We start from the raw sequence: 144,179 nt of genomic DNA on the forward strand, positions 1-144,179 counted from the left end.
ATATAGATACACTGTAAAAACAAAAATCCAAGTTTTACGGTAAATGAGTGTAAATGTCTGCAGCAGTTTTCTGTTTTTTAAAATAGTATACAAAATTGTAAATTTTCCTTAAATTATCTGTAAATTAACAACCAACATTTTATTTTAGGTGTAGCATCCGGTCGAAGAAGAAAGCCTAAAACTGATGGTTTTGTAACTTTACTTTATTGTCCTTTGTTGATGACACAAGTCCACCTTAACTCCCTGATAACCCAAACAGGCGAAGATGGGGACCGCGGGGCAGGTACAGCAAACTTACAGTATGTGTTTGCAAATATGTATTCAGATGAGAGTGAGAATTTCTTCTACATACAAACATGGACACAACATATCCATGCTTTGAGGAAGAATGTGTGAAAAAAAAAAATACAGCAACGCCAGTCATTTTGAGGCTTACACTAGCCAAACGGCAGAATTCTTTCAGACTGAAGGCCAGTTTCTGTTTTTTATTTTAGGGAAAAGCACAAAAAAGAGATTTTTCTTACTGAATTACTGTTATGATTAATATTGATTACTGTTCACCAATTCATACACTTTATCATATTATTTTTGCCATTAAAGCACAATTAACATATATTTTTTCATAAATCAGAATATTTTGTGCAAGTCATACAGTCGGTGTGCTCAGTGCTGTTTCTCAATATACTAACTCCTAATTGTTGGTTGAATGTTGGGTCTTCATGCAATGCTATTATCAGTTATTGTTATTGTACCATTAATTTTAGCTTTAACACCCCAACAGGTGTGTATTAATGAAAAGCTAATGGCCATGCTCTAAAAATGACAGCTCTGGGTCTGCAAACAACTGAAAAATGCAACACATGGAGATAAAATTACTTGCAAATATCCCAGCATGTACTGTGGAAAAGCAGAGTTAGTCCATCACAGAGCAAACACACCACAGACTTGAAAAATAATGGATACATTAAATCAATTTGCTAAAATTTGGTTTGAAGAAGAACCCAGGTTCTTCTTGGTCTGAGCTGACATAGCGCATCATTGAGACATCATTCTGCTTTAAGCACTAATACATATGATATTCAAGTACCACATTACTACAGTGTTGAAATGAATGATAATTCATGCACTATCAAACTACAAATTGCTGCTGAACTGGTTAGACAGCAAGCCCTAACAGGGTTCATGGCACCCACCCACCCAAGAATATAGACTATATTTATAGCATAAATATAGCAGCACACTACACTGTACCAAATACAATCGTAGTAGGACAAGGTTTTGCACAAAAATTAAATATAAACCCAAAGATTCTTCAATCTCCCAATCTTGTTAATCTCATCACAGCTCACTCTGCCTATTACTGCCCTAAATGATTTTGTATTAATATGCTTGCAGCAAACACTATTAACATGTTTCTTGATTCAATTTATTACTTGAATGTAAATAAATATTATTGATATTATGTATTTGTTTTGTGCACTATATTTGTCCTATTATGTTCTAATCCATGCATGAAAGCATGTTGATTAGAAATTGAAGCAACAGAGAAAGGAAACTATGGATATTAATAAAACTCACCCTTAACACTTAACTAACTGTATTCTGTCTCTGTGCATCACACAGCGAGGATATTAACTACATCCCCCAAAATGCACCAAATCAAGCTGGTCTGTGAGGTGACCGCGGAAGTTTGAACGTGCCAATCTGCTTCCCACTCTACCCCGGTGTGTGCCTCAGCATGATGATCAGCACTAATGTTAGAAGTCTGTGTATAGTGTCAGAAGTCTGTTGACGAGCTTATACACATGCTTCTAATGCTAAACGCTAACAGTAATCGGTCCGTAGCTCTGCCGTGTGTATAACGATATCAGAAAATTTTTATACTTTGAAATTAGTTATCGTTCAAATGTGAAGTAGGATTAATGCTTCATTTGCCTGTGAAATAACGGCAGCAATGTTGGTGACATTCATTGAAAAGTTCTTGGCTGAATTTGAATGGTTTTCTTTCTCTGTACAATAAATAAATAATCCTTGTCAGCTTTAGTGTGACTGTGTTTATACTCATGATTTTGATAACTCAGCATTTTGCAGCAGGCAATCCAAAGGGTTTCTGGGACTTTCTAGCTCTTCTTCTTTTCCTTTCGGCTGCTCCCTTCAGGTGTCGCCACAGCGAATCATCTGCCTCCATTTAACCCTGTCCTCTGTATTCTCCTCACCCACACCAAGTATCCTCATGTCCTCCTTCACTACATCCAAGAACCTCCTCTTTGATCTTCCTCTAGGCCTCCTTCCTGGCAGCTCTAACCTCAGCATCCTTTTACCAATGTATTCACTGTCCCTCCTCTGAACATGTACAAACCATCTCAGTTTGGCTTCCCTGGCTTTTTCTCCAAAACATCTAACATGAGCTGTCCCTCTGATGTACTCATTCCTGATCCTATCCATCCTCGTCACTCCCAGAGAGAACCTCAACATCTTCAGCTCTGCTACCTCCAGCTCTGCCTCCTGTCTTTTTCTCAGTGCCACTGTCTCTAAACCAGACAACATTGCTGGTCTCACCACTGTCTTGTCCACCTTTCCTTTCATTCTTGCTGACACTCTTTTGTCACACATCACACCTGATACTTTCCTCCACCCGTTCCAACCTGCTTGCACACGTCTCTTCACTTCTTTTCCACACTCTCCGTTGCTCTGGACTGTTGACCCTACAGTGGGTACGGAAAGTATTCAGACCCCTTTAAATTTTTCAGTCTTTGTGTCATTGCATCTATTTGCCAAAATCAAAAAAGTTCATTTTATTTCTCATTAATGTACACTCTGCACCCCATCTTGACAGAAAAAAACAGAAATGTAGAAATTTTTGCAAATTTATTAAAAAAGAAAAACTGAAATATCACATGGTCATAAGTATTCAGACCCTGTGCTCAGTATTGAGTAGAAGCACCCTTTTGAGCTAGTACAGCCATGAGTCTTCTTGGGAATGATGCAACAAGTTTTTCACACCTGGATTTGGGGATCCTCTGCCATTCTTCCTTGCAGATCCTCTCCAGTTCTGTCAGGTTGGATGGTGAACGTTGGTGGACAGCCATTTTCAGGTCTCTCCAGAGATGTTCAATTGGGTTTAGGTCAGGGCTCTGGCTGGGCCAGTAAAGAACGGTCACAGAGTCGTTCCAAAGCCACTCCTTTGTTATTTTAGCTGTGTGCTTAGGGTCACTGTCCTGTTGAAAGGTGAACCTTCGGCCCAGTCTGAGGTCCTGAGCACTCTGGAAGAGGTTTTCTTCCAGGATATCTCTGTACTTGGCCGCATTCATCTTTCCTTCAATTGCAACCAGTCGTCCTGTCCCTGCAGCTGAAAAACACCCCCACAACATGATGCTCCCACCACCATGTTTCACTGTAGGGATTGTATTGGGCAGGTGATGAGCAGTGCCTGGTTTTCTCCACACATACCGCTTAGAATTAACGCCAAAAAAAGTTCAATCTTGGTCTCATCAGACCAGAGAATCCTATTTCTCATAGTCTGGGAGTCCTTCATGTGTTTTTTGGCAAACTCTATGCGGGCTTTCATGTGTCTTGCACTGAGGAGAGGCTTCCGTCGGGCCACTCTGCCATAAAGCCCTGACTGGTGAAGGGCTGCAGTGATAGTTGACTTTGTGGAACTTTCTCCCATCTCCCGACTGGTGGAGGGCTGCAGTGATAGTTGACTTTGTGGAACTTTCTCCCATCTCCCTACTGCATCTCTGGAGCTCAGCCACAGTGATCTTTGTGTTCTTCTTTACCTCTCTCACCAAGGCTCTTCTACCACGATTGCTCAGTTTGGCTGGACGGCCAGGTCTAGGAAGACTTTTTCCATTTGAGGATTATGGAGGCCACTGTGCTCTTAGGAACCTTGAGTGCTGCAGAATTTATTTTGTAACCTTGACCAGATCTGTGCCTTGGCACAATTCTGTCTCTGAGCTCCTTAGGCAGTTCCTTTGACCTCATGATTCTCATTTGCTCTGACATGCACTGTGAGCTGTAAGGTCTTATATAGACAGGTGTGTGCCTTTCCTAATCAAGTCCAATCAGTTTAATTAAACACAGCTGGACTCCAATGAAGGAGCAGAACCATCTCAAGGAGGATCAGAAGAAATGGACAGCATGCGAGTGTCACTGCAAAGGGTCTGAATACTTATGACCATGTGATATTTCAGTTTTTCTTTTTTAATAAATTTGCAAAAATTTCTACATTTCTGTTTTTTTCTGTCAAGATGGGGTGCTGAGTGTACATTAATGAGAAATAAAATGAACTTTTTTGATTTTGGCAAATGGCTGCAATGACACAAAGAGTGAAAAATTTAAAGGGGTCTGAATACTTTCCGTACCCACTGTAGGTACTTAAAATCCTCCACCTTCTTCACCTCTACTCCCTGTAACCTCACCGTTCTACTTGAATCCATCTCATTTACACGCACGTACTCTGTTTTACTGCGGCTAACCTTCATTCCTCTCCTTTCCAGAGCAAAACTCCACCTCTCTAGATTTTCCTCCACCTGCTCCCTGCTCTCATTAGAGATGACAATGTCATCTGCAAACATCATGGTCCATGGAGATTCCTGTCTAACCTCATCTGTCAACCTGTCCATCATCACAGTAAACAAGAAGGGGCTCAAAGCCGATCCTTGGTGCAGTCCGACCTCCACCTTGAAGTCCTCTGTCACCTCTACAGCACACCTCACCACTGTCTTACAGCTCTCATACATGTCCTGCACCACTCGAACATACTTCTCTGCCACTCCAGACTTTCTCATACAAAACCACAGCTCCTCTCTCGGCACCATGTCATACGCTTTTTCCAAATCTACAAAGACACAATGCAGCTCCTTCTGGTCTTCTCTGTACTTCTCCATCAGCATTCTCAAAGCAAATATTGCATCTGTGGTTCTCATTCTTAGCATGAAACCATACTGCTGCTCACAAATGCTCACTTCTGACCTCAGCCTATCCTCCACTACTCTTTCCCATAACTTCATTGTGTGACTCATCAGCTTTATTCCTCTGTAGTTTCCACAACTCTGCATGTCTCCCTTGTTCTTAAAGATGGGCACCAGTACACTTCTCCTCCATTCCTCAGGCATCCTCTCACTCTCCAAGATCTTGTTAAGTAGCCCAGTCAAAAACTCTACTGCCACCTCTCCTAAACACTTCCATACCTCCACAGGTATGTCGTCAGGACCAACTGCCTTTCCACTCTTCATGCTCTTCAACGCCTTCCTCTCTTCATCCTTACAATCTTTGCTACTTCCTGCTCCACAACAGTCACCCCTTCTACTCTGTGCTCTCTAACATTTTCCTCATTCATCAACTCTTCAAAGTATTCCTTCCATCTTTCCATCACACTTGTGGCACCTGTCAACACATTTCCATCCATCCATGTCCTTAATCACCCTAACCTGCTGCACATCCTTCCCATCTCTGTCTCTCTGCCTCGCCAACCGGTACAAGTCCATCTCTCCCTCCTTAGAGTCCAACATATAATACAAATCCTCAAAAGCCCTTTGTTTGGCCTTTGCCACCTCTACCTTCACTTTACGCTGCATCTCCCTGTACTCCTGTCTGTTCTTTTCTGTCCTCTCAGTGTCCCACTTCTTCTTAGCTTACGTTTTCCTCTTAACACACTCCTGAACTTCTTCATTCCACCACCAAGTCTCCTTATCTGCTTTCCTCTTTCCAGATGACACACCAAGTACCCTCCTACCTGTCTCCCTGATCACTTTAGCACCACTTGGTCCTCTGCTCTGCCTGTGTCCTCTTCATCTTCCTCACCACCAGAGTCATCCTATGCTGTCTGGCTACACTCTCCCCAGCCACTAATTTGCAGTCACTGATCTCTTTCAGGTTGCAATGTCTACACAAGATGTAATCAACTTGTGTGCTCCTGCCTCCACTCTTATATGTCACCCTATGCTCCTCCCTTTTCTGGAAAAATGTGTTCACTACAGCCATTTCCATCCTTTTTGCGAAGTCTACCACCATCTGTCCTTCTGCATTCTTGTCCTGCATACCAAACTTACCCATCGCTTCCACATCACCTCTGTTTCCTTCACCAACATGTCTGTTGAAGTCTACCCCAATCACCACTCTCTCACCACTAGGGATACCCTGAATCACCTCATCCGTCTCCCTCCAGAATTTCTCCTTCTCTTCTAACTCACATCCTACCTGTGGGGCATAACCACTGAAAACATTCAATGTCACAGCTTCAACTTCCAGCTTCAGACTCATCACCCTATCTGACACTCTCTTCACCTCCAGAACATTCCTAGCAAAATCCTCCTTCAGGATAACTCCTACTCCATTCCTCTTTCCATCCACACCATGATAAAACAGCTTGACCCCTGCTCCTAATCTATAGGCCTTGCTACCTTTCCACCTGGTCTCCTGAACACACAAGATATCCACCTTTCTTCTCTCCATCATATCAGCCAACTCACTCAAAGTCCCTACATTCAAAATCCCTACTCTAAGTCCTACACTCCCGCCCTTCCTCTTCTCTCTTTGCCTATGAACACGCCTTCCTCCTCTCCTTCTTCGACCAACAGTAGTCCAATTTCCACTGGCACCCTGTAAGTCAACAGCACCAGTGGTGGTCGTTTTTAACCCGGGCCACGACCGATCCGGTATGGAAGTCATATTTGTGATTCGCATGTTTGATTTGGCTTAAATCTTACGTTGGATGCCCTTCCTGTCACAGCCCTCAGCATTTATCTAGACTTGGGACGGGCATATGAAGACACTGGATTGTGCCCCCTTGTGGTTACATTAAATCTGCGCCTTAGTGCACGCTGATGAAAAATTTGTGAGTGTGCACAGATGCAGGTCACTTTTTTTCCATGTTTGTTATCACATGTGATGCAATACATATGATCTTAATCACACCGAACAAAAAAATCTGCATTAGCTGTGATGGAATTATCTTTCATAATGAATACTAAAGGCTACTATTTACCTGTACATTCATGCTGTGTAAGGACTTCCTATTGACATAGTCACCTTCATTTACAGAGGGAGCCACAACAGGGATTTGAGTCATATCTATTACAGTTGGAATCCCTGACAGCCTAAATATCTATCAATGAAAAACATTTCTTGTTTATTAAGCCACTCATTATGCATTCTGAGAACTGCTTAATGTTGTTCATTTTATAGCAAAATCAATCCTGGATACACCAACAAACTGTGATACTTTGACTGAAAACTATAGCTTGTCTAAATATTCATTGAAAATGGAAATTTAACTATAAACAAACCTAGCATGTTAACAATCATATAGAAGAACACCAATAAAAGAACTATGAGGTTCAGTTCATCTCAAACAATCTCAGAAACCTGCTTATTTCTAGGGCTACAACAATAATTCTGGGCTCCAGGTGGCACAGCTTATAATTGGCCACAAAACATACCTGCCTAATCTTTGCAACTGTTTTGGTGGATCATATACATTTGCTGCAATTTCCTTTTCAATTTTAGACACACACACACACAGACAAAACACAATAGGCACAGGAAAGCAAACATCCTAAACCTATGAAGAATAAAATAGAGCAAAGCAAAACCTTAGTTCTTTTTCATTCTTCTAAAGGTTAATATAGATAGTGGGTAGGAATTATTAAATTAAATCCCAATAGGTTTTTTTTGGTTGATGGCAGGTTGCTTTTGATTTGTAAAAAACTGGTGAATCAGCAGGTGGCAGCAGAGTGGTGTTAAATTGAAGCCTCACAGGGTTGTTACTGTTGTTGCAGTGAAACTACTTTTCTAGACTGCAGTCTTTTCCAGACTAGAGTTGAGTTTTTTGACAGTTTTTGATGAATGTCATGACCTCTTCTGAAGGGAAATTATTCAGACTATATATGGCTTTGCTGCAAATGTTATCATATAAACCTTGACTAAAATCAGGATGAAATCATGATGCTAAAGGAATTGTCTTAGTTATTGCAAAGTTCTCCAGCTCAGTCCTCAGTCCTTTTATTTTTATATACTACAATCTGATCTGTATCATCCATAGAAAAAAGTGAGTTAAAGAGGCAGATTTTAAACTCTTAATACATGAAAAAGGGATTACAGCCAGTATTAGTTTATGGATTTAGGACTAAACTTCACATTTTAATATATACCTGCATGTTAGGATGGTGCAGATTAAAGCCAGCATATTATAGAGAGATAAAGTCAATTAAAGTGAATTGACCAATATCAAATTTAGGCTGCAATGATGATCTTTTCGAGGGATCAAATTGCAGACACTGCAAAAGCATAATAGTTGTATAATGTATCTGGAGTAAAATCTATGCTTAGGACAATATTGGATAATCATTTCCAAGTCAAGCAGTCATTCTTCTTCATTGTCATACAGTCTCTAACATGCTTAATAATATGATTAATGAATTCATTCATAATATCAATAAAGGTGATAAATGCACAAGTAGTATTCCCTTCACTATTGTTCTGTAGTGGACCTCACCTCTTGGGAAGCTTGATCCTGGGGAACATGCCCACCCCCTCCTGTTGGGAAGATTCAGTCCCTTTACAGTGCATGTTCCTAATTTGAAATAATACTTCCCAAACCTTTAACTGTTTTTGTTTGTGGTAATTTCACTGAATTAGATATTATTTAGAGATATGTATTATGTGAGCATAGTGTAAGCTTTAGCTTACATTAGCTAAGATTTAGCTATGTAATATACTACAATATACATACTTAGGTATTTATAAAGCTTTCAATCTTATATGGGACCTTGAGTTGCTTATTTTGTCAAAACACTAGGCTGTTTGGTCAAGACAAAACTTTGACACAGGACCCTACTGCATTGAAGGGTCACAGATAGTTTAATCACGTGGGCATCAGTTGTTAACCAAAATAATTATATGCTATGCACTTGGTAATTTTGTGGTCTGGCTTCCTGATTCAGTCCCCTGTTTTGCTCAGTTGGCAAACAGGTCTTGGTGAGAAACATAAAGAGCTGACAGTAAAATATGTACCTGTCAATTGTGAGAGTATATCAAATACCAAGAGCTTTCAAAAACAACTTCTGCTATTTTATGCTTTTGGTCTATTATATTTCAGATAGACATATTGTATATTTTACATCACTATATTAATCTGATAAGGTTTTATCAGGTTTAGGTTCATTTTAAATACAGTAGTTTTTTAATTATTCTGAATCACCTTATAACATGTTAATAAAATGCTGAGTTTCTTGCCAGACATGCAATCCTTTTATCAAGTGCCCATTATATGTCGGCACTTGACACTAACACTGACACTAACCCTAATCTAACCCATATATTTCACCATGTATGATTCATGTCTAGCCTAAACCCTACTATCTCTCTACTTGCTCACCAGTCTTGGGATGAAGCATCCTGTCAAAATTCCTTTGTTACAGACTTTTAATAGGACTGATTCTGAATATAGTGCTTTTCTAAATTCAAATAGACGAGATCATCTGTAATAAGCAATGAAACATGCCGGACGAGGACAGCTGTCATTGGTGGAGAGGCTAGTGACGTCAGGTAGCAGTCTGGTCAGTGTTTGGAGAATGGAAAAGTGTTGATGAGACTGACGGGATCTCTGCCACAGAAAACGCGTTCTTCATCTTAATGTCCTGTGGAGTTTGAAAAGGACAGAAGTTATTTTTCTCTTAACTACCTGACATTTCTCCATCAGAACTACCTGAAGTATCCATGCGCCAAGGCAGAATCGTTATTCTAACTCAAAGGTAAACGTTTCTTTTCGAAAGTCTGGCAGATGAACTGTATGATGTTGTACCGAATTATTAGATATGAGCAAGGTTTCTGTAAGCCTTCATGTAAGACTTTTAGTTCAAACTAAACACTGGCATAGATGAAGACGTGTTTGCCGTGTTTTACCATCGGAAGAATAAACTCCATGCTTTCTGCAAGCAGCGGTGGATGGGAAGATACATTTACTTAGAATGTATAGTTACTAGCTACAAAAGTTTATATACAACGTCATATTTAGGCTATTGTATCAATGTAGATTGTACATTTTTATTAAATTTGTCTGCAAGAACTTATCATATGGGATGACTAAGATCTTTTTCATTATTATTGTTATATTTTACAGTGCCTGGGCAGGGCACATTTACACACTTGGCTGAAATCTGATCTGTGTGGCTGAATTCACCAAACAGAAGTATTTATTTGTTCTGTGTTGCTTTTTTGTAGTTATACTGCATAGGTTGTGTGAAAAAACATGTTCTCTAATGGATTAAAGCAGCAGAGCAAGTTATTGTTTTTAATGTAGCACATCATGAGTATGATTTGTACAACAGAAAATGTGATCTGCATAGCAAACATGGTCAGGGCATACATTGTAATTTAAGGAATTTCTTCTGCTCTAAAGAAATGCATGTTTGTCACAGACTGTGGTGTGAGAACGGCCAGTATGTTGATTGGGTCTGAGGACCAGGGCTGGACTGGCCATCTCGCAGCCTGGGCACTTTCTCACTGGGCCGACGTACTTTTTGGGCTGGGCCAATACATCTTCATACCAAATTTGTCTGATCGGCCCATAAAACTCTTAGCAGACTATAGTTTTTTCAGCCTAATTAGTTGACCCAACTAACCCGTCTCTCCAAAACACATAACACACACATGCTCCCAAACCCTTATATTAACTCCCGAACACACAATGAACAGTTAAGCAGAACGCACAGTAAAACAATAGAACAGATAAGGCAACCAGCTAGTTCTATTCTACCCAGGGTCCTTTGCGCCAGGCGCCCCCCTGTGGCCAACGCAGTTTGTAGTGGACTGGTCTGGGCCAAAATGTCAGGGCCGATTTTTTGTCCCATTCTAGCCCTGCTGAGGACGCATGAGCTATAGAGGGCTGACAGATAAAGATATGAGTAGCTACAGTGTAGTGATTCTACAAGTCAGCGGAACTCTACTGGAGGAATGGAACCCGATTCTTCATCCCTCATTTGGTGATTTGATGATGGTGGTGGAGAATGTCGTCTAAATCTCCCATAGGTTTTCATTTGAATTCAGATCTGGTGACTCTGGTGAAAGTCATAGCATATGATTCACACCATTTTTCTACTTGTCAATAGGGCTGTGACCTTCGCCGGCGGTAGTGCACATGGCGTCACACGCTCTAATGTTAATACACTAATTTTCATTACATTGCCAAGTATGGAGTTTCCATTACACTGGCGAGTTTCAGCATGATTCAGCAAATTCAAATTCAGCCATGGAAAACATATAAACAGTGAGGAGTTATTAATACGCAAAGGAGAATAGCAAAGGAGAGATTGGGCAGCCCTGCCTGGTGCCCCTTTGAAGACTAATCCTTTTGGAGGTTTGATCATGTGTCCTGACTATCTACCCTTAATAAATCCTTTTTGCTTGGCATGTATGTGAGGACTAACTTTTGTAGCCTCCTGGCTAGAGCTTTGCAAATGATTTGAGATCTAAATAAATGAGTGTTGGATACAGTTAGATGGAAAAGGGTTGTATTTGCTGAATTCATGTTTGAGGGTATTGAATGAGTTTCTTTCATTTCTATTACTATTCTATAACATACTGGGGCCACCATTGTCCATAGTTCCTTGTAGAATCCAGCTGAGAAACTGTCTTGTCCTATAAATTGTTGTTTAGCATTTGTTGGAGAGCTTCTTGGAGTTCAGCCACTGTGATGGGTGAATCTAAAGCCATGATCGGTTCATTTAGTCTTTGTAAATCTACACTGTTCAGGAATGAAAATTTGTCTGCCTCAGTTTGATTAATCTGTGACAAATACAGGCTTTTATAAAAGTTTCTGAAGGTGTTATTTATTTTTTCACAGTCATGTGTGATAATCCAAGCTGAATTTGCTTCTGGAGAAGTAGCATAAGCAGACATTGACGTTTTAATTTTTCGTTCTAATTCTATTTCTAGTGATCTCTCTGTGTTTCCACTGTCATGAGTAGGAGATTATTTTCTCTCTCAAAACTGCCTTTGCCTTTGCTTCCCAGAGAACACACACTGAGGTTTCTGGCAGATTGTTTGTTTCCAGAAGTATTGCCCACTCCCTTTGGAAATACTTAATAAAATCTTGTTCTTTAAGTAATGATGTATTAAATCTCCAAGATCTATTCAATGGTGTGTCAAATTTTTCTGGTCACAGAAATGGAGACTGGAGCATGATCACTGATAATGGTAGGTGAATCAGAGTCTCTGATGTCGACCATGATTGAATTACTGACTAAGAAATAATCTAACAGGAGTATGAGTGGCACAGAGGTCCAACAACAGAACACCACTCAGGTTCAGATATGGTGGGGGCCATTCCTCCCGGTCATGCCCCTCTAAGTTTCACTGTTGTTGCCCACGTGGGCGTTGAATTCCCCCGGCAGAGTCCCCAGTTGGAGCACCTTCCAGCACCCCTCTTAGGGACCCCAAGAAGGCTGGGTACTCTGTACTGCTGCTCAGCTCGTAGGCCGAAACAACAGTAAGAGACCTATCCCCGACCTATGCAAGCCCACACCATCCTGCTGGCTCTCATCGCAGGCCACTCCAGAATAGAAGAAAGTCCAGCTCCTCTCAAGGAGCTACGTTCCAGAGCCCAGACTGTGCGTCGAGGTAAGTTGGTCCAGCTCAACCTCCTGCACAAGTTTAGGCTCCTTCTCCCCTATTGACGTGACATTCCATGTGCCTAGAGCCAGTTTCAGTATGCAGGGAGCAGATCGTAAAGGGCCCCACCTTCAACCACTGCCCGATACGCAATGCACTGGCTCATCCTGCAGGCGGCCCCATGTCCTTTCAGGCTTTGCGCGGCCGAGCCCCATGGGGAGAGAACCGGCCACCAGGTTCTCGCCCATGAGCCAGGCGACATCATGGTCCATAATCTCTCCTTGTCCATAAGATCTCTCGATTTACCAGTCAACCTATTTTCCTACTCTCACCTTTGGTCATGAGGTTTGGGTAACAAGAACGCCAAGCAAAGATCAGTCACTCATGTATTGTTTTAGAATGTCTATAGAATGCCAGACACTGTGATTTCCTGCGATACTAAGCCTGTAAATCTGTGGATTATATACCATGTTGAAGACATATATGTAAATGTGACTACCACTGGTGCAACCCTTCTTTTCCTAGCAGTACGTTCTAATTTGTGCCTTAAGAGACTCAATTGCCTCAGTTGTCCATTCTCTGGATGGTTATGGTGGTTTCAGGCTGCTTCAATACACAAGGTATATACAGTGGGTACAGAAAGTATTCAGACCCCTTCAAATTTTTCAGTCTTTGTGTCATTGCAGCCATTTGCCAAAATCAAAAAAGTTCATTTTATTTCTCATTAATGTACACTCAGCACCCCATCTTGACAGAAAAAAACAGAAATGTAGAAATTTTTGCAAATTTATTAAAAAAGAAAAACTGAAATATCACATGGTCATAAGTATTCAGACCCTGTGCTCAGTATTGAGTAGAAGCACCCTTTTGAGCTAGTACAGCCATGAGTCTTCTTGGGAATGATGCAACAAGTTTTTCACACCTGGATTTGGGGATCCTCTGCCATTCTTCCTTGCAGATCCTCTCCAGTTCTGTCAGGTTGGATGGTGAACGTTGGTGGACAGCCATTTTCAGGTCTCTCCAGAGATGCTCAATTGGGTTTAGGTCAGGGCTCTGGCTGGGCCAGTCAAGAACGGTCACAGAGTTGTTCTGAAGCCACTCCTTTGTTATTTTAGCTGTGTGCTTAGGGTCATTGTCCTGTTGAAAGATGAACCTTCGGCCCAGTCTGAGGTCTTGAGCAGAGGTTTTCTTCCAGGATATCTCTGTACTTGGCCGCATTCATCTTTCCTTCAATTGCAACCAGTCGTCCTGTCCCTGCAGCTGAAAAACACCCCCACAACATGATGCTCCCACCACCATGTTCCACTGTAGGGATTGTATTGGACAGGTGATGAGCAGTGCCTGGTTTTCTCCACACATACCGCCATTTCTAAATGGCCCAGATTAATGATGTTGCTTTAATCATATGGAGTAAGGGACACATGTCAAATAGTCGGAAGAGTTGAATCAGAATCAGATTTATTGCCAAGTATGTTGGACACAAGGAATTTGGCTTCCGTACAGTGGCTTTCCATGTGCTTGTCACAACATATACATAATTGAAAAAAATAATAATTTAACTGTAAGTAGGAGAAATAGTAGTGACAATCAGAGTGCAGAACAGCTTCCAGGTGATTGTGTATATTTACAATATTTAGTTTGTGATTTCACAGTTATTGCACTAATTTAAGGGTTGCTCCCCGTATTCCATTGTCCAGACAGCATGGATTCTGTTCATCTGAGTGATGGTATGGAGAAAGAAACTGTCCTTGTATCTGGTGGTTTTGGCATACAATGTTCAGCTAATGTACCAAAGGATGTTTTATTCTGAAGGAGGAAACATAGCACCTTTTCCTGTCTTGCACCACAAAGTGGAATGGATGACAGGATGCTGGAAGATAATTGTATTGACACTGACACTGCAGTGCTAAAAGAGTTGGATACCAGAATGTCAGAATGCCTGAAGCTACCGGTATGTAGACTCACCTAGATCATAAGAGAAGTAAGAGAGCAGAGGAGAGACTTGCCGGTGCTTTGACTCTACCCCACCAAAAAATATAGTTTCATCCCTTACTATGCTATGACCTTTACATTAAAGAACTACCTTACAAACCAAAACAATGGTTCTCAACTCACCAGAGTTGTTTGGTTTTACCTTACATACTTGAATAATCTAGTTACTCATTAAATACATTTAAATAGGTAATAAGGTTCTCTGCAACTACACAACCGAGTGATGAAGGTTAGAAGAAGTCAGGTTTTGCCAGGTTACGCAATCTCTGCCAACTTGTTTGTACCAGCTCTGCACCTGTGATCTGCAAATGACAAAGATGAACGCCATGATAGGTCTGAAGTATGTTAAGCAAAATCAGAAGTCTTTGCAGATGATATAACAGTTACATGGGCAAATGAAGAAGGCAAATGAATTGAGAAGCTCATTACTTGGTATGAATGATCTTTACTTGCTTTCTATCACCTGCTGCTATTTCAGTAGCCCAGTCATCATCAGAGATGTGGGGTGTCAAATAATCGAAAACAATTAATTGAAAATTATGCATAACTGTGATCTGGGGTAGACTGGCCACAAATTCTCCTGTTGGAATGGAACTGCTCCCTGGTAAAGCTGACTACTTGGTGTTCCCAGTTTAGTGAGGAAGCGTCAGCTCACAGGAGACACACAACTGTCTGAAATGAAACCTTGAAATCAGCATGGACAACCAGACAGGACAAACCATTTTCTGTCTTTTACACACAAACACACACATGCAGTACACACAGACATAATTCAGTTCACTTCAGTTTATTTGTATAGTGCCAATTCACAATAAAAAAATCATCTCAATTATCTCATAGAACCTTATGAGCAAGCACTTGGTGACAATGGAAACCAAAACCTCCCTTTAACAAAAGAGACCACCAGCAAAACTCAACTCAGTTTGGGTGGCCATGTTCTATGTTCTTGACAACAAGAATAAAATAAAGAGATATCTTCCAGCCAGGGAGGCAGTTTTTCATTCTATACAAATGCTATTTTCAATGTTTTGTTCATATCCTCAGTATGTTGGTAATTTCAGCACATCTTTACAACATAGGTTTAGCTTGTCAGAGTTGTATACTGTTAGACCAAGCTGTACTTTCTCAGGTTTTAGAGTTAGCTGTAGATCTACATTTTTTTTTATCTTCAGCTGTTTTTATTTTATTAGGACCCCTCACAGTCAGTGAGCTTTGATGGCAGAGTTTGCGCCTACCTATTTCTTGAAGAACTCCTCAACATAAACAAAGCAATAAGATGCAAATTGCACTGAAATCTAAAGTATAAAGAAATTCCAGAAAGATCCCAGGTCATTGTTTAGAGTGTGCTGACTTTGCATGAATAAAAGTTTTCATTTGATCTGGTGTTATTCAAATAGTAGACCAGTGAAGTAATTGTGATTCTGATTCTGAAAACTCTACTGGGCATTAGGATGTATTGTTTTTTACTGAAACTTTAGTATCTTTGGCTCAGTGTACAGTATTTTGCATAATAAGCAGGTTGATGCTGTGCATGCTAATACAGTTCAAAAGCATCTCTGTTTAAAGCAGTTTAGTTTTGAAGAAAGGTTTTGGTTTTGCAGTGTTTGCACCTGACATCATCACACTCAATGTCAAGTGTGCTTGCCATTATTACAATTATCCAGTGTGCATTTGGGGCGCGGGCAAAGTACAGTTGAGGCTTGGAAGTCCTTTACAAATAAATATCGGTACATCACTTAAATGTTTAGTGCTTTATCTTCGCCTGGGGGGGACCTCAAGTAGGTCTTGGTTCCTGTGTCTGTTTTGTAAGTGAACAGAGAGGCATCAATACTGTGCTGCCAAGGACAGTGTGTCAAAGTTGTGCAACCAAGCCTAATCCACTCCATTAATGGCTGTTTGTCTGGAGCTCTTTCACACACACAACATGGCCCTTGTTTGTGCAGCAGTGCAGTTGTTTTGAGGTGGGGAGGGTTTCTGTGCTGGTGGCTGCAGCTGTGCTCTCACTTAGCTCAGTGAAACCAGAGATGACTGCCCCTCTTGGCCTATGAATGACCTGCACGCTGTCAGCAGCCATACAGCCAATGGAGATATCTTGCAGATTTCCTCTATTAACTGTTGAAAGCACACTAACCACGAGACACAGGGCTCAACCTATTCAGGTATATCAAGCAGCTGGAGTAAAACAATGCCCATATTTTATGGTGTAGCAGGTCAGCAGGTGTTTCTGTACCATTAAGTAAGAAGACAAGGCAAACTTAAAAAGTAGGCTTTTGCTTAGGCTAGCATATCACATTACTTACATGTCGTGGACAGTACACCCAAAGAGCTGCTGGTCACTCCTGTTGTCCATAGTGACTGACCAGCTATGACAAAATTCATTCCTTGTTTTATGAAAAAAGTCATTCAGAAGTTTAGCCAAATCTAGGCTAGCAGTCTGATTTAGACATATCAAGTGGGTATCTTTATGCTAGTATCTAAGTTTATGCTTTCAGCTCGGCCTAAACCATGTGCTAGCTTCAGCTGAACAATGGCCCTTTTCATTGTGTTGGGATAATTTCATTTGACTACAATTTCCTTCACAGTGTCTGCTCAACTATCAAAACATCTTATTCTATGGCTAATGCTTTGACATGCTTTGGTATTATTTTACTTAATTACTTATGGATATTACTGTGGGGAGAAACATATACACAAGAGGTGACCTCATCTTACTTCAAGGGAGCAGATCTGGAGTATTCTCACCCTATTCCAGCTGAGCTGAAGAGGGCTCTCCATGGATGCCTGGCTGGTGCTAAACCAAAGGTTGGGAGATGGAGATACTGCACAAGGCTTTCCTACCATCCATCATCACGGGAATATGGGAATATGGGAAATAACACTCTTCTTAACAAAAGTGATGAGCTAAGGGCACAGAGAGCATTTTGTAGCTCATATGGTGTATGTCTGAAGCTGCTTAAGGGGTGTGCTGGCCAATTGTGTGAACCTCTACAGAGGATCTTAAACCTGAGTCTACAGTTGGGAAGGGTCCTGGTCTGTGGAAAACATATTGTTCCAGTACCTAAAGTAAAGTGTCTGGCTGAACTAAATGACCTCAGGCCGGTGGCTGTCATATGCCATATTGTGAATGACCCAGACAGGATGATTCATTGTCTGAGACTTTTATAGAGTCCAGGATTCTTACAGAAAACTTGGTGTGGATAATGCTGTCCTCTACATGCTTCAGTGTTTTGTCTCATGAGGATTATGTTTGATTTTTTTTTAGTGCTTTCAATACCATCCAACCAATTATACTCAGAGACAAGCTGTAATCACTTGCGCCATTCTTTGTGTGACAGGCCAAGCCAGGGCACTTCCTGATCATGCCATATATAGAGGTGTTGCACGTTCTCCAGATGGTCAGGTGACAGGTTGACCTGGTTATTTTGTATATTTTGGTGTTTTGGGGTGTACAAAAGATATGGTTGGTCACCAGATTTTTTTCTGTATTATCTCTATTGAATATTCAGTTGTTAAATTGATTATATGAATGGCTTTATTTAGAGAATGTGGGAAAATGGTATCTGCCATTAATTATGGTATGCCCAGGGGAGTGGCTAAACGGTATTTAAGGAGCCAAGTTTGCTCATGTTGGCAGTATTTTCTTTGGCTGGTTACAGGGAAGGTAACATTTTAGTTATACACTCGCTGTGGGAGTACATCCTTGAGAGTTTTGTTTTGTACTATTCATAATTTGATGGACTTATAGCTTATAAATATATATCTTTTGCTTATATTTTTCATATATATTTTGTGACATTGTTATAAATAAATAGACAAGAGTTCATTTTCTTTTCGACTGTGCCATTAATGGTGTGAAAACTGCTAAATACAAACAAAAACCCAACAGTGTATTGTTTTATGCTGCAGTGTGCTGGGGAGGCAGCATAACACACAATGATGTAAGGCAACATCTAGCGCGCAATTTACTTAGGCAGAATTCACTAAGTGAAATAGGAAATTTTGAAGTGGTATAAAATAAAAATATAGCAAAATCTGGTAAGGATGCGGTCCCTGTTACTTTTCAGTACTGCAAGGTGCAGGGGCAGGTCTGTCTCTGTCAGTATGATGTACAGACAAACCAACAGAACTTTATTTAAGTTTCCAACTATATAGGAAATATACATAAAATGATGCAATATATATTTCTATTTGATAGAAAAGTCATATATGCAAATGCCAGTTTTAGTTTTATTTTAGTATTTATTTTATTTTAAATTGTTTTTCCCCACATAATTCAGTAGCTTATTGGTATCATGAGCATGTTTTGTTCTAAAACTCTCTATTTTGTTACAAAATTTATTTTAATGCATATAAATTGAATACATTTTTTAAGTCAAAAAAAAAAGTCAAATTTGAACACAAATACACATTTTTAAATATATTTGTCATTGGTGAATTCATTTACTATACATTTGTTTAAGCTTCTTCCATTAACATGTCTTGTCCTCATCCTTTTCTGTCTAAAGGTGCAGCTCTGACTGAGATGGCTATGTCATTGGACTGCCACAGGACAGTTGTATTGGCTGTATTCTTCTGTTCCCTCCCTTGCATTACTTACTCCCTTAACCTGGAGGATCCCAATGTATGCAGCCACTGGGAAAGGTCAGTCTTAAAGTTGTGATCATTTTTTGAAGTGTTCAACCTCAAGGGCCTTTGTCACAAGGCTTTCTCCTATTCCCCCTTGATTTCAGTTGCCATTCTGCAGCAGAAAGGTGCAAGGATCAATCAATCTAATACCCGTGTGTTCAGTTGCAATTAAACCAACAGCAGCTGTGTGTGAAAAATTTTGGAAGGGGGTAAGAGGCTGTGTTGGTGGGACAGAATGGTAGGGGAAGCACTGCTATGAACATGTATGGGAGATTTTTGCCAAACTGTTAGAAAGTGCTCTCCACCATGACCAAAATATCACTTGTGGAAACTGAAACTTGTAGAATTGATGTCAAGGTATACAAGGTGGCCCAACATCTCACTAAGATACTTTATGTGGGTTTTACCCTTAATTTGTCATTTGTCTGTATATCTGTAGGATAGGATCCCACTGGATCCTCATGAGATTTGTGATATGATACCATCCATCCATCCATCCATCCATCCATCCATCCATCCATCCATTATCTATACCTGCTTATTCTTAATCAGGGTCACAGGGATCTGCTGGAGCCTATCCAAGCTCTGTTTGTGTGAAAGGCAGGGGTACACCCTGGACAGGTCACCAGTCAGGGTGATATGATACCAGTGTTTAATAAGTCACTGTAGTGAGCAGCTGAGTCATCACATAGACCAGTGGTAATAGAATTGCTGAACTCCAGGTCTTAGGATTACACTCATGAATAGTATACCTGTATTAGATAAAAAAGCAGATGTTTTTGATTTGGAGAAATCTTTGAGAGCATCTTCTCTCACATTCATGCAAACATGTTTGCTTGGTGCCAGGAAATTACCACACAATGTCATGGAGTGAGTTTTTGATTTCCTGTTTGGACATTTATTTTGGGTTTTGAGTTGCAGATGGTCCTCTATGTTAGTCAGAGGTAGCTTTATGTTGTTAGTAAGACACCTGTGTTTCATTAGCCTTGGTTTCAAATGCATACATACCTCCCCAGTTCCTTTGTTTCTGGTTGGAGCATTGATGTCAGTGGCTTGTGAAGCCCTGCCCAGGTCACTTAGGTTAGTGATTGTTTGTGAATTATCTTTCAGTACTTTGTGTTTTACACTGAGTGGCAGAGTAATTAAAAAGATAAAGATAATTAAAACTGTTGTCCTGCAATTGGGTCCTGCGTCTTCATCCTTCATCCCTCACACACCCAACTTCATGACACACAAAGATGCAAAAATACACTAAGGACAATTGCATAAGCTTGTGTTCAACAGCTCCTGCAGGGAAATATATAACATATTTCTGTATTTTTTATATTAACTCTTTGAGAATGATAGGCTGGTGCACAAACGTGTGTGAAAAAAGTAAAATTCAGATCATCTTCCAGCATGTTAATGCATCCATCAATGAGAACTGTTCATAATTATCATGGCATTGGACAGCAAGACAGACCAACAGAACTGGTGATGCTATAATCTAAATGGTTTGTGTTTTATCTGTAAACTCACAGTTGTGCTCATTATGGCCATTTAACATGTAAACCAACAAGACGCAGAAGGAGATCGGTGAACATTGAGTTAGGGTTTGCAGCTTTTTTTAGCTTTTTGAATCTTTTAATATTATAACTATCAAAGACTTTTTAAATTTTATTGAGCATGACATGATCTCCCATCATGATCACTTGCTTGGATAAGTCTTTAAATATGTTAATCAATTACTCTGTTACAACTAGATCTGCTGAATCTTATTTCACTGATGCACTGGTTTCAGAAATAAAATGACTACACTAACACAACAACAACAAAGCTATTTAATAAACAATGAGCTGCTGGCTGATATCTGAAATAATGGAAACTTGGAAATCCAGTGAAATTTGAAAGAAGAAAGATGCCGACAGATTTCCCAGCCTTATTGCTTTTCACTGACTAATCTGAGAGAACAGCTGCATACACACTCAGCCACACTCACTGCCTTTCTTGTAGCGGTAGTTGTACACTGTACAAAAGAAAGGAAAAAAAATCTAAATATTCATTAATATTCCATGAATTACTGGGAACTACAGTCTCTCTGTTCTCTGACATGTAGGCTTGCCTGTAGACATATCGTTAAGGTTGTGCACCAAGTAAGTAGTAAAAGGCAATTAGTTATTTTTAGAAACTTACAGGAAATTGTAATGAATGTGTAAACCCATACAATGAAGTTTTGACACTTAAAGCTATAAAATTGCTTATTAAATTACAACTATCTGCTCTGTGGCATTTGAAGAAATCAGAATCTTCTTAGATGTAAAAAAAAGTTAAGAGTTAAAAAAAATAGATATTGAAAATTATCCACCACAACCAACTTTGGATTTGTTGAAGTAAATAAAATACTGTCAAGGTTTGAAGCTTAAATTAAACCAGCCCTCAGTGTAATTACCTGAAAACTGGCTGTTGTGGCGGAAGCCAAATTTAAATGCAACTAAATAAATGAATTAAATGGATGTAGTTTTGGCCTTCATGAAATTACAAGAGAACTAAATTGACTATCAACAAACAGCAATTTCTTTTTAACAAAAACATCCAAAAACATGTACTTCAAATCATCAATAATTATCATAAAATAAAATATAGAAAACATTCAAAATAAATAATCATAATCACATCATCACAAATCATCCTGAGCTGTCATGTATCCTTAAATGGGATGCCAATTTTAATTGTTTATATCCACAATTTCAGACATATCCATTCTATCATTTAACAGTAGATGACGAAATGATAGTCAGTTGCCCACTGTACACATCCACATCCACTTTGTAGTGGCTAGGATTGACTCTGTTTATACTCCCCTATCCACCACGGGCAATCCTGCACTCTGTGGATGCTGAGGACATCAGGAGAGTTTTCTACAGATTCAACCCTAGAAAGGCAGCTGGCCCTGATGGTGTCTCTGGAAAGGTGATTCGTGAACATGTAGACCAGCTAGCAGAGGTATTTACTAACATTTTCAACCTCTCTTTCTGCCCACATACACTGTCCCCAATGCTTCAAATCCACCACTGTTCTTTCCATCCCCATGAAAACACACATTACAAGTTTAAACGACTACAGACCAATAGCACTTACTTCATCTATGCTTTGAGAGGTTGGTCCTGACACACATTAAAGCTTCACTCCCATCCCATCTTGATCAAGACCAGTTTGCATATATAGCCAACAGGTCAACAGAGGACGCCATCAACACTGGTCTTCACTCTGTACTATCTCACCTTGAACACGCCAGCTGATATGCAAGGATCCTGTTTGTAGACTTTAGCTCTGCTTTTAACATGATCATTCCCAGAAGACTGGTGGACAAACTGCTTGATCTGGGTTTCACCAAAAACATTTGTATCTGGATCTCAGATTTCTTAACTGTCAGGCTGGGGTCTTACCACTCCCCTACCCTGACTCTAAGCAGTGGGACCCCACGGGGTTGCTTGCTGTCTGTTGCAGGATGGTAGGGCGATGACTTGATGTGTTGTACCCCATTTGCTAGTAGAAATGTGGCCATCTCGTGCGATCCCAACTTCTCAATTGTCTTGTCAGCTGAGGTAGATTTCATGATAGCCACTTCAGGCCACTTACTGTGTGCATCAATGACAACCAACAGCATTTTGTCCTTGACTGGGTCTGCAAAATCAGCATCAATGAATGTTTCTCAGGATATTCCCACGGGTGCAGTGGAGCCAGTTGTGGTACATTGCGTATGCTCTGCCTTTTCCTCAATTTGGCCGTCCACTCCTGGCCACCAGAAGTAACTCCTGGCAACATCTTTCATGCAGACCATTCCACAGTATCCTGCATGCAGCTGTTTCAGCACTGATTTACGCAGTGCTGGTGGAATAATCACTCTCCTTCCCCACAACAAACAGCCTGACTGCACCGACAGTTCATGGCGTCGAGAGATATGTGTTTTGAGGTCTAGGTCATCATTCTCACCTTTCCCTGTCATGACAAAATCCATGACCTTGGACAAGACATCGTCATTTCATGTGCCCTTGCGCACTTGCGCAGCTGTCACTGGAGCCCTTTCCACTTGACTGAAGTAAAAAATTTTGGCCACTTTTGCCTCTTTTACTGGTTGAATGAGTCCATCCGCATTACCATGCAATTCTGTTTGCGGTACTTGATGAAGTAGGTGTGAACAGATTATAACAAAGCCCATCTTTGCATCCTACTAGCAGGAAGAGAGGGAAAAGTAGTAGACAATGATCGGTCAACCACGTAAACGTCCATCTGAAAATATACTGGTAAAACATGCGCACTCCAAACAAAATACTCAATGCTTCACATTCAATTTGAGCATTGACCATTCAGCATGATGTGGGACAAAACAGCATATGGGGAAGGAGGTGGAGGGAGCAATCGCTGGGGTGGTGGTGGAGGGAGTAGCTGTAGAGATGTAGGTGGAAGTAGTCACATTGTCAAACCTGATGTAATACTGGTTCATGGTATTGGCTCTATCCACATCACCATCCAAAGACTGAGAGTTTTTCAGTTTGTAGCCAGTGATGGTCCTTACCCCTCTCCACACCCCCCTGGTATTATTGTTCTCCAGCTGTTTTTCCAACTTTTTCTTGTACTCCACCTTAGCTCGCCTAAGTGTCTTTTTGAGCTCCCGTTGTATACTCCTCAGCTTCTCCTTATCCCTGTCCTGGAAAGCCCTATTTTTCTGGTTCAGGAGGTCTTTAATGTCACTGGTGATCCATGGTTTATTGTTAGGATAGCACTTTACTGTACTAACTGGGAGTACTGTGTACCTACAGCTCCAGCTCATCATACTTATTATGCAGTGAGTTAACATTTCCCATGAGCACAGAAGGCAGAAAGGGCTTTTGTATCTCCACCTTCTGTTGTTCCTCTTTAGCCTTTAGATTAGCCCCGGTTCTACATCCACAAAACTGTCTCCTCAGCATAGTCAGGATTGAGTGTTTTTCTCAATGTCCAATCTTCAACAGGGCCAACAGTCCCTCTCTAGTGTACACTACTCTACTTCAACCAGTACACATTCTAAGGAAAAAACATACAAAAAAACTACAAAAAAAACTTCAAAAAAACACAGAAGCTACTCTGACTTGCTGCCATTCAGATCGGCACATTTTTTGAGAACATGTAGGTATCCACCCATGCATACACAACGTGTGCATGCATGCAACAATTAAACATGAAATAAACAGTAAGTGGAAGTTGTACATTACATTCTTTGTTCTTTATTGGCATATTTCCTGAAAATAATGTGTTTATATATCTTTTTAAAGTGCTCTAATTTTGTGTTACCCTTTAACTCGTCATCCAACTTATTCCACAGATTTACCCCACATCAAGTGATGCACATGCTTTTGAGAGTAGCATGAACACACTGCTTTTTCAGATTAAATTCTAGATCATATCTTCCCTCATCTTCCCTCTCTACTACAAAACATTTTTTGGGATGCTTTTTGGAAGAAGATTGGAAGAAGATTGCAACTTGCTTTATATATTTCTATAAGTTTTAAAATTGACTAAGTCTTCTATTTTCATAGCTTGAGATTTCATAAACAGTGTGTTAGTATGTTCTTTAAACCCAACATTATGAACAATTCTTAAAGCTTTTTTTAGCATTATTACTATTACTTATTCCCATTTTAGAGCAAATACTGGCCATTTAAGACTTTTCATTTTTTTTTTTTTTTTTTTTCTTTGAAGTAAATTTAAAAGTAAAGTAAAGGGAAAGTAAATTTCTACAATAATCTGTTTTACAATTTCTTAATATATTTGTTAATTTTTTTTATACATTCAGATGTTGAAATTTAGGCCACTACCTAAGCACGTTGGCTCATACCCCAATAAATTTATTGGGCAACAATTAGACAACAGGAATGCATGTTTAAAGCATTTTCCTGGTTCCTTAATACCTTTAATGCAATAGTAAAGTGTTCTTGTTCAATTTTCCCATATGCCCTGACAGGGTTGACATAATTGCCAATAACGTTTGGAGGAATTAAAGATTCCCCAGTTTTAACAACTGTGTGTAGCACCCGAATCTGAAAACAAATACATTTATTTGCCATGAACTGTCAAATCGTACTGAGGCTTTTTCTGACAAGCATCTGCACTATATTTAACATATGTGCCAACAGAGATGCCTTTTTACCCCAATATACAGTATGAAATAGCTCTTGTTATCAATGTGTGTGCATCTTGTGTCTTACAATCAGTGTATGTGAGTGTGTGGTCATTAGTGTGCCTGCAGTGTAAGCTGTTGTACACTGCCAGGTTGTGTAATCTCTAATTCAGAGCATTGTACCTGTGTGAGTGATGCATGTGTGGTACCTGTAACTCCAGGTGACAGTGAGTCAGTGTAGCAACCAGTCTGTCTGGCCCCACTCAGTTTCCTCAGTCAGCATTAATCTCTGTGTAGTTCTCAACATTTTTTCACAGTCCCCAGCCCAGTGTCCTCTCTGATTGTACTTAAAACACACAACAGGACCATAGGTTCTGGAAATAAATCCTCTGCTTCCACTAACTCTAAATACAGGGCTGTTAATACTCAGCTTCATTACTTGAGTCAAAGTATAGATCCTCTGTCAAATATTACTCCAATACAAGTAAAATATTATGTGCTTTCAAAAGTACTTAAGTATTCAAAGTACTGAATCTTTAAAAAAATTGAATTTTTTTCATAATATATTTTCAAATAAGTGCAGTCAAGAATCTTTCTCACACTGTAGTTATTATTTACAGTATTTGTACAAGTGTAGTTTAGATTAGAATAACTAGAGATGTGTTTGTATAGAATCAGTAAATGAGAAGCAGAGGAAACTTTCTTTAGTGTAAATTAGAAGTCACTAGGATTTAAACAGAGAGGTGGTACAGTTTCAGTGTAATCTAACACAACCACTAAACCAGGACTATACTAGGACTAAACCAAGACTGAACCAGGACTAGACCAGGACTAAACCAAGACTGAACCAGGACTAAATCATTTCTGCCACACACAGCACAAACTGCCTTATTTAAACACAATGTAACCGGTACGGCAGCACCAGTGTGACGAACCTTCTTTTTCTTCTTCTTGGTTGGTTGCAAACAGCATTCAAAGGTGCATACCGCAGGTGCATCCGGGACCACTGTACCGGAGTGTGTATCTTTAGGGTGTGTAAGTGAGACAAACCACACGCAAACAAGAAACTTGATGTAAAAGTAATGTTCCCCCTTGAAATACTACTCAAGTAAAGTACAAATTCTCAAAAAACTGTAATTAAGTACAGTACTCAAGTACTTTGTTACTGTTCACCTCTGGAAACCTGCCAGGCATTAATATGTATATCATCAATATAAAAAGGTCCTTCAGTCCTTCAGGTTAGCAGTATGGCCTCTGGTATGGCTGGAAACAGGGGAATGGGGGAAACACGGAACATTTCTGACCCCAGAAACAGATGTCTGTTGCACTATCCATCTGGTTGATGTCCAGTTGCTCCAATGTCAGAAATTATGTATGTGATGACATAATAGAGTTAGCCTGGTATGTTGGCGGTGATGCTGGAGGGGCTGCTGCTGCTGTTGGAGGGGCAAGGTTGTGGTCCACTCTGCGACGCTCTAGGCACTGGAGGACAAAGAGAAAAACAGTTTAGAGGAGTTTTGTCTGTTCTTTGATCATTTTCCCTACATACCATGTTTCCCTCTCTTCTTTTCCTACATATCACTTCACCTTTCCACAAAGCCAGCGCTTTCAAATGTTTTCCCATTCCTGCAAATTCATTTTTTGACAGTTTCCTTTTGCCATTAATTTCCTTTGATCATTCCTTGCAACACTGTTAACTGTCTGGTGCTTTAAGAACTCTCTGAGGGAAACCCAAATTAATTTACCCAAATGTGTAAAGGAGTTGTAGCTTCATTCCTATAATTAGTTTTCATGAAGTTTACATTAGGAGCAGTTAAATTCACAGACTCATCTTCACTTGCTTTGTGCCTGTCCTGCTTTTTTTTTTTGCTTTTCCCAATTATTCTCTTCCCTAAGTTGACTTTTTTTTTTTTCTCCTCTCTGTTCTGGCGCGCTGTTCCTCTAAGAGTACAAGGTTCCTCTATTCACTTTAAGTGTCAAAACAGCCCCACAGAGTCAATGACGCTGTGATTCAGATAGACAGTGGTTAGCGAAGGCAAAGCAGAGATGTGTGTCAGTTAGGAGCCCTGTTGAATAAACATGGGCAGTAGGATGTAGTGCATATGCACACATCTCACAGACTGATTCTGCTTCTCATGTGTGATCTCTAATGTTCTCTTACTTCCTGTGGTTTCAGTTACTCAGTGACAGTGCAGGAGTCGTACGCCCACCCTTTTGATCAGATTTATTACACCAGCTGCACCGACATCCTCAACTGGTTCAAGTGTACCAGACACAGGTGAGACCTGACGCAGACAAGAATATTTATGTTTTTTGTCTGGAGATGGTAGTAGTATATTCAAGGGCTTCACCATTATTTTTACATGTTCTAGCAGATAAACTTTACCAGCATGCTTTCCCTATCTTACTGTGCTTGTAATTTAGAATGGTGGAACGGATTACATTTTATTTTTCAACAGGTTAAATTTACAAACTTTAAGGGGAAAGTGTATTAATTAATAGAAAGAAGAATACCACCTGTAATTACAATATCACTGATAAACATAAATAAACTCCTTTCTGAAAGTGTCAATCAAAATGAAGCATTTTTATTGAAAAATTCAGTTGTTGTAACTGAGCTATTGTGTGAAATTTTAAAGCGGCAACTAAGTGTACAGTGTAATACAAGATTCAGGCTGTTGTCATCCTTTAGTCTGTCAGTTAATGGAAAGACAAAACTGAGGTGACGGATTGACTTTAAATGCTTTTATGTAAATATTTCAGGATCAATGAACCAGACAGGAAAATATACAAGCAAAAATCACAGCTATGGAGTCAAGATCTTGGTTTAATAACATTCGTGCCTATGTGACTCCTGAGAGTGTACAGTAGAACATAACAACACATCGGAATTTATGGACAAATTTCTTAAGTGCAGACTGACTATACTGAACAACACCAAACTGCAAATCCAATATTGCAACAAAGCACTGGGCTGCTGAGGTCTATAGCGACAAACCTTTTTAATACACAATCAAGGCACAATTCTTTGTTTGAAAGAGAAGGAATTGTGTCATAGAGAGAGAAGAGTCTATTTTGACCAAGACTGTACAACAGAAATACAGTGGCAAGAAAAAATATGTGAAACTCTTGGAATTAACTAGTTTTCTGGAATAATTTAAGATAAAATGTGATATGATCTTCATCTAAATTACAACAATAGACAAACACATTGTGCTGATAACACAATTTTAACACAGACTGGTGTGACATACCCTACATCAGGGCTGTGTTAAAAGAAATCTGCTTTTTTTTCACTCGATATTTCACTGCATATTTTATGTTACACAATAAAATCTGTCTGACCCTATATGTGACCTCTATTCCTGCCTGTGTGCAGGGTGAGCTATCGTACAGCATATCGTAGAGGAGAGAAAACCATGTACAGAAGAAAGTCCCAGTGCTGCCCAGGCTTCTATGATAATGGAGAGCTATGTGTTCGTGAGTAGCTTCACACACACACATACACACACACACACACATGCACACACACGCGTGCACACACACTAGGTGATGTTAGAAAACCAGAACATGTGCCTTTTACATGTGTTGTCATTACAGTGGTCTTACTTGCTAATGGAGCCACTGTGTACCCCCACCCCTGTCTCAGTAACCAGCAGGCAGTGACAGGTGTGAAGCCACATTGGCCAGTGGGAAAAAGAACAACTGTTGTTCATCAGTGACAGTAAAAGAAAGCATTTTGTTGACACACAGGCTGCTGTTATAATGGTGGAAATAGTTTGTAATAAAAGTTCAAAATGTTTGTCTTCAGACAAGTCAAAGTCAGTTTTCAGATATGAATGTCTCAAGCCAGCCATGTTTTAAATGTAGTCAAATACAGTTTTCAAATACAGCCTTTGTCAACTTTTATATTCAGTCAGAGACAAATTCATATGCCGTTTATGAAATCTGCAGCTTTTAGTAAAGGGAAAGTATACCCTGAAATGACTACTTCTGATGCAGATATTTTTTGAAAAGTTGCTGTGACTGTACTGATTTCTGCTTTGTCTTTTTCAACCATGTCCAGCTTACTGTGAAGAGAGTTGTGTTCATGGCCATTGTATGGCCCCCAACACATGTCAGTGTGAGCCAGGCTGGGGTGGTTCCAACTGCTCTAGTGGTAAGTCTTCCAGCTGTTGCTGTCTGTGAGAAGTCATGTCTGTGTATTTAACTGTGGTTTTCTGAGAAAGCACCATGAACACACCAGAGGGAAATATACTGTATTATCATTTTTTGGACTGCAAAAGAAGCAGTTCTCATCTGTCTATTTGTCTTTGGCTTTCTACATTTCTTACATGTCTACTTCAGCTACATTACACTTCAGTGGCAAAAATTTAACTGCTCTTCATTCTCTACATTTGACAGCAATAGTTTCTCGCTGGATTGCAGATTGACTTAATTGAGAGGGTCAGTCCAGCTGTCTAAAATGCAGTATTTTCTGCAACAATATGATTAAAATGAAGTTTTCCCAGAGGTTGAGCCCTAATAATTTTCGTGAATATATTGGCTATCCTCTAACGTACTGTTAGTGTTGCCCACTGATTATCATACACTAACACAAAGAGACAGACAACTATTCACACACCTGTGAGTAATTTAGAGTCACCAAATAGCCTAATCCCAAACTAAATGTGTTTGGAATGTGGGAGAAAAACAAGATAACTCACTTGGGCACACCAGTTCACACCAAACATTACTCCACTCTCTGCTTCTTACTAGAAAACAAAAAATCAAAGTTGGATACCGGTGGAGTAATTGGTGCTGTTTTTATTGACCTCAGAAAAGCCTTTGATACTGTTAATCATCAGATACTCTTGACTAAATCTGTCTTACTTTAACCTGTCTTAAATGCACTCAAATGGGGTGAATCTTACATTTCATCAAGGATACAATATGTCATGGTACAGAATATAAAATCAGTGACACATGATAACAGTCTTGGGGTACCACAAGGGTCGGTTCTGGGACCGCTACTTTACAGTTTATTCATAAATGACCTACCAAGCTTCTTGTACATCAAATATAACCTGTCAAATGTATGCCAATGATGCAGTTCTATATGTTCATGCACGAGATAAAAAGCAAGCTGCACAAGAAGTGACAGATGCCATGAGTCATGTGTATAGTTGGCTCGAGAGTTCTTAATTGGACCTTAATGTATCAAAGACTGTGTATGTACTTTTCAAAAAAGGGAAATACTGACAGTGACTTCAGCATTTTTGTATGAGGCAAAAAACTGAGTTAGTACAGGAATTCAAATACTTGGGAATCATTCTTGATGCAGAATGAAATTTAACTGTCACAAACTCAGGTGTGTGTGGGTGCGGGAGCGAAGGAAAGGCGGTAGGACCCAAATGCAGAACGAAAACAAAGCTTTATTCCCTTCTGGGATCTCCAGGGCAGAATGAAAATACAAAACTTAGGGAACCGAATGAGACGGTAGAACTAAGGATTGACCGGATGGGATGGTTGTCATAAAAACTCACTGACATCAACTGGGCTCTGGCAGAGCAGAGTTCCGTGTGGCTCCGGGACGAACAAAGATCAAGGCCGTCCGGGTGGACGGCTTCAGAGACTGGCGAAGGTCCGGGGCTGTTCGGGAGGACGGCCTCTGAGACAGGCGAAGGTCCGGCGCCGCTCGGGAGGGCGGGTCCTGGGACAGGCGAAGGTCCGGCGCCGCTCAGGAGGGCGGCCTCTGGGACAGGCGAAGGTCCGGCGCCGCTCGGGAGGGCAGCCTCTGGGACAGGTTAGTGGTCGTTTAGGGGGGCGACCTCTCTGGCTGGGGACTCTGGAGATTCTGGTGGCGGCGGCCGGTCGGGGGAACTCTGCTGGCTGCCGCATTGGCGGTGGCTGGTTGGGGAACTCTGCTGGCTGCCGCTGCGGCTCAGGGAACTCAAGTAGCTGCGGCGGCGTCTCTGGAGACTGTGGTGGCTGCTGCTGTGGCGGCGGCGGCTCTGGGGACACTGATGGCTGCCGCGGCGGTGGCTCTGGACACTGTGGTGGCTGCCACTGTGGCGGCGGCGGCTCTGGGGACACTGCTGGCTGCCGCTGCGGCTCGGGATGCTCGGGATGCTCCTGCGGCTCTGGCTCAGGATGCTCTGGTAGCTGCTGTGGCTCAGGATGATCAGGTAACGGCTGCTGCGGCTCAGGAAGCTCAGGTAGCTGCTGCTGCGGCTCAGGAAGCTCTGGTAGCAGTGGCGGTTCAGGAGGCTGTGGAGATGGAGGTTCCGGCCATTCCAATGGCTCGGATAGCTCTGGAACTGGTGACACCCCTGGAGGCGTTGACGTGGTAGAGCTGGAGACTGCGGCGCTGGAGGCTGGAGCTGTGGGTAGACCAGCAACTGTGGCCGCTGCGGCGGCTGGGAAGGCTGGGCTGGAGACGGCTGGGCTGGAGACGACTGGGCTGGAGACGACTGGGCTGGAGCCGGTGACTCGTCGGGAGTGGTCTTCGTTGGGAATGGTCTTCAGTGAGGACGCTGGCGTCGGCACGCTGAAGACCGGGAAACTGGGGTGGAACCTCAGCGGGGACGTCGTCTTCGGCGCACTGAGGAGCTCGGATTCTTGGTGGATCCTCAGCGGGGGCGCTGTCGTCAGCTCTCTGAGGCTGGGGGACCCGGGATGGAACCTCAGTGGGGACATGAGCGTCAGCGCACTGAGGGTCCAGAAACTGGGAAAGGCCCTCAGTGGGGACGGTGTCGTCGGCACACTGAGGGCTCAGGGAACTTGGAAGAGGTGAGAGGGGAACCTCAGCGGGGACGCCATTGTCGGCGCACTGAGGCGGAGGGATCCGGGATGGAACCTCAGCGGAGACATGGGCGTCGGCACACTGAGGTTCACACTGCTGGGAAGGTGCCTCAGCGGGGACGTGAGCGTCGGCGCACTGAGGTTGCGGGATCCTGGTCAGAACCCCCGCGGGGATGCTGTCGTCGGTGCACGGAGGTTCAGGTTGCAGCTGCAGCGGCGAGGTGGTGACTGGAAGCTCCAGCGGCGAGAGGCGACTAGGCTCGGACCGCCGAACTGGAGACACGGCTGCCCTGCTCCGACGCCATCGCTGTCGGCGATCCCGTCGAGCAGCGAGGAGGGACTCGGGCTGGGCAGCAGCGAGGAGGGACTCGGGCTGGGCAGCAGCGAGGAAGGACTCGGGCTGGGCAGCCGCGGGTGTGCCGCCGGCAGAGACGGGGGGCCAGATCCCAGGGAGCCAGGGGCTTGGCTTTCAGCTCCTGCCAGAGGGCGCGTGCCTGCGCTGGGGACAGCCGCTGAGGAATAGGAGCTGGTGGCGGAAGAACCGGTGTCCACGGCTGGGACTCCGACAGCTGGGACGCCGGGAGCTGAGACTCTGGCGGCTGGGACACCGGGCCGACGGAAGGAAGCGCAGACTGAGGGGAAAAGGGAGGAGAAGAAACAAAAAAAAACTCTGACTGAGAAGGGAAGGAGACCGAACTGGGACGGGTGGCGCCCCTGTCCGAAACAGGACCGGAGAATCGGGATGGGCCGAGGCAGAGGAGAGCCGAAACTCCGGTGGAGGGGATTGAAGAGCCGCAAGGCACCTGCTCTTGACGCCGTGGAAGGGGAGTTGACGCTCTCTACCTTCCTCCAGAAGAGCGTGGAGGGAGGAGAAGAGCTGGCGTCTGCTGCAGTCCCCGCAGCTGTTGGCTACACACCATTAGTCCCAGCGTGTAATCGGGGGCGAAACCCAGGCACATCCGGAGCGCGGCAACGCTGTCCTTTAAAAACGGCTCCAGGAACAAACTCTCGGCCGGTCCTGCTGGGTCCGTCTGTGGCCAAAGCATTCTGTCACGAGACGGTGTCGGAGTAAAAAGGAGATAGGACCCAAATGCTTGACAACCAACGGCTTTAATGATTCTGGGAACTCCAGGGGAAAAAACAAACTAAAATACAAACACTAGAAAACCGGATGAAACGGTAACAAAGCACCATTCGGAAACTTCATGGGCTGAGTACACAACAACTAACTAATGCTTTGGCAGGGAACAAAGGAAAGAGGGAGGTATAAATAGGGAGAACACAAAAGGTGACAGAACACAGGTGAACATAATAGGACTAGGTGAAACTAATAAACACAAATTACTAACATAAAGCTGCCAGAGACCAGAACAGGGGGGAAACAGGAAGTCAATACAAAATAAAGGTCCTCTGACAGGAAGTCCCAAGGGGACTCATGACATTAACTTGCGTAATTTTAGATTCATTAGGAACAACTTAACTCATGAGACAGCCAAGCTATATTTCGCTACAGTGATTGTCACACATGCTCTACTGCACAACAAGTTGGGTAATTGCGTGTAAAACAACCCTAAAGTTGATTGAAACAGTCTATAAACAGGCTTTAAACGTACTAGACAAAAAACCCAAATTGTATCATCAATGTCAGATACTGAAGAAGCATGAGCTACTAAATTGTGATAACGCTGTAAAATATAATGATTTTGTATTGGTATACAACATTTTTCATGGTCTAGCACCACCCCCACTATAGGAGTTTGTAAAGAAGAAGTCAAATAGATCAACCAAAGCAGGCACTAGAGATGATTTTGTAATACCAGTTAGAAAAAGTTCTTTTGGTCAAGTAGTTTTTTCTTTTCGTGCATCTCAAACCTGGAACACAATACCAAATGCAATACATGAACTCCCAACTCTCATTTCCTTTACCAATCAATGTTGACGTATGGCTAATGGGAGACCAAAAGTGTGAATATAATTATGTGTAAATCATGTACAAATGTATACGGGCCAATTGTTGGGACATCATCTATAATTTACACTGCACTTTAATTGCACTAATTGCACTTTATCTCTTGGCACTTTATAGCTAAATTATTTTAATATTTAAAATTCTATATGATCCCTAACTCTTGACTTGTTAAATGTCCTATGGTCTGTGTCTCATGTGTCTTTTTTATTCTTGTTTTACTGTCCTGATTTTATGTTGTAACATCAACTTGCCTCAGGGACTAAAGATGAAAATTAGCCTTTGGCTATAATCTTACATATTTACATCTTTTTTCCTTTTAAATGCTCATTAATATGTTACTGTCCCTGTCTTAAAAAATCCAAAAATTCCCCCCAAAAAAAGGTACAATAGTCTCTGGTCAGCCTTCCACCTCAGTCTCCAGCCAGCCCTTCACCTGAGTTTCTGGCAGACCTCTCACCTGAGTTTCTGGCAGACCTCTCACCTGAATTTCCAGCCAGCCTTTCACCTCAGTCTCCAGCCAGCCCTTCGCCTGAGTTTCCGGCAGGCCTCTCACCTGAGTTTCTGGCTAGCCTTTCGCCTCAGTCTCCAGCCAGCCCTTCGCCTGAGTTTCCGGCAGGCCTCTCACCTGAGTTTCTGGCTAGCTCTTTGCCTGAGTTTCCGGCAGGCCTCTCATCTGAGTTTCTGGCCAGCCCTTCACCTCAATCTCCGGCTAGCACTTCACCTGGATCCCCGGCAAGCACCTCATCTCAATCTGCGGCCAGCCATTCCCCTGAGTTTCCAGCTAGCCCCTCGCCTCAGTTTCTGGCTAGCTTTTTACCTCAGTCCCCAGCCAACCTTTCATCTCAGTCTCTGGCCGGCCACTCACCTCAGTCTCCGGCCAGCCACTCACCTGAGCCTACAGCTAGCCCCTCACCTCAGTTTCCCGCCAGCCCTTTGCCTCAGTCGCTAGCCAGCCCTTCACCTGAGTCTTCAGCAAGCCTCTCACCTCAGTCTCCGGCCAGCCTTTCACCTGAGCCTCCAGCTAGCCCCTCACCTAGCCCTTCATCTGAGTCTTCGGCAGGCACCTCACCTCAGTCTCCGGCCCGCCTTTCACCTGAGATTTCGGCAAGCCTTTCACCTCAGTCTCCAGCCAGCCACTCACTTGAGTCTCCAGCTAGCCCCTCACCAGAGTTTCCGGCAGGCCTCTCACCTGAGCTTGGAGGATTTTAAGTACCTAGGGTCAACAGTCCAGAGCAACGGAGAGTGTGGAAAAGAAGTGAAGAGACCTGTGCAAGCAGGTTGGAACGGGTGGAGGAAAGTGTCAGGTGTGATGTGTGGCAAAAGAGTGTCAGCAAGAATGAAAGGAAAGGTGGACAAGACAGTGGTGAGACCAGCAATGTTGTCTGGTTCAGAGACAGTGGCACTGAGAAAAAGACAGGAGGCAGAGCTGAAGATGTTGAGGTTCTCTCTGGGAGTGACGAGGATGGATAGGATCAGGAATGAGGACATCAAAGGGACAGCTCATGTTAGATGTTTTGGAAAAAAAACCAAGGAAGCCAGATTGAGATGGTTTGGACATGTTCAGAGGAGGGACAGTGAATACATTGGTAAAAGGATGCTGAGGTTAGAGCTGCCAGGAAGGAGGCCTATAGAGGAAGACCAAAGAGGAGGTTCTTGGATGTAGTGAAGGAGGACATGAGGATAGTTGGTGTGGGTGAGGAGGATACAGAGGATAGGGTTAAATGGAGGCAGATGATTCGCTGTAGCGACTCCTGAAGGGAGCAGCCGAAAGGAAAAGAAGATTGTAGAACCAGATAGTTAGTTGTAAAGTAGAAATGTTTCCCATTTTTGTGGGTATCGACAACTTCAAAAGATAGAGGCATCACTGAAGTAGGCTACAGTAAAACTACCTGTATACAGTACAGTAAAATGCCATGTGTACACCAATGGTTTACCTAAACATACTGGTATCACAGCTCATTCACTATTTCTCGCAAATGACACCCTGTAGAGATGTTTCATGCTGATTTGATTTTTTGTCAAAACTCTGTCTGTAGTGGAAAGGCTAACAGAATTGATATTTGCAAAGATAGTGTTATCATTAATGACTGCAGTTTCTTTATTTACTGATGGGTGAATACTGCTGCTGTACCACCAGCATGAGGTTGTTGTGCAGTCTTACATAAATATGTAACATAAATAGAGCATAAGGTACATAATGTTACATAAGGTATACTGAATGCAATTCCAATTGCATTGAATGTAATGCGCTAATAGTAAAAAATGTGTACTTTTACCTGTTTTCCCAATGAAATGTTAACACACTGTGGACCTGTTTATATGAAGCAGTACACTTTGACCAGCCTCTTCCATGGAAATGCCATGTTTCGCAACAATGGTCCACAAGCGTGGCTCTGATTTCATCAGGGACTCTGCCTTTTTCTTCTTCCTCTCCTACGCCACGCATCCTTGCGCCTCTTCGTCCTCTTCCACAAGCATGTAGCCGCTATTCAGCTTCCTCTGTGATAAAAAATGATAGGGACTGTGCTATGAGCAAGCGCTATATATTCTTCCAGACGTGATTGTGTCTTGATAAAAGAATTGATAAAAGAATATTTATAAGTTGTGAAGAGTTTGACAGTTTTGCTGAGAATGAACTAATGAGTTTTGATCAGTAAGCCATATACAAGTGTTTTTTGTGGATTCATAGAGAATTGTTTACTCTTTTGCACACATGTATCAAAACAATTTAATCTGCTTGAAGGAATGAAAAATTCTACTCTGTTGTGAATGACTGTTCAGTTACAGGCCAGTGATTGAGAAACACTGTAATGGACATTGGGATAAATATGTATTGGTTAAAACTTTATGTCGGTCCTAACGAAAAGCTGAGACAAGATGAGATGAAAAGGAATAATAGTAACAGTAATAGTAATGCTGCTATGGTTTATATTCTAATTAAAACATCATTCAGATATCTGTTAAATCAAACTTTTGAAACCTTTGAACTTACTGTCCCTTTGAGCATAATTAGCTTACTGGCTTAAGTAAGTCATCCTCATCTGCACTGCACCAAAACCATTTTCCACCATCTTTTACATTTTTAAAGTTAGGCATATTCACAGTCAGCCATGATAAAACAGGTTAAATGACACTGAGCTTGTAATTATTAAATATTTTAGATATATCTTGGATATTGGATATGATGTTTTGTTAATTTAAAAGGAAAGAAGACTGTGACTGTGCTTTAATGTTTTTACCATATTAGTCACAGTGCTCTGTTCAGCCACTGTTCAGTTATTGTGCTATACAATGTCTTTAATTTTGCCAGGGGCCACCAAAAAATAAGATACGCTAACTGCATTTTACAGGTCACTAGGCTTCAACAGTATGTCTGAGGATCAGATTTAGGTGCAAGAATAGGAAGTGGGGAAAGGCTGTGTTCAAGGGTAACTGAGAATAATAGAAAACTATGTAGCAGGAAATGACCTGGGGCAGTGGAGCTTGTACACATGATAACAGCACAAGATGCTCAGAGGTTCTGCCGTGAAAACACATAACAACAACACGTACTGCACAGTAGACTTACAAAGTCTATGTAATATCCTCTATTTTTTGTTTTTAATCAATAAACTTACAGTACTTACCTCTGATTTGCTGTTATGGCCTGTAACTGGTCACACTCTTTGTGATTTCACTCAACATATGTTTATCAGAATTACTTGACTACTACTTACTAGTTTGATAAATCTTACCTCATATACCACAGCTTGCAGCATTTTAGTCATCTTCAGGTTAGTCTAGTAAAAACTAATGTACTGTAATTATTACAAGTAAAATGCTATCCAACATACTGAAAATACACCATCAGTAACAACATTATTTAAATAATAAAATTAAAAATAAAAAAAAGATTAATGCTTGTCCTATAACCCTCAATGACCTAAGGCTAAAATGCCCATTTGGACATACATGTGTCATGTGCATGAGCCAATTTTGTGTTCCTGTTTCCCGTCGTCAGAGAGTTGTCTGCACTTGGGTCCTGCTCCGATCCTTCCTCCTAACATAACAAGTGTAATGGATGCAGACTGACAGATTCAAAAGCTCAGCCACAGACAAATTTGATGTAGCTACCCCGCCCCTTGTGGCACACGGCCGAACAACACATACCCAAATTAAACTAGCTGTTGTCTTTACATTTTAAGAGTTATATTGATGACCTTGGTGTCGTTTGAAGGAAAAGCTTCCCAGTTTACTATCAGCGCGCTGTAAAATGTGAACTATGACTCCTCCCCCCTCTAGAGTCGAGCGCTGCGTGCCCACCGTTGTCACGGCAACTTACGGTGGGGGCTGTTTTAAAGCCCACTGTTGCGTCATCTGCCTTAGACTGTAATACACCGTTCGAAAGGGCGTTCCATTGGCTAAAAGATACGTCAGTCATCATTGCCAAACAATGCGACTGGCTGATTCTACGGTCATTAGAATTTGGTCTGTCCCCCTGACTGGGATTTGGTCTGAGGGTGTGAATTCTATTGGTTTTAGTGGTAGTTACGTTAAAACGTAACAAACAAGTTTGATTGAGGCCTCATATGATTCACAGAAGCTTGCTATGTCAAACTTTATTGAATAAACGGCGAAATCAACTGTAAAACGAACCGGATTACAGCTTTTCATGAGGAGGACGATGGATTGTGGATTTACTGCATAATAATACGTCTTTTGGACTAAAACATGGGTGCACTTTGTTCTATGGATTCTAACGAACAAAACGATATGCGACACTGAATGTTTCTGTGCATGTACGAAATAACAGAAAAGGTAAGAACCAGCGTACTGTACTGCATTTGTACTGTTGTTAAATATTAAGAAACTGTAGTCGCTGTGATTATTCAATCCTAAATTGCTTTATACCATTCAAATCGTGAGACTTTAAGGTTTTATTTGGTATAAGTTTTGGCAATCGTTATTCAAAATTTCCAGACAATCTTTGGTTATTTATCTGGAAATACAATTATTGAACCGACCTCGGAACTGGGGGTAACCAACAGCGATTTTAAATATATATATACCTATTGAACATGAAGGTTTAGTATATCTAGTTTATGAATTATGAATATCATAAACCAGCTTAATAATTTGGGGCATCAAATCCTTTAACTGCAGATCAACCAGTCAATTAATAAAGTAATACAGGATATCAGTCTACAATCTGAGGGAGAGTTCTCCCGATTCAGTGACGTATTTACTGTGTGAAATAACATTATTGATACCAGTCAGTTGCCTTTTTCAGATTTATTCAGCTATTTACAGTATATACATGCGATTTACATCTGATTAGTGTGAGACAACCAGCACAGCCACAGGTTACTTGGTTGTCCTCGGGTTTACTGAGGCTCGTCCGTTCTGCTGATTGCTGGTCCGCCTGCAGTCTGCCGGCAGGTTTCCAGGAGACACGTAGTCTCGAAGTCCTGGGCTGCAGGCCTGGAGTCCGTTTGTCGCCTTTCATTGCTGTCCTGGCCGCTGCAGGGTTGTCTCATGGTGTTGGTGGATAGGAGCTGGTCAGCTGGAGATGAGCTGTAGGACAGCCACACGTGTAGTCTTGACAGTGCAGTGCTTGTTGGCGAGGGCCTGTACCATCCCCTGTTGTTTACTTTAGGAGGTCACTAAGATTTTTACAGCCATAAATTGTCTAAAAGATATCACTCCTGCCTCAATCAGGAATGTGACCATATTCTGCTGCTTTAAGTCCGCTACAAAGATAAAAGCTTTAATATCAAGCCAGGCAACAATGTCCAACAAGGGTAAGGCAAAGTGTAGTCAAAAACCAGATTTCACTCTATACAAGCAAAGGTATCCTATGCGGTAGGCAGAAATTGTAATCCAAAACAAATGTAACAGTGGTCACACACTAGAGACAGATGTGACTATGAATGAAGAGTGGTAAGCTGACTGAACACACTGTAACAGCACAGACAAACTGGCACATGACAGATGAGCAGACTGTGGTATGTACACTGATTGACATAGACAGACATAATTGAACTAGACTAACTAAATGCACTCACTCCATGCTTCCTGTTTTGGGACTTTTGTTTTGGTAGTATTTCCTGTGTTTCAATAAAAGCTCTTTGTGTGCAATCTTGGGTTAGGATAAAATATTTCTTTAAAAAATATGACAGATCATTCTGGCTGCAATGGACCCAGCAGCTACCAGGACACCAGAAGAAAAGCTTGTTTGAGGACTCCTTAGCTCTGTCAGTGAAATTCTAGAAATTACCAATGAGTATGACAGAGTGTTTTCAGTTTGTTCTTGCATCAACTAAGCACAAAGCATCTCAAATAGTATCATTTGTATCCACAGTCTGTTCCTTGTTGGAAAAGTGTCAAGCATTTCAAATTCTTCTTGAGACAGCCTGACCCCTTTTTTCTCCCTTAATTTCATGTTTACTTTGTTTTTCTTCATGTGATGAAAGCCATGTAGTCTCCCCAGTTTCTTCTCCTGAGCCACAGGTTATGGCTCTCCCGCAGCCAGCTCTCCAGAAGCCAGCTTTCCCACAGCCAGCTCTCCAGCAGCCAGTCTCAACCACAGCCAGTCCAGCCACAGCCATCTACATGGCCTGAGCCCGAATCTTCTCCCTGGAGTGCACAGAAGTCCACGCCCCAAGTCTTCGTCACCCGTGTCCATGTCGGCTGAGTCCACGCAAGAGTCTTTATTGCCCGAGCCTGTCTTTATCTGTGTCAGTCATGCCAGAGTCTTCATCCATGTCAGTCACATCAGAGTTTTCCTGTTTGCCACACCAATCTTTCAGTCACCTGTCAGTTACGCCAGAGTCTATGCCCAAGTTCCCTGCTATGCCTGAGTTCGCTGCTGCGCCTGAGTTCCCTGCTGTGTCCGAGTTCCTTGTGGTGCCCGAGTTCACTGCTACTTGACCTCAGTGTGCCAATGGCCACATCCCAGCTGAGGCTCCTCTTCTGCTTCCTGGATCTCAGTGTGCCACGTCCCCACTACGGTCCATGCCTCTGTCCCGGTCACAGGTTTTCCAATTAAAGTTGACGATGCCACCACCCCTGTTTCTGGTCTCCTTGGTGGGTCGAGTGTTGAAGATGCCATTCCTGTTTCTGGTCTTCCTAGTAGGTCGGCCGTCGTCGCCAATGCCATTCTTCTTGTCCTCGGCACTTCTAGTAGGTCAGATGACGTAGCCAACAGTGCTCCTCTGGATCCGTATCATCCCTTCGGGTTTGCCAATGCGGCATATGCCACTTCTACCGTTATTGGTCCTCCCAGCATGTTGGCCACAACTATTACTAACCATGACAAGGAAAATTAGTGTGTAAAACTAATGGTGGTTCTGCTAGCAACAGCAAAAAAGGCATTTTACAGTGTTTGTGTTAAAAGCAAATAGATGATTTTCGATGTTTTCTGTTGCACTTGCATAAAGAAAGAAAGAAATTTAATGGTGAGACACCTGTATCATAATATAACAACTCTGGAGGGCACACAGTTCAGCTCAGCATCGAAAACTATATGAATACTACAGATGTTTTTTCTCACTGGGAACCTCCATATCAGTGGGAAAGGCATTTTCTGTTCTCATGAGTGCTCCATGCCTGATAGGTTGAGTAATCACTAAATCACAAAAAACATCCCAGTCCTAATCTTTTCTCAGTGTAAGAGGGAGAACTCAGACAACCCTCAACAACTGGCAGCTCAAGTTTCTGACTCGGTTCTTTTTCCTCAGCTTGACTGACTTTTTCCTTCCTGACTTTTTCTCTTAGTGTGAGTGTTGCAAGGTTTTTCTGTTGAATGTTTCTGTCTAAATGGGTTCAAATGAAGATACATATATGCAGAAGTTTCACACATTATAGGTATTACCCCTAAAAACATGAGATCCAGTTTGAGATGGGAATGCATCCAGCTTTCAGACCAAAACCTAGCACAGTTCACTGTTTTGTTCACAACGATTTTGAATAGGTGGATGAAAGAGAACAGTCTGTTCAAGCAGATGAGGAGCCCCAAGCTCTTGGAGTTTGGCCTTTCTTTAATATAGGTCAGATTTTACAATTACTTGAATGCATGAAGTGGTTTACATGTGCATCTTAGTATCTCTGTTACTTCATACTCTTTGTTCCATACCCATCACTCCTCTGTCCTCACTAGTGCTTGTCACACAGGGTCAGACTCTCTGAGGAAAAGCAAGTATGCACTTTTTATCAGCTCCGAACGAACGACGGCAATGCACAATGAATAAAAGGAGCCTGTTAATCACTTGAATAACTTCAGAACGGTGGAATGTTTGGAAATCGTTGTGTTACTTTGCATGCTAAGCACATAAACACCAGGTTATGTTTATATAATAGAAGAGGAGAAGCCTGCTCAAAACAAATTCAGGGTTATTTAAAGAAAAATGCCATCTTTATGGTAGTAACTCATCGTCATGTTTTAGACTCTAGTGTAATAACTGATGCATAAATAATAATTAATCAATTTATACTAATGGGTCAAATGAATAGCCCTATATACAATGTCAAATGAGGACACTAGTGATGCACTCAGAGAATTGTCACCAGCTCTATGCTATTAACTTGGTCTTGAGGAGCAAGCAGCTGCTTTAGTTTCATTGCATTATTAAATCAATCTTGGTATGTTGTACTAATATGAAAGAATCGTTGTTTTCATTAGGATATTTAAATTCAGGTCTCTCTCCCCTAGTTTGTGCTCTTTCCCTCTGTCTCTCTCTCTCTCTGTACCTTCTGCAGGTGTCCCTGGTCCTGGAGCTGTATATCGCTGATGTGCAGTTACTGGTCCCACCAACCTGCAGTGTCTATTTGTTGTTTATTGTTGCTGTTCTTTTCTCTCTCCTCTATCCACTCACCCCAACCGGTCGAGGCAGATGGCCGCCCAAACTGAGCCCGGTTCTGCTGGAGGTTTTTTCTTCCGTTAAAGGGAGTTTTTCCTCTCCACTGTCGCCAAGTGCTGCTCATAAGGGATTTGTTGGGGGGTTTTTTTTGTTTTTTGTAAGGTGCCTTGAGATGATTGTATTGTTGTTGATTTAGCGCTATACAAATAAATTGAATTGAGTTGAATGGAACTCTGTAATGGGCCCTGTAGACCAGTTTTCTACAGATGTAGAAGAAGAAATCTGGTGAAGCCAAATATTAGGAGGAAACCTTGGAAAGTGAGCTTCGTAATTGTATTTATTCGACTACAAAACTACAAAAAATGTAGGTGGTGCATTTATTTTGTATTTTTTTCAATTATTATTATTTGTGTTCGTTGGTAATTCAATTCAATTATTTGTATAGCACCAAATCACAATACATGCTGAACTTGATGCCCCCAATTATCTCAAGGTACTTTACAACAGAGAAAACAAAAACAGAGACCCTTATGAGCAGCACTTTGTGACATTGTAGGTTGGTGGGGCCAGAAAGTGCAAAATACAGGACCAGGACCAGGTACACCAGCAGAAGGTACAGGGAGAGAGAGAGAGCACAAAGTTAGTGACATTTAATGGTGGCATATACATGTGAGGGGGGAGGAAAGGAAAAGAGAAGAGGGAAGGGAAGGGAAGGGGAACTCAGTGCACTGATATGAAAGTCCTTGGACAGTCTAGGCCTATAGCAGCATAACTAAGGGATGGTTCAGGGTTACCTGAAGCCAGCCCTAACTATATGCTTTGTCAAAGAGGAAGGTTTTAAGTCTAGCCTTAAAAGTACAGAGAGAGTCTGCCTCCTGAACCCAGACTGGGAGCTGGTTCCACAGGAGCTTGATAGCTAAAGGCTCAGCCTCCCATTCTGCTTTTGGAAACTCTGGGAACCACAAGTAGACCTGCACTCTGAGAGCGAAGTGGTCTATTGGGATACTATGGTACTATGAGGTCTTTAAGGTATGAAGGAGCCTGATCATGAAAGGATTTGTATGTGAGGAGAAGGATTTTAAATTCTATTCTGTATTTTACAGGGAGCCAATGAAGAGAAGCTAATATAGGAGAAATATGATCTCTCTTGCTAGTTCCTGTCAGGACCCTAGCTGCAGTATTTTGGATTACCTGGAGGCTTTTTATGGAGATACTGGGACATCCTTTTAATTTGACAAGTCAAGTCAAATTGGGACTGCTTGACAGTAAACTATTATATACTATATACTATTATATACTACTATATATTATATTTAAAAAGCAATGGACTGTCAAAGGAGGCAGAAAGTTATCTTATATATGATGAGGACAATGCCAAGAGAGCAATTAGTATACATGGATGAACTTGATGCCCCCAAATTGATGAAAGGGAAGTGAACCAGAAATAATACAATGTCTGCATGAGAAGAAGTGTCTCCATGTCCATCCATCCATTATCTATACCCGCTTATTCATAACTAGTGTCACGGGGATCTGCTGGAGCCTATCCCAGCTCTCTTTGGGTGAAAGGCAGGGGTACACCCTGGACAGGTCACCAGTCCAATGCAGGGCCACATATAGAAAAACAACCTCACACACTCACATTCACATTCAAAGTCAGTTTATAATAATCCTGTTGGTTTCTGATGTCATTCAAGCCAAAATGAAAAATCTATGTCACCACAGTGGGGTGACTTTCCAACAAGTGATTTTTAATTAAATGTCCAGTATAGTGATATCAGGATAATGAAACAATTTTGCTGATTATTTGCTCTTCTGTCTAGGTTGTCTGTGGGGTAACATCCGAGCAGGAGACAGAAACAAGATTCCCAGGGTATCCTGGAATTCCATAGGACATTATTAGAGATGGCTAAATTCAGGGCTTTATAGGCTGTAGTGCAGCTGTATCTGTAAAATAGACAATCTCAAGATCTTCTCATGTAGATCTTCAATCAATCTATAGATTGCTCTGAGGTTAGTGATATTATAGGCTGCCCTTTGGTAAACAGTCCTGTCAGGACATGATTAAATGTGTGCCCAAGGTAGCCTGAAACCAACCAGGCCAAATTTGCTACATGGAGCAGTATGTCCTTTTATTTAATGATAAGTCTGTAAAACAATGTATTTCTGAAAAACAAGAACAAACAACACTGTGATTACTGACAAGAGAAATCTGAGCAGGAATTACGGGAGGGGAATCATAGTCTAAGTGGAAATACTGAGCAGCACAAAGGCCATAGTGAGCACAACATTAGCTATATATTGCTTATCCTGTGTATTCGCAACGAGACTGGAGCCAGTTCCAGCTGATAATAGACGAGGCAAGATACACCCTGGAGCATGAAAAAGACTAAACTTCACATTCACATTCATATCTACAGGTAATTGAGTGCTGTTCATTAACCAAAACTGCATGTCTTTGGACTGTGGGAAGAAGCCAGAGTATACAGAAAAAAACCCACACAGATACGAGGTGAATATGCAAACTCCACATAGAAAGACCCCATTCACCAGGGTAAAACCAGAACCAGAATCTCCTTTGTCCTCCAGTTGAAGCCTTGAAGTGTACAGGTCCTCAATAGAGGCAGGTTGGCACCAATTATTCTTTCTGCAGTCTGAAGTTATGGTTGGAGTCTGAACTTGTAGTGTTTGGTTGCTGAACGAAACCACACAGTGATGGATGAGCATAGAACAGATTCAGTGGTTCCCCTACCAGCAGCTCAGAGGCAGGATAATCTTTGTGAGCTGACACAGTACATCCTCTGCTGAGCCTTCTTGATGATGGTGCTATCCATTTCCTCTGGTGTCAGTCCTTGGCTCGGTAGCCCACCTAGCTGATCAAAGCCATACAGTTCCCCCCTTCTTGATCTGTGCACTTAAGTGGCTAAGTGAAGTTTCATGGCTAAGAATAGACCCCTAACTGTCTGTTTAAATAATCATGGTGGATAAAAAACTAGAATAACCATGAAGAACCTTGTAGGTGTTATGCACCCAAGTCCTATGCTTTTACAACCATAGGATTGCTTAGTAATGTCAAGGTAGAATAACCATAAGGTTCAACACATTTTATAGTTTACTGTGCATACACATGATGAAGCTTCAATTGCACATTGTGAAGGGGAGGCCTGACCAATGGCAGAACCTGGCTATGTGTGCAAGGTGTGGTCTGATTATGGTTGAAATTCAGCAGCCAAAGGTTAATGAGGTGAGTTTAGGTCTTAGAGACAGACATTGAGTGTCTGACTGTTTTGGCTTAGGTTGTTGAAATTAATGAGGTGGAATTTAACTAACTGTCAAATGTGGTCATTATCTTCAAAGTTATGTAAAGAAGGAGATTACCTAGTGTTTGTTTAGTTGAATACATTTGGAAACAGGTCCAGCAATAGTGTATGATGATTGTCCTGTGTCTTGGACTAACTTTGAGATCAAGGTTTCACTCACATCATAGGTCACTTGGTAAAAAGAATAACCATGCATGACCAGTGACATGAACAGACAACAATGTGACTTATTCCAGTTCTGATATTATGGTGGTATTACGTTAATGCATATGTCATCAAATTTCGTGTAAAATGAAAATGTTCAATCAAGCTAAATATGGGTAGAAGCAGCTGTTCAAAGGCTGAATACTCAAAAGTGATAAACAAGCAGCTGGACGTAAAAAGATCTTTACATAAGTCTTATTGACTATGGAGTCTTATTTGTCTTTTATTCTGTTTTATGATAAGCATGCTTTTTTAGGCTTGTCAACCTTTAAAAATGGTAATTGACAACCTGGGATCTCTGCTAAAATCTAAATCTTGATTTTTCTTTCTTCTACCCATCAGCTTGTGACAGTAAACACTGGGGACCCCATTGCAATAACAGATGTCAATGCCAGAATGTAGCACTGTGTAACCCCATCACTGGAGCCTGTATATGCACTCCTGGTTACAGAGGCTGGCGGTGTGAGGCACAGTGTGAAGTAGGCACATATGGAAATGGATGCCAACAAAAATGCCAGTGCCAGAATGGTGCCACCTGTCACCATGTTACAGGAGAATGCGAGTGCTCACCAGGATACACTGGAGCTTTGTAAGTCAAAGGAGAGAACACGGGAGAATCTGTTTCTTGTTTCTTACCACAACTTCATAACTTGTAAACTAAAACATTTGCTGGTTTCAGTTACTTCACTTTGTAGTATTACACATCTTAGATGTATTTTACAATTAAAAAAATAAATATTCACATGAAAGTGTTCAGATGTTAATAAGACACTTTTTCCATTTTCTTTTTAGCTGTGAAGATCTCTGTCCTCCAGGTAAACATGGGCAGCAGTGTGAGGAAAGATGTCCATGTCAGAATGGAGGAGTGTGTCACCATGTGACTGGAGACTGCTCCTGTCCTGCAGGATGGATGGTACACACCCCCCGACTGTGTGAATGTTTTAAAACAGGGGCTAGCAATCTTTTTTACATACAGTGTAACTTTGAATTATTGTTGTTAATTAGCTTCAACTCAATTCAATTCAATTTTATTTGTATTGCGGCCAAATCACAATACAATCATCTCCAGGCAATTTACAAAAAAACAAAAAAAACCCCAACAAATCCCTTATGAGCAAGCACTTGGCGACAGTGGAGAGGAAAAACTCCCTTTAACGGAAGAAAGAACCTCCAGCAGAACTGGGCTCAGTTTGGGCAGCCATCTGCCTCGACCGGTTGGGGTGAGTGGATAGAGGAGAGAGAAAAGAACAGCAACAATAAACAACAAATAGACACTGCAGGTTGGTGGGGCCAGTAACTGCACATCAGCGATATACAGCTCCAGGACCAGGGACACCTGCAGAAGGTACAGAGAGAACAGAGAGAGAGGGAGAGAGCACAAACTAGGGGAGAGAGAGAGAGCACAAGATTAGTGACATTCAATGGTGGAATATACATGTAAGGGGGGAGGGGAGGGTTAGGGTAGGGGAGCTCAGTGCACCGATGGTCCTTGGGCAGTTTAAGCCTATAGCAGCATAACTAAGGGATGGTTCAGGATTACCTGAAGCCAGCCCTAACTATACTCTTTGTCAAAAAGGAAGGTTTTAAGTCTAACCATAAAAATACAGAGAGAGTCTGCCTCCTGAACCCAGACTGGGAGCTGGTTCCACAGGAGAGAAGCTTGATAGCTAAAGGCTCAGCCTCCCATTCTGCTTTTGGAAACTTTGGGAACCACAAGTAGAGAAGTGCTCAATTGGGATAATATGGTACTATGAGGTCTTTAAGGTATGAAGGAGCTTGATCATGTGAGAAGAAGGATTTTAAATTCTATTCTGGATTTTACAATGAAGAAAAGCTAATATAGGAGAAATATGATCTCTCTTGCCAGTTCCTTTCAGGACTCTGGCTGCAGTATTCTGGATTAACTGGAGGCTTTTTATGGAGATACTGGGACATCCTGATAGTAATGAGTTACAGTAATCTAGCCTTGAGGTAAAAATGCATGGACTAGTTTTTCTGCATCATTTTGAGACAGGATGTTCCTAATTTTGGCAATGTTGCACAAGTGAAAGAAGGCAGTTCTAGAGATTTGTTTTATGTGTGAGTTAAAGGACATGTCCTGGTCAAAAATAACTCCAAGGTTTTTCACAGTAGTCCTGGAAGCCAGGGCTATGCCATCTAAAGTAGCTATAATTTTAGAAAAGCTATTTATGAGGTTTTTAGGCCTCGATACGATACGATAACTTGTTTACTCTGAAGTAGAAAGTTACTGGTCATCCAGGCCTTTATGTCAGCTAGACACGCTTGAAGTCTGGCTAACTGGTTTGTGTAATCAGGTTTCGTAGATAGATATAACTGAGTGTCATCCGCATAACTGTGGTAATTAACAGAGTGCTTCCTAATAATATTGCCTAAAGGAAGCATGTACACGGTGAACAGAATCGGTCCTAGCACAGAACCTTGTGGAACTCCATAAGTAACTTTTGTGTGCGTGGAAGGTTCATCATGGACATGAACAAACTGGAATCTGTCTGATAAATAGGATTAGAACCATTTTAATGCTGTTCCTCTGATACCAGTCACATGCTCCAGATGCTGTGGTCAATAGTGTCAAATGCAGCACTAAGGTCTAGGAGGACAGAAACAAGTCCATTATCTGAGGCTAAGAGAAGATCGTTAGTGCTGTTTCTGTACTATGATGTGCTCTAAAAAGAAGTGGCACATCTGCATGAAGGGCTGAGCATATTCATGTGGGAGAGTATCTGCTCAGAAAAGTATATTGACTGTCAGCAAAGCCAGTGCAGTGTTCCAGAGACCACTGAATTTTTTATCCAGCATCTGAGACATCCAGCATCTATATATCTATATATAGGCAACAGGAACAATGCTTCAAAACTCAAAAGTAGGGGTGGGAACAGTTGGTGGGGAAATCCTCCATAGACTATGCCATGTCATTTAGTTTCAGCTCATAGTAGCAAAGTCAAATGTTGTACCTGCAATATTATCACAAGGGGGTCAAGAGGGTGGCGGACTAAAATTTTAAAACCTCATTTTATATACCTATGAACACAGAAATAGTGTGTTTTCTGTAAAGAAGAGTTCTGACCGACACAGTCTAAGATAAGATAAGATAAACTATATTCATCCCCAAAAGGAAATTCAAGTAGTCTTGTAGTTAATGACTGTAGTAAGTCAGTAGAAAAGTAATAAATAATAATAGGTAGGTAATAATAAGTCATATACAGTAAGGGCAGGAAGCCACCGTGCCAGCACCCCAGCTCCAGCTGCAGACATGTGTGCACCCCAACAACTGGGGCCCTCCCCTCCACCCCCACGGAGGACGAAAGCCCAAGGCCACACACCCCTAAAGCAAGCACACACACAGTAGTAGGCTGGGGGGCAGGATGCCACAGAATAATCCCCCACAGCTGGGGACTGAGACCTCCTAAAGACCAGACAGGCAGACTCACTTTGATGCCAGTAAAACCTGGGTCCAAGGCCCTGTAAACACACTGCACACCCCCCCAAAGCGAAGGGCTAACCCCAACAGAGAGGCCCGCACACCCCCAGACCCCACACAGCAATGGGCAGCCAGCATCCACACCAAGGTCACCTGCCAGGGAGCCCCAGGAACCTGCAGCACAACAGGACAGGCAGGAAGCAGAGGAGGAATCAGCCCCGTCGACGAGGGCTGCAGGGAGCAGGACCAACAGGCCACAGACCCAGCAAATCGTGACAATTATAACTGCAGGCACAAGTGGACAGTACAGGGGTGAGCTGTGACCCCCCCACCCCCACTCTCACACACAGACGCTGATCCACAAAAATTGAGCCCAGATCCACAGGGCCCAGCACAACAGCCGGACCACAGCAGGCCTCTGGCCCAATTCACAGGAATGCCCCCAGTACAGGTAGGACCTGCCACCGACCCAGGGGCAACAGCATCCCAGAGAGAGACCACCAGGTTCCCCAGGCCACTGACCCCCCACCGCCAGAGCAAGGGCAGAAGATGGGATAGATGTGATAGATCATGGATAGAGCTGTCTCCTATTTTGAGAAATCACACCATGACTTTTGGATATTAAAATGTAAATTTTGAATAACAGTTTAGGGGTTGACATATTGATGAATTTTCTTACCACTGAAGGTAGGGATAAGTCAAATTGGCTACATTTGACTTTAGCTCAAATATCCATCCATTTTCTGCCACTTTAATTGGGGCCGGGGTCGTGAGGGCAGCGGTCCATTAGAGGTTTATTTTATATGCCGAGTAGCGATAGCATGAGCTGTGGAGTTTTTGACGCCAAAAAGGAGTGGCCTTAACGGCTGCTTAGTGTAGTGTCAGAGAGTCTTCTCATTTGTGCCCGAGCCTAGTGGATTCAGGAGAATAAAAGATGCATTTGGGTCCTGTGTCTCTTCTCCTTCACCATTACCCCACCTTATAACAGACTTATTAATGGTAGTCTATTATATTGATTAAACTTTGTGTATTGTTAGCCACCTGTCTACCCCTAATAAATTCCGTTTGATCGGGGTGTACTATGTGAGGAGAAATATTTTCCAGCCTCCTGGCTAGAGCTTTGCAAATTATTTTGAGATCTATATTGAGTGACTTGGGATGATAACTGGATGGAAGTACCAGGTCTTTACCTGGTGTTAGGAGCAGGATAATATTTGAGTGTATTTCATGAGTTTCTTTCATTTCTGTTACCATTCTATAAAATATCGGGGCCACCATTATCCTTACTTCCTTGTAGAATCTAGTGGGGAAACTGTCTGGCTCTGGAGCTTTTTTGTTTGGCATTTGTTGGCGTCTTCTTGGAGTTCGGCCACTGTGGTGGGTGAATCCAGAGCCATGATCTGTTCATCTAGTCTTGGCAAATGAACACTGTTCAGGAATAAAACAATTTCTGCCTCAGCTGAATTATTCTGCAATTAATACAGGTTATTAAAAAATTTCTAAATGTATTATTTATTTTTATACAGTCATGTGTGATGTTTCCAGCTGCATTCTTTATAGAGGAAATAGTTGTTCTTTCTTTATTTAATTTTAGTTGGTTGATCATATTTGTTGCCATGTTCAAAGTTCTCTAGGCATAATCCTAGCATTTGGAACACTCTCTTGAGTCTCCCTTGGTCTCCCCTTGGTTCCTGTCTTCTATGTTTCCTGCTGCTCTCCCATGTCTGGTCTTTGTCTGGTTTTCTGCATTTTCTAGTCCCGCTCCTGTGTTCGTGGATTCCCCCGTGTAAATACCTTGATTTGAGTTTTTCCCTTCTTTGTGTTGAGGGGTAATTCAAACCTATGCAAACCAAGGGAGCACATCCAAATTGGTAGATCATCTTGCTGAGAGAGGGCAGCATGGTGGCTCGGTGGTTAAGCACCGTTGCCTCACAGCAAGAAGGTCATGGGTTTGCAACCCGGCCTTTCTGTGCGGAGTATGCATGTTCTCCCTGTGCTTGTGTGGGTTTTCTCCAGGTACTCCGGTTTCCTCCCACAGTCCAAAAACATGTATGTCAGGTTGATTGGTGAATCTAAAATTGCCCATAGGAGTGAGTGTGAGTGTGTGAGGTTGTTTGTCTCTATGTGGCCCTGCGATGGACTGGTGACCTGTCCAGGGTGGACCCCTGCCTTTCACCCGAGAGAGAGCTGGGATAGGCTCCAGCAGATCCCCGTAACCCTGGCTTTCAGGAAAAAGCGGGTATAGAAGATGGAAGGATGGATGGATCTTGCTGAGAGACATGTTGATTTGTACAATAATTTAAAGAGAGACAGATAATATATGCCAAGTCACAGGAGTGTACTTTATTTTGTGACAAACTTTCAGTGTTTGTCAAGGCAAATTAAAGGTAATTAAGTTTACTTTAGCTGTTAATTTACTGACTAACAGTTACCATAATTCACTCCTGTTGTTTGATGCCCTCTTTTCACACTGTACACAGCTCTTGACAAAATGCGTTCTTTTTTGTTTTTGGTGTCGTGACAACAATAGTTTTAATGTATTTGGAATGATGAAAGAAAAAATAATATATTAGTCACTGGACATTGTCCGTCCAGTGATGTAGTTTAGGATGGCAAGCTACGGGCTGATTTGGAGCCAGTCACAAATAGGAGCCACACAATACCTGCAATGTTAAAATGTCTCGTATCTGCGTTTCCTTACATCTGGGTCATTCCAGCGTATAATAACTGTTGCTGTTGGGGTCTCCCAAAGTATGTTTTTATGTATGTTGTCCCAAGTCCTAAAATTCTTGTTACAGAGAATGGAGCCTTTGGCTACATAATGTTTCTTCTCAGGACTCACTGAATGAGGCAAAACTCAGCTTTTAGCCAGCTGCTGCTTTCCTGAGAGCTATAGGAGAATTTGACTGGACACATGTATGGAGTGAATTTCCATTTGCCATAGTGGACACAACTAAATCAACCTTCATCAATATGCAACCATGCTTGCAACTCTTGTCAACCATATATGTTTTTCTTAGTAGACCACTTGCAAAACACTCACCAATTAAATTTTCAAGACTGTGCATGCAATTTAGTACTCGCTATTTGGGATCTTAGAAAATTGGCCCACAAGTGTAATAAATAGATGTGCTTTTGCACCTCTGTATGGGCATACCTAAATAGAAGAGATATAGCCATGATTAGGAAAATTAATGAATCTTAGTTTTTGTAAGTTGCACCCATCAGCTGACATAAAATAAAATACATATAAAAGATGTGAGAAGTAATGATTAGTAATTTAGATACTGTACTGTATGTATGTTCTTGCTGTGTGCAGGGGACAGTGTGTGGTCAGCCATGCCCTGAAGGAAGATTTGGCCAAAACTGTTCCCAGGAATGTCAGTGTCACAACAATGGTGTCTGTGTGTCATCAACGGGACAGTGTGTCTGCAGCCCAGGATACACAGGAGAACGGTAAGAGCTACTTGTAGAATATTCCATCTTTCCTAATGCTAACCTTAACCAGTAGTATAAAAGTAGTATAGAGCAGCAGCATCTAATTCTAAAGCATCGATTCTCTAAAATACTAAACATGGATTTCCTGGAATAGCATTAATCATCAGAGTTACAGTGCCATAATACATTACTAACATTCCTTGTACTGTATGTTTCGCAGGAAATAGCTGTTTCTAAGACCAGAACTTGAGTTTTTTTAGCAGCAGCAGTAGCTACTATGAGGGAGGGAACAGTAGCTATTGCCTGAGGAAAATGCTGAGGAATCCTGAGTTTGCAGCAGAGGCAAATGATTTTGGTTTACCATACTGATGTTCTGGCCAGTCGCGGCTGGCTATAGGGGTTTTGTTGGCAGATCAGGCCTATCCCCATTAACTGACATGGGTATAAGAGTTTGGAGTCTTAAAGCAGGTGCCATCAGGAGCATCTATCCATCCATCCATTATTTGTACCCACTTATTCCTATTTAGGTTCACAGAAATCTGCTGGAGCCTATCCCAGCTCTCTTTGGGTGAAAGGCAGGGGTCCACCCTGGACAGGTCACCAGTCCATCACAGGGCCACATAGAGACAAACAACCTCCCACACTCACACTCACTCCTTTGGGCAATTTAGAGTCACCAATCAACCTGACATTTTTTTTTGAACTGTGAGAAGAAACCAGAGTACCCGCAACCTAACCCACGCAAGTAAAGCAAGTTAAGCATGCACTTAGGCTGTGAGACTCTTAGGGAGGTGCTTCAAGGTCTGACAATTTATGATGCTTAATAGGAATAGCTAAAGTGCACTTTTTGAGCAAACCCACACATTTGTTATCTTGACGGTGCCAAACCCACAGCTGGAATGGATGTACTTGTGTAGATGTGTTGTGTGTATGTATATACAGTATCTCACAGAAGTTTTGTAAATAATTTATTATTTCTTTTCATGTGACAACACTGAAGAAATGACACTTTGCTACAATGTAAAGTAGTGAGTGTACAGCTTGTATAACAGTATAAATTTGCTGTCCCATCAAAATAACTCAACACACAGCCATTAATGTCTAAACCACTGGCAACAAAAGTGAGTACACCCCTAAGTGAAAATGTCCAAATTGGGCCCAAAGTGTCAATATTTTGTGTGACCACCATTATTTTCCAGCACTGCCATAATCCTCTTGGGCATGGAGTTCACCAGAGCTTCACAGGTTGCCCCTGGAATCCTCTTCCACTCCTCCATGATGACATCACAGAGCTGGTGGATGTTAGAGACCTTGCACTCCTCCACCTTCCATTTGAGGATGCCCCACAGATGCTCAATAGTGTTTAGGTCTGGAGACATACTTGGCCAGTCCATCACCTTTACCCTCAGCTTCTTTAGCAAGGCAGAGGTCATCTTGGAGGTGTGTTTGGGGTCGTTATCATGCTGGAATATTTCCCTGTGGCCCAGTCTCCGAAGGGAGGGGATCATGATCTGCTTCAGTATGTCACAGTACATTTTTGCATTCATGGTTCCCTCGATGAACTGTAGCTCCCCAGTGCCGGCAGCACTCATGCAGCCCCAGACCATGACACTCCCACCACCAAGCTTGACTGTAGGCAAGACACACTTTTCTTTGTACTCCTCACCTGGTTGCTGCCAGACACGCTTGACACCATCTGAACCAAATAAGTTTATCTTGGTCTCATCAGACACGGTTCCAGTAATCCATGTCCTTAGTCTGCTTGTCTTCAGCAAACTGTTTGCTGGCAGCACTCATACATCTATTTCCCAAAGCCAACCTCTGGATATGACGCTGAGCACGTGCACTCACCTTCTTTAGTCGACCATGGCGAGGCCTGTTCTGAGTGGAACCTGTCCTGTTAAACCGCTGTATGGTCTTGGCCCCCATGCTGCAGCTCAGTTTCTGGGTCTTGGCAATCTTCTTATAGCCTAGGCCATCTTTATGTAGAGCAACAATTCTTTTTTTCAGATCCTCTGAGAGTTCTCTGTCATGAGGTGCCATGTTGAACTTCCAGTGACCAGTATGAGAGACTGAGAGTAATAACACCAAATTTAACACACCTGCTCCCCATTCACACCTGAGACCTTGTAACACTAACGAGTCACATGACACCGGGGAGGGAAAATGGCTAATTGGGCCCAATTTGGACATTTTCACTGAGGGGTGTACTCACTTTTGTTGCCAGCGGTTTAGACATTAATGGCTGTGTGTTGAGTTATTTTGAGGGGACAGCAAATTTATACTGTTATACAAGCTGTACACTCACTACTTTACATTGTAGCAAAGTGTCATTTCTTCAGTGTTGTCACATGAAAAGATATGATAAACTATTTACAAAAATGTGAGGGGTGGACTCACTTCTGTGAGATACTGTATTTCTTGAGAGAACGGTTATTGATAACTTCCAGCTTTTTAAAGCATGGACCATGGGTAACACTGTGTCTCTTGCTTTGAACAGGTGCCAGGATGAGTGTCCAGTTGGCACTTATGGTGCTGGATGTGCAAAGACGTGTCGCTGTAAGAACAGCAGCAAGTGCTACCACACCAATGGAATGTGTCTATGTGAGCCAGGATATACAGGGGAGACATGTGATGAGCGACTATGTCCTGCAGGACACTATGGCCTCAGGTGTGATAGGAATTGTCCATGCTATGCCCAGAACACGCATAGGTATGTAGCAAACACTGTTCAAATGTTCTTTTGCATATAGGAGATACGTTCAATTCAATATTGCCCAGTTGGAACATCTCAGAAAATCAGAGATATTTCCCTTAAAATATTCAAAAATTTTCCAAAATTTAATATTACTTACATAGTTTAAATCTGCATCTTTAAAATTTGAGTCTTAACAGACAACAGAACATATATTCATGTGTTGTCTGTATATGTCACTGTGATTGTCGAACCTGACTCCACTGATTGTGTGCCAGTATTCAGTAATCAGTTAGGCTGTAACCGCTGGCAAGGTCCATGTTTTGTTGCACATCCCAAAAATGCAGTATCAAGTGGGCCAACTGTCAGTCACCAACAAAAATAGGCAGATTGCATAGGTATGTATTTGTAGCATTTTTACATAGGTTTTTAGGTACAATGCCAGGCCAACAGTGCTGTTAATTCTAATTTGAGGAGTAGTAGACCTACAATATAAGCAGAAACTAAACAAGAATAAAGGACTATATTAATTGTAATTATGTAATCTTCCTCTCATCACAAGTTGCCACCCAGTGTCAGGGGAGTGTACATGTCAACCTGGTTGGTCAGGTCTCTACTGCAATGAAACATGTACCCCAGGATTTTATGGTGATTCCTGCCAGCAAGTGTGCCAGTGCCAGAATGGTGCGGACTGCCATAGTGTCACTGGAGACTGTATCTGTGCACCAGGCTTCACGGTAACTTAATTTCTAAAATGTTGATTGTAGGCTCTGACAAATCTAGACTGGGTACCAATAATTCAGGAACTAAAAACTCTGAAAATGAATCTGCTGTGTAGTGTGTGGCTCTTTAGCAACATCTAGCCACTATTTCTGCAAATGCTGTTTTCACACAAACCTATTTATTTCTATTTTGAATGAATAAACACTTTTATTCAAGTGTCATACACCATGTGCCCAATCAAAACTGGCTTACAAGACAATACTCATATGCCATATAGAGGCATGAAACAAAGCAAGCAAACTTAAAAAACTAAACATCACTTCATATGTTGATAGCAAACCATAACAAAAATTGCCTACCAATCACATCCCTTGAATGCAAAACACAAAATGATCTTTGATCTACCATCTACTTCTCAGGGTGCCAAGTGTTCAGTGCCCTGCCCTGCAGGAACACATGGAATTAATTGCTCCTCCAGGTGTAATTGTAAGAACAGTGCTCAATGCTCACCTGTGGATGGAACCTGCTCCTGTAAACCAGGTGAGCTGAGGAGGAAAGAAGAAAGAGATTAGAGGCGATATAGTGACACACTGGTCTCAAAGTATTCTTTTGTGAATTGTGCAAACCTGTATTACAGGTATTAGTCATAATAGTCAAGTCAAGTTCATTTATTCAATAGAAATGGAAATTACAGTGCTTACTCCTTCTCTATATGCACAGCTAGTCAATACAGATAAAGAAAAGCAAAACTATTGAAGAAAATCATATAAGATAAAACCAAGATCTAATAAAACAGTAATATAAGACTGTGCATCTAAAATGCTCATTGTGCAGACCTGTTGTTTGTGATGGAAAGGAAAATATATAATGCTTATTGCAAGCTATGGGTGACCTCAGTTTACAGTTAAACTCTATGACCTTTACCTTAAAACCGCAATGGCGAAGATGGTCTGGGTCCTCCATGATTTTCTGAAACATTTTGGCTAGACAGTCCATGTCCAGACTGATCCATTTATCCAGTTCTTCTCCCTGCCAATATTTCCATACACTAAAAATCAACTGGTGGATCCAGGAATGAATAAAGTAACATCATCCTGCATTTGGGTCCTGCGCCGTCACCGGCTAACCAGTCACCTGCATCCATGGCTACAGTGCTTGCATCTCCAACTAGAGTGCCTGCATCTCTGGCTAGAGTGCCTGAACCCCCAAGGTAGCTAGCCTGCTACCAGAGACTCCAGTTCTACAGCCTCGCCGACGGCACCACCGACACCCAAAGAGGCAGTCTTCAGAGCCCCAGCTCCGTTTCCAGAACCTCTCCCAGCATTCAGAACCAAAGCTGTCCCTGCTGAGGTTCTGCCCTGGACTCCAGAACCTCAGTGTGCCAACGAGGCCGTCCCTGCTGACAAGACAATATTCAATTCAATTCAATTTTATTTGTATAGCGCCAAATCACAATACAATCATCTCAAGGCACTTTACAAAAAACAAAAAAACCCAACAAATCCCTTATGAGCAAGCACTTGGCGACAGTGGAGAGGAAAAACACCCTTTAATGGAAGAAAAAACCTCCAGCAGAACCGGGCTTAGTTTGGGCGGCCATCTGCCTCGACCGGTTGGGGTGAGTGGGTAGAGGAGAGAGAAAAGAACAATAATAACTAATATGACATATAAATAACTAATATGACACATATAGACATGAAACAAAGCAAGCAAACTTAAAAAACTAAACATCACTTCATATGTTGATAGCAAACCATAACAAAAATTACATACCAATCACATCCCTTGAATGCAAAACACAAAATGATCTTTGATCTACCATCTACTTCTCAGGGTGCCAAGTGTTCAGTGCCCTGCCCTGCAGGAACACATGGAATTTAATTGCTCCCCCAGGTGTAATTGTAAGAACAGTGCTCAATGCTCACCTGTGGATGGAACCTGCTCCTGTAAACCAGGTGAGCTGAGGAGGAAAGAAGAAAGAGATTAGAGGTGATATAGTGACACACTGGTCTCAAAGTGTTATTCCAGTGCTGACAAGGCCATCCTCCATTGAGGTTCCACACCAGCTTCCAGAACCTTAGGCGCCAATGAGGTGTCCCCACTGAAGTTCTGCCACGGATTCCAGAACCTTAGTGCACTGACAAGGCCATCCCCACTGAGGTTCCCCACCAGTTTCCATTACCTCACTGTGTCGACAAGGCCGTCCCCGCTGAGGTTCCGCTCTGAATTCCAGAATCTCAGCGTGTCAACAAGGTCGTCCCTGCTGAGGTTCCTCTCCAGCTGCTTGAACCTCAGTGCACAGACGAGGGTGTTGCCATTGGGACTGTGTTCCTGTTTTCCGGACCTCAGTGTGCCGACGAGGACATCACTGCTGAGGCTGCATTCCTGTTTTTCAGACCTCAGCTGCGTTGATGAGGGCGTCATGGCTGGGGCTGTGTTCCTGCTTCCAGAACCTCAGCACACCGACAAGTGTGTCACCACTGAAGCTATGTTCCTGTTTCCCAGACCTCAGTGCTCCAACTAGGACTTCACCAGGCACCTCCAGACTTTGAGCTTCGACTGGACCTGCTGACACCACTGTGCCTACGGACTATGGATTCCGCCCTGGTGGGTCGGCCGATGAGAGCATCGCAGCTGAGGTTGTGTTCCTGTACGCCGTACTTCAACGTGCAGACAAAGACGTCACCGCTGGGGCTGTGTCCTTGTTTCCCAGACCTCAACACACCGACGAGGGTGTTGCCGCTGAGGCTATGCTCCTGATTCGTGGACCTCAATGCGCCAACAAGGATGTCACTGCTGAGGTTGCGTCCATGTTCCCCAGACCTCAGCATGTCGACGAGGACATTGCCACTGAGGCTAAGTACCTGCTTCCTGGACCTCAGCGTACTGATGAGGGCATCGCTGCTGAGATTGTGTGCCTGTCTCCCGGACTTCATCATGCTGACAAAGACATTGCCGCTGAGATAGTGTTTTGGCATTCCTGGACCACTACAGCTGAAGTTCCGGCTCTCTAGAAGGGCGTCTACTTGAGCGGTCCTAGAGCTACGCTTGCCTGAGGGGTTGGCCATCAGAATGACCCCAGATTTCTGTTCGTTTGAGGGGTCATCCACTGGAATGACTTCAGACTGTCTCTCGGTTGAGCCAGAGGGATGGCTCATTTTGGGCTCCGGGGGCATTGTTGAGGAAGACCCCCGGACTTGGACTCAGTTCCCTCCCACCCACCCTGGACTCTGTTTTTTGGACTTAAGGGAGGGTCCTGTCATGGTGTGAGTTTTCTGTTTATGATTTTGAACTTTTTTTCCTCTTGCGCCTACTTATGTTTCTAGGTAGCTTTATGTTTGTTTATGTTCTTTATGTTTGTAGAATTAGTTTCACCTGTGTTAGATTAGTTTTTATTCTGTATATTCTGTATTAATTCTGTATATGTACCTCCTCCCATTCCTTTGTTTGTTGTTCGGAGAATTAACGTGACTGCCTATGCTAGAGGAGGAGAGGAATTACATTTGCTTGTACACCAAGTTGTGGAGTTTAGATTTCTTTATATGCTGAATGGCGACAAGAGTTTTGTACTGAGTGGCGTGGTGCCTTGACGGCTGTTTGTATGTTTTGTGCGTGGAGCGTGTGCTCCGCTGTGCCTGTTACCTGATAGATCCATGAATAAATAAAGTAACATTGTCCTGCATTTAGGTCCTATGCCTTCTCCTTCGCCACCACACTACCAACATCACAACAGTACAGTATGAATAAATAAGGAATAAAAAATTGAAAGCAATGGAAACATACATTCATCACAACCATTTTCATAGTGTACCAGTTTCACTTATAGGTCTTTGTTCAGTCAACCTATAAATACTTGTAACTGTTAACTCTTTCTACCACTGAACCTTTAATTTCAACATGTGATTATATTTGATTGTCAAACATAGCTTTTTATCTAGACTAATATCATTATATACCGTATTTTCCTCCTAATCCTATTATAAAATGTATTAAGATCATTTGCATATTCCTTAGTTATCCCCTTAACTGCCTAAATTTATTTACAATCATATAAAAAAGAAATTATTATTAATTTATTTATAATTTCTCTTAATTATTTTAGGCTCCAGCGGATCCCTGTGACCCTAAATAGGAATATGCAGGTATAGATGATGGATGGATATGAATTCATTTAGTTTTAACTTTTAACTTTTAACTTTAGTTTATAACGCTAGTAAAATAATCAAAAGTAACTATGCACAAAAGTGTGTTACTTCTGAACTGTCATGATCTCTGTCCCCAGTTTTGAAAATTTCAGTGCTAACATTTTTTACTATGCCCCATCGGAAGCGAGCTTGAATGTGACAACCAATCTTGTTATCCCTGACATATTTCAATTCAGTTCAAATTCAATTATGTTTATTTGTATAGTGCCAAATCACAATACACAAGAAAAGGGGAGGTGAGGGGAGGGAGGTGAGGGAGGAGAGGAGAGGAGACGAGAGGAGACGAGAGGAGAGGAGAGGGAGAAGAGGGAGAAGAGCTTGGTGCACTCATGGCAAGTCCTCAGGCAGTCCAGGCCTATAGCAGCATAACTAAGGGATGGTTCAGGGTCACCTGAGGCAGCCCTAACTATAAGCTTTGTGAAAAAGGAAGGCTTTAAGTCTAGCCTTAAAAGTATAGAGGGTGTCTGCTTCCTGAATCCAGACTGGGAGCTGGTTCCACAGGAGAGGAGCTTCATAGCTAAAGGCTCTGCCTCCCATTCTACTTACGGAAACTCTGGAAAACCAAGGTAGACCTGTACTCTGAGAGCAATGTGCTCAGTGGAGATGTTATGGTACTATGAGGTCTTTAAGGTATGAAGGAGCTTGATCATGAAGTGACTTGTATGTAAGGAGAAGGATTTTAAATTCTATTCTGTACTTTACAGGGAGCCAATGAAGAGAAGCTAAAATATAAGAGAAATATGATCACTCTGGCTAGTACCCATCAGAACATATCAACAATGCCCTCGAACAGGACATATCTTGGTCAGAAATAACTCCAAGGTTTTTCACAGTAGTGCCGGAGGCCAAAGCTATGCCATCTGTATTGTAGCTGGTTGTAGCTATATTGTTAGAAGCTATTTCTGAGGTTTTTCGGTCCAAATACAATAACTTCTGTTCTCTTGGAATATAAAAGTGGAAAGTCATCAGGGCCTTTATATCCCTTAGACATGCTTGAAGTCTGGCTAACTGGTTTGTGTCATCAGGTTTCATAGATACAGATGAGTGTCATCTGCATAGAAATGGTAATTAATACAGTGCTTCCTAATAACATTGCCTAAGGGAAGCATATATAAGGTGAAGAGAATCTGTCAAGTCCATTGTCTGAGAGAAGGTCATTGGTGACTTTTAACCGTGCTGTTTCTGCTCTAAATCCTGATTGAAAATCTTCAAATAGTTAATTCCTGTGTAAGTGGTCACATAGCTGCTTGGCAACAGCTTTTTTAAGAATTTTACAAATATTGGCTGGATATTGGTGTGTAATTACCCAGGACTCCTGGATCAAGACTAGGCTTTCTGAGTAAAGGTTTGATTCTTGCAATCTTAAAAGCCTGAAGTACGTAGCCCGTTACTAGTAGCCTAGAAACAGCCAGACTCACTCTTTTTTTATTCTATACAAAGAATTAGCCTGGAATGTCTTCAGTTCAGATCGATTTCCAATGGAACATGCCAATAGATGCAGAATAAACCAATCAGAGAAACAAACGATATGATGCATGCGGTACAGATGAATGACTGTGTATTCTAGTGTTTTTACAACAAAAACATAAGAATACATGGTGTTATCACCAGTTCTGTGCATATTTTTGAACGGTGTAAACAGCAAGAGTCTGTTGTAGAAAGATTTGCGCACTTGAGACTGGCATTGAGCAATGTTAAGAACAAGTTATGCATATAGCCTGCCCCATTGCAGTTAAATGGCTGTGATTGGCTAAATTCATTTGAAGCTGGAGGAAAAGACTCCCTAAGGCAGGGGTTCCAAACGCACATTCTTCAACTAAGAAAGGAGTGGGTCTGGCTGGCCAGGATAATTACTGGGATAAATTGACCAGGTCTAATAAAGATGAGTTGATTAGTGGCAGGACATCTTTGAGCAGTCTAGCTGTAATGGAGTCTAAGAGACATGTTGATGATTTAGATGAAGCAACTGTTGACGTTTGCTGAGAGATATGTATGGGAAAGTAACAGTCTAAACATAACTGAGGTTTTACAGATGATTCAAGAGCTACTGTAGTAGAAGATTCATCTGTGGCAGCTACAGGAAAGATCCGAAAAATCTTATCTCTAATAGATATGATTTTGTTTGTAAAGAAACTCATAAAGTCATCACTGCTGAAAGCTAAGAGAACATCCATCCTTTATCTATATCCGCTTATTCCTAACCAGGGTTGCGTACCTTCTTGCTGTGAGGCAACAGTGCTAACCACTAAGCTACCGTGCTGTTCCTTGAGAGAAGCCAATTGAATCTAATAGTGAATTAAATGTGGTGCTGAGACAATTATTTTCAACATCTACATGAATGTTAAAATCTCCCACTATAATGACTTTATCTGATCTAAGCACTAAATCAGACAGGAAGTCTGGAAATTCAGTTAAAAACTCTGAGTAAGGGACAGGTGGACGGTACAAGAGACAGGTGGACATATGGATGGATGTAATTTAACATTAAATAAATGTAATCTCAAGTTGAAATGAATCAATGTATAATATGTAACCAATGTAAAATGTTTTTTTTTCCAGTCTTTTTTTATTTCACAACACATTTGAATGATTTACAATAATAGTGTTTATTTTTATAATCTTTAGATTACAGTACCATTCTCTTAGGTCCATGTATTGTCTTTTTACGCTCTCTTTCTTTGGATGCTTCATTTTTTGAGACTGATTGGAATGACATAATGAGAATCATTATTATTTCCAAGCACATCTTTTTGTAGTGATCTTTTTACCAAACCATCATAACTTCTTACAAGGTGACTAGTAGTCTGTTATTATTATCATTATTTCAAAAAAACTGTTTTGACTCTTGTGTTATAATGATTGATGGTGTTGATACTAGCTACTCTTAAAGGTAAGCTATGTGTGTGTTCTTACTTCTTACTGACCCTGCTTACTGACCTGCTGAGCTTACTGACCTTGTTTAATCAGGGTGGCATGGGGTTGACTGCTCCATCAGCTGTCCCAGCGGTACCTGGGGTCTAGGCTGTAACCTCACCTGCATGTGTAAGAACGGAGGAGCATGTAACACCCTGGATGGTCACTGTACCTGTACTCCAGGCTGGAGAGGAGAAAAGTGTGACCTTCAGTGCCAGGTGAGAAGTTTTGGATGTTCCTAAATTTTTACACATAAAAAAAGCACATATAATTTGTTTTTATCTTACAAAATACATGTTAATTTGTGGACACAATCACAGCTCTAGCCCACTGAATATCACTTTTCGCTTGATACTGCATTTCTTTTGTTTTTGCATGTATGTTTTAACACTGCAAGTCAGTTTTGTCTTTGCAATTTTACCTTGAACAGCCACTGGATTTGTGTGAGATTTATGAGTTCACAAACTCCATCTTGTGAGACTTAACACTATGTAATTTCATGAACCTGCCAGTGGTGGGGACCAATCAGCGTCCTGTGAGGACACAGCATTAGAGCTGCATGTTCACTATACTGAGCCACATCTCTAGGTATAGGCTGCGTCACTTCTGCCTATAAAATTAGCAAATTGGGAAAATTTTTACATATGCTTTATATAACAATTTCAATGATACAGTTTCTACAATATTTAAAAAATACTTGCTCAACTTGACCCCACAATATATGTCTATCTAACATAAATCATAATATAATCTCAAATATATTTTGTTCAAAATGTTTCAAGACAAAAACTGTATGTGTGTGTATGTGTATGTGCCATGTTTTTGCTACATTGAGATGACTGAAACCTTTTTAAAGTGAGATGTGTGGATTTGGTTTCCTTATGAGGATACAATCATTTAATTTTAATGAGACAAATTGGTTTAAAGTGTGACGGTAGACTCCTAAAGACTGAGGTTAGGTTTAGGTTAAGAAAGGGCCTGTTTGGGAGCTTGAAGATGACTCTGTGGTTGTGGTTTGCCATATGTTGTTGCCAGCTTTGATTGTATTTGTGTTGTTTCTGAACAAGCACATTGCAGCTGTGGGGGATAAAGGAGAGGCAACACCCACACTTTTGCTAAAAATAAATTCTATCCCCTGGCACTAAATAGCCAAGGTAAACAAAACGGCACCAGCAGACTCAGAGTCACAAACACATACAGGAACACTAGGCTACACATATAGGTCTGAGTGACAGATCATACAGCCAGTCACTGCAAATTCACCAGTTGGCATTGATGAAGGGGGAACCCCAAATCACTAGAACCTAAGCGCACTGGAAGGATTCGGCAACAGTCCGACTGAAGGTGAGGTAATAGATGTGAAGACTACTACATCACATGTGAAGCCAAAATCTTAGTGAAGCCAAATTCGCTGTGACAATGTAATGTTGTCATATCTACTTAATATCCATGATGAAAAGTATGAAACAGCACCCTTGTTCATCTCTGGGAGACAGCCTATACCACCTCAGTCAGCTATCTACTAGTATTACTTTCCCTGTGAATTTCTAGCAGTAGCGAACATTAAGTTGTGTCTAGCAGTAGCGAATGTTGTGTCTTACAGCATTGTTCTTGTCATATAGACCTGTTCATTTAGTGTTATGCTCTTATTGTTATCCATGAATGAAATCGCTGTGTCTGTGTGACACCAACGGCCCAACACTGTTAAAGTTACATAGCAAGGTAGGTATGCTTTCAGAGCAAGTAGGCTATTATTTTTGTCTGAGTCTCACAGTCCTGTCAGACCCGTGCCACCATCTGACTTTTCTTCATGCAGTATCATTAGGATGCAGAAAAGAAAACAACAATAGGCCTATTTCAATTAGATGTTGTTTACATTAATTTCTTGGTATTACTTTTCAGTATTCACTGAGGTATTTCAGCACCATAGCTGTATGCATTTCTTGATGTTCTATAGGTGGTCATTAATTGAGGGAGCTTAATTTTGAGCGTGCAAAGTAGTTCTTATTCTTTATCACTGCACCCTGTTTGTTTAGGATAGACAGTTGCTGGAGGCATCAGTCTCCATTGCCGGCTCGCCAGTCTCCGTCGCTGGCACTCTAGACTCCATGGCTGGCTCTCCAGCCCCAGACTCCGGCTCTCCAGTCTCTGCTGCCAGCTCTCCATTCTCTGTTGCCGGCTCTCCAGCTTCAGATGCCGGCTGTCCAGTCTCTGCTGCTGGCTCCACTGTCCCCCTCGCTGGCTCTTCAATTCCCAATGCCAGCTCCCATGTCTTTTCACTCCTCCACTAGCCTGCCAGAGCCCCCAGTGTGCCGATGAAGGCATCTCCACTGAGGTTCCATCCATTCTCCCCGGACCTCAGTGTGCTGACAAGGTGTCCCCGCTGAGGTTCCGTCCCATCTTCCCGAACCTCAGTGTGCTGATGAGGGCGTCCCTGCTGAGGCTCCTCTCCAGTTCCCCATTCCTCAGTGTGCCGACAATGGCATCCCCGCTGAGGCCCCAATGCTGATTCCCGGACCTCAGTGTGCCAATGAGGCTCCTCTCCAGCTCCCTGGACCTCACTGTGCCAACAAGGATGTCCCTGCTGAGGCTAAGTCCCTACCTTCTAGGTGCCAGTGTGCTGATGGCGTGTGGCCTGGCCGATGCCACTGCACCTCCGGAACCTGAGCTTTGTATTTGTGGGTCAGCCAGTCCTGCCGATGCCTCCACAGCCCATGTTCCTGCTTGTCCTCCAGAGCAGCCCCTGATCCCTGCTCACCTGAGGAGCCGTCCTCCAGAGCGGCCCCAGACTTCCGTTCACCAGAGGTTCCATCCACCAGATCGGCCCCCCGAGGCATGTCTGCCTGGGGGGTCATCCTCCAGAGTGGCCCTGAATCCTCATTCGCCTAATGGGTCATCCTCCAGAGCGGCCTTGGACTCCAGTTTGCCTGAGGGGCTGTCTACCCGATCTGCCCCAGACTCCAGTTCACCCGAGGGACCATCCACCAAAGTGGCCCCAGATCCTCGTTTGCCTGAAGGGCTTTCTTGCAGAGCAGCCCCAAATGCCTGGCTACCTGAGGGGTCACCCAGCCAAGCAACCCTGGACTTTTTTTAAGGATTGTTGTCCGTCTGGAAGCTGGCCCTTGAGGGTGGGGTTATGTCATGGCCCAATGTTTTCTGTTTTCTGTGTGGACTTTTATTTTGGTTTCTGTTCTCCTGGCTTAGGGTCCAGGTAGCTTTGTAGTCATTAGTATGATTAGTTACTCTTGTGTTTGATTGTCCCTTTTGTTCGACATTTATATATACCTATTAATTTCCTTTGTTCCTTGCTGGAGTATTGTTTGAGTCATTTTAGTCACGTTTTGTTTGAGTAATGTGTGAACCAGAATTATGTTTGAGTGCTTGAGCAGTCTGATTTGAATCAAATTTGTGAGCTGAGACCAGCTCCCCACCTATATGGGCTGCAGGTGTACCAGGTTATGGTCATACTTGCCAAGGGTGAGGAGAGGGGTGGTTAAATATGCCTCCTTAGTATTCGCATACAGCAGATCTATTGTCCTGTTCCTTCTAGTGGGGCAGTCTACATATTGATGGACAGCAGTAAGTGTAGAGGGTTCAGTGTCCAGGGTTACATTATTAAAATCCCCAGAAATGACAATAAATGCCTCTGGATGTTGGTTTTGTAACGCAGTGGTGGTGTTGTAAATAGACTCACGTGCAGCCTCTGTGCTTGCCCTTGGTGGAACATAAACACACAGAACAATGACATGAGAAAACTGCAATGCTATATGGTATGGTCTGATACTAACAGCTAGCAGCTCCAGGTTGCGGCAACATGTCACAGATTTCAGTCAAATATTCAAGGTTGCATCACCTTTTTTGGCATTAAGAATAAGACCCCCAACTTTAATTTCTCCACACACGTTAGGCACAGAAAGCAGAAAAGGAGCAAAAGAGGGGGCTAGCTGCTAAGTTAAAGGTTAATCCCTAGAAGTCATTCAGTCAGTCAGTCTCTCTCTAACCAATGCCCGGTCGCTAAACAACAAAATGGACGGAATATGACTGCGGATTACCTCTCACAGATTGGAATACTGTGTGATGATAGTAATGCAGACTCGGTTAGACCAAAACACCGCCAACGCTGCAGTTGAGGAGGGGGTCTCTGCATTTACATTGACAACAAATGGTGCACTAAGGTGACTGTCAGAGCCACTCACTGCTCTCCAGACATTGATTACCTGATGTTGCAGTGTAGACCCTTTCATCTATGCCGAGAGTTCACATCGGGGGCAATAATCGCTGTTTACATGTCCCCCACCAACATAATGCTAACTTAGCCATGGAGACGTTACTCAACTCATTTCCCAACAGACTGGGGGATTTTTGCAGAGGGGACAGATCTGGAAGTTCACACATCTGCAGTACTTGACTACATCAACTTTTGTGCTGAGGGTGTGACAGAGACTAAAACTGTAAAAGTGTTCCCCAACCAGAAGCCGTAGCTCAACTGCGAAGTGAGAATCCTGCTCATGGCATGCGACTCTGCTTTTATATCTGGAGACCCACAGAGCTACAAGGAGGCACAAAAATATGCAGAGGGGCATTAAAAAGGCCGAGGGCAGCTGTCAGTAGCGCTTTGAGGCCCACTTCAACAATAAGAACCCCAGGGGCATGTGGCAGGGGATAAATAAACTCACTGGCTACAATAACAGCTGCACAGCCACAACTCACCCAGACAGCACTATCCCGGACACACTGAACCAGTTCATTGCTGACTTTAACTGTCGTGGGCAACCAGACACCCTTCCAGCTCTGCCAGCAGACGGGGACCCGCTGCAGCTTCAGACACACCAGGTCAGAGCCACCCCATGAAGAGTCAATGCAAAGAAGGCATCTGGTCCAGACGATGTCCCCAGGTGTGTTCTCAAGGCCTGCAGAGACTACCTAGCAAAGGTATTTACAACCATCTTCAACCTCTCGCTGCAATATTTCTCAGCAAGAGACTTCAGCACATCAGGGTGGGAAATCACACTTCCTCCATTCTCACCTAAATACAGGAACACCACAGGGATGTGTGCTCAGCCCCCCTCTCTACTCCCTTTTCACTCACAACTGTCCCTTGATCCATCCCATAGACACCATAATCAAGTTCGCTCACAACGCCACCACTGATGAAGGACTGATCAAGGACAACGAGTCAGCCTGCAGGAAGGAGGTCAAACATTTGACAGACTGGTGCTCACACAACAACTTTGAACACAGCTCTAACCAAGGAACTTACTGTCAACTTGGGGCCGCTTGTGGTGTAGCATTAGTGCATTATCAGGGCAGTGCAGTATCTCCATAAAAAACCTCCAGTTAATCCAAAATGCTGCAGCCAGAATCCTGACAGGAACTAGCAAGAGAGATTATATTTCTCCTATATTAGCTTGTCTTCATTGGCTCCCTGTAAAATACAGAATAGAATTTAAAATCTTTCTCCTCACATACAAATCCCTTCATGATCAAGCTCCTTCATACCTTAAAGACCTCATAGTACCATATTATCCCAATAGAGCACTTTGCTCTCAGAGTGCAGGTCTACTTGTGGTTCCCAGAGTTTACAAAAGTAGAATGGGAGGCAGAACCTTTAGCTATCAAGATCCTCTCCTGTGGAATCAGCTCCCAGCCCGGGTTCAGAAGGCAGACACTCTCTGTACTTTTAAGGCTCGACTTAAAACCTTCCTTTTTGACAAAGCTTAGTTATGCTGCTATAGGCCTAGACTGACTGAGGACTCTCCATTGGTACACTGAGCTCCCTGTTCTGAGCTCCCTGTTCTGCTGGAGGTTTCTTCCGTTAAAGGTAGTTTTTCCTCTCCTCAAGTGCTTGGTCATAAGGGATTTGTTGGGTTTTTTCTTTTTTGTAAAGTGCCTTGTGATGATTGAATTGTGATTTGGTGCTATACAAATAAAACTGAATTGAACTGAATTGTACTGCCATTTTTGAAGCATTTCAAAATGCTATATGTCAGTGCAACCCTTATACCTCCAATTCTAAGGACATGTACTAACTACATAAACTACATACTAACTACATAAACTGCTAAAAACTGCAATAAACCACAACAAATAAAGAAAATCTATCCATCCATTTTCTGTCGCTTTATCCAGGGCTGGGTCACGGGGGCAGTGGTCTAAACAGAGACGCCCGTACTTGCTTCTCCCTAGACACTTCCTCCAGGTCTTCCAGGGCAATACCGAGGCATTCTCAGCTGAGAGACATAGTCCCTCCAGTGTGTCCTGAGTCTTCCCCGGGGCCTCCTCCTGGTGGGGCTTACCTGGAACACATCCCCAGGGAGGGGTCCAGGGGATATCCGGAACAGATGTCTGAGCCACCTCAGCTAGCTCCTCTCGATATGGAGGAGCAGTGGCTCTACTCTGAGCTCCTCACTCTCACTCTATCACTAAGGGAGTGCCCAGCCACCCTGCAGAGGAAACTCATTCTGGCCGCTTGAACCCATGATCTTGACCCAGAGCTCATGACCATAGGTGAGGTAGGAACACAAATTAACCAGTAAATCAAGAGCTTTGCCCTTCGACTCAACTCCTTCACCACAACAGACCAGTACATCAACCAAATTTCTGTTGCCGCTCCACGATCCGTCTGTGAGTCTCCCGTTCCATTCTTCCCTCACTCATGAACAAGGCCCCAAAATACTTGTCTCGTCGACTCCCAGTGTCTTGCCACTGAGGAGTTTCCAAAACACCTCAGTGACTTCAGCCCAGATGATGGACGGATCAGCCTCCGAGTCTTCATCCTGTGCTTCCTCTATGGAAGGCGGGTTGGTGGGATTGAGGAGATCACCCACCCGACAATTGAGGTCAACAGCTCCCCACCTTTACTGTAAACAGTGTTGGCAGAGCACTGCTTCCCCCTCCTGAGGCATCAGATGGTTTGCCAGAATTTCCTCGAGGCTGACCAATAGTCCTCCTCCATGGCCTCGTCAAACTCCCCCCAGGCCCGAGTTTTTGCCTCAGCCACTACCCAGGCCGCAGAACATGGTCCACACAGGACTCAATGTTCCCAACCTCCCTCAGGATCTGGTCAAAGCTCTCATGGAGGTGGGAATTGAAGACCTCTCAGACAGAGGGTTCAGCCAAATGTTTCCAAAAGACCCTCATAATTCATTTAGGTCGACTGAGGTTCTCCAGCTTCCTCCTCCACCTTCGGATCCAACTCACCACCAGGTGGTGATCAGTTGACAGCTTAGCCCCTCTCATCAGCCAAGTGTCCAAGACATACAGCGGAATGTGAGATGACACGACCACGAAGTCGATCATTGACCTCCAGCCTAGGGTGTCCTGGTGCCATGTGCACTGCTAGACACCCCAATGCTCGAACATGGTGTTTGTTATAGAAAAGCTGTGACTAGCGCACAAGTCCAACAAAAAAAACACCACTCGAGTTCAGATCAGGGAGGCTCTAGTAGGTACTGCTTAACCTCCAGCACAAGCTCTGCTTCCGCCCCCCCCCCCAGGGAGTTGATGTTCCATGTCCCTACAGCCAGCCTATCGAGGACCCCACCTTCAACCACCGCCCAATACACAATGCACCGGCTCCTCCTGCAGGTGGTTGGTCCACAGCAGGATAGCCCCACATCGTCTTTTCAGGCTTTGCCTGGCTGGGCCCCATGGGGAGAGAGGTGCTTGCCTGCAAGCCCCAACCCCAGGCCTGACTGCAGGGTGGGGCCCTGCACGGTCCTTGGTGTGTCTTATCCCACCCATAAAAGGCCTTTGAACCGTTCTTAGTCTGACACATCACCTGCAACCTGTTTGCTTTGGGAGACTCTTCTAGAGGCATAGTTCAAGTCCGGCAACATAGTTCTTAAGATCATTCAGGCGATCACACCCCTCCACCACAATAAGGTGGAGGGGTGTGACTCATGTGACTGCATGAGTGAGATAGAGAGGTGGGTGGGGGTTGGAGATGTGAAAAACTGTGCTAAAATAGATCATGACAAAATGGCGATGACAACACTGACAGCTCAAAACCAGAACTGATACTACTGCGCTGGCAGACCTTACCTTAAATATAATCAAATTGTCCTTTGCAGCCTCCAAAGACTGTTCTACTCATCCATGAACTATTGATACACTCCTACAGAAAGCACAGAAAAAAAATAACCAATTATATGGAAGACATTAGATGTCTCTCAGAAAAACTAAGGGAAAAAGAGTCTCTACTATCCAACTCTATTAATGTGGCCAATGAACAATCCAAACAGAATACCTCCCTAACGCCAGTCTTCCAAGACGCAATTCTCTGGCCCACCAACAGCCTGCTGGCATCATGTTGTTCAACATCCGACAGTCAGTCATCCTGGGCGGACTTTTCTATTAGTCTTTCAAATAGATTTCCGGTTCTCTTAGATGATGTCATGCACCACCCGATGCAACCCCAACTGATTAACTGTAGCATAGCGTAAATCATACCCACACCACAGCTTTGACTATACTATCAGACGTCCCAGTACTGAATCCTGATAGCGACAATGCTACTTGACCATCTGCCATAAGATCCACTACCAAACTAAGTCACTTATCCAGCAAACCTAGACCCTGCGCAGCAGGAAGCAGTTCACAAAAACGTTGGGCTCATGCACTGGCATTTCCACTGATTATGATCTTTCATGACTACTGTTCCCCCGTGTTCTTTCATCTCTGATGTCCAATAATTGGTGATTCTTTTATCAAGAACATCTGCTTTGCAAATACAGTTAGTACCTGTTTCTCAAAGTCATCTATGTCTGACCTGCTTCATCAACTTCTGGAGGTGATGTCCCTTGTTCCCTTCCACCCATAGTCAGATGAATAATAATCCATGTCAGATTTAAGGACACCACCTATCATCATTCTGAACTGACAAAACAGGATTTCCTGGACCTCTTCAGCTCCCTGTGGGAAACCTGTTATTATCTGTGGCCCCCGTTCTACCACCATTTTATAGATCCATTTTATAGATCTACTTTCACACATACCAAAATTAATATTATTTCCAAATATCCTCCTCAAACTCTTAGTCCTCATATTCATTTCCCTTTTAGAGATTCTCCAGTTTTCATTAGATTTTAAACCCTTACCACCCACATAGTCCTAAATAATTCTATCCTGAAAACGATCACAAACTGGGGCCCAGCAAAACCCTATTATTACAAAACTTTAAATGTGAGATAATTTAATATTAATTCCAATCACTTTGACAGAAAATTCAATCCTTAAACAAAATTTAAATGCTTCTCCCTAGGATTCACATTACACAAGTCCCCCAGACCCTCCAGAGGGGTAATCATTTTATTTGTAACTTGATTTCTTTTCGGTCCTACATTTGAGATTCTTTGTTTCTTTTAAACAAATACTTTTTTTTAACAAATAGTTTACAGGCCCCAAAAGCTAATTTGGCCTTTAAAGAAGAATTTTCTGATTTAGTGTAATTCGTCATGAGCAGATAAAGGCCATATTTTTGCTCAACTTTATGTATATAGTCTGACCTTAATAAATATCAGTGTACTGTATGAGATTTCAGTGTGTCGATTCATAATGTTCCCTTTTGTGCTTGTATTCCAGAGCATTTGGTTAGTCTATCCACCTTTATCCAAATCTATACCTTTAATTTTGATTTGGTTAAAAATTTCACCCCTCATTTTGTACAACATCCATGTCTCCTAAAACTCTGAATTCCTCTATAGGCAGTCTCTTAATGGATTTTGTCAAAGTTACAGAACAATTCTGGACATCATCACCCCATTTAAAGCAAAAAGAAAAAAGACAAATCTTCACCTGTGGGAAAATGATTTAACAAAGTAGTTAATGAAAGAATTCCAGAAGGTTTTGACATTACAAAAAGCAAAAGGCAAAATACAATTGTACATCAAAACTAATAACAGATTGACAGTGTAAAATTAAACAAGCAAGACATTTATGTTTAATCTTTGATCACTAATAACACCCACAACCCACAATAAGAGTTCTATTTTAAACCACTAATTCAATGATCAGTTCTCCCCTTAGTTGAACCCTCCCCTCCTGTTAACATTTTCCTTAACCTTTCTCTACTCAGATAGAGGAAATAAGATCTCTGATTACTCCACTATCTAAAAACAAAGAATTGCTTGCAGTAACCTTGACACTATGTCTCATTTTCAATTCATTTCCCCTACAGACCTGTTGGATATAGCAGCTAAACCAAAAACAGTTAAATGCTCCCTGGATATTATTCCATCCAGATTTCTCAAAGATACACTATTACATATTGGGGCCCTACAAATTATAGCCATTTTGAGCTTCTCTTTCCTTACAGTTTCAAGCATGCTATAGTTACACCCCTTTGAAGAAACCAACATTAGGTCCTACAGGCCTACAAAATCTTTGACCAGTTGTGAACCTTCCTTTCTTGTCTGAAATATTAGAAAAAGTACAGATCTGTATGTACATAAACAATTACATTTCATTAATTCATTCCTATTAGAACACATGAGCCTGTGGAAGTAAAACATGCTTTAAATGAAAAGTTTCTCTATAGACTAATATCTGCTGCATGTCATGGATGGTCATGTTGAAGTTCATCTCTGTGAATGTTGATCCTCCTCAGGATGGTACATATGGTCTGTACTGTAAAGAACGCTGTGATTGCAGTCATGCTGATGGATGTCACCACTCTAGTGGCCACTGCCACTGTCTGACTGGCTGGACTGGTAAGATGGCAGATTTGCCTATGCATGCACAATATGGTAAAAATCCATTGCCATTGCTTCCTGCTATCTGTGGTTCTGATCTTTGGTTCATAGTGCTATCAGTTATTTATGAGCCAACTAGAGAAAAGGAAGTTAAGATGGCCATAGTAAAGGCTAAAGAAAGGTGTTGCCTGTAATGGTTCCTGAAGATTTATGTTGGCATGGTCTGATGCCCAATATGGGGCAGAGTGATTTCTTCCTGGCTGAGATGTATCAAATGAAGCTCTATCAAATGACATAGTAAAAATGGAATGAAAAACTAAACATTTGCAGGTTAAGTATTTTACAATAACTGTTATAACTGTGTAGCCATTTCTTGTCCTAATATTCCTAGCAGGGAATTGGAATGGAATTGTCTAAGAATTTGGAAAACACTTTTTGAAACTGCTAACAACGTATGGGCCCCTGTCATGAGAATTGTCTCCGACTAAACGCTTTTTTTGAAAGAGGTCAGAAAACAAACTCTTGTGCTGTTTTTATAAGCCTATCATTGTTCTGTTGAATAACATATTACTTGCAACAATTTGCAAGTAATATGTAAGTATTATATGCATTAAGGTTATTTAACAATTTGTCATTTTATTTAATTTATTTGAAATCTGTCATGTATCAGAGGTGTGTAATAGCTAATCAGGAGCAGCTAAATTATACTCAACTGTTATGCCAGACATCAAGGGGACATTATGTTGTGACTGATGCCAGAAGATCTTTTCTGCATCAGTCAGAGGTGTACCCAGTTGTCTATGAAAATATGCTAAAGTATTTGTATTTATTTGTGTATGCTTGCGTAGGTATCCACTGTGACAGTGTGTGTGCAGAGGGCTACTGGGGCCCAAACTGCTCCCGCCCATGTAACTGTAAGAATGGTGCATCCTGTTCACCAGACGAAGGAACCTGCGAGTGTGCTCCAGGATACAGAGGGGCTGTCTGCCAAAGGAGTAAGTCCTACATCCCTCCATCAGCACCACATGCTAGCAGGATCATCACACAGCTGTCCTCTGACTTCAAAGATAAAGGATTATTTTCCAACTTCACTCATATTTTTAAGATTTTGTCCACTATTCCTGCAAGTAATAGTAGGCCACATCTGAATTTTTTTACTACATACTGTATGTGCATAAATTTATTTTTAATGGCTACTACGCAAATGAAAATGCAATAGGCACTACAGCCAATGCAACATTTGGTATCTGCAAACTACATACTAATACATATTACTACATGGCCACCTTGCCACTAATTAACCTGGATGTGTACATGTGGTGACGCTAGTTTTTCATTTGTCTAACTTTAAATCTATTAGCCTTTGCCATGAAATGTAGGAATACCTCACTCAAATCCTTTATGACAGTATGGTACCAAGTAACTTAATTTACCAGTAACTAACCTTACATTCTACAAAGAAAGAAAGCAACTCTTTGCTAGATGATGTTGTGTATTGTTAATGGCGACGAAACATCCTCCCTCTTTACTTGTTTTTGTTTTGACTACCACTTCAATTGGACAACGGGACAGCCTAATGCCTATCTTTTCTATATTAAGACAATATGAACCTTTATTTGTTGCACAGTGGGGAAATTCCAAACATTACAGTGGCATATAGAAATAGAAGATTGAAATAGCAGCAATACTTTCAAAAGTCACCGTTAAGGTATTTATAAGGTATATACAATGGGAATATAGAAAATAAAATAAATTAATAAAAATATAATAAAAATATAGAAAAATATAATAAAAACTGGGAAACATATGATGCACTCTGATGTAATAGAATATTTACATGTTTTTACAGTTTTGCTCTATTAAGGATGTGGGGAGTTGTGTCTACTGGGAACAGTTCTGGTTGTACAGTCTAACAGCAGCAGGAAGGCAGGACCTGCAGTAGTGCTCTGTCACACACTTGGGATGGAGCTTTACAGCTGTTCAACATGAGCCTCAGACTGGGGAAAGTACCACAGCTTTGGAAAACATCTTTTGTGGTACCAGTACCAAACACACAGCACCCAAAGAACCTCAGCAGCTACAGGATGGTGGCACTGACATCTCATCTGATGAAAAAACTGGAGAGGCTGGTCCTTGTCTATCTCCACCCTCTGATGAGCTCATCTATGGACCCGTTTCAGTTAGCCTGCCAGCCTTGTATTGGGGCGGATGATGCCGTCAACTACGTCCTTCACAGAGCTTTTTCTTACCCGGAGTAGCCTGTGAGCACTGTAAGAATCATGTTCTCTGATTTCTTCAGTGCCTTCAACCCAATACACCCAAGGCTTCTTTCTGAGGGACAAGCTGGAGCACATGGCTTACATTTAGCTGACTTGATTCTGCACTACCACACCAACTGGCCACAGTATGTGAGTGTACCACAAAAGATGCTCATGCTCATGTTGAACAGCTGTAAAACTATTCCACACACCTGAGCTGCACAGGATTGAAGGAGCCTGGAGCTGATGCCATCTAGACCTGCACCTTTCCTCACATTGATTTTCTTTAGCTCATTTCTAATGTGGGCTGTAGTCAGAGGCAGACGGGGGGGGGGGGGATCATTCATCCACTTCCAATCCCCAATCTGTGGCCAGAGATGGAAATTTCTTCACAATTTGATTGAAAGATAAAATTCTGAAGCACGCATTATTGTAAATACTGCAATAAGATTGGACAAAGAGGTGTCAAGAATTTTGACATTCTGCATGAGGTGATTTTGGTATAAGACAGTAAAATGTTACACTGTGCTGTAGGTATAGTAAGGTAATGAAATGTACAGTATGTCACTGACTTATTTGATTCTGTGTATTGCTGCATTCTTCTTTGTCAGTCTTTACAGTCAGTAAATTTATGCCCGGAGTTATCAATAATTAATGACAAATCAGTAAAATAGAATGACAAACTCCATCCCCAAACTGCTGACTCTTTCACTCCAGCAAGGCACATAACAGACACTGCCAGTTGCTGATTGTATAATTAGATTTTAATTAGAGACCCACATTCCACAGACTCGGGGCCTGTTCACGCTCTTCCCAACTTGGCGTTTATGCTCAGGTTGGGAGCAGTCGGGAGAAATTTCATTAATAAACCCTTTACTCATGCATTACTCATGCTTCAATGACGTTCCACCTATGACCAATACGCGTAACTTATGATACATATACGCTTAAACCCAGAGTCAGTTGCTGTTCAATTCATGTCTAGGTCCCATTTTTAGCCGCTCAATTACGCTCCATTACCATCCTACTTACGCTGTAGATACTCTGCCAATGACCAACTCACGGGGCATTCCCACTGTACTTATGCCTACCCTGACTCTTTTCTCACAAAAGCAGCTGATCTCTGCTATCTGCCTATCATTGTCTCGTGCACACGATGGATCGAGCTCGAGGTGTGCTGCTAAATATTGTGCTTTTGGAACAAGAAGTCCCTCTGGCCTTTGTAACGGTTCTTGGAAATCGACAGTGTGTGGAACATTGGCATGCTCGCCAACACTAGAAGCTGTGATGTAGGTGCCTGCACCACCTCCCTCCTATGCTTGCCTATGCCTCTTGTGGCCTTTGCACAGGCAGACATCTTGTGATAACAGAACCGGTTGGTTGATGTGAACTTGGAGGTCTTATTTGATTGGCAGTCAAAATCAGATTGAGCAGCAATGGACGGCTGTCGGCGGGACTTAACTGGCAGTTGAGTGGAACGTATCTGATTGAGCAGGAGCGAGGCTTGAGTAGAACGGGAATTAAATGGCGTCGGTGCTGCTGGTGTTAGGGGATAATTAGCGGTGTTTAATGAGTGTAAGTGAGTCAGGTGTTAAACAGGACCATCGGGAATAGATCGTGAGTCAAATAGCAATCAATGGCAGAGAGCGGCAGTGAGATTTTGCCTCCTGACTCACTCCTGACCTGATGCCGTTCTGCTCACGTTCTTGCCACTTAACTTCTGTCCCATTCCTGTTTCACTTCCGTGGGTCCTGACCCATTCCCACTCTACTGGCGCTCTCTAGAGGTCAGGAGACGTTTTTGACCAGGTTCTAAGACACCTCCCGACTATCCCGCTCTTGCTGATTAAGGGTGCTCCGTTTCTAATTGAATCTGCCCCGTTCCCATTTAGATCCCGACCAAATCCTTCCCCTTCCCGTCCTCTTGGGAATGCCTAAATTTAGGTAGGTAGTAGAGTGGGGGTCTGTGGAATGTGCGTCTTAGTAAATTGGGATTAACTTAATTCATTTTTGTGATTCCTCTGGTTTGCCTGCAGTTTGCTCTCCGGGTTACTTTGGTCACCGCTGCAGTCAAACGTGTTCACAGTGTGTCCACAGTAATGGACCATGTCACCACATCACAGGACAGTGTGACTGTCTCCCGGGCTTCAAGGGGGCGCTGTGCAATGAGGGTAAGCATTAAATAACAGTACATTCAGCCAAATTAGCAGGAGGATACTGTTTCTATCATGTTACTGATGTGGATCCTTAAAGGCTTGTACTGATCAATAGGGATTGGAATCAAGAAGCGGTTCTTGTAGAGAACCGGTCCCAGTTCGATTCCTTGGAATTGTTACTTTGCTTCCTTAACAATCCCACTTATAGGTTCCGATGAAATCAATGCATATTTGAGTGATGCTGTGAGACATGATGTCATCACACGCATGCTCTATATTTTGGTTCAGAACAGGCCTAACATCACACTGAAGCTGAAGCACTCCAAAGTTTGGTTGTATTTTACTAGAAAAACCAACACTTGCAACCCCTGCTCAACTTTCATTGCGATAAAAGGGGGAAATACCTCCAACATGCATAAACATTTAGCCACACAGCATGCAATTAATTTGCACGAATGTAACATGTTTCATACACTGCTTAGCGAAGGTGGTGGTGATGAAGAAAAAATAAGAGAATTTAAATTGCTAAATTCTTATCAATTTCCATTCCTACTGATCATAGTGCCCTGGTTGGTAATCATAGTAAAAATGATGTTCCACTTAAAGAAGCATGAGTCTAAAGAAAGTCGATGGCACACAGATGTTATCATGTACCATACACAAATTTCACTGCAGGTAAATGTTTGAACCAATCAGAATAATTTGGTTGTTGTGATGTAACACTGCTGAATGAAGTTCAATAGCTTAACATATAAGATCAACATTGACCATTTGTATCCAATAAGAATGTCATGATGAACCTAGTCAACAATCAAGGTGATCCCCGGGATCCCATATCTGAGAATGCAGTGATACAGACGGTGGGAGTATTTGTAGCTAAAATCTGGTTGTGGAACCCCAATGATTAACACACGTCTTGTATGCAGTATGTCCCAGTGGTCGCTTTGGGAAGAACTGTGCCTTGAGCTGCAGCTGCACCAACAATGGCACCTGCAACCCCATTGATGGCTCCTGTCAGTGTTATCCAGGATGGATCGGCAGTGACTGCTCCCTGCGTGGGTTTACTCAATTAAATAATAAGATGCATGGTTCTGATGTATTTTATAATGTTACTACCCTGTAAAGTATTTGTTTTTTGATGAAATTGTGTATTTTTGTACAAGTTAAAATATATTCAGAAAGGATGTTTGACTATGAACCTGTATGAAGGAAGGATTTCAAGGAATAACATTTTGTTGTCACTGTTTTGCAGCATGTCCACATGGTCAGTGGGGACCCAACTGCATTCACACATGCAACTGTCACAATAGGGCCTATTGCAGTGCTTATGATGGAGAATGCAAGTGCACTCCAGGATGGACAGGCCTCTACTGCACACAACGTCAGTTAAAGACACACACATACAAGCAATTTAACAGTATCAGTTAACAGATACACAGCCCACATCACATACAGTTGTTACAAAAGTTGTATTTACTTTCATTTGAAAGTACATCATGTGATGTATCATGACTCCTTTGCAGGCTGTTCTTTAGGTTTCTATGGGAAGGATTGTTCTCAGCCCTGCCAGTGCAGGAATGGAGCTGACTGTGACCATATCTCTGGACAGTGCACCTGTCGCACTGGCTTTACGGGACATCAGTGTGAATACAGTATGTTGCACTGTTTTGTGTCTTATCTGTTTTTAACAATGGTCACCAGTTATTTTTTCTTTTTCTTTTCTACTTTCCTTCTCATTTTGACAAGTACAGTATATGTGCTTACTTTTGAGACAGTACTGTTTTTTTATTGTCATTTACTGTGACTGCAATCTTAACCAACATTTTAACTCTTTGGCTTATTTCACTGCATGTACATCGGCCATCAGCAAATACTTCAATGCAAACAACTTTGGGTTATGGGCATCTCAGTTAATTTAAAATTATCTTGTTACCTTTTTTATTTCCAGAATGTCCTCCTGGTTCATATGGTTATGGCTGTCGGCAGGTCTGTGACTGTCTAAATAACTCCACGTGTGATCATATGACTGGTACATGTTATTGCCACCCAGGCTGGAAGGGAGCTCGCTGTGATCAAGGTGAGGACACACTTCCATAAAAATCTGTTGATTTCAATAAAGAAAATGGGTAGTTCTCATATCTGTTTTTGAGAAGGGCCATTCCAGTCACATTACCTTGATTGTCTAACTACTGGCAGTCATCCTCATTTGAAGAAACATCACTTTTTTTAATGAACTAAATGTTAAACACACTTTAAAACCTCTATTTCTACAATTACATCTCCTTTTGTCTGCAGCTGGTGTGGTAGTGGTGGGTAGTCTCAACAGTTTAACCAGTACAGCCATGCAGGTGGACACCTACCAGATTGGAGCTATCACAGGAATCATCGTCCTGGTGCTGCTGGTGCTTTTCCTCATACTGCTCTTCATCATCTACAGGAAGAAGCAGAAAAACAAAGAGCCCACAATGCCAACTGTGACCTATACTCCTGGTTTGAGGGTCACTGCTGATTATGCCATTACAGGTACATTACAGGATGACTTACTTTAAATTACAAACAGCTCAGTGACAGGCAGAATTTAAATTGGAGATTAGCTCCAAAATAAGTGTCAGTGTTGGGAACTTTCATACCTTTATCTTGAACACTCTCAGACAGATACTAAACAGATGTAAAATGTGACTCCTTTGTTACTTTATGTATGAAGCACAGCAGCAGCAACTTCATTAATTATTAGTCTTCTACATATCCATCCATCATTTACCACTTATCTTGGAACATCTAGGGTGTGGGGGTTACATAGCCCCAATCCCAGCTGACATTGGGTGAGAGGCAGACCACTCCACAGAGAACACCAGTCTCAGGATATGATCAAGTTCCAAAGTGGCACCAGTGTGGAGTTTGTAAGCCGTCGTCTGGTGTCTGTGTTCTCTTTATGCAGTATATTTGTCTTGTAGTACAGAGAGTGTCTGCCTCCTGAACCCAGGCTGAGAGCTGGTTCCACAGGAGAGGAGCTTGATAGCTAAAGGCTCTGCCTCCCATTCTGCTTTTGAGAACTCTGGGAACCACAAGTAGGCCTGCACTCTGAGAGCGAAGTGGTCTATTGGGATAATATGGTACTATGAGGTCTTTAAGGTATGAAGGAGCTTGATTATGAAGGGATTTGTATGTGAGAAGAAGGATTTTAAATTCTATTCTATATTTTACAGGGAGCCAATGAAGAGAAGCCAATATAGGAGAAATATGATCTCTCTTGCTAGTTCCTGTCAGGACTCTGGCTGCGGCATTCTGGATTAATTGGAGGCTTTTTATTAAGATATTAGGACATCCAGATAGTAATGAGTTACAGTAATCTAGCCTTGAGGAAACAAATGCATGGACTAGTTTTTCTGCATCATTTTGAGACAGGATGTTCCTAATTTTGGAAATGTTGCGCAGGTGAAAGAATGCAGTTCTAGAAATTTGTTTTATGTGTGAGTTAAAGGACATGTCCTGGTCAAAAATAACTCCAAGGTTTTTTACAGTAGTGCTGGAGGCCAGGGCTATGCCATCTAGAGTAGCTATAATTTTAGAAAAGTTATTTCTGAGATTTTTAGGCCCAAATATAATGACTTCTGTTTTCTCCGAGTTTAAAAGTAAAAAGTTACTGGTCATCCAGGCCTTTATGTCAGTTAGACAGGCTTGAAGTCTGGTTAACTGGTTTGTGTTAACAGGTTTAATAGATAGATATAACTGAGTGTCATCCGCATAGCAGTGGTAATTAATAGAGTGCTTCCTAATGATATACCCTAAAGGAAGCATGTACAGGGTGAACAGAATCGGTCCTAGCACAGAACCTTGTGGAACTCCATAACTAACTTTTGTTCGTGTGGAAGGTTCATCATGGACATGAACAAACTGGAATCTGTCCGATAAATAGGATTGGAACCACTTTAACGCTGTTCCTCTGATACCAATCACATGCTCCAGTCTCTGTAATAAGATGTTGTGGTCAATGGTGTCGAATGCTGCACTAAGGTCTAGGAGAACAAGTATCGAAACAAGTCCATTATCTGAGGCTAAGAGAAGATCGTTGGTAACTTTCAACAGTGCTGTTTCTGTACTATGATGTGCTCTAAATCCTGACTCAAAAATTTAAAAATTTAAAGGGGTCTGAATACTTTCCGTACCCACTGTAATTCTACAACATATCACCGTCAATCGCTTATCAGAAACCGGACCTCACTGAAGTGGGTGCTGTGCTCCTAAACATAAGGTCGATCTCAAACAAGACATTTGCAATTAATGACCAAATCTTATGTCATGAGTTTGGACCTCTTCTTTATGACTGAGACGTGGCAAAATACCAGTGAACTTGGCCCACTCTCTGAAGTTTGTCCTAAAGATTTTAACTTTTTTAACACGACAAGGTCAGTTGGTTGTGGTGGGGGCTTAGCTACTATCTACAGAAATAATTTAAAATGCCATCCATGTGCCTCAGAACTGTTTTCTAGTTTTGAAGTTCAGTTATTTAAGTTGGACAGCTGTAATCCACTGTTACGTATACTTGTTTATAGACCCCCCAAGTACAATAAGGATTTTATAAGTGAGTTCCCAGATTTTTAATCTTCCGTTGTGCCAAATGCAGATAGGCTCTTGATATTGGGCGATTTTAACATACATGTTTATTGTCCCTCAAAGCCCATGGTTAATGAGTTTCTGCAAATTACTGACACCTTCAATCTTATACAATCTGTTGTTGGTCCCACTCATAAACAAGGGCACACACTTGATTTAATTTTATCTTACAGCCTTTTAGTTAGTGATGTATCTATTCAAAGATTTTTTTCTGTCTGATCATAGCTGTGCCACACTGTGCCTTGGCAGGTCGGGAGAGACAGCAGGCTCAATTTGTGGCAGTGGCAGCAAGTTGTGGCATCTGTAGTGGCATCAGGAAGTCTACTGCATTTCTAGAGCTGCCACAGCATTTTAAGAGGTGCCACGGCAGCTGCCACAGCATTTTAAGAGGTGCCACGGCAGCTGTCACAGCATTTTAAGAGGTGCCACGGCAGCAGCAGCTGCTTTGAGTACCTGGGGAAAACCCATGCAGACTCAGGGAGAACATGCAAACTTTATGCAGAAAGACCACCAGGTCGAGCAGGATTTGAACCTAGAACCTTCTTGCTGTAGGGCAAGAGTTTGTGTTGGTGGGGCAGGCCACCCTACCAAATAAATGGTAGAGGAAACACTGCAGTCACCGTTACAGCAGCAGGCATCAGGCAAAGGGTCAAGAACATAAAGAGCTGGTCAGCGCTCAGCCCCAACAGCTACTGGCTTAAGAAAGAAACAGTAGTCCATGAATGCCTAGCAATACATATGACTGAGGGGGGTTGATTCATTCAGACTGACATATTCATCCTGCTGTAGCCAGGTTTCAGTGAGACAGAGTAAGTCAATTGATATTTAATAATCCACATTTGACAGTTCTGTTTTTCTGTTCAATAAGAGGAGTGGTCTTAATTTTTATTAGGTTTTTATGAATAACTCCTCTTCTGTTAACTTCTGATTTATTTGATTTATATGTTCGAGGGGCAGACACAGTCTCTATGTGGTTTGAAGGGGGCGGCGGCTCTAAGGAAACTGCAGAGAGGCGTTTTAGACTGAGTCTCTGCATCCCGGTCCCCACCCTGGATTGTCAGGCTTTAGGTCGGCTAATAAACTCGGCCAAATTTCTAGAGATGAGAGCTGCACCATTCAAAGTGGGATGGATGCCGTCTCTCGCTACCAGACCGGGTTTTCCCCAGAAAGTGGCCCAATTGTCTATGAAGCCCACATCGTTTGCTGGACACCACCTAGACAGCCAGCGACAGAACGACGACATGCGGCTAAACATGTCATCGCTGGTCAGATTGGGGAGGGATCCAGAGAAAACTACGGAGTCCGACATTAATTTAGCAAAGTTACACACAGACTCAACATTAATTTTAGTGACCTCCGATTGGCGTAATCGGGTGTCATTGCTGCCGACGTGAATAATAATTTTCCCATATTTACGATTAGCCTTAGCCAGCAGCTTCAGATTTGACTCTGTCGCCCGCTCTGGCCCCAGGAAACATTTGACTATGGTCGCTGGTGTCTCTATTTTCACGTTTCTGACTATGGAATCGCCAGTTATCAGAGTCGGTTTCTCAGCGAGTGTGTCGCTGAGCGGGGAAAATCTATTAGAAACGTGAACAGGCAGGTGATGAGCCGTGGGCTTCTGCTTAGGAGTATGTTTCCTTCGGACCGTCACCCAGGCTAATTCTCCGGGCTGCTCCGGAGCTGCCCTTGGACCGCTAACAGACCCTGAGCTCGGTGGCTCCACACCAGCTAACGGGGCTAGGCTAGCTGGCTTTTGTTCGAAGGTGCGGAGCCGCGCTTCCAAATCAGTGATCCTCGCCTCCAAGGCTAACAGAACCTTACACTTATTACAGGTATCATTATCGCTAAAGGAGGCAGAGGAATAACTAAACATGTGGCACACCGAGCAGGAAAGAGAGAGAGAGGGAGAAGCCATGTTACTAGCTAGCTAAGCTAACTGGTAGGTTAACGAAATCTGAGTCTGGAAATAGCAACAAATACCGGTCAAAGTAGAAAGGTACTTAACTAGTACTGGAATGTAGCGGTTAATGAATTGTTAGAGAGTTTAGCTGGTTTTTAGGTGTGTTAGACTATAGCTAGTCTGTTGCTAATCTGTAGACGAACTATACAACACGCACAGCACGACACGCTTGCAATAGGAAGTGATTCACTTACCCGGAAACTAAATGTTGTGCACTTGTACAAATACAGAGAATGCACATGCATGTGATGCGCACTTCTAGTCTGTGATATGCACGACATAACATTAACTGTAGACTTTCTTTATATTACTATTGTAGGGTGACGCAGTTATTAATCCAAGCTGTTGGATAACTGTGGAAAAGTGTTGGAAAACACTATAACAACAAAAATCTACTCAAGAACTGTGTAGTGATACAAATTGAGCATAGCATATGAATAAGTAGGTCTCCCTAGCTGACTGACCTGTTTTGACTTAATTGGATAAAGTGTGGGAATAAAGTGTAAAAGGATTTATAGTTTATACAAGCAACAAAGTCCTACAGTTTGGTTAATGAAATGTAGAAGTAATGATGTCCTGTTTATGATTATGTAGCGAACCAAAGGCAGGAGAATATAGTCACATTCCTGAGTGAGGTAGGAGTGATATCCTCTGACAATTTATGACTATGAAACTCTGTGACCCACTAAGATGAACAACCGGGGATGGTACAAGTACTGCAATGTCAAGACTCATTTGACAAAGAGCAGATCACTGGCTCTTCCCAAAGAAACCCCTTTTTGGTGATTGACTATTCACTTTTCGGGCAAGACCTGAAACCTATACAATGACTTATGAACTGGTCTTCATATCCTATCCATATATTCCAGCTTTGATTGCTAAATATGTAACGTGTGACCAGACTTCTACAGAGCATCATTGTCAACTACGGTACAGAAGTGGTGCTATTGTTTATCTGTTATTAAAATTACAACACTTAAGGAATAGGGTAATCTCTTGATTCAGAGAGATTAGTGAGACTGCCCATCACAGTCAGGAGACTGAGCCAAATATGGAGCACTTCCTGGACCAATCACATTGTGTTCTGCATAATGAAGGCAAGATACAAAAACATATTACAAGAACTGAACTAGAACTGAAACTTGAAGCAGACTTCAGAATGAACACTTGAACTCTGGGGAACTGAACACCCCTGAAGAGAACAGAAATGGACAAAGTTCCAGACAGAAAGAGAAAGAAAGAGATTTCCAGACTCATCAAGACCCTCTCTCTCCCTGAGGAGAGGATGAGGTAGAGATTGTTTTACTGCCCAGCAGAGGAGAAACAAAGACATCCTCCCTGCATGTGGCTGTCCTCCAGCTGACCATCTCACATCAACCAACTCCAGCAGCCAGAAGGAGAGCGAGAAAAGGTGACAAACAGACCCAGGCCCGAAGCCCGAGACACCGGGGAACGCCTATTCTCTCCTACTCCCACCGGCAACCTGCAGTCGGACCAGCCCACAGACGAACGGACCGAGCCTCAGTAAACCAGAGGACAAGCAAGTAACCTGTGGCTGTGCTGGTTGTCTCACACTAATCTCAGTTGGTCTCCATAATTACTAGAACTTCCTCCTAAACTGTGTTTCCAAACACAGAACATAAATTAATTTCAAGATTTCTTTTCCACTACCGCAAACAACCTGCTGTTAGACTGTTATAATGTTTTATTTGTTATTTCAGCTAATTTCTCTGATCAGTTCTCCCTCCATTTCCCCTGGTGTAAATATTGTAAATAGCTGAATAAATCTTAAAAAGGCAACTGACTGGTATCAATAATGTTATTTCACACAGTAAATACGTCACTGAATCGGGAGAACTCTCCCTCAGATTGTAGACTGATATCCTGTATTACTTTATTAATTGACTGGTTGATCTGCAGTTAAAGGATTTGATGCCCCAAATTATTAAGATGATTTATGATATTCATAGTTCATAAACTAGACATAATAAACCTTCATATTCAATACATGTATGTATTTAACTTTGCTACAATTATCATATATTCTGTTCATTTCAGTGGTAGGTACTGACAGCTTTAAAGGGAAAAAAGATGTCAAAATTGAATTGACAGTGTGAATGACAGGTGGCCATCAAATCCATTAGTTTTGGGTCGAGATAAAATAATGAAACAACTGCATTTTTTATGTGTCATACAACTTGTACTGGAATTTCACTTGAGATGAACCTATGTTAAAAGTCCACCCATCCATCCATTTTCTATATCCGCTTATTCCTATTAGGGTCACAGGGATCTGCTGGAGCCTATCCCAGCTCTCTCTGGGTGAAAGGCAGGGGTACACCCTGGACAGGTCACCAGTCCATCACAGGGCCACATAGAGACAAACAACCTCACACACTCACACTCACTCCTATGGGCAATTTAGAGTCACCAATCAGCCTGACATACATGTTTTTGGACTGTGGGAGGAAACCAGAGGACCTGGAGAAAACCCACACAAGCACAGGGAGAACATGCAGGCTCCATGATGTTAAACAGTTTAGTTTTTATAGTATGACCCACTGAGCCATTTCAATTTGTGACATTACGGATCGAGATGCTTTCAATATTTCTCATGCTCTGAAAAAACTAATGAACTTACTCATTCATTACATCCTAGTAATAACTGTTGTAACCTTGTCATTTTTCAGATGGTATCCCACCAACATGTGACGTCCACACCAGGAATTACTTTTCCAACCCTAGCTACCATACTCTTAACCAGGGCATCAGCTCTCCACATGTTAATAATGGTCTATATGGAAAGGTATGGGGCTTTCTGAGACTCTATACATAAAAAAAGAGATTGTTATAATTCACCATGGAATGTGTATCTTAGTTAATATTCTAAAAAATGATGTTTTGTTGCTGTAATTTTATTTTTAGGCCAAGACCAACCATCTGTTTGTGAACTTGAAGAATGTGGCTCAAAGGAAAAGTGCTCCACTAGCTGGTCACAGTGGCACACTACCGGCGGACTGGAAACGAGGGGACTGCTTCAATGAACTGGGTGAGACATGGAATGCATTATGATGTATTCATTGATATTGATAATAATAAAACTGTATGTTGCTTTCTCTGTGTATTATTGGCATTTGTGAGTATAAAAAGTTAATAGATAGAAGAATGCTGTTTGCTATATTTGTAAAAATAAGCAAGCTATGAGGGCTGATTCCAGAGCCAGAAAGCTACGGTAATAAAGTTACTGACTGAAAGAGGTAAGAGCATATAAAGTGGATGAGATCTCTGCACTAGACAATATTGCAAGGTTGTGGCTATTATAGCTCTCAGTTTAACTCTGTTCAGAGTGATCCATATTTGGTTTAAAATATCAAGAGTAATAGCTCAATGACTAATGTCATATGATGTGTTCTGAGCCACTGATGAACCATCTGAAAACAAAACTAATGGATTAGATAACTGAATATCTTAAGCACACTAGTATGAGGTTAGCTCCCCTCCTTGTGATTTCTTTCACTGCTTTTGTATCTCATGGATTTTTAGAAGACTATGTCTTCTAGTAGTGCCAGTTACTGAAGACAAGGCAAGGAAGGTCTGTAGTGTAGAAAATTATAGGCTCATATTCTAGCTGAAAAGTGTTTTGTTAGATATTTTAGATTAGATGGGTTCCTTCATTCCACAGATAATCAATATGGGTTTAAAGCACCAATTTGTGTATATATGCCTTGAAGGAAATTGTGTAAGAATATAGATGAAGTAATACTTACATACACAATTTTATGTGCTTTTTTGATGCTTCTAAGATTTTGATCAGGTAACTTATAAGAGGTCTTTGATAAATTCAATCAAAGGTACCTAAATATCTTTTGAAAATACTGGCTCACTGGTATGCTCACTGCAAAGGTAAGATGGGATGCTATGCATTTCACATAGAACCAATCCAGTCACCAGTTCGTCACAGAATACAATAGAATAGAATCTTTATTGTCATTGCACAAGTGCAATGAAATTGAAAAATGCTATCCTTGGTGCCATAAATACTTACAATAAACAATAAAAACATATACATTTCTAAAAAGTACAATCATAGTATATTGCACACTTTAGTTATTCAATCCTTTTAGCAGCGTTCAAGTCAGTCATGGCTCTGTGATAAAAACTGTTTTTTAATCGGTTTGTCCTTGTCTTGAGCATCCCTTATCTCCTGCCAGACGGCAGCAACTCAAACAGAGGATGGCCAGGGTGTGATGGGTCTTCCAATATATTCTTGGCTTTCTTGAGGCAGTGGGAACTGTACAGTTCTTCCAATGAGGGGAGAGGACAGCCGAGGATCGTCTGAGTGTTGGTGATGACTCCCTGAAGCACTTTTCTCTCTGCGGCTGTGCAGCTGGAAAACAAAACACAAACACAGTACAAGATGCTCTCTACAGAGCAGCAGTAGAAGGCTACCAGCAGCTTCTCAGAGAGATCTTGAGGAGTCTGAGGAAATATAGTCTCTGCTGGCCCTTCTTTACCAATGCTGTAGTGTTAGCACTCCAGATAAGGTCCTCCTTAATGGTAACGCCCAGAAACATAAAGTCGGCCATCCTCTGAACACAGTCCTCGCTAATAAACAGTGGCTCAATGTCTGTTTTGTTTTCCCTGTAATCCACTATGACCTCTTAGGTCTTGGTGATGTTGAGGACCAGGTTGTTTTCCCTACACCATCCAGTCAGCCTCTCCACCTCGTCTCCACCTAGTCCAAGATCTGCGTGTTTGTGCACCAGCTTGTATGGGATTATGATATTGAATGCAGAAGAAAAATCCACAAACAGGAGTCTAACATAAGTCCCCAGCTGCTCAGACACAGAGCAGCATGGAGGGCAGTGGCCACTGCATCCTCTGTGGGTCTATTTAACCTGTAAGCAAACTCATGTCTGTCTAGTATTGATGGAAGGCAGGAAATGATGAGACTATGAACAAGCTTCTCAAAGCACTTCATAATAATGGGAATTAGTGCCACTGGTCTGTAGTCATTGAGGCTGCTGATTTGCTTTTTGGGCAGAGGAACAATCATGGAGGATTTCAGGCAGAGAGGAACACTTGACTGGAGTAGGGACCTGTTGAATATGATCTACACAGTTCTTAAACACCCGTCCCGCAACACCATCAGGTCCAGCAGCCTTCTTTGGGTTCAACGACTTCAGTGTGCTGCACCTTGTGCTCCACCACAGTGATGGAGGGGCTGTCCTGAGCAGACAACTGTAGTGCAGCTGCATCTGGTGGTTCCACCTCAAATGGGGCAAAGAAGTGGTTCAGCTCCTCCGCCAACGAAGGGTCTTCATTGGTGACCACGAGATTACTACTGAGATGGTCTTCCATCTTCATTTTATAATCCAATTTGGCCCTTGAAATGCCTCTCTTCAGGTTGGCTCTGCCAGCACTGTTTAGTGCCCCATCACCAAACCTGAAAGTGATGTTCCTCCTGCAACAGGGACCAAACCTCTCTGGTCATCCAGGGTTTCTGGTTAAGATAAACCTGGATGCTTTTGTCCACAGTACCAATATCTGTTAGTTCTTTCAAACAATCCTGCAGCTGTTCATGGGCACCTTTAGGCCAAATTTTAACAGTGCTTGTAGTAATCAAAGCCTGTTTCCTGAGGGGGGTGTATGCTGTACAAGGAGCAGGGACATGTGGTCTGACTGGCCCAGGTTCAGTAGCTGAATAGTCCTGTAGCCCTTTTTGATGTTGGAATACACTTTGTCCAACGTATTTAGAACTCCCAGATCTGAGTTAGCATTAGCATTAGGTGGTATATACACCATAATTGTCACAGTGAACTCTCTTGGGAGGTAAAAGGGTCTGTATTTGACTGTCACAAACTCCAAATCAGGGGAGCAGTGACTTTCCATAATCTGGTGTTAATAAACCAGTTGTTATTGACATATATGCATAGCCCCCCTCCTTTGCTTTTACCCGATACAGAGAGCTTTTTTATATGTTATGCTTCTAAGTTCTTCTGTAAAATGCTTCTCAGTTTGTGGAACGCCACTTCCTTTCCAGCCTTTGTGATGCCTGCTTTAAGGTACAGCTGTGTGAACTGTACCATGGAGCTAATCTCCTCTGATTTACTAACTTCTTTTTCAGAGGGGCTACACTTAAACAGAGAGGTTACAGCACTAACAAGATAATCAGCTTGTGTGGCAGTAGAGTTAAGCTGCTATTACATATTATTAAATACTCAATTTCAATGCCATATGTCAGAACAAGATCAAGGGTGTGATTAAAACATTGAATGTGTTTATTAACACTTCAAGGCAAACCTGTTGAGTCTAATAGTGAATTAAATGCAGTGCTGAGACTATTATTTTCAACATCTACATGAATGTTAAAATCTCAGTATAATGACTCTATCTGAACTAAGCACTAAATCAGATAGGAAGTCTGGAAATTCAGTTGAAAAGAGGTGGGGAAAGGTGGGCATAATACGATAACAATGGAAATTGGTTAAAGGTAGTGTAGTATGTTTATAATAGATATAGGAAATATAAACATGACATGGATATGACTTTGGATAGTGAACCGTCTGATGGCCTCTTTATGGATATGTGGGCCTGAATGCTTCAATACCTTTTTCTAGATGGTAGAAGGGAAAAGAGTGTGTGTGTGTGTGTGAGGGGTGTATGTAGTTATCCACTGTGCTTGTGGCTTTGTGGATGTAGTATATAGTGTAAATATCTGTCATGAAGGGAAAAGGGACCCAGATCATCTATTCTCTGCTGTCATTATTATTGGCACATTATTATGCACTTCAGGTCTTGCAATCCACAATGCAGATCCAGGACCAGGCAGTCATGCAACTGCACAAGATGTTCCAGTGATTGCATTATCAACCCATTTACTAACAGAGATTCAGATGAGAGAGGTTATTTTAATGACCTTTGATTGACGTAAATAGGTGTCATTGCATACATGGATAACTGTCTTAGCATATTTATGTTTATCCTTAGCCAGCAGCTTCAAATAGGTTTCAACTTCACATTTCTGACTAAGGAGTTGCCAATTACCAGAGTCGGTTTCTCAGCAGGTGTGTGTCTGAGTGAGGAAAATCAATTAAAATGTGAATTGGCAGGATATGAATTGTAGGCTTCTGCTTAGTAATATACTTCCTTTGGACTGTCACTGAAAGCTGGTCTTCCCACTGATGGGGAAATACTGGGGGACAAATAGAAGGCCCTAGGCACGTTGGCTCCACAGAGACACTAGTGTGGCTTGTCTAGCTGGCTTTTGATTAACCCTCATGTGTATATAATATATATTAGGGCTGTCAAAATTAACGTGTTAATAATGTGATAACACAAATTCATTTTAACGGCACTAATTTTATTAATGCAGCACCCATTTCCTGTTTGACCCGTGGCCTAGCCTGTAGTAGGAGAAATCGAAAATGCAGCCATGGACAGTAAAGAGTGCAGCAGCAAACACGAATGGAGAAAAATATCATGACAATCATGCGATTAATTAAATATTTTAATCGATTGACATATACATATATATATATATATACATAACTACATTTGCATGTATGTTCATACCAGGAGCCTATGGAGCTGGTAGGAGATACATGGGAAAGTCTTCACGAGGTAGGTTCTGGCATTGTACACAGAAATGCTAGACATTTTAACCATTTCATACTAATATTAATTTCATTTCTACTTCTCTGTCCATGTTGTCCAGATCTGGTAAAGGGAACACCTTATCATACCAGCTCCAGTTCCCTCAACAGCTCTGAAAACCCATATGCCACGATAAAAGATCCCCCTGTGCTGACAGCCAAAAACACGGAGTGTGGCTATGTAGAAATGAAGTCTCCAGCCAGACAGGATTCTCCATACGCTGAGATCAGCAACAGCAGCCCCACTAATAACCGGAATGGCTATGAATTTGGTCAGAAGCTTTTATTGTTTGTTGTCATTGTGAGAACTATATAGAGAAGCATGCTTCAGTTACCCTAACAATGTAGAGCATTTAATTAATTTTTTCGCTGTACAAGTGTTTCTCCCCAATTGCTTTAATGCAGGTTCTTCTCAACAGGTATTGCTTCAATGCCTACAGGATGTGAAACTATGGTTATCACAAAATCTTGTGTACCTGAATGAAAGCAAGTTGGAGATTGTTATCTTTAGCACTTCCAGAATGATGATTTTTGTCTCCGGTGACTCACCCTCTGTCTTAAACGTGTTGTAAAAAAATCTTCAGCTTCAAGGGTCAGCTTCTTTGAACTCTATCATCCATCTACCATCTACGGCTAAGCCTTTTCTCTCCTCCAATGATCTCCAGAGTTATTCACACTTTTATTAATTCTGAACTATTAGAACAGCCTTAGCTCTGGCCCTAACTGCTGATCAGACTTGCTATCAGCCTTTCTTTTGTTGATTCTAACCGTTTGTTTGGTGTTTGCACTCTGTATATTGTGGAAAGCACTTTGGTTGACACAGTCTTATTCATCCATCCATCATCTATACCAGCTTATTCCTTAACCAGGGTCACAGGGATCTGCTGGAGCATATCCCAGCTCTCTTTGGGTGGAAGGCAGGGGTACACCCTGGACAGGTCACCAGTCCATCACAGGGCCACATAGAGACACACAGAGACAAACAACCACACACACTGCAGTCTTATTCTGTGATATATAAATACAGTTAGTGGTGAGAAATATGGATAAAATCTATCGCAGAATATTCAATTAACAATGTTGACATAATGCAAGTGCAGCATGGTGGCTTAGTGGTTAACACTGTTGCCTCACAACAAGAAGGTTCTTGGTTCAAAACGTTTGCCTTTCTGTGTAGAGTTTGCATGTTCTCCCTGTCCTTGTGTGGGTTTTCTCCAGGTACTCTGGTTTCCTCCCACAGTCCAAAAACATGTATGTCAGGTTGATTGGTGACTCTAAATTGCCCATAGGAGTGAGTGTGAGTGTGTGAGGTTGTTTGTCTCTATGTGGCCCTGTGATGGACTGGGGACCTGTCCAGCTGGGAAAGGCTCCAGCTGATCCCTGTGACCCTAAATAGGAATAAGCAGATACAGATGATGGATGGATGGATGGAGGGATAGGTATAAATAATGGATGGATGGATATAAGGCAATACATTTTCATGACATACCACTGAGAAAACATAATAAATTTACTTTACTTATCCCAGCTAATCTGGTAAACCCTGAGAAATTCAATGTATTCAATGTTACCAAAAAGTCTATTTCCATCTACATTATTTTTTTGCCAACAGTGACCTATTGCAACCAGTGATGCTGAAGGAAAACCCCAATATCACCTACAGACAGACATATTTAGCAGCTAACTGGGGTAGAGTGAAGCATTTAGCAGCTAAATAGCTAGATAATTTTCTCAGGATTTGGTAGAGTTCAAAACAAGAAATGAGAGTGAGCAAGTACTTCATCTGGTGGAAAAAAAAGACAGATTACTAAAGTTTCTGTTTCTACTAAAGAGGGTCAGTGTAAAGAGGTCAGTGCTCTAAGAAAGCTGCTTCACGCAAATTACAAGGTTATAGTATAACAGTTGTGTTTACAAGTTCTTATACCATGGGGACACTAAATAAAATGAATGATAAATAAATTCATTACAAATCAATAAAACTACTTCTGGAGGGGTCTCCATGTTTGTAGCCTTTATACTAAGCTATGGTAAACATATGAATCTCTCTGTACCACACATATAACTATAACAATTAATATAATCTTCTCAAATTTTCCAAAATGTTTGACTGCTCCTTTAAGTTCACAACTTATACTTTATTTAGGTTAGTTCTTGCAACTACCAACTCACTTATCTTTCATTTTTAGAGTCGACCGTAACCACCATCCAGTCCACTGGGGACAGCACTGGCGATGTACAGTTTGGACAGCAGCCATATGATCTGCCAAAGAACAGCCACATCCTCTGTCACTATGATGTTCTACCAGTAAGAGAGAATCTATCATTAGATTTGAAGGAGCTGGACAGTGAATGATGGCACAGGGACTCAGGACAGAGACCAGGTTTCAACTTCAGTCTGCAGCTCTAACACTGGATTTTCCAAAAACAGGCACAGTTTGTATGCATACCATATTTGTTTCTTAATGTTATACAGTCATTGTAATTATGTATCATAATTTCTTTCTGAACAAAGGGAATATAAAAGTTGTAAGGTTAGTTTGGAGGTACAGGTGTTATTTTTACAGCAATTTTTAGTATACAATGAAGTCGTCATAGGTCATTCCACATTTCAGAGGTATAAAGTAATCACGCCCACTTCAGTGAGCAAGAAAGTTACAACAATGAGAGGGAGCCCCATCGATTTCCAGTGTTGGAAATGTGGTCCCAGATACAGTTAAATGATGAGGGCACTTTGTTACAAGTATTCTGGATCCTTCATTAAATTTGTATATGGCATTCAATAGCAATCAAATGTCTGTTTTTGTAAAAATAGTATTAGGTGAGGAAGAATGTTCCTCTGCTGACAATGTTATTGCCAGCAGATAGTAACAATATCAAAGTTAGTCTGTGTTTGATTCGTATTTATGTAAATCAAAGGTATAAATGCCACTTTAATCCAAGAAATGCAGAGCTGAGCACTATCAAACCACTGCCAAACTAAAGCACCAGTTTCAGCCTCTCACTCATACAGTCGCGGCTTGTAAAGTTAGCATTAGCAAGCCTAATAAATGGCAGTAGAAAAGCAACTACTGTGCTGTGGCAGTGAACACATTCACTGGTCAAAAAGGCTGCTAAAGCTTTAACTGCAGATGCCTTCTTCATCTGCCACATGATGTTTACCTTGCATAAAGAGGTCTTGCACAGATGTCACTTAAGGCAGTGTTTGTTGAAAGCCTGCCTCATCTGCGTATCAACGAGTTATAATGCAGACAGAATTAACAACTCACATAAAAAAGTATTTGTCAGTTGGTCTCAGAAATGAATAAAAAAATTCTTGTATAATTTGCTATGTTTCATCAAAGTGAAAATAAGTTAAATGTATTCTGTTTTCTGTTTGTTCTTTGTTTCATTGTGTTGATATATTAAATAACATGAATGGAGTGTCATTTAAAAACACTATTTTTAAGTTTATGTTTAAGATGAGACAGATCATGCAGTATGGTTAAAATTTCTATTAAACTAAAAGGTAGCGGACAAGAATTCCATCTAGTGTGCAGGCCTTTTGGTTTCACAGCATTTTACAAAAAGAATATTTCACATGAATATCATCAACAAGGCAATAGCAGGACCTGTTTTAATACTTTTTTGGGACCATTCCTTTTTTACTGTAAGGAACTTAACTTGGAACCCAGTACCTTGGGCTTCCTCAATGTACGCTTTTAAGAACCTTGTGAGACTTCGGTACTAGTCTCTTTAACAAACTGGGACTTTTGACTGGTAAAAGCAAAAGAAACTATAAGTTGTTGAACAGAGTAATAGAAGAATTGGCACTAGTACTGTTAATGAGTTTCTTTCATATTCATGGGAAAATTCCTCCTCACTTCGTATACTGCATGGGTACTAGACAATAGTTTGTCCTCTAAGTATTCTTGATTCTTTTTTCTTTTATGGACCAATGGACCACCAACACTGTGTTTGGCACTTGACCACCAACACTGTGTTTGTGGTCCCTGAAAGCACCTGGAATTTTCAGTTAGTATCATCTACTGAGGACAGCCCAAATTTGGTTTCAGGGACTTATCCCCAAAGCAGGTGAACAGTGGAAACAAAAGCACAAAGACTGCCAACAGATATTTTTGTCTGTTATGGTCCTTTAGTGATAAGGTGCAATTTTTAATATCACATCACCATTAGGAAATTACTTATTCAGAAGAGGTCAGTGGAATGATTTTTTTTCTTTTGGCTCTCCCTCTAAAGAACATGCTTGTAATATAATGTATATAGTTTGATCAGTTCTAATGTAAAAATATGAATATCCTTGGTAGTGTGTCTGAAATCAAACATACGGACAAATGTGGCATTAGGATTAGTATTTAATTACTAGAAAAGTGGGACACTTGTGACTGTTGTCCACTACAGATAGTCAATTTCTATTGTTTCCTCTTTACTAATATTCCAGAGTTCTCTGCAACTTACAAAGTTTGCTCTGAAAGGAATGCTTTTGGTAAGGTTACAATGATTTAGCCACACCCACACTGGGATCTATAATGCTTTTTGGAGTTTCTTTTTATTATGGAACTGTGTGTGAAAATGCCTTGAAATAAATAAATAAAGGAAGCTGCATGAGGAAGCTGGAGCACTCAGTGAAAGCCCATGTGGGTACAAGGAAATTATGCAAACTCCACACAGAAAGGCCTAAGTCAGTGTTTGAGCCCAGAACCTTCTGGTGACAATGTTAAACCAGTGCAACACCAGAACGTTGTACAGTGACAACTAGAATTGCCAACCCATTCTCATTCCAAGGTTATCAAATATTGATGCATTTTTAAATCTGCTGGCATTTAGTGTATATGCACATGTTAGAAAAATGCTTTACTCTGTTCAATTGTTTACATATAACCTTATACTTATTTTCCTAAAAGTAATTCTGGGATTTCTGAGGACATTGTGGTAGATAGCTTTTTGCCATCTGTGTGCTGGGGGATAACAAAGACAGGACAGTTAACCATTGTTTAACCCCATTTTGTGCCTTGTCTTAAAGATGGTTAATCACAGTTATGTATCTTAATCTGGAAGATGGTTGACCACTTTTTAACCCTTTCTGGGTCTTATCTTCAATTCAATTCAATTCAATCTTAATGTGACAAAATTGCCCTCACCTCAGGAAGTGTTTCCTCTTTTTTTGTATGCAACTTTGGTCATTCTGTGTTATAATATGTCCAGCCTGGCTGTGCCTAGCCAGTGATCCCTCACTCTGCACTCTGTGTGTGTAGTGATAGTTTAGTCCTTGTGCAAGTAAAACTGATCTAAACTCTGAAGTTCGTCCTGAGTCTATTTTAAGAATTTCTCCACTACACAAGACATCCTTTGGCATCTGTATACTGTTGTAGTTTTCCACTGACTCTAGTATTAATCCACCCACAGAAGATGATGAAAATGAAAATACCAGCTAGTCTTTCCTCTTGGTATTTTTAACCTGTGCCAAATGGAGGTTGTGCTCATGTGGTGAGCCACATAACAGGAACTGTATGCAGTGACAGGGTTGAAGGAGTTACATTTAATAGAAAGGGCAAGACTAAAATTAAATTATTAGGACAGATTATTGATAAAGTCATAGCCATAAATGACATGCAAAAGCCAGTGAACATTGCAGAGGTGCTACAGTGTATGGAAAAAAATCATTTTTGTAATTTCCTATCAAACTTGGCAGAGAATTGGTAAAATTACATAGATATTTTTTCATGCTAATACAAGCTAACATTAGCAAAATATTGTGACAAAGTTAATATATTCTACAAGTTTAGAATGACTGTGCATTTTTGTGAAATCTGTTTGCAGTCAGAGAATCCACCCAGTAATGTAATAAAGTTTATGAGGAAGGCAGAGAGACAGAAGTGGTGGAGCAGTGAGGTACAAGAGCTACCACAGCTAATGGCAGCACAGTTAGATAACACAGTTTAAGGAAACCAATTTGTCATCCCCAGAAGCAATATTTGGAGGATCAGGTTTCCCTGATCTCCATGTCAGCACTTGGCCTCTGGGACTCCTTTAGCATATTTGGACATTACCATAAGCACTCACCCAGGGCATCAAACCAAATGCTAATTTCTTTTGTATAGTTTATTATTTTGCTTATTTATCATTTCATTTATAAATGTTTATATTAGCCTATCCCAGTTCTCTTCAAGGAAGGGGTACACCCTGAACAAGTCACCAGTCGTTAAATTACCTGTCCAGCAGAAAACAGGCATCTTTGTCATTACTCTGTAAACATTTGCCAACCTTTACATCAAGAATTTTTATCTGCAAAAAGCCACACTACTGTTTTTCCTATATTTGTCCCTTTCCTGATCTTGTTTTGTTCTTCATGTTTGTTGATGAAGATGATTCTGTCATGGTTCACCGTTGGGACTTCCTGCCGAGGACCCTTACTCTGAAAAGACTTCCTCTTTCCCCCCTGCACTGGTCCCCAGCAGCTTAACACTCCCAATTAATTGAGTTCATTAGTTTCACCTGTTGTCAATTACTTTTTTTTTTTGTTTTTTTTTTTTTTTCTCCCCCCCTTATAAATACTTCCCTGCTTCCCTTTGTGTTTGTGGAAGCATTATAGCCTATTGCAGGAGTGTTAGTGCTTACTGCTATTGCATAGTTTGTTTGTTTGTATGTATGCTACTGTTTCATTTGGCTTTCTCAGTTTCCTGTTTCATTTGGTGATTTTCAGTTCCCATTTAATTTGGCTCAGCTTTTTGTATTTTTCTTTTGCCCTGGTAATCCCAGGAGTAATAAAGCCTTTTTTGGTTCTGCATTTGTGTCCTCACTCTCCTTTTTCCCTTCTTCTCCCCAGCACCCTACACCGACACTTAACAGAATGCTTCTGCCAAAGATGGGCCCTGCAGAACCCGCTGAGGAAGTGTTCGCAGAGCAGAAGTTAAGGAAGAGTGTCGCTGCTTTCCAGCTTCAACTTCCCTCACTGGTGTCTCAGTTCTCCTCATTTCCCCGGACTGGAACGTCCCTCGCCTCGGTCCGAGCTCTGCTCCTTCACCGGACAAAGACACCACTCGCCTCAGTCTGATCTCCTCACTTTCCCGAACTGAGCCTCCTCTCCTCCCTCAGCCTGGGTCCCCTCTCACTCCCTGTCATCCCCAGCCTGGGTCCCCTGTTTTGCAGCGTCGCCACCGAAAGCGTCATCAACATAGAGGTGTGGCCACATCTCAGGGCCAGCAACCTGAGCCCAGTGCCTTCGAGCCGCCAGAGTCCAGCGCTGCCTTCTTGCCGCTGGAGCCTCCAGCGCCGCAGCAGTCTGAGCGCCCAGCATTGCAGCTTCCAGAACCGGCCATCCCCACTGAGGTTCCACTCCAGCATCCGGAACCTCAGCGCGCCGACGCGGCCATCCCCCCTGAGGTTCCACACCAGAACCCAGTCTCAGTCCCTCAGCCCCACGCCAGGTCCCGGTCTCCAGTGTCCCAGTCTCCAGAACCTCAGTGCGCCGACGACAGCATCCCCGCTGAGGCTCCAGTCCTACATCCAGAGCCTTGGTGCACCGACGACAGAGTCCCCACTGAGGTTCCGCCCAGGATCCCAGACTGTCAGCGTGCCAATGACAATGTCCCCACTGAGGTCCCCTTCCCATCTCTGGCCAGCCTCCAACTTGAGTCTTCAGCAGGCCTCTCACCTCTGTCTCCAGCAGGCTTCTCACCTGAGTCTCTGGCTAGTTCCTCGCCTCAGTCTCCAGCCAGCCCTTCATCTGAGTTTCCGGCAGGCTTCTTCCCCGAGATCCCGACTAGCCCTTCGCCTCAGTCTCTGGCCAGTTCTTACCCTGAGCCTTCAGCAGGCCTCCCGCCTGAGTTTCCACAGTGGGCCACACTTAACAGATTCATGCTCTTCTCTTTCCTCTTGTGGTAATTATAGGTATGATCTATCATTTCCTAAATTTGTTTCTCGGACTTCCTACAACACTGAATTTTCTTCTGTCCTCTAGAGGGCGCCTGCCTCCCATTCTACTGAATTTAGAAGAAGAAAGTTACTGGCGCGTCTTTAACCCACTCCTGGGCAAATACACATCGGCCTAGGTTTTTATGGGGCTACATGTAGTGCAACAATCAACAAAACACACAGCATAAATGAAAATGCTATTTCATGCTAATGCTATTTATATTGCAAATGCTATTTTCCGGCCATCTGTTCGTGACCTCAAGCTGAAGCGAACTTGGGTTCTGCAGCAGGACAATGATCCAAAATGCACCATAATTTTAAAAACTGCATGATGTGTTTACTTGTGTTAGGTGTGACTAATATTTAAATTTGTTTGATGATCTGAAACATTAAAGTGTGACAAACATAAAAAAAAATGGGGGCCAACACTTTTTCACACCACTGTACACCAATATTTATTGCCTTTTAAGGTTATGAAGAAAATAATTTACATCACTTTTAAATAATGGTTTAACAATTTTTTTTAAAAAAAGAAAGCCAGGTTTATCGCCCACCCATAATTACAATGTATATATGACACCCCAAGGCGCCTAACGTACAGTGGTGATAGTTGGTTGCTAAAGTATAGAATAACATGCTTAAGTTTAAAGTTAATTTAAGATTGAACCAAAGCAAAAATAAGCGTTTGTTTGCGTACATACCGGTTACAGCTCTCCCATAGCGTTGCGTTATTGAGGGAACCAGCTTACAAGTAAGTAAGCTTGTAAGTCGCGCTGCAACGAATGCACATGACTCTCAGCAATGCGTGTCACTGTACTGGTGTGTTCAGGGACTCGGGACTGTGACATAACAATAACCACGGCGGTTTTTGACCTTGGTTACACCGGTCTAGATTGCAATGTTTCCCCAGAAATTCGTTTGCTCTCATTAAAGAAACCAATGGTAATATTTAGTAATAAATTAAATTATCATTTTCTAAGATTAAAAACATTCAGCGCTTTTGAAAAAACGTACGGGGCTTAAGCCTCGAAAGCCATCCCCTGGCTCCGCCCCTGCTGCAAACTGAGTAGCTCTCGAAATTGGGTTTGTGTTCTCTCAAAAGATTTGGCTTCGAATTACTTCCATATAAAAATCTTATCATGAAAGCTGCAGACAACACTGCGAGTCACTTGGCTCAAAGTATTTAGTGTTACTGTGCCTGTCTTAAACTTTCCTTTCGGGTGTTTTCATTCATAGTGTAGGCTGTCATAAATTAAATTAATTAGTATTTTTATCTGCGCCCGCGACCATAAACGCTAACGCGATATCTTCAGCTATAGCTGAAGCTTGTATACTATATCTCTCTCTATAGATGGCTGATTTGTAAGACACCTTTTGCAAATTTTGTCCGACCAACAGCTGTTTTCACGACTCCTCCTATGTCGCCCGCTCTCCAGGGGAGGCGCTGTTCGTTTGGATCAAGCCTATGATGTGGCAGTGTATTACGTCATCAAAGTGGGTCGGTGTTGTATTCGTTCAAGTACTGAGTTGGTCCACCTAGGAGGTGAGTAGTAAAGCTACTTGTTCTCTAAGCTCAAAACTGGGAACCATATCATGAATTGACGTTAACGTATTTACTGGGGAGCGAAATAAAATTTAGTTTCCTAAGTAATTTTCACTGGCTGCTGACTGTGTTTGTACACGTGTACAGCTGAGCTGTGAACTACAACGTTCTTGATACAGGAAGCTTGCACTGAAATGGATTGAAAGTACAACTAAGTTTACCACTGTTTTAAATACAGTAAAGTGGCTAAAGCCTGAAATAACGTCGTTTTCAAAATTGAATAAAACTGGTCAAAAGACTGAAAAGGTAAACTGCCTGTTTGCCGAGGTAACAGGTAAACTGACGTGTATTGACAATGAACACAGGTAACACAGGTGACTTTTTCATGCTAATGTTTGTTAAATGTACTGTGCAACCTGTTTGTTTGAAGTTATACATACAGTACTGTGCAAAGGTTTCAGGCACTAAAAGGGGCTTTGAATAAAAATTACATAAATAGTTTTTCATTTATGAATTAACTTCATACAGTGTGCGGTAAAGGGAACCAAACCTAATCAAATCATTATTCGCAGCACTCCCCTTTGCCCTTATACTGGCAGCAGTTTTCTTTGTTTTAATATGCACAGTTTCTCCTGGTACTTTGCAGCGCTTTGGAGAAGCTGCTGCAGTTCGTCTGTAGATTCAGGCTGTCCTAGTGTTTCTGTCTCTTAATGTGATCTCAGACTGCTGAGAACAGAGCTCTGTGGGCATCTGCTACAGGGTTCCTCAGTCTCCTTGCTTCTGAAAATGGTTCTTCATGATCTATAGTGGGTTCTTTATGGGCTTGTTGTCCTACACAATGGGCTGCACAATAAACCTGGGATAAATCGGACACATGATGATCATGTTTAGGGCTGCACCAAATACTCGAGTAAATCAATGAATTCAATTTTTAAAAATCGCTTAATCAAATTCTTTGCCTCGATTATTTGCTTAATTACTGTCACTTGCATTGTTGGACCTGCTAGGCATAGGGATCATTGTTCCACACGGACCATAATCACTGTCGCACGACGCATTTCTGTATCAAAAGTTGGCGGTATGTCAGAGAGCGAAACCGTACGTGAAAGGAAGAAAATTTTCAAAGTTTGGGATCATTTCAAGCTTAAATAAGATGACAACACGGTGCAATGCGTGTATTGTAAAGTAGAACTGGTGAACTACAACAGCACTTCGTCAGTGCTTCAATATCTGAACAGAAAACATCCGGTTGTGAACCAGACCGGCTCACCCAGCAGAGCCAACACAAAGTGATGCCATTTTAAGGTAACCTGTCGTTTACACAATAGTATTATTGTAATCGCTGAAATATTCGATAGAATACTCGACTCCAAAAATGATTGATAGGTGCAGCCCTAATCATGTTGTGTAATAAGAATCTAAAACATTTGAAGTGCTTAAAATTTCGGCACATTACTGTAAGATGAAATATCCTACACTTCAACAGAAAAATACCATTATTGTAAAAAGTACAACATTTTGAATCAAGTAGTATATAGCCTACTTTTATTGTATATTGTATACTGAAGAAACTGTATTAAACGTAAACCTTTATATGTAGTGTATGATAAAATCTTTGTTTTTTTTCATCTGTGCATCAGGTTTATGTCTACAAATGTTAGAATTAACTAGTTAAAATCTGTCTGAACATTTCCAAATTCCTCCCATCTATATTCTGGGTTAAAGTGTAGGTATAAAACTCAGAAGATGATGGAAGAGAGTGGGATTGAGACCACACCTCCCGCCAGCCCTACACCTCCACTGACTGTGGCTGCCACAGTCAGCGGTCCATCAATAAACATAGGTAATACCTCACCATTGAAGTATTACAGACAAGGTTCCCTCTGTTGTAGGAATCTTCTGGACATTCTTAGTCAAGGTTGCATTTTAAGCAGTCAGCTGATGTCATTCTTTTCACAACACTATGAAGTCAAGTTTGTTGAAACAAACTTCAGATTAGTAATGCATGTCAATATAAAATTATTATAATAAAGGCATTCTGACGTCCCAGATCTGAAACAATCTTACTTATTTCACCCACACGTCCCATGTAATCCATAAGCCAGTGTTTCAGCATCCAATACAGGCTTATTACCTAGCCATTCAGAGGCAGGCTGGTGGCGAGTTATAACAGGAGTAAGTGTAGACCCATCTTGAGAGGACAGGTTGAATTTCAATTTGAAATTTGACACCAAAAGCATGATGACAATGTAATGAAAATGCAGTTGACTGGGGGCACTGTTTCACTGGCACATTTGAATAAAGAGATCAGCTACCCATGGCAGTCTGAAATGCAACTGATTTAGCTTCCATTTAAAATTTTAATCAAAATGTTGAGTGTTGAATTGCCAATTGCAAAATAATTTGCAAATTGAATAAAGATGCCAAAAAACATTCATACTTTTCTGAGTAAATTGGCATGTACTTCCCATCTCATAATGGGATTTTATTATATGTTGAGGCATTGCTAAAATGAATGGCAGCAGCGCATGCTGCAGCTGCTTGTATATGTATGAATATATCTGGATGGGATCACTCCCTTCCAGTCTTCTTCTTTCTTTTGCGTGGTTTTATCTATGTTCTAGGCTATCATAAATAACACTCCTCCTTCTATCACTGCCTCCTCCTGTCTGCATTCCAGGCAAGGTGCTGGTCTTCTCAAATGAGCTTTATGATGTGGCAATCACAGTGAATTACATGGCCTCAAATATCAACAAAATATTTCAAAGCTGATAAACCACACAATCTTTCATGTCTTTTTTTCAACACATCGATAACTGTATATTAGTTGCAGTTCATTACAGAATAAACATGATCGGCCAGAACAACATTGTAATGATTTGTGATGACGCTTCACTCTAAGGGGACAGAACATGCCAGCAAAACAGCCCCAACAGCATAACAGATCCATTGGATCCCCTCATTGTATAGGTCAAGTATTAAGGTTTTTTCTTGAATTGGGCACCTGTCTGTAGTTCTAACATTACTTTTTTTTGAGTTTCAGGTCTGTCCAGCCCTCTCTCCCTCCCTGCCACCAGCTCTGTCGCCATTGGATCTCCCTCAGTGTCCACTGTTTTACCCACTTTTCCCTCCCTCCCTGCATTCAGCACCTCCTTGCCTGGGCCACCCTCTCTCTCTTCCCAGTTTCCCACTCCCTCCACACTCACCTCCCCCTTTACCAGCAGCTCTTCCTTCTCTCCTGCTGACTCCTCATCTCTGAGTACTCTAATCTCCCCTGTCAGACCAGCTCCCCTCTCAGCTCCTAGAATGTCAGCCCCTCCTGTAGGCCCACCTGTATCCAGCTTCTCCATGAATGCAGGATATGACATCACACGGGGTCATGCTGGTCGAACACCACAAACACCACTGATGCCAACCTTCACCAATACTACAACCATCACAGGTATTGTAAGAGTCACACTTGTTTTGTTATATGTCACACTGTTCGCATTATAAACATGTGGAACTGGCCTATCCACAAGATTGACAGAAGAAAAGATTACCAGTTGAGCCAGACTCACTCAGTAAACCAGGCTTGTTTTCAAAACCATTATTCTGTATTCCAGTAATTAAGCATTAGCTTACCTACACTTTCATAAAGTCAGGGTCTTGGATGAGACAGAAAAAGAATGGATTAACAGAGACCAAGATATCCTGACTTTTAGTCTTTAATGTGGGTGAAGCTCTATAAAATGTGTCCTCATTTAACAGCCCTAGTTGAAAGTCAGTACATTTATCTTTGTCATGTGAGTTTTATTTAAGAATTGTTTATTTTTCCCATCATCTCTTCCAGGTGTAGTGTCAAACCCCATGGTTCATCAGCCAGCCATGACAGGAGGGTTAGATACAGGGTCATCCATTACTTTCCCAGAGGAGCAGGAAGATCCCAGAATGAATGCAGACATCAACACCAGTGGAGGCATCTGGGGCTTTTTCAAGGTGATACCAGTCTTATCAAATATAATTTTATTGTATTGTACAATTCGTGGAAAGAGGTAGCCTGAACGTTGTGTGCTGAGGAGAAGGCATGACGTGTGCTGCATTGGGAGGGACTTCCCAGGAGTTCTGTACTTGAGTTTCACATGGAGTATGAAATGTCCTGGTGAGAATTAACTTTGTTCTTGTTCTCGCCACCTTGAAAACAAACAAATTTCTCTATTCTCGCGGAGGATGTATCAGGTTTAAACCTAACAGTTGAATGTGGACCTGAGATTTAAACCCAAGAATGTGCAAGACACTGAGCGTCCTGCTCACTAAGATACACTGGTACTGTTAATTATATCGAGTGGTAAAAGGACAGCTTCCAGTTATTCAGGAATGTGCCAAAAAAAGAAGTTACAAAAAGGACTAAATATTAAATAGTGTCCAGATTTGTGTGTCACTCTAGTCCTTGGATATTGAGAACTGAACCAGGCTAACAGCTATGTGGAAGAAGCTGTTCTTCAGGATGCTAGTTTGGGAGCGAAGGTTCCTGTACCTCCTTCTAGAGGGCAGCAGAGTGAACAGTTAGTGGTTTGGATGAGAGAAGTCATTTATGATACTGTGAGCCTTCTTCAGACTGCACTTCCTGGCTGTCAGCAACTGGGGAGGGTTAGGGTAGGGGAGCTCAGTGCACCGATGGAGAGTCCTTAGGCAGTCTAGGCCTATAGCAGCATAACTAAGGGATGGTTCAGGGTTACCTGAAGTCAGTCCTATTAACTTTGTCAAAAAGCAAGGTTATAAGTCTAGGCTTAAAAGTACAGCGAGTGTCTGCCTCCTGAACTCAGACTGGGAGCTGGTTCCACAGGAGAGGAGCTTGATAGCTAAAGGCTCTGCCTCCCATTCTACTTTTGGAAACTCTGGGAACTACAAGTAGACGTGCTCTCTGAGAGTGAAGTGCTCTATTGAGATAATATGGTACTATGAGGTATATAAGGTATGAAGGAGCTTGATCATGAAAGGATTTGTATGTGATGAGAAGGATTTTAAATCCTATTCTGGATTTTACAGGGACCCAGTGAAGAGAAGATGGTATAGGAGAAATATGATCTCTCTTGCTAGTTCCTGTCAGGACTCTGGCGGCAGCATTCTGGATTAATTGGAGGCTTTTTATGGAGTTACTGGGACATCCTGATAGTAATGAGTTACAGTAATCTAATCTTGAGGTAACAAATACATGGACTAGTTTTTCTGCATCATTTTGAGACAGGATGTTCCTAATTTTTATAATATTGTGAAATAAGTCAGTTTTAGAGATTTGTTTTATGTGTGAGTTAAAGGACATATCCTGGTCAAAAGGTTTTTCACAGTAGTGCAGGAGGCTGGGAGGCCCAAATACAATAACTTCTGTTTTCTCTGAATTTAAAAGTAGACAATGCTACTGGTCATCCGGGCCTTTATGTCAGTTAGACACGCTTGAAGTCTGGTTAAGTGGTTTGTGTTATCAGGTTGCATAGATAGGTACAGCTGAGTGTCATCTGCATAGCAGTGGTAATTAAGAGTGCTTCCTATTAACATTGCCTAAAGGAAGCATGTATAAGGTGAACAGAATCGGTCCTAGCACAGAGCCTTGTGGAACTGCATAACTAACTTTTGTGCACGTGGAAGGTTATTATGAACAGGAACAAATAGGAATCTGTGCAATAAATAAGATTGGAACTATTTTAACGCTGTTCCTCTGATACCAATTGTGAGAGAAATTTATACCTTGACAAACAAATATCTGCTACCTCCCTCTGTGTCCTATGTTAATTCAACAAAGACTTTTAACATGGCTTTGTAGTCACAAGGAAGCAGACGGAAAGTCATGGAGACGCTAATTATATTATCTATGCCATCCTGCCGGCATAATTTACATGTGAGTGACTGATGTGTAAATTAATGCTGTTCAACTGATATAAAAGTTGATCATTTTCTGTGTTCGTGGTCAATCGGTATTGACCCGTCCTGCAGGCCGTATGCTCTGTTGTGACTCTGTTGCTTTGCCTGTTGTTTTGCCTATTAAATTTGCCATCCCTTGACCTGAGATTTGCCTCCAAGTGTTTTTTCCACGACACCAGTCACATGCTCCAGTCTCTGTAATAAGACGCTGTGGTCAAAAGTGTCAAATGCAGCACTAAGGTCTAGCAGGAACTTGTCATAGAGATGAGTCCATTATCTGAGGCTAAGAGAAGATCGTTGGTGACTTTTAACAGTGCTGTTTCTATACATCTGCACTAAATCCTGATTGAAAATCTTCAAATAGTTCATTTCTGTGTAAGTGGTCTGATAGCTGCTTAGCAACAGATTCAAGGATTTTAGAAATAAATGGAGGGGAGTAGGGCATCAATGATGTTTTCGGCAGTTTTCACTACCCGTTGTTGAACATTTCTGTCAGCTGCAGTGCAACTGCTGTGCCACACTGTGATGCAGCTGGTCAGAATGCCCTTCATGGTGTATCTGTAGATGTTTGAGAGTTCTGGGAGAAAGCTCAGTTTTCTTTAGTATCCATAGAAAGTACAGGCGTTTCTGTGCTTTCATTGTCAGGCAGATTGTGTTGCTGTGCCAGGTGAGATAGTCGGTGATGTGGACTCCCAGGAGCTTGAAGCTGGACCTCACTCCCTCTGATGTTAAGCGAAGTGTGTGAGCTGTCACCACATTGTCTGTAGTCCACAATTAGCTCCTTGGTCTTCTTGGTGTTGAGGGTCTGGTTGTTGTCACCACACCAAGCAGCCAGATGTTCCACCTCTTATCTTTAGGCCTCCTCGTTTTTCCTGCTGATCAAACCCACCACTGTGATGTCCTCTGCCAACTTCTAAATAATATGTGCACTGAAGTAGAGGAGAGGACTGAGCACACAGCCTTTTAGGACCCCTGTGCTCAGCATCAGCGTGGAGAAGGTTTGTCTGTCTAACCTAACAGTTGGTTAGAAAGTCCAGAGTCCAGTTGCAGTGTGAAGTGCTGATACCCAAGTGTCTGAGTTTGGCCATCAGCTTGGATGGTACAACCATGTTGAATGCTGATCCAAAATCTAAATCCAGAAACAGCATCTAGACATAGGTGTTGGTGTTATCCAGATGTGTCAGTGTGGAGTGCAGTAATGGGTCCAGGGTGAGGGGGAGGCATGCTTTCAGATGAGACAAAACGAGTCTCTCCAGGCATTTGGTGATGATAGGAGTGAGAACCACAGGGCAGAAAACATCTAGGTTGGCTGCAGCAGTGTGTTTTGGCACAGACTCGTTGGTTGTAGTTTTGAGACAAGTGGGAACAACAGCCTGAGTCAATGACAAGTTGAAGATGTCAGTGAAGACTTCAGTGAGCTGCTCCACACACTCTTTGAGTACCCAGCCCGGGATACCATCAGGACCTGCATCCTTCTTAGGATTGACTCTGCTCAGTGCAGCCTGCACATCACTGATGGAGAGAGTCCATGGCTGGTCATCAGATGGAGGAATGACCTTGTTGCAGGTGGTTTTGTTGTCCTTGTCAAAGCAAGCATAAAACTGGTTGAGTCTGTTTGAGAGGGAGGGGTCAGAGGTGGAGAGTGTTGCCCTGGGGGGTTTATATTCAGAGGTGAGGTGGATGACCTGCCACATGTAAAGTGAGTCACAATTTAAAAATGGTCTTGTGTGGGCCTGAATGCTCTGGTACCTTTTTCCAGATGGCAGAATAAGTGTGTGTGTGTGTGTGTGTGTGTGTGCATGTGTGCGTGCGTGCGTGTGAAGTGTGTGTCGTCATCCACAATGCTTGTGGCTTTGTGGATGCAGCATGGAGTGTAAAAGTCTGACAGTGAGAAGAGAGACCCCATTGATCTTCTCTGCTCTCCTCACTATGCATTGTAGTACCAGTACCGTTGCTAAACCAAGCAGTGACGCAGCTTCTCAGTATGCTCTCTGTGGTCCCTCTGTAGAAGGTGATCAGGATGGGTGGTGGGAGATTGGCTTTTCTCATCTTTTGCAGAAAGAGGTGCTGCTGAGTTTTCTTGGCTATGGTGTTGGTGGTGATGATTTCATATGTATACACAAATTCTGAAAATGCAACAAATCTGTATTAATCTCTTAATTTTCTTTATTCTGGCAGTCATATCCTATGCTTTGTTGGTTGTCCTCAGGGAGTAGCGGGTAACCCGGTAGTAAAGACAGTTCTAGACAAAACCAAACACTCGGTGGAGTCCATGATCACAACTCTGGATCCTGGGATGGCTCCATACATCAGTAAGTCAGACTACTCTTATCATTACTAACTTAACACATAATGAAGAACACTGACTAAATGTCATTTAGTTTAATGAATGCTGTTCTTTTATTATTTGCTTTGTAGAGTCTGGTGGGGATATTGACATTGTGGTAACTTCAGATAGAGAGATGTATGTGGAGGCAGTCAGAGATGCCTTCCAAGAGGTTTTTGGGATGGCCATGGTGACAGGAGAGCCTGGTCAGTCCAACATTGCCCCACAGCCTGTGGGCTATGCAGCTGGTGTCAAGGTCAGTTCAACTTGCATTTTTTTTTTTTTCAAATTAACAAGAGTGTAGAACTACTGTAATAGAACTTTACATGTTTCATTATGTTTTTCCTTCGTAATGCTTTAAGTCTGTTCATATCAAACCTTGCGAACTTCAACATGTTGTGAAGCTGATTTCTACTTCGGTGGTAATACAATCAGAAAATACCATGACGTCTGAGGAAAAGAAAGTTTTGTAAAGATTTTTTGGATAACAGTAGGAAAATTTTAATTATTAAATATTGCTGTATTTTAAGTAGGACTGTCACTAATGGTTATTTTCATTATTCATTTTTTGTTAAATTTGTTTTAAAAAATGTAATTGTTATATTGTTTATTAAAAAAGTTAGGGTAATGTAAGAGAAAAGCCATTATGTTGATGGCATTACATGTAGAATTTCCTAACAGTCCATGCCTTAGTTTAGTATTTTACCTTGTAAAAGCCACATTTGGACTGCAGTGCACTTTTCTTTGACTTGACTTGACTTGCATCTGTGGTGTGTGTTGGTTCTGCATCCCTCTTTCATGGCTCCTCCACAGGTGCCAGGGACAGTCACTTTATCTGAAGATAGGCACATAGCTTACTTTTGGACTTTTGGAGAGTATGTAAAACTTCATGCTGCACTTTAGCAGAGGAAGGGAAGTTAACATTTGTGTTGGCAATAAACAAAAGTTGAGGTTGGTACTTTACCAGTTTCAGTTTAATGGGAGAAAAGTGGTTGGTTTGGGAAATGTACATCTTGACAACTTATCAACTCTCAGCAAACAGCATCACACAGTGTTCAGTTTCAGTCATACACAAGGGGTGTGTGTTTGTGTGTATGACTGCAGGGTGCTCAGGAACGCATTGACAGCCTACGGCGAGCTGGTGTAATCCATGAGAAACAACCAGTGGTCTCTTTGGAAAACTTCATTGCTGAGCTTTTTCCTGACAAGTAAGAAAAAGCTTCCAACCCATATTAGCACACATAAACTTAAAACCAAATTTTAATCCTAAAACAGCCCTTTGAGGGCTAGGAAGTGGGGACATGTCAAATTATCCTGCGTTTCACACTTACAATGCCAAACAGGTCTTCACACTGTTGGCCATATAATTCTCCTTTTCCGTTATACAGTTTTAGCACTACTCAGCTGTACTCTACATGACTGAACTCGGTTTTGGTAATTTTCCATTACAATTAAGTACCACCTCAATTTAAGTACCACCGTGCGGGTCATCATAGCACGGCAGCGAGAGACTACCATGACACCTCCAAGCACAGAAACATCCACACCTCCTCGTAGGACCAGGGTGTTGCTTCGTGAGTAGCATTAGCCATTTGCGTCGGTAAAGACTATAAAAATGAAAAAACAAACAGTCGCTGTTGCCTGTTTTTAAAAATGACGGGTTTGATTCTTGTGTCTGACGCAGTTGGACATTGCACTCATGACAGCTATAGTGACATTACTGCCTGGCCAAACAGCAGTCTATTAAAGTCACATTTTAGTGTCAGTTCAACTCACTTAGAACCTCAGTTGAGCAGGTACTAAAAGCTTCCCTGGGAAAACGCTGTAGAAATGGCATTTAGGAGGAAAAAGCTCAGATATACAGGTCTAGTTATGGAGGCAGAGCAGCGTGGTTGGAAAGTTAAGGTCCAACTGGTGGAAGTTGTGTGTTTGTGTCGCATATAAAGGATGTCAGAGCAGTTTATGACCCCGCCCACGTTGAGGTGGTACTCAATTGTAATGGTAAATTACCAAAACCAAGTAGAGGTGAGTCAAGTAGAGTAGAGGTGAGTAGTGCTAAAACTGTATAATGAAAAAGTGGCATAAGGTAGGCTCAGTGCCTACTGGGCTGGTTTGGGATGTGGTGGTGGTTCTGGGAAGCTGGAACACACTAAGGCTCTGTGAGGCTTGTGTATTTTTAAAGTAATCAATGGGATAGCATTATTGGATTAGTGAAGAGAGCGATATGCAGCCAGGTGTAGGGAAAGGGTTGGGGCACGATCTTGTCGTGTGGCCTTGAAGGTTTATGATGGCATGGCCTGATAATCCCCTCTTTGGGTCCACATGACAGGGCAGTCTAGATAGGGAGCATCCATATGAATGTACGCAGTTTTAGAGTTTGGCCAGTATAAAAATGGCTATAGTTTTTAATCATTTTACAGTTTTCACCCTTATAGGTTTAATAAATCATTCCTTACCCACTGGTTAATCTGAAGTTGAAGTGTATGTAATCAGTCAAATATTTTTAAATAGTCATAAAATAAATAAATAAAACATATAAAGCCCATGAATTTCAGAATCCTTTTGTCATCTCCAGGTGGTTTGACATTGGCTGTTTGATCCTGGAGGACCCTGGTAGCAGCATCCGCATTGAGGTCTTCACTCAGGCAACACCTTTGGCTCTAGAGCACATCCAACAGGTACAAGTTGTCAGTATATTATAGTATAGTGTTAGGGCCAATCTTTGAAGAAAATTTGAGTTTTACTGTTTTTAGAAACAAAATTGTTAACATGTTAGGTAATTTCAAGAATGTTTTAATCGTAAAATTCTAGTTTTACAAGAAAAACAAGAACTACATTTAATACGTAAGCCAGGTAATATATTGTGTGTTTTATGGTGTGTCAGGGTTTTAACTTCAATTATAATACGGTTCTTAATAATGAAAGCTGTAATTTCATGTCATCCCATTCTTCATTTGACATGAAAAAAATTATGGATGTCTCTCCTATTTAACATAAAGATTTGAGTCCGGCTACCAATGTGTCTTCGGTCTCTTCCCTCTGTCTTCCCTGTTTCCTCTCCGCCATTATGCGATGAACTGGCAAATGCCTAAAAAAAAAGATAAATTGAAAAAAGTTTTTCTTGTTAAATCTTGAACTTGGAATTATCTTTATTGGGCAGGTTCATGCACACAAACAAGGAATTTGACTCTGGTTCACTAAGCTCTCTCTATGCACAAGAATGAAATAAAGTTAAACCTTTTAAGAAAAGAGGGCAGGAGATATAAAAAAAGAAAAAGAAATAAAAAAGGCTAGGAAAAATATATTTTTCCATATACAATGTGTGAACTATTGCAGCAGGAGTGCAAGGATTTGACTATAAAGGTATAAATATTACACTACACCTCAGGTATTACTTTCAATGTTTTTACTTGCTTCATAATTTATGTCCCTGGCAGCTTTGATCCATTTTATCCACAATATTAAGTTCAACTTCACTTTGACTTGTTGTCATTGACTGGGACAAATGTTGGCTGCAGCCTCTGAAAATGTATTCTGTATCACTCACTTTGAAACCTCCTTGTGCAGGCTCAGTCTCTGACCCCTCCTGACTACAGCCTGCGCTGGTCAGGTCTCATTGTTACATTGGGTGAGGTCCTGGAGCGCAGCCTGCCCAAAGTCAACAGAACAGACTGGCATCAGGCAATGACAGGCATGACCCAACGCCAGATGATCCAGAGTGCTGCTAAAGCGATTGCTGGAATGTACAAACAGCAGCTGCCACCCAGGACTGTATTGGGTTGAATTGTTCCAGTTTTTGTGGCATACTGGGAAGTAGATGTAGATGTGTTGGAGTTAAAACTGAGAGGAAAAGATTCATGTTTATGCCCAATATGTCAGTTTCTTTCTTTTTTTTTTTTTTTTTAAGGCCATCAGATATCAAATCAATATTGTTGGCATCTCAGGCTTTATGAAGAATTCTTAACCATTTACTGATCACCTCTTCAAAGAATAGTTTTACATATCATCTTAATGTTATTAACACATATTGTGCCAATATTTAGTTATATTCTTTTGTTTACAAATGACTGTTGTTGGACTACTATGGCCTGTGTCCCAGCTGCGTTCTAGGTTCCAATGTTGTCACAGCTCAAAAATTTTGAAAAACCTACTTGAATTTTACTAGCATGAATTTGTTTTTTAAAAATAGAGAGCTAGCCCAAAAAGTAGTGGAACCAGGGAGACCCAGACAGAGAGGAAACAAATACAGTGACCACTTTATCTGACCCCATATAAACTGGACTGAATAAAAAGTGAGCATGACCTTACTCTGCTCTTGAGTTAGGTCTTGGATACAAGGAATTTAGTTGACCTGTGAAGTCTGTAGGTGCTTTTGCAGCCACTGCTCAACAGGAAACAGAACGTAATGTAATCTTACAACACATTATAAAGCAGATTGAAATTGGATACACTGGTCACGATTCCACCAAAAAGGGATACCTGCTTTTCATTAGCATTTTACAGAAAGCTAAAGGGTGAAAGCTTTCCCTTATTCCCCAGAACTTCCACAAATCCAATATTCAATCAGCAAATAGATGGTGGACTAAGCAAAGAAGCAAAGCAATCCTGTTGATAAGTTAAACGTCCTGTACATACATGTGAACATGGAGTTTGAGTGAGTACATGTTCTAAGGTGAACACTTAGTGGGGTTTCATTGTCATTTCACTTTCTGGTCATATTCTGTGCCTGTCCAAAGTTTTTTTTTTTTACTTTTGAGATGTCTGGAGGAATGAGAAAGGTTAGGAAAATCCACGTTTAGAGGCTTGAGCTGGAAACCTACACTTCACTTCAAGCTCAGGTTTTCTTTGTCGCCTTTACTCACATGGTCTCCAAATTCCTCCAGCTATCTTGTCACCCCATACGCTTTCTCTTCCAAACCCAGCTAGATGTGGAGCCCCTCCATGCAGACATATTATTTCAATCTGCATTCCTTCTCTATCATACATACATATCTAATATTCTCACATACGTACACTTTGTGTTTCTAAGTTGTCAGGTGTTTGTCATACTGAAATAGTATTGGCTGTGCAGTTCATGTTTTAGTGCGTAATAAACCTTATGTATTATCCATTCAGATTATTGTGATTATTGCATTAATATCTCAAAACAGCCTCAGATTATATGCCCATATTATTCCATATTATACTATTTTTAGTCCTATATTTCATTTTTATTTTATTTTTAATTTATTTAACCACTTTTTATTATGGCTCATTAAAACGATGCTAACAACTGCTTGAAAACTTTAACTTCACCTTTTGCATGCCACAGCAACAAAAGCTGCAGGCACCCTGCAATGTAGCAGGCACACTCATCTCCCTGACTCATCTCCTGGCTGGATTTAGGCTGTTAACCATACTGTACACAAGCCTTTGCCTTGTTTGGTACTGTTAAATCATGATTAAAACATCTCAATACTGCTAGCAGTAGCCCAAAGTAATGACAAGTAACCACCTTAGGCAACAATAAACTCGAGCAAGCACTTGTAACTGTAGACATGAAAGTTTATGATTGATGCCCACAAAACGATTTGTGGGCATCAATGCTTCAGACATTAATTACTCTGCCTACATTGCGTTGAAGCGTCTGGGTGACCTGGCCAAAAGTGAGATGGTCCTGGTCACTAGGCGGCTGCAGGAGGTACCGAACAGTTCGCTGTGCAATTTGCCAAACAGGCCGGTTGCCATGTGATCGGGACCTGTTCCTCCAATGAGAAAGTTGGCTTCCTTAAATCCCTCGGCTGTGATAGGCCGATCAACTATACCCCAGAAGACCTGGCCAAGACGTTGAGAAAAGAGTACCCACAAGGCATAGATGTGGTGTATGAATCAGTTGGAGGCAGCATCTTAGAACTTGCAGTGAACAGTTTGGCAAATACAGGTTGGTTTATTGTGATTGGCTTCATCTCAGGGTACCAGACAGCATCAGGGATCCCACCGTTCAGAGAGGGAATGCTACCAGTCAAGCTGCTCCAGAAGTCTACTACAGGCAGGTTTTGAGTAGCATGATGCAGATGTTTGCCAAGGGGAAACTAGTGTGTGAGGTGGATTATGGTGATCTGGCACAGGAGGGGAGGTTTGGAGGCTTGGAATCAGTCTTCCGGGCAGTGGACTACATGTATGCTGGGAAAAACCTGGGTAAGGTTGTGGTAGAAGTAGCACCACCGTCTGTTAGTTATAGTAAGCTGTGATTTAACTGATTGGTAATGCAAAATGAATCACACTTCAACTCAAATGACTGATAAAACAGTAAATTGACTTAAGTTTGAAATAATTTAAAATAAAGGTTAGGTTCTTTATTTTTCTAAGGTAACTGTTACGGCATTAAAAGCTAAACTGAACAAGGGGTTCATAAATAAACCTAATTAGCAACCTTATTTTCTGTCAGCATACTTTGGAAGGTATGAGCATCAACACAACTGATTATAATTTATGTCATCTCTATTTTGAACGAGTAAATTTAATATATATCTGAAAATTAACTGTTTATTGATGATAATATTGCAAATACATTCAAATTAAAACTCAAACAGAAGTCCTTGTTTTTATCCAGAAAATATTTTTTACAGCTATTCCTAACCTTGTGTGTCTCTGGTGTAAGTCCACCTCTGAAAAAACTTTAGACCTACTGCCATAATGAGCTTGCTTTTAGCGCGCTCAGGCACTTTATCTACCATAAATGTTTTATGATAGACTTCATTGTTTTTCCAATAGGGGCTTATATTGGTATAAGTGAGTGCTGCTCCAGGTGTGCTTGGTATTTCATACGACTTTTATTAGCTTAGAAATTGTATTTGTGACTTTGGTGAAGACACGATCACATTTCATGACAAATTTATGCAGAAAACCAGGAAATTGCAAACAGTGAGTAATAAATAGCTTATAAATTTCCTAATTTTGAATATAGTTGATTTAGTCATATCTATATATAAATAAAGGGAAGTTTTCTTGTAAACAAAGTTATGTTTATATTCATTATCAAAATGTATTTTGTGTATTCTTGATGTCTACTAAACATGACATGTATTTCCATCCTCATAAACTGTTTGCAATGCCAATCGTCACGATAAGAAGATTCTAGTGCTCATTTGGGGATTTTGGCAGAAAGAAAATGGAATATGTTGTCATATATACAGTGTGTTGTCAGACTGATGAAGCTACCTGGATATAGTGAAATGTTTCAACCTAAAAAACTAGAAGTCCAGTTGCCATGACTCAACCTCTAGATAACTTCACCTGGACACCTGAGGATCTTCACAGGAAAATCCAAATTACTTGTACATAAACTTTTCAAAGAGATGGGATTGCCCAGTAAGTAAAGCAGGGGTCCCAAACTCCAGTACTCAAGGGCCACTGTCCTGCTTCTTTTCCAGCTATCCCTGCCCTTGGAGCTTCTGATTTGCTGAACACACCTGATCCAGGTAATCAGCAGTGGGTAGGGCAGGGACAGTTGGAAAACAAGCAGGGGATGTTGAGAACTGAAGGTTGAGACCTCTGAAGTAAAGGAAATATAAAATTATAAGCTTTAAGGTAAGGGTTACATTTGGATACTAGCTTAGAAGTTAATACACTGATCTGCTCAAAACATTGTGTGTTGGTTGCTTCCATTTCAGAAAATATACGCTTAAAGGTTGTTTTATGCTTTTCCACACTGACTGTTTGATTCTGTACATTGTTTATTTTGAACAGGTTTAATAAAAGCAGTTACTATGCTATCAATGTGTGTGTATGCATGAGGTCAGAGGCTCTTAAGGGAGAGCTGTTGTAATGTGGACAGGGCTCCTTCCTTCCAGCAGCACCAGGAGGCATCTGCACCTCAGCAGGCTGGGAGGCAGAAGAGCCCACAGACTGGGTTAGAATCCTGTCAGGGATCATGCACAGGGAGTTCTTCTATCAAATTCCCTCATTTTCCTCAGCTGTATTTCATCTCTTTGTTATACATGCCACCGGCAATGAAGAGAAAAGGGGAAGGTAGTATGAGCCAAACTTGCTTGTTCACTTTGTAGTTCTGTGGAAATAGAAATTCCAACATCCCTGCAAACAGACAAAGGTGTTGTACACAACATGTGTGAGGGGTACACATCCCTTGGGTGAGCAATAAAGAGAGTGCAGACAGATTGTCTTTTTCAGAATATATTTCTTGCAAGAATGGAGCAAACCAGAATAAAACACAATCGATCAGTCTTCCCCAGTTGTTCCTGAAACACATCTCAGTTCCATTGCTGTGGGGCAGAACTCCTGGCAGAAAACTCAGAGGTGATATGCAAACGCTTCACCTGAATCGGAGAGGAGTTTTGACCCCTGTGACGCTGTTTCCTGGTAAGAGAATTCACTTCTTGTTACAAGCGTATTGTGCTGTGTGTGCTGTATAGCTCGTCTATGGATTAGCAACAAACTAGCTTTAGTCCAACACACCTAAAAACGAATTAAACTCTCTGAACAAATCAATAGCCGATACATATTCCTGTACTAGTCAAGTGTCATGGAAAAAACATTTGGAGGCAAATCTCAGGTCAAAGGATGGCAAATTTAATAGGCAAAGCAACAGTCACAACAGAGCATACGGCCTGCAGGACGGGTCAATACCGATTGACCACGAACACAGAAAATGATCAGCTTTTATATCAGTTGAACAGCATTAATTTACACATCAGTCACTCACATGTAACTCATGCTGGCAGGATGGCATACATAATATAATTAGCGTCTCCATGACTTTCCGTCTGCTTCCTTGTGACTACAAAGCCATGTTAAAAGTCTTTGTTGAATTAACATAGGACACAGAGGGAGGTAGCAGATATTTGTCTGTCAAGGTATAAATTTCTCTCACATATCCCTCCTTTTATCATTCTATGATAACCACAGCTAAAAAAAATTAAAAATGGTCAGGATTTCTTAAGGCCACTATAGGTCATTATTTTTCCAGGAATAATGCTCAGGGCTAGACACTGATGTCTTCTTCATGAAAAGGAACTTCCCAATCGGAGGTGTAAAGAGATACAGGGGAAGCGTTGTCATTGAGTAATATTTGTATCATGCCGAATCGCAATGCAATCATCTCAAGGCACTATACAAGAACCAAACAGAAAACCCAACAAATCCCTTATCAGCAAGCGCTTGGTGACAGTGGAGAGGAAAAACTCCCTTTAACGGAAGAACAGCATCAATAAACAACAAATAGACACTGCAGGTTGGTGGGACTAGGATCCAAATCAACACTGTTAACTGTTTAAATATTTTTTATGGCTTACTGTTAACATATTCATACTTAGTTCATTTACATTTTAATTCATACACTGCATGTGTCTGTACAGTGTTTCAGCAGGGTTGTGCAGAGTGGTAGTGACAGTAAAATGACAGCTGCAGAAAATAAGCAGTATTTTGGCTTAAAGTGCTTTTTTCCTCATTGCTACTATCCATAGCTGTCTTAAATTTCTTTCTTTCAGCCCTCTGCCTTGCTTTTTCAACCTGTGGGGACAGACACTTCCTCAGACTGATACTGAACCTCATCTGTGAGCAACCAAATCAGCACCTGCAACTGGATTCAGCACCTCATCAGAACATTGTTACATTTAGCTGGGATCCCGCTCATAAATTTTCCATGTTATGCTAGTAGTTCTCATGTTCTCAGTTCTTCATTTACATGAACTTATAGCTGCAGCTATTGAAGCCATTTTCTACCAGATTCAGTAGCACAGACTGTAATAAAGGTGGATTTAACATCGAAAAATATATGGCTAGTTGGTTTTACTGCTAAAACTAGACATGGTTGTGTTCAGAAACAACAGCTTCATGCTTAGGTTTAGGAACACCAACTACATGGTTAGGTTTAGGTTTCGGAACAAAACCAACCTCGTTCAGTTTAGGTGTTAAAGTTATGGTTAGGTTTGGGAATAACAAAACTATGTAGTTAAGGCAGATTTTGTAGAAGTGTAGAAGTGACCAGAGCAGCAGTTTCAGGCTGCCAATCAAAGCTGTCAATTAGCTGAAATATGGACATTTTTACATCATCATGTATCTTCAGAATTAGAAAAAGAATCAGATTGACTGCCAACTATGATGGACACACAAAGAGTCTGACTCCAGTACAGTGGGTTTCAATGTGCTTTGTCACAATAATGTCAGATATTTACACATAAGTAATGAAAAAAAAAATAAATACAAGTAGAAAGAAATAGAAACAAAGTGCAGAAGAACTTCCAGGTGGTTGCTGTACATTTATGAATATTTTCAGTTGGTGATTTTACAGTTATTGCACTTTATATTTTTTGCATTGGGGACAAATATTAAATTGTGGGGTTGCAGACCATGTTTGCTGTATTCTGTTGTCCAACTAGTGATGGCACGTGAAAATAAACCTACATTGATCTACATTGTTCAGCTCTAGACTGTTGAGACCACACCATAAGGCCAGCTATTCAACCTCCTCTTGGTTGATTGATCTGTTTAATTACTATTATGCCAATTATGCCTAATGTCACTAATTTGCATCATAGCTAAAATTTCTATCTATTGTATGTGCTATATTCAAATTAACAACCTTGACTTAATTTAGAAATTGACAAAAAAACACGAATAATTTATTTTTTATATAATTGTAAATAAATGTGGGCAATAAGGGCTTAAGCCCAGGATTTCAGATCATGTAATACATCCATGCTTTGCAAGATGTTCAGGTGTTTGCAGTGTATAGTTCATATAGACTGCAGATGTGATAGTCCACTTTACAATATGCAATAATAATATGCAATAATGGTCTAAAAATATTTCATTAAAGGGGGATATGACCTAACAGTGAGTATTGCTGTTCTATTTCTTGCTCTACACTGTTGGAAACTGTCCGTCTTATCTTCAGCTGTATTTTGTTTCAGTCTGTGGCGCTGCTTCTGACCGCTCTTCTGAGGGCGAGGCGTACGTCCAATATGATGCCGGCCAGATTTTTGACTGATTCTACGGCCACTATCGAAACGGAGGGGTGGGGGTAGGGATTTGGGGAAGTACAGCATTGCTTGTTATGTTCATGTTTTCACCGAGAAGCTCGGATTTAGTAACGGAGTTAGGCGCTACAACCCCTAGTTTAGAAAGCATGATAGAAGTGAGCCCCGTCTGCACAGACGAGCTTCGGAATACGCCGGTTACACATACAAGCGCACACAAAATTCAAATTTGAAAGAACGCGTTGCGTTGAGCTTCGCCATTGGCTGGTGATATAGAATGTAGACATTTCAATGAGCCGCCATGTTAGGAAGCCAACCCCTCTTTCATTCGATTAGCAAAGGATAGAACATACTTCTGGAATTGTTTTCGGAAGTGCAGGCTGTTGTTGGGCGGTAAATTTAAGTCGCGGTACCCACAAAAGTGTGTCTTGCTTTGGTTTGGTTTCTGTCGTCACACGGTTTTTAGCTGCTCTTATACAATGGCGACTGCGGCTGTAACTCCGACCGGCCAAAGAAACACGTGCGGCAGCGGTACACCACTGAGCCCGACCAGGATAACCAGACTGCAGGAGAAACAACAGCTCAGGGATCTCAACGACCGCCTGGCCGTTTACATCGAGAAAGTCCGTAGTTTGGAGTCTGAAAACGACATACTCCATCTGCAAATTAGTGAGAAGGAAGAAGTGAAGAGCCGGGAAGTAACCGGGCTGAAATCCCTGTATGAGACTGAGCTCGCCGACGCAAGGAGGTGTTTGGATGACTCCTCTAAGGAACGGGCCTGGCTGCAGATTGAGCTGGGAAAGATCAAGACCGAGCATGAGCAGCTTCAACAGAAGTAAACCTCTAATATTTTAATCATGTTACAGAATTGTAATACGGTCAGAACACCAGACTGATTTGCTATAGACTATTTGCTGACTTTGATTTTCGAGCCACTTTTGCAACAGCAACGTTCCGTACGTCAGTCCGTCCAGGGGTTACGTTTTTGTCTCTTTGGCTTAACGTCATAGATCAACATACGTTCTACTTTTCTTGTTCCTTAGTTTGTTTTGAGACCAGCTTGAAGTCACTCTTATATACGATGTTGTTGCAATTAGTGTGTATTTAAAAATTAATTATGTATAAATAAGTAATTATTAGAAATTATAAACACTTTGTCGAAGCTACCCGCCCACATTGTCTGTGTTGCATTGAAGAAAAAAAAACAGCATTTCAATTAACTTACTGGAACATATATAATCTGTTTGGAGTAACGTACCCGTGGTTTAGTGTATAACAATAGAAAGTCTGGGTTCATCGGTGCCATCGGGTTCTAAGTTAACCTTAGTAAGATCTGTCGAGAAAAGAAGACATCAAATGCTGGTGGTTAACATGACAGAATCTTGTTTGGAGTTCTTAATTTTGTGTGTTGGACAGGAAAAAGATCAGACGTAAATTAATTTAACGTTTTATAACTCTAATAATAAATTATTATAATTATTAAATATTAGGTTTTTGCAGTAAGCTAATTTCTTAGCGCTATCGGACAGAACTTGAGAGCAGCAGCTGTTATTCACAGCTGTTGACCTAAAGAGCATGAATAACCAATGGGGGTGTCCTAAATGTCGTAGGTCTAGTGCATTTTTCAGTCAAAATGCCAGCTGGTTAGTTACCTGTAACTATTTGTTAGATTAATGTTCCTTTGTGTCTGAAATGCATCAGCAGAAGAGCTTACTTATGCATTTCTGCATGTAACAGTTACATCTGTGAGGTTGTGGAGCTGTGTTTATGCGCGTGCGTGTGGGGGGTTGGGGGAACAGAAGAAACAATGTGTGTGATCATGTGCTCAGACAGATGAACACAGGTGGCAGCAGCAGCTTGAGCCAGTCTGTGGTTCCTGTTGGCCAGTTCATGTGACTAGGGCTGCACCTAAGGATGTTATTTTTTATTTGATTAATCTATACATTTTTTTCAAATAATATTTTTTCATACTATATATTTTTAAATTTACTCAATTAATATAACTATTAATTTACCCAAAAATGAGTTTTGAAAGCTTATTTATTTTTCAATGTTTTATTTGACATCTTCTCTTTAAAACAATTATGTAAGTATACACTGGAGAGCATTATATAATGACAAAAATAGTCCAGTCTTAACTGGTAATCTGAATTTTACAGTCTGATATAATTATTATTGTTGTATTATTATTATTATATTGTAAGAGAAAAGAAAAAAATTAAAAAACATATAGCTTTATTTTATCATATGTAAGCTACTGTTAACTTTCTTGAGAAGCAAAGTTTTGAACAAATTCATAGATAACTGGTGTGAATTTTTAAAAAAGAATGCAGCTAAATTTGACCAGTATTTTTAGTCTGGCACTTTACCTCCTATCCCCAGATCACAAAATCCACCCCTGCTTTGAGTGTGCTGAAACTGCTTTACTCAATGAAGTGTTCAGATGATGTTCTGACAGTTTAAATTTATGAATGCACCCATAACGACATGCTGGCAAATGGTACGGTAGGAACAAGTGCACTCAAAGCCCACTCAGCCATTTGCGCACACAGTCACTGACAATACAGAGGGAAAAGCCATTACGGCACATGTGGGTACAGGACACTTTGACATGTGGCTCAAACCACCAACCCTTCATGGCCAACCTGCTCTACCTCCTGAGCCACAACTGCCCCAATTACTTTTAAATCAGCAATCCATGTTCATATAGTTTAGTTAACTCTGTGTGTCCTCCATGCTACTAGCATACATAACATACCTGCTAAACAAAAATGAACTAGATGGCAACAGTGCTAACCACTCTTCTGCTGTGCTGCCCCTAATTTAGACTATAATTAGATTCTGAACAGAGATTTATACAACTTTTTTTTTTTTTTTTAAACAAATTTTATCTAAAAATGACTAATATTCTGTTGTGACGTATAGTCCAGAAAATAAGCTACTAATAGTCAGGTTTGACCTCTATTAGGATGTAGACATATGTGCTTGAAAACAGAGTTTGGGGTTAACTTCTAACTAGCAGCCACCACCACACCCTGTCATCCACATACATACGTACCTTCTCTTCCTCCTCCTTCCAGCTACAACAAGAAGGACTCAGAGGCAGCAGGAGCTCAGGCCAGACTGAAGGACTTGGAAGCTCAGCTGAACTCTAAAGAAGCCATGCTAGCTACAGCACTATCTGAGAAAAGGGGCCTGGAGGCCACAATTACTGACTTGCAAGAACAGCTGCAGGAGGTACAGTACTGCAGGAACATAAATATGATGACCCTGGAGAAAACTTTTTTTTCCCCTTACTTTTTTATCTGTGTATTTGAAACATTGGAGGAGTGATGCAGAGATTTATGTAGAATTCTCATGGCATGTGTGTGACCTGCCTTTTTGTACCAACGACTATGAAAAGATACTAGCCTTTCTTGTTTGGAGCTCATTTTGAGATAACATGTACCCCACAAATTTCAGGAAGAATCATGTCATGTAGTGCAGCAGTCTTACCGGACAACAATGGAGGTCTATGATGCGGCCCAATAAACTGAAGTAAAATAACCAACACATAAAGGATATGGCCAGTAATGCTCTATTTGTTGATGTGATTTGCTTTTATTCTGAATGCTGTACTACAAGTATTATTTGTAAAAGTTTTTCAGGTTCTTTGTATTATAGACATTGCCTCCTCTTGAGTGCTATTCTGGACTTGCTAAACTTGATAACACTTTCCCTTTCAGTTATACTTATTTTTGAAGCACTGCCTACTTTTTTTGTGTGTTATCAGCTGGACACAAGCCTTGCTCAAGCCAAGAAGCATCTTGCAGATGAGATGCTTCTGCGCATTGACTTGGAAAACCGTTGCCAGAGTCTGACTGAGGAAATGGACTTCCGTAAAAACATGCATGAGGAGGTGGGAATCTTAACATTTTATGGGTTGACTTGAGTTAATTAAGACTGGATCACACACGAGAACACTAAGTGCTGACTGTGTGCTCTGCTTCAGGAAGTAAAGGAGGCCCGGCAGCGATATGAGTCTCGACTGGTCGAGGTGGATTTTGGACGGAAAGAGGAGTATGAATATAAACTGACTCAAGCCCTGGCTGACATGAGGGCCCAGAATGAGGAGCAGATCAAAATCTACAAGGACAACATGGAGAGCACCTACCTGGCCAAAGTATGTTAAGATGAACTTTCTTTGTGTGTGTCTGTTTGTGTTAGTGATGAACCATTATTTGTTTAACATGGGAAGGACCAGACTATCACTCTGTCAAGCACTTGGATTGAAGCAGCCTGTCACTGAACTGCCAAGTGCCAAGTCTCATGCATTGCGTGGGAGTCAGTCTCCAGCTGGCATGCTGGTCTGCCTAATGCCCCTTTTCCTGCTATACAAATAAAAAAATTGATTTGAAAGTTTTAGTGCACCTCGACTCAGTTTAGGTAATTTTCCATTACAACTGAGTGGTGCTATCCCCTATTGGACTTCAAGTCAAGTAATGCTAGTGGAAAAGCCTCATAACATCCACCAGTGCAGGCAGTGGGAGAAGTGTTTTACAACTTTTGACCAGTAGCGTTATATACGCTATATAAGGAGAAGTACGTTTTCTCCTGTCTCACCTCATTACAGGTAATGCGACCCCGCCTTGTACACTGTCCACTGTTCACATGTAAATAATCTCAGGTGAACCAGGTAAATATGTGCACACCCCCGAGAAATGACACAAAATATCAAACTTCATCATAGAATTTACTCACTTTTTCGGGGCGTTTGGATGATGGCGCGGCACGGACGTGAAGAAGCGCTTCTTGTATTCCACACAGAGACAAATAGTTTAGCTTGTCCTCAGAGTAAAAACACTGATTTTAACTCAAATGAGGATCGTTTGGCTCCTCATTGTTTTGTATTGTACAGCACTAATCCGTCCCATCTACATTGACTGAAAGGCTCATTATGCGCGGCTTTGTCTGGACGTTCAGTGCGTCTTTTGTGTTCTCAGGTAAATCACATGACTATTCATCCTCAGACACACCCTCTTGCATATGGCCTTTCTGGACAAAAAGTGTCTTAGAAAATTTAAATCAGTGTATTGTTTACTGTGAATGTGTGAACAAGATGACATTCACAGCACTCTGAAGTAAACACTTTAGCCTACAACATGCAGGTCTCCAAAGTCTTGTGAACCAATGTTCTGTTTGTGTTTTATGGTCTTATTTCAGTGAGTAAAAAATTGTAGTTTTTCACTAACCATGTATAACCACTTTTTTCTCAAAAACACAATCATGTATAAACCTGCTGCTCACATATTATTGTAGCCAATAATTTTCTCTCTTTTGTGCTGATTACGGTGTTATTAGACTTTAGACATTAATATGTTTAAAAGACACAAAGCACAAATGTCAGGACATGTCAAAATTTGTCCAGGGCCCCAAAACCCCCTCAGACCCCAGAGGGTTAAAAGAAAACATTTTAAGCTTTCTCGCCATATAATTCTTATTTTTATGAGCCAAGTATTCGCTGAGATTCTGGTTGTTTCATTTACGTGTCTGTGAAGAGAAATGACATAGACAGAAAAGGCCCAGAGCGCACCCTGTCGGCTGTTTTACTTTTACCCTACTGTTCAGTTTGTCCCAAACTACCTCCATGGGTTTTAAATTTGGAGGTTGTGCTGTTGTGGCTTTGGGTCTACCATACTGTCAGTGTCCTCTAGTTTCCAAGTTCCTTTTGGTGGTTTAGTAAACTGTGTTTGGTTTTCTTTGCAATTTCTCTAGAGGAATTACTTCTTTTACACAGACACAAGGTAATCATCAAAAGCTTGGATACCCAGCCATTCTTGGCTGTTTTTAGCTGTGTGTTTTGGGTCATTATCCTGTTGGAGGACTGAGACCAAGCTTTCTGATGCTGGGCAGCACATTTCACTCAGAATGTCTTGATAGACTTCAGGTTTTATTGTACCCTGTGCAGATTCAAGACACCCAGATAAAGCAAAGCAGCCCAACAACATAACCAGGCCTTCTCTATGTTTCACAGTAGGTACAGGGCTCTGTGAACATAGAGCTGATGTGACTTGCCAAAAATCTCCAGTTTTGTCTCATCTGTTCAAAGGACACTCTCCCAGAAGCTTTGTGGCTTGTCGATACACATTTTGGCAAATTCCAGTCTGCTTTTTTATGATTTGCTTTAAACAGTGGAGGCCTCCTCGGCAATGTCTGATTTTCATTAGTTAATTTTCTGTAAATTTTTATTTAAGCACAAGCCCCCACCAAAGGTGAAAGCAAGGGACTATTGTAATTGCTCAATGGCCCAGGAGTGAATAAGTGGGGTTAGGGTTCCCCAGGTAGCGTCTAGCTACCCCAGAGCATCACCCCACCATGACGTGGCAATGCGCGAGAGCTTTCGGAAAATGTATATATGATGTGATTGCCAGGTGGTCCTGGCCCTGGAAATCATTTGAAATATTCTTTTTTTTTTTATTATTATTATTTTTCAGTGTAACGACCTCAAATTTGACCCCCTGAACATGGTTGAAAAACTTCAAAATTCAGAATCGTGTGAAAATTTTAGATTTTAAAGGTTTTATAAATTGACCTCAAAAGAATGGCTTTTGGCCCCGACAAAAGTGAAAATACATTATGCCAATGGGAGCCCGACTGACTTTTTTAAATTTTTTTTTTATCACACCATCACCAGCCTTGACACATTTATTCTGCATGTCGGGCCAAACAGAAACCTATGGGAGGTTGACCGACATTTTGTTTTGCTAACTTTCACGGTTTTCCTCTGGCGCTGCCGACCAGTTGACGTATGTTTTCTGGCTCATCAACAACCCTTCAACTTCTGGTCTTCCATGTGATTTAACAAAATTGCAGTAGGCACAATAGTGCCCCCTGTATAATGATTTGAAAATTGCCATTCACATCCAAACATTTACTTTGTCAGAAATGTACCACATTTGACACTGACATCCTTTAGGGCATCTCGATCATAAAAGCCAATCAGACTCATGCCCTACTTTCAATACTGTTGCCGTGGCAGTGACTGCAAGCCGTCATTCATTTCCAACGAGAATTTTGCAGTTTTTGCACACCTTGTGCTTTGACGAACTCCTCCTAGGGCTTTTGAGCCAATGAGTTAATTCTTGGTCTTCATCATCTTGACCTGTGGGGCAGCAAAAGTTATCCAAATTTCCTATTTTAGTTTCTCTTGATTGGCTCCCTGTAAAATCCAGAATAGAATTTAAATTCCTTCTTCTTAATGATCAAGGTCCTTCATACCTTGAAGATCCCATATCATCCCAATAAAGTGTTTTGCTCTGAGTGCAGGTCTGCTTGTGGTTCCCAGAGTTTTCAAAAATAGAATATGAGACACATTTCACATTCTAGGAGACACTCTGCTTTTAAGGTTAGAATTAAAACTTTCCTCTATGACAAAGATTATAGTTAGGGCTGGCTCAAGTAACCCTGAACCATCCCTTAGTTATGCTGCTTTAGGTCTAGACTGCCTGTCACCATGTGCTTGCTCATAAGGGATTTGTTTTTTTTTTTTTTGTTTTTGTTTTTTTTTTTGTTTCTTGTAAAGTGCCTTTACAAAATAAAGTGCTATACAAATAAATATAATTGAATTGAAATGAAATTGATCTGACACAGCGGATAAAGACTTGTGGGTGTCCAAGTTTAAAAGCTTGACAGCTGATCTTGACAATGTTGCTTGTCAGAGGGCCGTACTTGCTCAAGACAACAGAAATCACATTAAACACTTGAGAACACTATCCCACAGCTGAATTAGGCCTAGGCCTGCCTGAGGACTTCCCATCAGTTCACTGAGCTCTTCTTTCCTCTTTTCCATTCCCTCTCTGCTCCTATTTCTGTCCTTCTTTCCTCTTACATGTATATACCACCACTGAATATCACTAATTTAGTGCCTTCTATCCTGTAGTTTGTGCTCTCTCTGTTTTCTCCCCTGTACCTTCTGCAGATATTCCTAATCCTGGAGCTGTATATTGCTGATGTGCAGCTACTGGCCCTACCAACTTGCACAGTATTTATTTGTTGTTGGGCCTCTTTGCAAAGCCTGCATCGGGGGCCTGCCTGGTGTGGTTCAGCTCTCTTCTCATGACTTGCCTTACTTTTTGTAAATATCTGGCAGTTGCTGCTCTCCTTGTCGTTGTTCCTACTTATCTGTGGGATTCCATGTATTTGTATCTATCCAGAACACATTATGTTGCCTTCTGGTAAAACAGTCCCTCAGTTCTGACTACCTTCCCTTGTCTTGTTAACATCCAACCACACTTATCTAATCAGAATAACATTCTAATGTTGTTGCTGTAGATTCTCAATGAGTTGATGTTCATTTGTGACATACAAATCACATCATTTGTAAAGAAGGTGGCCGATGGTTGCTCCATCCTGTAGGCAGTATCTGTAAGCACTGTTTGATGATGATCTTGTTGCATACAATGTAGATACCATACTTGATACTGACTTGTAATAATGATGATCTGGCTGAGTGGGCTCAGGCCTATGAAGAAGAGCATTGTGGATAGAGCATCACCTTAGTAGATGCTAAACCTAATAATGAGTTGTAGTGGTGCAACGGCTCACAAAAGTCACATTTCAGATCACATTAGTTTTTAGACCAGGAGACCACAATGCGTGCATGTAGGACAATTTGTGCTAAAAGTTGATTATGAAACTCCAGTCATATACCTTCTGTAGTTTCTTGGCAAAGCATTTTAAATCATCCTCACACACAGCATTTAAGTAAGCACTAACCTTTCATCTTTTATGTGATGAATCTGATCTGAACCTGTGAAAATAAAGCATACAAGACGGCTCAATAACTTCCTGCATGTCAGGAAGTGATCAGCGCCACTCAGTTCCCCTTTGAAAATGTGACAAGAAGGAAACGGTGCTATTATTGACTTCTGAACCATATGTGTGTTTGTCTCCAGCTAGAGGATCTGCGTCACTTATCTGAGATGAACGGCGCATCAGCCAACATGGCCCGAGAGGAGCTAAGAGAGTCTGCCCTGAGGATTGAGAGCCTCACTGCCCAGCTGGCCAGGCTGCAAAAGGAGGTCAACATTTTATCTTACTCACTGCTTTTTTTTTTTGTTTGTTTGTTTTTTTTTTTTTGTTTGTTTTGACAGAATTGGAGTCACTCTCTTAAGCAGCAGTAATTGATAAAACCATGTTCATCTTAGTGTAGAAGCTAATACACTTGCTTTTAGGGAAAGGTCTGTTAGTTAGCTAGTTTTATTTATACAGACCTGTCTTAGTTACCTGAAGCAATTTTTTCCTTCTCTGGAAAGTTTTGTTGTATGTTGCTGTGAATAGAAAGATAGAGTAGAAATACATTATTCATGTTACATCTATCAGAACCATGCGGCTGCACTTGTTTAATTGGCCAATGTGCTGTCTTGCCAGATGATATCAAAAAGCGAGCACTTCTTTCATAGTTCGTTTTGCATTCTATATTTATTTTTGTTCGTTGCCGTCTGTGTTGGCACATCCACTGTGTTAATGGACTCATCTTATTCAAATGAATGTGGAGGCTGTGTTTTTCTTTTTCACACAGAGCTAAAGTTGGTCCAACATGGCCTAACTTTTCCAAGCATGATATCCAGTAAATTATTGGCTTACTTGTATATTGCAGTTTCATAGAAATACGTTCATTTGTTTCTTTTTCTGTTGAAATGTATCTATGAAAATCAGAGAACAGCTATTTCGTATCATCCTTTTTGTTTTTTTTGTTTGTTTGTTTTGTTTTTTTTTTCTCAAACCAGTCGATCTTTCAAACATACAGTGGGTACGGAAAGTATTCAGACCCCTTTAAATTTTTCACTCTTTGTGTCATTGCTGCCATTTGCCAAAATCAAAAAAGTTCATTTTATTTCTCATTAATGTACACTCAGCACCCCATCTTGACAGAAAAAAACAGAAATGTAGACATTTTTGCAAATTTATTAAAAAAGAAAAACTGAAATATCACATGGTCATAAGTATTCAGACCCTGTGCTCAGTATTGAGTAGAAGCACCCTTTTGAGCTAGTACAGCCATGAGTCTTCTGGGAATGATGCAACAAGTATTTCACACCTGGATTTGGGGATCCTCTGCCATTCTTCCTTGCAGATCCTCTCCAGTTCTGTCAGGTTGGATGGTGAACGTTGGTGGACAGCCATTTTCAGGTCTCTCCAGAGATGCTCAATTGGGTTTAGGTCAGGGCTCTGGCAGGGCCAGTCAAGAATGGTCACAGAGTTGTTCCGAAGCCACTCCTTTGTTATTTTAGCTGTGTGCTTAGGGTCATTGTCCTGTTGAAAGGTGAACCTTCGGCCCAGTCTGAGGTCCTGAGCACTCTGGAAGAGGTTTTCTTCCAGGATATCTCTGTACTTGGCCGCATTCATCTTTCCTTCAATTGCAACCAGTCGTCCTGTCCCTGCAGCTGAAAAACACCCCCACAACATGATGCTCCCACCACCATGTTTCACTGTAGGGATTGTATTGGCCAGGGGATGAGCAGTGCCTGGTTTTCTCCACACATACCGCTTAGAATTAACGCCAAAAAGTTCAATCTTGGTCTCATCAGACCAGAGAATCTTATTTCTCATAGTCTGGGAGTCCTTCATGTGTTTTTTGGCAAACTCTATGCGGGCTTTCATGTGTCTTGCACTGAGGAGAGGCTTCCGTCGGGCCACTCTGCCATAAAGCCCCGACTGGTGGAGGGCTGCAGTGATAGTTGACTTTGTGGAACTTTCTCCCATCTCCCTCCTGCATCTCTGGAGCTCAGCCACAGTGATCTTTGGGTTCTTCTTTACCTCTCTCACCAAGGCTCTTCTCCCACGATTGCTCAGTTTGGCTGGACGGCCAGGTCTAGGAAGAGTTCTGGTCGTCCCAAACTTTTTCCATTTGAGGATTATGGAGGCCACTGTGCTCTTAGGAACCTTGAGTGCTGCAGAAATTCTTTTGTAACCTTGGCCAGATCTGTGCCTTGCCACAATTCTGTCTCTGAGCTCCTTGGGCGGTTCCTTCGACCTCATGATTCTCATTTGCTCTGACGTGCACTGTGAGCTGTAAGGTCTTATATAGACAGGTGTGTGCCTTTCCTAATCAAGTCCAATCAGTTTAATTAAACACAGCTGGACTCCAATGAAGGAGCAGAACCATCTCAAGGAGGATCAGAAGAAATGGACAGCATGTGAGTTAAATATAAGTGTCACTGCAAAGGGTCTGAATACTTATGACCATGTGATATTTCAGTTTTTCTTTTTTAATAAATTTGCAAAAATGTCTACATTTCTGTTTTTTTCTGTCAAGATGGGGTGCTGAGTGTACATTAATGAGAAATAAAATGAACTTTTTGGATTTTGGCAAATGGCTGCAATGACACAAAGAGTGAAAAATCTAAAGGGGTCTGAATACTTTCCGTACCCACTGTATTTCTGTTCATTCTTCATAGTGATGTTGCATTGACTTAATGTCCTTGGAGTGTTAACATGTTGTCATGGGATGGTTCTCACATGTCTGGATCTATCCTCATGTTTACATTGTTTGCTTTAGTTTCTATTTGACAGAGTTTATACATAAAAGAAAATAAGTTAACTGTTACAACACCCATTATTATCTAAAGCAGTATTTTTGGAGGAGATATTAAAGCTTGTTAAATTATATATGAAGTGTTGATTATGACAAGTGTGTTGTTGCTACATCAGACTTGACAGACCTACTTGCCTGTGTTTAGACTCGTGGTTGGCGTGACCGTATAGCAGAGCTGGAGGCAGCGTTAGCTCAGGAGAAAGACACAAGCCGGAAGGTGCTTGCAGACAAAGACCGCGAGGTGGCTGAGATCCAGGCCAAGATGCAGGAGCAGCTCAGCGAGTATGAACAGCTACTGGATGTTAAACTCGCTCTTGACATGGAGATAAATGCCTACCGCAAACTTCTGGAGGGAGAAGAAGAAAGGTGAGGACTTACAAAATGTGCGATTAGCAGAGGTGGCAAAAGTACTCACATTCTATACTTAAGTATAAGTACAGATACTTGTGTGAAAAAGGACTCTGGTAAAAGTAGAAGTACTGACTCAACTCCTTTACTCAAGTAAAAGTAAGAAAGTACAGGGTCTGAAATGTACTTGAGTAAAAAAGTAAAAATGTATTTTTGCCATCAGTGATACACAATAGATCTTTTGATAACTCAACAGAACTAAAAACGTTTGACACAAAAAAAGGAAATTCTTCTTGAATTAACCTGCACAAGGAACAAAAGAAAACACATTCACAATTAATCATTCTTGGAGCACCCAACATCGCATAGTTCTTTTTAAATACGCCCATGGATGGGGAATGTCTTGCTTTTCCAATTCTGCTGTATCGTTGTCGGACTTGCCAACACTCCCTGGATCCCTTTCTTTCTCCGTCGCACTGCAAGTTTTCTCTCTATCATAACCTGTACACTCACTCGACTTCCCTCTCTAGTTAGTTACGTCTTTTGCTTTTATGAAAAAGTAACAAGCCTGTTTTGATAATGTAAGGAGTAGAAAGTACAGATATTTGTTTAAATGTAGGGAGGAAAAGTAAAAAGTCGTCAGAAAAATAAATACTCAAGGAAAGTACAGATACCTGAAAAATCTACTTAAATACAGTAACAAAGTATTTGTACTCCATTATTTCTCACCTCTGGCATAGTGCCATAGTGATGGCATTAGTTAGATTTCTGTTGGTTTTCTGACACACTCACTTAGCTTCTGCAGTGACCTTGATATTTAACTGTAGCGCTTCCCTCCCACAGACTGAAATTGTCACCCAGTCCTTCATCTCACGTCACAGTGTCCAGGGCCTCATCCAGCCACAGTGTGCAGACCACACAGAGAAAGAGGAAACGTGTTGATGTGGAGGAGCATGAAGCCAGCAGTTCAGTGTCAATTGCTCACTCTGCCTCAGCCACAGGACCCATCTGCATTGATGAGATTGACACAGATGGCAAGTTCATCTGCCTTTACAATAGTGGAAATGAGGTGAGCTTTTCTTCTGTTTCAAGGTCCAGTGTAACATTTTATTAGATTAATTTCTTTATTGTCAATAATTGTCTTTTGCAGGACCAGGCTATGGTTGGTTATGAGATGATTAAGACAATTGGAAATGTTGCAGCCACCTACAAGTTCACACCCAAATATGTCTTGAAGGCTGGCCAGAAAGTTATGGTAAGAGTTTGCCTTCTTTAAGATTCTTTTTCAGCTGAATCTGTTTAGAAAAACTTAGCATGTTTAGAAATACTCTTCTGAAGTTGGAGAAATTTCCAATAGTATGGCTGTAACAGTATCCTGGATTCACAGTGTGAAAATTGATCATACCATGTGCATTTGCTAATTATCAGAATTACAGAATGCAGAAAATATAATTTGCAAATGTTCTCCTTTCTCCGCTGTCAGATCTGAATAATGCAGTAGAGTGAAGCAAGGTTGATATAACTTTTGATATCTGTTTCCCTGACAAAGAAAAAAAATTAAAATTGAAAAAATGTGGTGACAGTTATGGAAACTGGCCTCATATTGATGGAGATCCATGGTTACTAGTGTTAAGACACGTATCAGTCCACTTGAAATTCACTGTGTATTTAGTTATTTTGATCCAGTCAAACACTCAAATATAGTTTGTCAGGACTGTCTGTCAGTGTTCAGCATTCACACTGACCAGCATTATTGTGGCCTGCCTAAGGCACATCTGGTAATAATCATGCTGCCTAATCAGCATCTTGATATGCCACACCTGTGAGGTGGATGGATTATCTCGTCAAAGGAGAAGTGCTCATTAACACAGATTTAGACAGATTTCTGAACAATATTTGAGAAAATACATAGAAAAAGTCTTAGATCTTTGAGTTCAGCTCATGAAAAATGGGGGCAATAACAAAAGTGTTGTGTTTATAATTTTGGTCAGTGTATATTATCAGTTATATTCAGTCAGGGTGAGCTTAGTAGTCTGTGACCATTGGCCATATGTTGTTGTTTGTCTTTTACATAAAAAATATTCCTTTCTATGATAGTAAGGTATACACATTATAAATGTTGTGTGATAAAGAGCATTGTCAGTGGCTGTTGAGTTTTAGCCAGTGTGACACATTTTGGGCAACATTTTGGGTATTATGCCCATCTCAGTCATTGTGGATTAATATTAGATAAAACAGAAGTCTGTCTGCTCAATGAGATGCACAAGTTATGTCAATTGGGCTGAGAACCGTAAACATTTTACTAGATGAGTGATTGTCTGATCACATAACAGAAAAGCTAGAACAAGGCGGCACCACTGCTATCCACATAAGTGTAAACATTTTATTGTTTAGTTGTTGCAGCCCTAAAATGAAAACACGTCAGGTATATTTTGTCTACGTGGAGATTTAACAGTAGTCTGATGAGTGTAATGATAGAAAGCACCATCATCAAATCAAAACCATATGAATTTCTCTTTGAGAAATTCCAGAAATTTTCTCTCAAAGGTAGCTGAAGAAATGCAGTGCTATTAGTCACACAGTGCGAATACTGTGTGGAATATATTAATGGGTTTGGGTCTGTTTTAACCATTGTGTGCCTCTATGCTCTATCCAGGTTTGGGTGTCTGATGCTGGTGTGATCTCCAAACCTCCAACAGACCTGGTTTGGAAGAACCAGTGCTCCTGGGGGTTAGGGAAGGATGTCCATGTGGTGCTGATCAATCCTCAGGGAGAGGTGATAGCATGCACACATATCATTCATCATATCCATTTCTGTATTCTGTCCCTCGCCTTCTGTTCTGTTTGGTTAGGGCCCGAGCGAAGACCTATTGTTTCTGTAAGGATTGTTATTATTATTATTATTATTATCATCATCATTATTTTCATTAGTCTCCCGCTGCTGAACGGGGCCATATTTGAACTGCTTCCCATGGGTGAAAACAAAATTTACTGCACACATCTGCTACCACAGTGAGCAGTCAGAGACAAAGTCTAAGCCATGGGTGTAATTTGGTATACATGATATCAACATATTTCAGATGTCAAATTGCAAGCATTTTTTGATATGTTAAAATGTGACAAAATAATTAAATTTATACATCTCACCAAATAAACAGGAAATGTCAAATTTAAAACGCATTCCTTGACAAACACCAAACTTCAGTGGTTACTGAAAATGACTGATGTCATTCATGTGCAACACAGCAGACTGACGTAGAGCCACTGTGTGGCAAGCTAGCAATTACTGCTTCCTGTGTCTAAAGGTTGTGAAATTTGGCACACTCTGATCAGTTCTGTACATTTGATGGACATTCCTTGTTGAGAGTGCAATATTAGATGGTGACATGTCAGGGCTTGTGGCACAGGAGGAGCTCGGGCTCCTCACTGCTGCTTGTAGCTGTATTCTTTACATAGTTTTTACATTGATTTAATATCATCACCTTTAACTTACTTTAACATACGTGTTTTTCTGGCCAGAAAAAATGTGAAGAGCAGTGCATGTTAGTTAGTTGCATGTTACAAATAAAATGCAAAGTACCCATTGATTATTTTCTGTTGGTTGGTGAGTAGTGCTAATTTTGTCAGCTATTTTTTAATTTGGTCTTAGTCCTACATCAAATGTCCTTAATAGTTTGTCATATATAGTCAACCATATACAATTTTTAGTCAGATTTCAGTAAAATGAAAACCAAAAGTATTTTAGTCTAGTTCTAGTCAATGAAAATGTCACATTAGTCATTTTCAATTTTAATTAACATTTCAGTCAGTCTAGTCTAAACAAAACATATTTTAATCTTTCACTCATCTCGCATATGAATGACCCAATGAAATACACGTTGGAATAACTGAGAATGTAACTTTGCAAAAAGTATCTAGTGTAATGGTTTAACAAATACATCAATACACTGAACATTTTTTGATTTTATTATTTTTAGTTTTTTAAAAAGTTCAAAACCTTGTGTCCAACACCCTTTTAGACTCCAATAAGCCAATAGGATCTGGACTTAGAGACTGAGGGGTCTCTATAGCAACATATAAACACAAACCTGCTTCTCTTATATTTTTGTCTCCTTGTTTGCCTCCCACTGTGATGAATAGAACTACATTTTCGTCCCGTCTGTTTTTCAACAGTGTCACATGTTAATATAGTCAGTCTGTGATCAGTGATGTTGATTTCGTCTTGTCATCTTATGTTAATCATGAAAAAAATGGTCAAAGATATTTTGTCTAGTGAAATTAACACTATATGGTAGAGTTTTAGTTGGATGGCAGATTTTTAATGTTGAGCAACGTGTGTGTGTGTGTGTGTGTGTGTGTGTGTGTGTGTGTGTGTGTGTGTGTGTGTGTGTGTGTGTGTGTGTGTGTGTGTGTGTGTGTGTGTGTGTGTGTGTGTCAGGAGGTTGCAAAGAGAACCACAACATACAAAACGGCAATAGAAGCAGGGCAAAGCGAAGACGACGACGACGATAATGGAGTGGAGGCCATTGAGGAAGACCTCCACCAGCAGGTGAGACTATCAACTGCACTTGCACTATCAGCACAGTACAGACTTTTAGGATATATGTCCAGCTGTTGAATGTGTATGTACTTACCAAATTAAAATGGACATTAGGAACACTCATTTTGTTGGTCGCTGAAACACATGGGGAAACATGTCTGTCTTATAACCTCAGAATAATAGCAGTATCATTGTTCTTATGATTTTTTTTTTTTTTTTTTTTAGGAAGATCGACTTTTTCTTTTTAAGCTGTATCAACTGACAAGATTTTGTTAGCCCATAGAACAAACTGTACACAGAAATAGAGGCCAAATATAAAAACAACCCCCTACCTTTTACCTAGTGAAAAGCAAAAAGACCTTAAGTGGATATGTTGTGCATTCCTGTCAGGACTCTGGCTGCAGCATTCTGGATTAACTGGAGGATTTTTATGGAGATACTGGGACATCCGGATAGTAAAGAGTTACAATAATCTAGCCTTGGGGTAACAAATGCATGGACTAGTTTTTAGGCATCATTTTGCAACAGGATGTTTTGGCAATGTTGCGCAAGTGAAATAAGGCAGTTCTAGACGTTTGTTTTATGTGTGAGTTAAAGGACATAACCTGGTCAAAATTAACTCAAAGGTTTTTCACAGTAGTGCTGGAAAAGTTTAAAAAGTAGCTATTTTTTGAAAAGCTATTTCTGAGGTTTTTAGGCCCAAATACAATAACTTCTGTTTTCTCTGAATTTAAAAGTAGACAATGCTACTGGTCATCCAGGCCTTTATGTCACTTAGACACGCTTGAAGTCTGGTTAAGTGGTTTGTGTTATCAGGTTGCATAGATAGGTACAGCTCAGTGTCATCTGCATAGCAGTGGTAATTAAGAGTGCTTCCTAATAACATTGCCTAAAGGAAGCATGTACACGGTGAACAGAATCGGTCCTAGCACAGAACCTTGTGGAACTCCATAACTAACTTTTAAGTATGTGGAAGGTTCATCATGGACATGAACAAACTGGAATCTGTCCAATAAATAGGATTGGAGCCATTTTAAAGCTGTTCCTCTGACACCAATCACATGCTCCAGTCTCTGTACTAAGATGTTGTGGTCAGTAGTGTCAAATGCATCACTAAGGTCTCGCAGGACAAGTATAGAAACGAGTCCATTGTCTGAGGCTAAGAGAAGATCGTTGGTAACTTTTAACAGTGCTGTTTCTGTACTATGATGTGCTCTAAATCCTGATTGAAAATCTTCAAATAGTTCATTCCTGTGTAAGTGGTCTGATAGCTGCTTAGCAACAGCTTTTTCAAGGATTTCAGCAATAAATGGCAGGTTGGATATTGGTCTATAATTAGCCAAGACTCCTGGATCATGACTAGGTTTTTTTGTGTACGGGTTTGATTACTGCAGTCTTAAAAGCCTGTGGTACGTAACCTGACACTAGAGATAAATTTACCATGTTTAATAGAGATGAGCCAACCTAATGGCCGAGTGTCTTTAAGCAGTCTAGTCGGGATGGGGTCTAAGAGACACATTGATGATTTAGATGAAGCAACTACTGATGTGAATTCAGAGATCTATGGGAGGGAAGCAGTCTAAACATAAATGAGGTCTTACAAATGATTCAAGAGCTACTGTAGTAGAAGATTCATTTATTTCAGCTATAGGAAGCATCTTCTGAATTTTATCTCTAATAGTTGTGATTTTATTTGTAAAGAAACTCGAAGCTTCCTTCGCAGGGTGGCCAGGCGCTCCCTTAGAGATAGGGTGAGGAGCTCAGTCACTCGGGGGGAGCTCGGAGTAGAACCACTGCTCCTCCACATTGAGAGGAGCCAGATGAGGTGGCTCCAGGCATCTGTTCCGGATGCCTCCTGGTCACCTCCCTGGGGAGGTGTTCCAGGTATGTCCCACTGGGAAGAGGCCAGACATGCTGGAGGGACTATGTCTCTCAGCTGGCTTGGGAATGCCTCGGTGTCCCCCCGGAACAGCTGGAAGAACTCTCCAGGGAAAAGGAAGTCTGGGCATGCCTATCAGTCCCTATTGGACCCCACGACATGGCCTCAGATAAGCGGAAGATGAGGAAGGATGGATGGATGATATTATTTATACCGCTTACAAGATTATAGATTCTGTGACTGGATGTTAATTTAGCTATTTAGATAGCACAGAGTGGGAAGGGAATAGAGCAGGAATGAGTCAGCAGAAAGAGCACTTGGCCATGGGGTAGTGTATAAATGTCACATCATTCTGATTAGGACCTTAGCACCCCTGATCTTAGAATACCTTTGACTTTTAGACTGAAAATGCAACTATCCAATACAACATTGACTCAGCATATCGCCAAAAAACAAATTGGCATCATAAATCAGTCATTGGCTGGCCTGATTTCTGAAAGTTGGCTTTGGCATCACCCATATAAAAACCCATATGTATCAATCTCTAGATCACAGGTTGACCTGCCTTTGCCCCATCTGGTGTGAGATATATATTACTTATGGATTTGAATTAACAGTCAACCATAAATATCCCTGCTTCTTGGTCAATTAATTTTCAAGCAAGTCAAGTTTAAAGACTTAATTATATTATTGAATTTTTAGTCATATTGTTTCAGTATGCTTTTAACCTTCAATTTGTCCATTATCTTTACCCACTTATTCCAATATAGGCTCACAGGGATCTGCTGGAGCCTAACCTATCTTTCTTCGATGTACAGGGGTACATATTGGACAGGTCGCCAGTCCATCACAGAGCTGCTTCTTCAGTTCAATTTATTTTATTTGTATATCTCTAAATCACAATACAATCCGGTCAAGGCACTTTACAAAAGCAAAAACCCAAGAAATCCCTTATGAGCAAGCACTTGGCGACAGTGGAGAGGAAAGAAACCTCCAGCAGAACTGGGCTCAGTTTGGGCGTCTCCCTTGACCGGTTGGGGTCTCCCACTCAGCCATTAATTCTGTTAAACTTTTACATCAAAATTGTAAATAGTGCTGCTCGAGGCGACGGGTTTGTGCAGGTGTTCCATAGTACCAAGTTTAATGTCAGGATTTGTGCAATATTTTTTATTTATTATCTGTTGCTGTGTGTTAACATGTGGCACAGCTGCCACGCCATCTAATCAATAATTACATTCATTGCCAACTATTTTAGTAATTGATCTTTATTGGTTAGGTGTTATAGCCCTAATAGAGTATATTATATTTTTTTCTGTAGCTAGTGATGTATTAATGGATTTTAGGAAGTGAAGTCTACATAGCAATAAACCTTGGCATTTAAAATTTCAAGAGGTGCATGGTGGGCTAGTGTCTTGACTTTAAGACAATTTGCTGGTGTTTCTTGAACCTACTGAATTGTCTAATTGTCTTAAAGCTATGAACAAATATATTTTTCAAAAAAATGTATAATCCTTCCTTTATACTAAAAACCTCAGTGCTTCAGAGGTCCTTAAGGTTGTTTTATTATTTAAGACCTAAAGATGTTGTTTTAACACCTTCAAAAGAGCTACAGTGTTTGTAATATTGTTTTGCACAGTGCCATTGTTTGTTAAAAACTGTATTTTTGCAGGAAGACCCTCATACTGCCAAGAGAGGCTGCTCCATCATGTGATCCCACTGCACCAACGAGCCACCACCACCACCTCCTCCTTTGAGCCCAGCCATTTTCCATCTGTAATACTAGAAATATTTTTGTACCATTTGTAGCATATTTTAATGAAGTATATTAAGTTTTGTTTCTCATAAAAATACAAAACTGGTATTTTTGGTAAATGTATTTTAAAAACAAAATTACATGGTTATCGAACATTTGTATTTGTATTTCATAGTTGGTTTTTTTGGGGTTTTTTTTTTTTTTTTTTTTAAATACGGGCTGTTTTTAAGAAAATGTCATGTATTATGTCATTTTAAAAATATATATATTTTAATTTTTTTTTTTTTTTTTTTTAATTTTTTCATATTTTATCTAAACCCTAGATAATTCATTACTTGTTTCCTTATTATCTGAACCTTGGCTGTCAGCATTACACAGTATGGACACTGTTGAATTCTTCCAGTATCTTTAGAAAAACCTGAACTACCATGATCGTATTCATTTTGAAGAACAGCTGACACTTGTTGGCTGTTGAAAAGTTACCTTAAAGCCCTTCATGTATAGAGCTTCAAACTGTTTTCAGCAGGGCGTCTCACTTTTTTGTTCTCTTGATTAAAAACTTGGATCATCAGAATAATTTGACAGATATTATCAAGTTCTACATTTAGAATTTCAATGTGATGTCATGCAGCTAACAGGAGTTTCTCTTTACTGACTTTGAATATACACTGCACCACTAATTAAGAAGCATTGTTGTGTCCTTAACTTCTGATATTTTAAGTTTTTGCAGTATGTTTAGTGTAGGTGTGTTATTATGCATGCTTGTAATCTCCATAGTTAAATAATTAAATGTTTTTCTTGTACTGTGTTTTGCTTTACTTTAATTCAAATTTGAATTACATTTTATTTGTATAGCGCCAAATCACAATCACAAAACAACTCAAGGCACTTTACATAGAACCCAACAAATCCCTTATTAGTAAGCACTTGGCAACTGTGGAGAGAAAAAAACCCTTTAACAGAAGAAACTTCCAAAGTATGTAAATGAAGTTTGACTTTATTGATGAGAATAGGACTTGAGTATTATCGTGGTGCACACTACAAGTGAATGTGCAGCAAACTAAAGACTTATTTGGGTTGTCTCTTACCCAGATTTCAGTGCAACTGGATGATGTATTTGTGCATTATGCTGTTGCATCTCTATTTGGCCACTACGTTGGAAATACAATGATACAACAAAATTCATATAAATAGGATCAAAGAAAAGGAAATCTAAGCATATAAACTATAAAATAATAGTTGCATTGCTTATATCAAATTTATCTTAGTTTTGCTTACACAGAAACTATGGTACATGAAATAAAGTCACCAATTGAAAGATTGTTTCCTCAACATGACACTGGTCAGGCTCTATTTATGGAAAAGTGGAAAGTCTGTTCTCAGATGCATGAATCTATGAAAAGTATAGATTACAATAACCACTAGCTGAACTGCATAGAACATTTTATATTTCTATTTCCCTAACCCTTTCTTTGGTTTAAAGGTTCAATGGATAACATTTAGAATGACCTTTTAGCATGGAATGTTGTAGTTATAAAGATGTTGTCATTAGTGTGTAATCACAGGAAAATACCAACCATTACATTTTCTTAATAATTTAAATCTACAATTGTAGCAATTCAACCCATCATACTTTTTCAATGTGATATATTTGTGGTGCCCAAGCTGTGGTAACTTGGGGATGCAGTTGTTTTTAATCCTTTGCCAGGGTTAAAAAAATCCAACATGCATTTCTCTTTTCTGCCACCAGGTGTCACAAAACCTATTAGCAACCCATTAGTCGCAAACATGCAGGTACTTCACCAGATAAATAATTAGATTCTGTTAAACTGGGTTTCACATATCTAGTCAAAGATCTATTAAACATGGAGCCCAACACCATATGTTCCTAGAGATTGGAGGTTTAATAGTGTACTACCACTGCATGTCTATTTTTAGTCAACTCTCACAGTCCCACTGTGTCATTCCTAAAAAACAGCAGATATAGCAGTACAAAACATAGCACTATCACACTGGCAACTCAAGTTCAATTCCAGCCTGAGTTCTGCTCTAGCAGTAAGGCTGGGTCAATTTTAAGTTTTATTTCTCTTATTTTATCTAGGGGGTTTAATGAAATCTTTAGGCTCTACAGAAAGGTGTATTATATAATTTTATTTTTATTATATTGGTGTATATACCTTTGTAAATACCTCATTATTTACA

At 41.3% G+C, this 144,179-nt stretch overlaps 3 protein-coding genes and 1 pseudogene across 4 annotated transcripts; all 4 read left to right on the plus strand.

Moving 5' to 3' along the window:
- The first annotated feature begins 9,625 nt into the window (after positions 1–9,625).
- Positions 9,626–98,525, plus strand: megf10 (multiple EGF-like-domains 10). Its single transcript, XM_026298429.2, has 25 exons — positions 9,626–9,755; positions 19,110–19,245; positions 27,543–27,644; positions 28,746–28,846; positions 29,433–29,525; positions 46,822–47,068; positions 47,272–47,392; positions 53,238–53,374; positions 55,857–56,069; positions 56,614–56,788; positions 57,194–57,314; positions 63,947–64,110; positions 74,499–74,601; positions 75,432–75,578; positions 78,877–79,011; positions 79,923–80,051; positions 80,249–80,377; positions 80,520–80,648; positions 80,945–81,073; positions 81,292–81,519; positions 88,264–88,379; positions 88,499–88,622; positions 93,152–93,196; positions 93,291–93,500; positions 95,415–98,525. Exons 2-25 carry the CDS (start codon positions 19,127–19,129, stop codon positions 95,579–95,581), a joined length of 3,384 nt encoding a protein of 1,127 aa, XP_026154214.1. The 5' UTR covers positions 9,626–9,755; positions 19,110–19,126; the 3' UTR covers positions 95,582–98,525.
- Positions 98,526–102,609: 4,084 nt separating this feature from the next.
- prrc1 (proline-rich coiled-coil 1) lies at positions 102,610–116,020 on the plus strand. 2 transcript variants are annotated; one of them, XM_026297586.1, is made up of 9 exons: positions 102,610–102,682; positions 104,408–104,525; positions 105,726–106,124; positions 106,515–106,660; positions 110,790–110,892; positions 110,999–111,162; positions 112,011–112,114; positions 113,482–113,584; positions 114,474–116,020. In XM_026297586.1, exons 2-9 carry the CDS (start codon positions 104,429–104,431, stop codon positions 114,687–114,689), a joined length of 1,332 nt encoding a protein of 443 aa, XP_026153371.1. In that variant the 5' UTR covers positions 102,610–102,682; positions 104,408–104,428; the 3' UTR covers positions 114,690–116,020. The 2 variants fall into 2 exon arrangements, with proteins under 2 accessions (XP_026153371.1, XP_026153373.1); XM_026297588.1 differs by having other exon boundaries at positions 102,624–102,682; positions 104,413–104,525.
- A 440-nt stretch (positions 116,021–116,460) lies between these two features.
- LOC113124697 (prostaglandin reductase-3-like) lies at positions 116,461–117,136 on the plus strand (annotated as a pseudogene).
- Positions 117,137–122,361: 5,225 nt separating this feature from the next.
- lmnb1 (lamin B1) lies at positions 122,362–142,161 on the plus strand. Its single transcript, XM_026298196.1, has 11 exons — positions 122,362–122,717; positions 124,963–125,119; positions 125,655–125,780; positions 125,874–126,044; positions 130,816–130,941; positions 133,603–133,823; positions 134,649–134,874; positions 134,956–135,060; positions 136,462–136,581; positions 138,244–138,354; positions 141,894–142,161. The coding sequence occupies exons 1-11, from the start codon at positions 122,362–122,364 to the stop codon at positions 141,933–141,935; spliced, it is 1,761 nt and encodes a 586-aa protein (XP_026153981.1). The 3' UTR covers positions 141,936–142,161.
- Positions 142,162–144,179: the final 2,018 nt, after the last annotated feature.

The sequence above is a fragment of the Mastacembelus armatus genome, chromosome 12, assembly GCF_900324485.2.
Source record: "Mastacembelus armatus chromosome 12, fMasArm1.2, whole genome shotgun sequence".
Classification (NCBI taxonomy): domain Eukaryota; kingdom Metazoa; phylum Chordata; class Actinopteri; order Synbranchiformes; family Mastacembelidae; genus Mastacembelus; species Mastacembelus armatus.

What these genes read in the sequence shown, in the direction of transcription:
- megf10 (XM_026298429.2), top strand. Translation starts at nt 19,127, where the DNA reads ATGGCTATGTCATTGGACTGCCACAGGACAGTTGTATTGGCTGTATTC. An exon ending in CCTGTCCTGCAGGATGGATG is followed by an intron (nt 47,393 to 53,237) that starts GTACACACCCCC and finishes TGCTGTGTGCAG; the next exon opens with GGGACAGTGTGTGGTCAGCC. An exon ending in CATGGGAAAGTCTTCACGAG is followed by an intron (nt 93,197 to 93,290) that starts GTAGGTTCTGGC and finishes CATGTTGTCCAG; the next exon opens with ATCTGGTAAAGGGAACACCT.
- lmnb1 (XM_026298196.1), top strand. Translation starts at nt 122,362, where the DNA reads ATGGCGACTGCGGCTGTAACTCCGACCGGCCAAAGAAACACGTGCGGC. An exon ending in TGGCCAGGCTGCAAAAGGAG is followed by an intron (nt 130,942 to 133,602) that starts GTCAACATTTTA and finishes GCCTGTGTTTAG; the next exon opens with ACTCGTGGTTGGCGTGACCG. An exon ending in AGGAAGACCTCCACCAGCAG is followed by an intron (nt 138,355 to 141,893) that starts GTGAGACTATCA and finishes GTATTTTTGCAG; the next exon opens with GAAGACCCTCATACTGCCAA.
- prrc1 (XM_026297586.1), top strand. Translation starts at nt 104,429, where the DNA reads ATGATGGAAGAGAGTGGGATTGAGACCACACCTCCCGCCAGCCCTACA. An exon ending in GCATCTGGGGCTTTTTCAAG is followed by an intron (nt 106,661 to 110,789) that starts GTGATACCAGTC and finishes GGTTGTCCTCAG; the next exon opens with GGAGTAGCGGGTAACCCGGT. An exon ending in CTCTAGAGCACATCCAACAG is followed by an intron (nt 113,585 to 114,473) that starts GTACAAGTTGTC and finishes CTCCTTGTGCAG; the next exon opens with GCTCAGTCTCTGACCCCTCC.